At 35.0% G+C, this 116,027-nt stretch overlaps 3 protein-coding genes across 4 annotated transcripts; 2 read left to right on the top strand and 1 right to left on the bottom strand.

The window, feature by feature from the left end:
• Positions 1–3,140: 3,140 nt before the first annotated feature.
• LOC146747850 (tumor suppressor candidate 2-like) lies at positions 3,141–83,552 on the bottom strand. 2 transcript variants are annotated; one of them, XR_014928986.1, is made up of 4 exons: positions 83,281–83,552; positions 64,710–64,833; positions 7,545–7,684; positions 3,141–5,131 (listed from the first exon to the last, which is right to left on the bottom strand). XR_014928986.1 is itself a non-coding variant. In XM_085497126.1 (3 exons), the coding sequence occupies exons 1-3, from the start codon at positions 83,451–83,453 to the stop codon at positions 5,063–5,065; spliced, it is 366 nt and encodes a 121-aa protein (XP_085353252.1). In that variant the 5' UTR covers positions 83,454–83,552; the 3' UTR covers positions 3,141–5,062. The 2 variants fall into 2 exon arrangements, 1 of the variants encoding a protein (XP_085353252.1); XM_085497126.1 differs by lacking the exon at positions 7,545–7,684.
• A 2,236-nt stretch (positions 83,553–85,788) lies between these two features.
• On the top strand, positions 85,789–88,718 carry LOC144360701 (uncharacterized). The gene is made up of 2 exons (XM_078013268.2): positions 85,789–85,927; positions 86,263–88,718. The coding sequence occupies exons 1-2, from the start codon at positions 85,843–85,845 to the stop codon at positions 87,684–87,686; spliced, it is 1,509 nt and encodes a 502-aa protein (XP_077869394.2). The 5' UTR covers positions 85,789–85,842; the 3' UTR covers positions 87,687–88,718.
• Positions 88,719–108,150: 19,432 nt separating this feature from the next.
• On the top strand, positions 108,151–109,484 carry LOC100374844 (protein BTG2-like). Its single transcript, XM_002738262.4, has one exon. The coding sequence runs from the start codon at positions 108,540–108,542 to the stop codon at positions 109,008–109,010; it is 471 nt and encodes a 156-aa protein (XP_002738308.1). The 5' UTR covers positions 108,151–108,539; the 3' UTR covers positions 109,011–109,484.
• Positions 109,485–116,027: the final 6,543 nt, after the last annotated feature.

Below are 116,027 nucleotides of genomic sequence, written 5' to 3' on the forward strand. Positions count from 1 at the left end.
GCTAAAATACAGAGAGCTGGTTTAGCCAAAGTACAATTACTCAATTAGCTAAAATACAGAGAGCTGGTTTAGCCAAAGTACAATTACTCAATTAGCTAAAATACAAAGAGCTGGTTTAGCCAAAGTACAATTGCTCAATTAGCTAAAATAGAGAGAGCTGGTTTAGCCAGAGTACAATTACTCAATTAGCTAAAATACAGAGAGCTGGTTTAGCCAAAGTACAATTGCTCAATTAGCTAAAATAGAGAGAGCTGGTTTAGCCAGAGTACAATTACTCAATTAGCTAAAATACAGAGAGCTGGTTTAGCCAAAGTACAATTGCTCAATTAACTAAAATAGAGAGAGCTGGTTTAGCCAGAGTACAATTACTCAATTAGCTAAAATACAGAGAGCTGGTTTAGCCAAAGTACAATTGCTCAATTAGCTAAAATACAGAGAGCTGGTTTAGCCAAAGTACAATTACTCAATTAGCTAAAATACAGAGAGCTGGTTTAGCCAAAGTACAATTACTCAATTAGCTAAAATACAAAGAGCTGGTTTAGCCAAAGTACAATTGCTCAATTAGCTAAAATAGAGAGAGCTGGTTTAGCCAGAGTACAATTACTCAATTAGCTAAAATACAGAGAGCTGGTTTAGCCAAAGTACAATTGCTCAATTAGCTAAAATAGAGAGAGCTGGTTTAGCCAGAGTACAATTACTCAATTAGCTAAAATACAGAGAGCTGGTTTAGCCAAAGTACAATTGCTCAATTAGCTAAAATACAGAGAGCTGGTTTAGCCAAAGTACAATTACTCAATTAGCTAAAATACAGAGAGCTGGTTTAGCCAAAGTACAATTACTCAATTAGCTAAAATACAAAGAGCTGGTTTAGCCAAAGTACAATTGCTCAATTAGCTAAAATAGAGAGAGCTGGTTTAGCCAGAGTACAATTACTCAATTAGCTAAAATACAGAGAGCTGGTTTAGCCAAAGTACAATTGCTCAATTAGCTAAAATAGAGAGAGCTGGTTTAGCCAGAGTACAATTACTCAATTAGCTAAAATAGAGAGAGCTGGTTTAGCCAAAGTACAATTGCTCAATTAGCTAAAATAGAGAGAGCTGGTTTAGCCAAAGTACAACTGCTCAATTAGCTAAAATAGAGAGAGCTGGTTTAGCCAAAGTACAATTGCTCAATTAGCTAAAATAGAGAGAGCTGGTTTAGCCAGAGTACAATTACTCAATTAGCTAAAATACAGAGAGCTGGTTTAGCCAAAGTACAATTGCTCAATTAGCTAAAATTCTACCATCCACAGCTTGTCTTCAGCAGTAGACATGATATAAAACAAATAAAAAATCATTTCTAGTGTCTTTTTTTCAATGATAAGAGTAATTAGCTTTTCTAAAAGAAGATATGATTTAAGGAGTTTAATTTCCCTAATGCGACAATTTAATTTAGTCTGTAGTACATCTTGATAGAAAACTGTCATCATTGTAGCAAAGCTGAGATGAAGATATTGCTGTTATATCCAAGCCCATTATTGTAATTAATGACTCAGTTCAGTTTCATGTTTTCTACCTCTATTTATGCTGAATACAATATATTTCAGAAAGCTGTTAATGTTATTTAGATCAAATAATATCTGTTTGATAAATTTCAAATGACTATTGAAAATAATTTGACCAATCACAATGACGAATACATACGTTGCTTGACCCATCATGCTAATATTCCTGCTACTGTTGGCAATACGAACCCATTCCCTTGCTTTTTTTCATAATACTATTAATTTTAATGGGAGTCAAACTGGCCAATCAACAAGCACAGTGCACAATGTCATTTGAAAAATGTTCCAATGTTACACCATTGGCTAATAGTAACCTATGGTTTCAATTAGAATTGTGAAATTTTAAAATATTCGTAAAAATCAAGAGAATGGGTAAAGTAAACATTTTATAAATTTCCGTTAAAACCATTTACATGTACAACTTTCTGAAAAATATTCATTGAAAATGACACAATCCTCCTGTTCAACTTGATACTTTTTCAAAGAGATCATTTATAAAATAAACAGTAGAGATGGCAAAGAAAAGGGTGGATTATGTATGTGTGAAAGGAAACAATTTAATGCAATTGACTAAATTAAATATGTATGTTAAAGTTGGTGTGGTAAACATTTTTTCATACTACTGGTAAGTCCTTAAGATGCAGGTTCGTGAGTAGTTTGGAGTTGTTTTTGCTTTCTCTACCTAGACAGTAGAGACTATTAAAATTTCAGCGTTCCAATAATGGTGGAGAATACTCCAAAAAACACAATTATCACATAAACATGTTGACAACTTCTCGCCTAGCAGCTTTATTAAATAATGAAACAAAAAACAATCATGTAAACATATATGATTAGCCTTCATTTCTAATATCTCGGGTCTGTCCACACAGAGCTACATGTGTATTTCTTAGGCATATGAAACACAAAGACCATGTATAATATGATTTACATATACATGTCTATACTGATTATTGCCTTATTGATTTATAAGTTTGTACACAAGTAACATACTTGTACAATATGTTTAATATTTGTCTAACATCCTAATATCACAATCTGTAATTGTGTAAGGAATCATTTCTTTGGCATGAACACAGCTATTTTATTCAAAACTTTGTACGAGGATCATGCATATTAGAGGTGCATGTCAATTTTTTTTTTTGGTCAAAATTTTTAATTTAATCGCAAAAAAAAAATATTACATGCATCATTAACCCACTATGACTAAAGTCAATAATAAGTTTGAATGAAATTGGTCAAGGCATACAGGATGGTATCGTTGATGTTGAATATTAGTGTTTTTTGTCCTAAAATGGCCACTGGTTGGTCAACAAATCAACAGACATCATAAGTCTCCCATTATGTCTTGTTTTTTAACAAAATCTGTTCAGGCATATGCAAGACATGTGAGATGCACAGAAGTCAAAACATGTGTCCCACAGGGACTATAAAAAGCTTTAAATTTTGATAAACAAGTTCCACGTCAGTGAGAAATTTGTGCATGGATTTCTCACCAACCAGGTGTCCTGCAACATATATTTCAACGATTGTCTCCACGAGAGCATGTTACTCTCCACATGCTACAACTGAAATAATACAAATCAACAAAACACAATTTACTTTATAACGCAGCATGATTGTTTATTCACATTGGTCCCAGTCACAATTCACACTAGGTAAAACATTGCACACAGCATCATGGGTAAAGTGACATGGAAACACAATTAACAACAGAGGCTTTGCTCAAAGTGGAGAAAATAAATCACAAATCAATAAATAACTCATCACACAAATCTGAAATGAAGCATTGAATTGAATACAATATTACTTCATCTTATCAGTGTTGACTCATAGGAATTTGGATTCCTGTAGCACAGAAATAAACATGTATTACATAAATTGCTAAATCAGCCTCTAAATATGTTCTGCAGCAATCCAAGCACATATGCATAAATAAGCAATATTCAATTTATTAAACTGGGAAGCAATTTTCATCAGTTATGAGTCTAACACACTCATGCTTATAAACTGATTGAATAGAAACTGTCATGAAAGATGTGCGTATACCCTTACAAATAATGCCAGTTTGACGTCACAAGTACCCATAATGTCACTTCTTTGTTCCGATTACATTTACAGTAACTATAACTGCCAAATTACGGTTAATCACCATGGTTTCATGAATAGATTTTTTTTTTAACACAGACAACTATAAAAAACAGACAATAAAATATTTAATTTAGTAATATCGGTAGCTATTATGACGTTTATTCAATACTGCTACATGAAGAGCATATAGTTAGGTAATTCACAATGAATTAGAATTAAATGAGAACAGTAACGGATACTGTAGAATACGCTATAATTACTGAGAACGGCATTTGGGTATTTTCACTGATGAATCTCATCCAAATAAGGATTTATAAAATAAGGGTATGGAACTTTAATATGGACATGTATGTATGTATGTATATTATGAAGATCCAGTTTCTCACGTTTGTCAATCAAACACATTTCTAGCCAATGGTATCACAGAATACTTCTGAAAAGGTTTAAGGAAATGAGCATGAGTAGTGCCATATTTAAAACACATGCTTAATAATAAGCAAGAAAACCATCAAAAACTGCCCAAGATGAACAGGATAAATTAAACTAATGCTTTCAAAGTTATTTATTTACTCCAGTATTTCTAGCAATGTTGTAACTATCTGGCAATTACTGCGCGACTCTTTTTTGTGAGAGAACTTCATCGCATAACTTCATTTGCATATATCGCATAACACCTCAAATTATAATCCTTCATCCAACATTAGAAATAAGTTTTCACTGCATTTCATTTTCCTGCTTTTGATCTGCTCAAGAAAAAGGCCAAAACAAATAAATTCCCAGTCTATGCCACACAGTTTACAAAGCGTCCAGAGACTATTGCTATTTATGGTTGCTATGCAGAAAAATAGTTATTCAAGAAGGCGATGACAACTAAAAGTCTGCTACTGGATTTTACCACCAATTGATGTCTACAAATCTCAATTATATACTAAATCACCTCAGCAAATCTTTATTTGGGTCGTAATGAATAATATTTTCCTATATACATTGTACAAATCATTCATAAATTTAAAGACAGCCATCAACATCAATTCTACCAGTGTGCCCCCTCCCCCCTTAAAATAAATTGTCACAACCCTGAATCACTGGATTTAGCTGCAACCTCATAAATGAAGCCTAAATCTGGTGTAGTTTGTTAAATTCAGTATTGAGATCAAACTTTAAAACTTACAAAAAGTAATGAAAATATTCTACCAGTATCATTGGGAACCTAGTATATTACCAAGTGGAGGAAATAAAGTACAAACAAACAATGTATTCATACTCATAATGGACTATAAATTCTATTTAGGGAATGCCGCCAGCTACAATAAATATCCATATTTTTCAATTACAGCGAGAAGAAACTATTCAGACAGCTTCCTTGCTATTGTGACCATGATTGGTGTCCAACGTCAATGATAAGATTAGATTTTGATTTTACAAAGGTCATGTGACTTCATATAGTACAGCTGGTAGTGTGGGATGCAATCTTGGCACGTCATATTCTACAATACCCTGCAAGATATAAATGAAATTAATTAATGTAACACCATGTATTCTCATCAACTGCACATACATGTAACATAATATTACTATGTGGGCCTTAGATGGGGGGGGGGTACCGGGGTATATACCAGTATATTTTTGTTGTTGGCCTGACAACGTAATCACACAACTGTCATTTGCAATTTTGTTACATTTTTCAACAATAATAAGGTGGGGGGGGGGGTATTTAAAAGAAAATGTCATGCCAATCCAGAAGTATACTTATTATAATGTCTTAATTTAATTTGTGCTTGGTACACAGATGTTACTGCTGCTGCTGAAAATAAAGCTCACAATTAGTTGTAAATATGACTCTACATAGGTGCAGAATCCAAGATAAGTTTTAATAATGCAAATTGGGCAACAGATGAATGCTTTATAAAACTGAAAGGTGTAGTAGTGAATGAGGATAGGGTTTTAACAATAGAAACTAAACATACACCCGTATAACCACACACTATAAGCCAAACACCTTATTGTATGCTGCTAGCTAATAACTTTGTTAACACTTTATACATTTATCATGATTTGACCACAGCATTCCTTGTGGGATATGCCCATTACTTTCTGGTGGGATATGCCCATTACTTTCCAGGTGGGATCTTCCCATTACTTTCCAGGTGGGATCTTCCCATTACTTTCCTGGTGGGATATTCCCCATTACGTTCCTTGTGGGATATTCACATTACTTTCCCAGTGGAATATTCCCATTACTTTCCCGGTGGAATATGCTCATTACTTTTCCGGCGGGATATTTCCATTACTTTCCCGGTGGGATATTCCCATTACTTTCCCGGTGGGATATTCCCATTACTTTCCCGGTGGGATATTCCCATTACTTTCCCGGTGGAATATTCCCATTACTTTCCCGGTGGAATATTCCCATTACTTTCCCGGTGGGATATTCCCATTACTTTCCCGGTGGGATATTCCCATTACTTTCCCGGTGGGATATTCCCATTACTTTCCCGGTGGGATATTCCCATTACTTTCCTGGTGGGATATTCCCATTACTTTCCTGGTTGGATATTCCCATTACTATCTGGTTGGATATTCCCATTACTATCTGGTTGGATATTCCCATTTCTATCTGGTGGGTATTCCCATTACTTTCCTGGTTGGGATATTCCCATTACTATCTGGTTGGATATTCCCATTTCTATCTGATGGGATATTCCCATTACTTTCCCGGTGGGATATTTCCATTACTTTTCTGGTGGGATATTTCCATTACTTTTCTGGTGGGATATTTCCATTACTTTCCCGGTGGGATATTCCCATTACTTTCCCGGTGGGATATTCCCATTACTTTCCCGGTGGGATATTCCCATTACTTTCCCGGTGGGATATTCCCATTACTTTCCTGGTGGGATATTCCCATTACTTTCCTGGTGGGATATTCCCATTACTATCTGGTTGGATATTCCCATTTCTATCTGGTGGGTATTCCCATTACTTTCCTGGTTGGGATATTCCCATTACTATCTGGTTGGATATTCCCATTTCTATCTGATGGGTATTCCCATTACTTTCCCGGTGGGATATTCCCATTACTTTCCCGGTGGGATATTCCCATTACTTTCCCGGTGGGATATTCCCATTACTTTTCTGGTGGGATATTTCCATTACTTTTCTGGTGGGATATTTCCATTACTTTCCTGGTGGGATATTCCCATTACTTTCCCGGTGGGATATTCCCATTACTTTCCCGGTGGGATATTCCCATTACTTTCCCGGTGGGATATTCCCATTACTTTCCCGGTGGGATATTCCCATTACTTTCCCGGTGGGATATTCCCATTACTTTTCTGGTGGGATATTCCCATTACTTTCCTGGTGGGATATTCCCATTACTTTCCTGGTGGGATATTCCCATTACTTTTCTGGTGGGATATTCCCATTACTTTCCCGGTGGGATATTCCCATTACTTTCCTGGTGGGATATTCCCATTACTTTCCTGGTGGGATATTCCCATTATTCCATTCCATTAGGCATTTTAATAGTACCCAGGTCAAATTTGGTAACTTGTGGAGATTGCACATTCTCTGTGACTGCACCTCACTTGGAATCACACAAGACTGCTCAAAACACATTTGTTCGAAAATGTATATGATTCAAATTTATCATACAGTGACATAAAGATATTATGTTTTCCATATTACACCATGTTGAACTTTGACTTTAGCAGCTGTATTAAATTCCAAAAAAAAGCTTGAAACAAATTATTTTTGTAAAAACTGAACTGTGTTCAATTTGAAAATTTTTGATAATTTTATGCACCGATATGCATTTTTGTTTTATTAAAATCAAATTTCAAGATTTTGCTGTTTCTAATTCTCCCAACTTTATAGTGCATTACAATGAATTGCTGCTATTGCTTACCAGTTTGCTGTTAAGATGTGTGAAGACGGCTGATAGAACTAGTCCACAACTTAGTTAATGTGTCTTTATAATCATAAATACATAAATAGGTCCAAAAGTTAGTTATTTCTTTAATCGCCGCTGATAAACTGACCACAACCCTAGTTCAGAAAACGACATTTTCGTATGCAAAGGAAAAAAAACATGCTAAGATGATTAGGATGCACATCATACACAAATAATGATTCTAATGTTATTAGTCATTTTCATATGTTCCTCACTAAAGGCTCTGAATTACACACATTTAATAAATATAATATTACACAGTCAATCACTAGATATCCTCTATACATTACATTCAATTTAATGTTATTATTGTTATAAATGCAATTACTTAAACTGCAACAAGCTCAGTATAAATTAATAATTTCAAATTATCATTTTTAATATAAATATAAAAAGCTCGAGCAAATATGACACAATTGACTGATAGTTATATCCACATGGAATACTGAAAGAAAACTAAATATGTAAAGTTGGCTGGATTGAAAAAGAATCGCATACCAATTAAAAAGCCCTGATATTTTATACATTAAACATCACAAATTATTAGCTTTATCATCTACTTTGGTTATAAAGTTGAATACCACAGAGACAGCAAGGTTGTAAATACAATCATTACCCGATAGGTCAGCAAGTAGAATTACAAAATATACATGCATCCAATCCAATCTATTTCAAATTTGTTTTTTCTGATACTAATTTCCTTCTGCAGGCTATATTTTCATCCTACATGACTTTTATAAATTGAATTTAAGTGGTGAGTTTTAAGCCATAAATGCATCTCTGTAAACATACATGAACATTTTATCGCAATAATTTAAAGTTACACTGCAATCTGATCAGAAGTAATGAAATTATTACAAGACAACATGAGCAGGATATCTCTTTGTTATACCTGGAAATTTCATAATCGACAAAATTCTTACTGTGATGTCACTGGACATTTATTTTTACAGTTCGAAAAAGTGAAATGATGGATTGATGAATATGAAATGCTGTGTCCCTGTATAATTAGGGGAAATGTTATTCATGCAAAAAATAAGTAATATGCACCAAAAGCATAGTTAGTAATTGAGTGAATATTTGGCTGGTCTAGTATCAACAGAAATTAGATGTATTAAATGGCTCTTCCAAAATCGAAATATATAGTCAAAAATTAAACAGGATATGCTATTCATGCATTTTTTTGTATCCAAACTGAATTTCATTTGTCCAGGCTCATGTACACGGATATGAAACACAAAACGAATCATGGACATCTACATGTACTTTGAAAACAAACAAATCGTGTTCAAGATACCACATTTTCAAAAAAAAAGATGGATGCCAGTCTTCTATCTTTGATCTGATTATGGAACAACCTGACATAAATATGTATTTCAACATGTATGATGTATTTGCCAAATCAGTAAACCACTGCATATGCATATGTCCCAGATAAAGTACCAGGTACTTGCAAAGAATGAACAGATTTAGGTTCTGAAATATGACTCGGAACAGATGGACAGAAACCAAATTATAAGTCTAAAAAATTCGATCACTGTTCTTGAACTCTTTCCACCTGTATATTAATGTACATACATACATTTAGCTCTATAACCACACAGTGCCACAATTTCTGTTTTAAGAGAAATTTGGTGAGATATTACTAATGTTCACCCGAACAGAAGACGACATACAATTTTAGTAAATATCATTTGGTAAAAATTATTTAGTTTTTAATAAGTTAGTTTAAAAAAATTATGCAAATAAGCTCATTAATAATTGAATTTATTTTGAAACCCTGAATATCTTATAAAAAAAAGTGTTGAATTTAACATTTCACGGCTGACAGAAACCATGTAATAAATATTGCTACCTGGAAGTATGTGTATTTATTTGAACCAAAACTGTCCAATATATTATTTAAAAAAATATTATATACATTAATTTTCATAGTAAAAGCGGCAAATGATACAATCATTAATATATCAACTAAAAATTAAAGCTATACACAATTAGAAAATATGACATTTGAATCGTCATGACAGCTGTATTAAAAATAATAATTTATAATATCAATATCCAACACACACATATGGCTCTTATTCTTATACTATTAATAGAGCAGCTGGAATAAACAATTCGAAATATACAAAACACATGTCGGCAATACGTACACATTGAAATATTTCAAAAAATATTGTATTTAACTGTTATATCAAGTCTAGTGATTGTATGTCACTATTTTCAATACATGCATGGTACACTGTGATACCGTATACCACATTACTGTATATGGTTAAATTGTGATTGTATGTCACTATTTTCAATACATGAATGGCACACTGTGATACCGTATACCACATTACTGTATATGGTTAAATTGTGATTGTATGTCACTATTTTCAATACATGCATGGTACACTGTGATACCGTATACCACATTACTGTATATGGTTAAATTGTGATTGTATGTCACTATTTTCAATACATGCATGGTACACTGTGATGCCGTATACCACATTACTGTATATGGTTAAATTGTTTGCATTCATGAAGACGAAAAGTTAACCTTTGAATGCCAAAGTCAACTTTTGTTACTATTCAAAGAATAATATTTGCTACTGTAACAGTTTTTTTAAATATATTTTTTCTAAAATTTAGACCTGTATGTAGGTAATGGGAAATAATGTTTACTTGGTCCATAATGATCAAAAAAATTATAGATTCTAATCATAGAAAAAAAAAATACTGCCCCAAATTTTAATGGGAAAAACTATAGAACTCACATGGGCCACAATAAAATATGTATACTGCTACAAAATGAAGTATTTATTCCATACACCATCATCTCATGGAATAATATACTACAAACATTCCATACACCACCATCTCATGGAATAATATACTACAATGGTTCCATACACCACCATCTCATGGAATATTACACTACAAACATTCCATACACCACCATCTCATGGAATAATATACTACAATGGTTCCATACACCATCATCTCATGGAATATTACACTACAAAGATTCCATACACCACCATCTCATGGAATAATATACTACAATGGTTCCATACACCACCATCTCATGGAATATTACACTACAAACATTCCATACACCACCATCTCATGGAATAATATACTACAATGGTTCCATACACCAATATCTCATGGATTATTACACTACAAACATTCCATACACCACCATCTCATGGAATAATATACTACAATGGTTCCATACACTACCATCTCATGGAATATTACACTACAAACATTCCATACACCACCATCTCATGGAATAATATACTACAATGGTTCCATACACCATCATCTCATGGAATATTACACTACAAACATTCCATACACCACCATCTCATAGAATAATATACTACAATGGTTTCATACACTACCATCTCATGGAATATTACACTACAAACATTCCATACACCACCATCTCATGGAATATTATACTACAAACATTCCATACACCACCATCTCATGGAATAATATACGACAATGGTTCCATACACCACCATCTCATGGAATATTACACTACAAACATTCCATACACCACCATCTCATGGAATAATATACTACAATGGTTCCATACACCACCATATCATGGAATATTACACTACAAACATTCCATACACCACCATCTCATGGAATAATATACTACAATGGTTCCATACACCACCATCTCATGGAATATTACACTACAAACATTTCATACACCACCATCTCATGGAATATTACACTACAAACATTCCATACACCACCATCTCATGGAATATTACACTACAAACATTCCATACACCACCATCTCATGGAATAATATACTACAAACATTCCATACACCACCATCTCATGGAATATTACACTACAAACATTCCATACACCACCATCTCATGAAATAATATACTACAATGGTTCCATACACCACCATCTCATGGAATATTACACTACAAACATTTCATACACCACCATCTCATGGAATAATATACTACAAACATTCCATACACCACCATCTCATGGAATATTACACTACAAACATTCCATACACCACCATCTCATGGAATAATATACTACAATGGTTCCATACACCACCATCTCATGGAATATTACACTACAAACATTCCATACACCACCATCTCATAGAATAATATACTACAATGGTTTCATACACCACCATCTCATGGAATATTACACTACAAACATTCCATACACCACCATCTCATGGAATAATATACTACAATGGTTCCATACACCACCATCTCATGGAATATTACACTACAAACATTCCATACACCACCATCTCATGGAATAATATACTACAATGGTTCCATACACCACCATCTCATGGAATATTACACTACAAACATTCCATACACCACCATCTCATAGAATAATATACTACAATGGTTTCATACACTACTATCTCATGGAATATTACACTACAAACATTCCATACACCACCATCTCATGGAATAATATACTACAATGGTTCCATACACCACCATCTCATGGAATATTACACTACAAACATTCCATACACCACCATATCATGGAATAATATACTACAATGGTTCCATACACCACCATATCATGGAATATTACACTACAAACATTCCATACACCACCATCTCATGGAATAATATACTACAATGGTTCCATACACCACCATCTCATGGAATATTACACTACAAACATTTCATACACCACCATCTCATGGAATATTACACTACAAACATTCCATACACCACCATCTCATGGAATATTACACTACAAACATTCCATACACCACCATCTCATGGAATATTACACTACAAACATTCCATACACCACCATCTCATGGAATATTACACTACTAACATTCCATACACCACCATCTCATGGAATAATATACTACAAACATTCCATACACCACCATCTCATGGAATATTACACTACAAACATTCCATACACCACCATCTCATGGAATATTACACTACAAACATTCCATACACCACCATCTCATGGAATATTACACTACAAACATTCCATACACCACCATCTCATGGAATATTACACTACAAACATTCCATACACCACCATCTCATGGAATATTACACTACAAACATTCCATACACCACCATCTCATGGAATATTACACTACAAACATTCCATACACCACCATCTCATGGAATATTACACTACAAACATTCCATACACCACCATCTCATGGAATATTACACTACAAACATTCCATGCATCACCATCTCATGGAATATTACACTTCAAATGTTCCATACATAATTTTTGTTTGGCCTTGTTAAACTGTCTATATTCTGTATGTTCATTGATTGTTCAGAATGGACTGCCGACCCCTAGAGGAAATACAGTTAATGGAAAAGAGTTGGGAAGGAAGAAGGTGCAACCAAAAGAGCATATCGCCGATATCAAATGAAAATTATCTAAAACCATCTGAGCTTTGAAATAATGAATACCAAACTGACAGTACCATGAATAGTCAATTTACATATTTAATGAAGCACACAGTCTGAAGAGATTGAAAAATGAAACTTCATTTCCTTACGAGTTCAGACATTTTGTACATGTAGTATTAAAATCATTGCTTTTTGACAAATAATCCAACTTTTAAGATACATTGCCATGACTGATGGCATTGAAGGGCAGGTGTATCCTTTATATTTACCAAACCATGCAAATATAAATGGGTTCGAGGGGGTTTGCTAGATACGTGAAAGGTTAGTATCTGTGATGAGGGTGAAGATTAGGGGGACAACCAGAGGAGATACCAGGATCCTCAATCAATGGGAGAACAGTGTCCTCTATTTATTTGAGTTTCTGTGGTCAAAGATTTGTTTACAGGGATTTGATTTAAAGAAGACAAAATTAATATGAAAATTAATAACCGTATTTGAGTTACGAGTATCACATGTGCTTAAGTAAATGACAGAGGTGTGTTTATGGTGATATTTGGAGAATGTAATGTAAAATAAATGAGAGGTTATTTATTTACCTCACTTCTAGTGGAGATGAGTTTCTAATAAAGAAAATATGATAACTGGATAAATAATTTTTCAAATGTAACAGAATTATCTGAATATCATCATACTGCCAGCATGAAGCTATAGACATGATTACTTCAGCTGAATTCAAGATGTTCAGCAGAAAGTACATTCTCATAATGACCTTATTGGTACTTTAGCTAAATTAATAATAATCTGTAAATCGAGTACAGTTACATGTACTGGTAGGTATCTGAAAGTGTTTTACAGTAATACCACTCCTTGTAATGGAAAATCCACACACACATATATCACCATTATGTTGCCGTCATGATAATGAATCAATCCTGTGGGAAAGCAAATAATACTGCAAAGACCAAAAAACAATGTTGTATGTACAACTGCAGGATACACTAAAATCTATTCTAACGAATTACCAGTATACAAAAGTCATTAACTGAGACTAAAACCTCTACAACTATTACCATGCGACATCAAACCCAACTTCATTCCATATAAAGCGATACCTTGACAACCTACCCACAATGCAATGCAGGGCAGCCATATTATGAACATTTGTGTTGACAGTTAATACAATACATACATGTTATATATATGTCAAATGGAATTAGGAATGAAAGATTCCAAATATCACCTGGGGGGTAAATAAGAATATCACATTATACATCATACATATGCTTTGCATTGCAGGAGTTTAAATGTTGTATAAGAAAATCTGTGTCAACTAGACTTGATGGCACCATAACGACGCCACTCGCAGTAAAAGCTATACACAACTGGGCTCTGCATTGGTTTGTACAGACATGTATTTGAAAAGTAACCTCATGAAGGGAGGAAAAAATCCAAGCTGAACAGCCCATCTTCTGATATAAAATATACAGAGGAGTATGTATGAATAATGGAAGAGCTAAAGGTAATTGACACAACAAGAAAGGAGCGTAACAGTAGATATCGAAATATTCCAGTATGCTCGGTATGAGCATTTTAGTAACACAATACACGATGTCATAGCCAATTACCATAGCCTTCATTAATACGGTTAATAAATGTAAATATAATTATCATGTCAAAAGAATTCCACTGTGAGTTCCATAAAGTTTTTACTCAATGGAAACTAAAAGGGAAGCTCAAGAAGCAAGCCAGAATACAATACAAGCCATTCATCGAACATCTTTTTTTAAAAACTCGGATAATAATATAGATGTCAAGACTAATACCCCATAGAGACTGGAGTGACTTGCAGTCATTTAAGACATCATTCCCTCTTCAGTCTGTACATGTACATCTGTTGGCATTGATAGGAGTAAGAAGAGTCTAAAGGATGAGCTGCAAATCAATTCATGCGTTTGAATAATTCAAAGAAAGTCATGGCCATGAACTGATCAGAAAATTGAGTTATAAACAAATAATAAATGTGGAGGTTATATGGGAAACACAGTGAGGTATAAAATAAGGTGTGTTTTTTCCCTGGACACCAAAGTATTGTGCATTTTTATAGTAATACATCTCTCATAAACTATTTTAAGTACATTTTTAATAAGTAGGCTTTTGAACTAAAGAATTAGTTTAGGAAATTTAACATAGTCTTGGTTGGATGTTTGGTATTGCTGCCTCATGATTGGTTGGATATTTGGTATTACTGCCTCAAGAATAAATGAATATTTCGTATTGCTACTTCATGATTGGTAGAATACTTGGTATTACTGCCTCATGATTGGTCGGATATTTGGTATTGCTGCCTCATGATTGGTTGGATATTTGGTATTACTGCCTCATGATTGGTTGAATATTTGGTATTACTGCCTCATGATTGGTTGAATATTTGGTATTACTGCCTCATGATTGGGTGAATATTAGGTATTGCTGCCTCATGATTGGTTGGATATTTGGTATAACTGCCTCATGATCGGTTGGATATTTGGTATTGCTGCCTCATGATTGGTTGGATATTTGGTATTACTGCCTCATGATTGGTTGGATATTTGGTATTGCTGCCTCATGATTGGTTGGATATTTGGTATTACTGCCTCATGATTGGTTGGATATTTGGTATTGTTGCTTCATGATTGGATCAATATTTGGTGTTGCTGCCTCATGATTGGATGAATATTTGGTATTGCTGCCTCATGATTGGGTGAATATTTGGTAATGCTGCCTCATGATTGGATCAATATTTGGTAATGCTGCCACATGATTGGATCAATATTCGGTAATGCTGCCTTATGATTGGATCAATATTTGGTATTGCTGTCACATGATGTGATCAATATTTGGTATTGCTGCCACATGATGTGATCAATATTTGATATTGCTGCCACACGACTGGATGAATATTTGGTAATGCTGCCTCGTGATTGGCAGAATATTTGGTATTGCTGCCACATGATTGGATGAATATTTGGTATTGCTGCCACATGATTCGATCAATAGTTGGTATTGCTTCCACATGATTGGATGAATATTTGGTAATGTTGCCTCATGATTGGATGAATATTTGGTATTGCTGCCACATGATTGGATCAATATTTGGTATTGCTGCCACATGATTGGATCAATAGTTGGTATTGCTTCCACATGATTGGTTGGATATTTGGTAATGCTGCCTCATGATTGGTTGGATATTTGGTATTGCTGCCTCATGATTGGATGAATATTTGGTATTGCTGCAACATGATTGGATCAATAGTTGGTATTGCTGCCACATGATTGGATGAATATTTGGTATTGCTGCCACATGATTGGATCAATAGTTGGTATTGCTGCCACATGATTGGATGAATATTTGGTATTGCTGCCACATGATTGGTTGGATATTTGGTATTGCTGCCTCATGATTGTTTTGATATTTGGTATTGCTGTCTCATGAATGGTTGGATGTTTGGTAGTACTACCTCCTGATTAATTATTTTGTTATTTATACTATAACTATAATCAGATCCGAAATCATCAAAAGCAACAATGAGTATTCATAGTGCATTCAACATCCAATCACAGAGCAGGCAGCGAAAAATAAGTCACATGACCTACATGTTTGAAAAAAAAAACAAGGTGGGTTTGCCCTGTTTAAAAAAAAATGACAAGAAATTCAGTTTGACATTGATGAATTATCTTTTTATTGATCAGACAAAAAATGATGTGAATATAATGTAACACAATTGCACAGATGGTGGTCTCCTTTATCCATGGCTTATAACATTTTAGAAGTTCTAACAATAGGCATTTTCTATATGCTGTGCATGAAAAACCATTTATGGATGTACTGTTCTAAATGAATAAATTACAAATTAATAGCAAATAATGTCACCTACATTTTTCCAGAAAAATCACTCCATAATTTATGAAAATGACGCAATTCATAAAAAGCACAAAAATCACAGTCCGCGACAAAATGTTACAAAATGTTAACATTGCATTGATAGATTTGTTTAGTTTTACATGTAAGGACATTTGTAACAGAAAGAAAAATGTGACACCCTGTCTTAGGGTAGATCAACCTAAGTACCCATTATATAACTACATGTTATTTTTTCACCCTATGTACACACTTTTGATATAGTGGGAAGTTTTTGCAACAGGAACCAATAGTAAATGTCCCAAAACACTGTTTATGTTTTGTGTTACGAGACGGAGTAGTATTTTTTTATTGGTTTTATGAACAGAATATGATAAACTATAGTGTAAATGTCAAAGAAATAGAATCATTTGTTTTAATGATAGCAAACTACATTGTACCTTAAGGAGCTCAGTGAAAGTCACTGTGTCACTCTGTCACATAGAGCTCAGTGAAAGTCACTCTGTCACTCTGTCACATAGAGCTCAGTGAAAGTCACTCTGTCACTCTGTCACATAGAGCTCAGTGAAAGTTACTGTGTCACTCTGTCACATAGAACTCAGTGAAAGTTACTGTGTCACTCTATCACATGGAGCTCAGTGAAAGTCACTGTGTCACTCTGTCACATGGAGCTCAGTGAAAGTCACTGTGTCACTCTGTCACATGGAGCTCAGTGAAAGTCACTGTGTCACTCTGTCACATGGAGCTCAGTGAAAGTCACTGTGTCACTCTGTCACATGGAGCTCAGTGAAAGTCACTGTGTCACTCTGTCACATGGAGCTCAGTGAAAGTCACTGTGTCACTCTGTCACATAGAGCTCAGTGAAAGTCACTGTGTCACTCTGTCACATAGAGCTCAGTGAAAGTCACTGTGTCACTCTGTCACATGGAGCTCAGTGAAAGTCACTGTGTCACTCTGTCACATGGAGCTCAGTGAAAGTCACTGTGTCACTCTGTCACATAGAGCTCAGTGAAAGTCACTCTGTCACTCTGTCACATGGAGCTCAGTGAAAGTCACTCTGTCACTCTGTCACATGGAGCTCAGTGAAAGTCACTCTGTCACTCTGTCACATAGAGCTCAGTGAAAGTCACTGTGTCACTCTGTCACATGGAGCTCAGGGAAAGTTACTGTGTCACTCTGTCACATGAAGCTCAGTGAAAGTCAGTGTCACTCTGTCACATAGAGCTCAGTAAAAGTCACTGTGTCACTCTGTCACATAGAGCTCAGTGAAAGTCACTGTAACACCCAGTCTTGATGAGCTCAGTGAAAGTCACTGTGAGACCCAGTCTTAAAGATCTCAGTGAAAGTCACTGTGACACCCAGTCTTAAAGATCTCAGTGAAAGTCACTGTGACACCCAGTCTTGATGAGCTCAGTGAAAGTCACTGTGAGACCCAGTCTTTTTGTTCAGGCTTGCTCAAAAAAGAAAACTGTGAGATTGCATAACATAACATAACTGTTATTGCATAACATTAATGCCCAGGTTTGTATATTACGTTATTTACTATACATGTAATTTGTCTACCACCACAGTGATGCGTAAGACAAATCAAAAACCCATACAACCACAGTGTTACATCACATACTGCTGAACGCTTTTCATTGCACACACTGCCTGTAAAGGTCGTCCAGATCTCCCAGATTTATACAAGGTTTGATAACTATACAGTGTGGTAACAACGGTTCATTTTAATAAGCTTATACATTGTATTCCTACAATATCTGTTGAAATTTTTAAATACTCTAGAGAATTGTCGCAAATATCAAGAACAAGTAGAATCGTTTTACAATGTACGCAAGGCGTTCGCGTAAAATAGCATGGCATCAACAAAATTAACATACTTGTGATTACCGCCAGAGTAGCATTAATCCAATCAAAGCATTTCACATAAACCATGTATCAACTTTTAAACCATTCCTTTATGATGCAGTGTAGAGTGGGCGTTTCAGCCTAAGGCGATATTCACATACATGTTCTCATCTCATCCAATATGGCTGTTTTAATACATGCCTTCGTCAACTCCATTTGAGAATCATGCCCAATTAGTTAGGAAACATCAAAATCATATTTTACGCATGTACAAATGTTCCTGATTATCAAAAATATTTTGTGGTCGCTTTGTAAATCATGATTTTTTGAAAGATAGGTGCTTAGTCAAATAAAAGTCATAATGTAACTTTTTCACCATGTGACAGCTGTCATCGTCCTAGCAATTGCATATTAGCACAAACATGCCACATTTCTGCCACGTGTTATTGTCACTACAAACATATGCACCACTTCCTACTCAAAAATAAGCAGACTGAAAATAAAAAAAAAAATGACTCACAGAAAAACTGAAAATCCTAAACTGCAAACAAAGTTCAATCATTTTCTCACCAGCAAAGTTACTTGAACTTGTGATTTCATAGACTACTCTCAGAGGCCATCTTCTAACCATCGCTATTGCCGCGATAACATTTTAGCACTAGTGCATAGACACTGAAAATTAAACATGACCGCAGAAATATTTTTTCTACCATGTTTGAATACATACTTTAGTTTTCCTATGCAAGACGGTAAAAGTTAAAATAAGTTTCAAAACATTACATATTATATCTAAACTATAATTTTGCTGGGAAAATACTGGCTAAAATTTAGGACGGAAACGTCTGACCCCATGCAAATAATCAAGAACAATGAGGTCACCAAAACTAATTTTTTTTTGATTCTCCAAACCTTTGTCTGTCGATTATTTTTTTTTCTTGAACCTACATGTACATGTATGGTCAATGCTAATTTAGAATGAACACCAATGAGAGACATTGTTCAGGGAATGTGGAGGAAACGAAACATCCCTCGCAAACTGAAAAATAGACCATACATTCTGCACATGTACATGTACGTAATACAATTTTCTATTGTACCAACAGTGTCTATTTTTCAGTCATGATTATGGTTTGGTAAGAAATATATGCAAAATTAAACTTAGTTTTATCACAAGTGAATGTTTCAGTACATTTGTCTGATTTTAGGATGACAAAATACTGGCCAAGTTTTTGACAGGAAGAATGATTTACACTGCATAATTGCATTTAATGTTTAGAAATGTGTTGCCTTTATAAACTGAATGGAATAATAATAAACTTAACTATTAATATTAAACCAGATAAAATATTTTTAAAAAAATACACACGCAGAGCAATAATGAGGGTAATGTGAATACTGTGTCATTTATGACCCAAAATAAACAAGAACTATAAGGTCAATACTAATTACAGTACATACAAAATAATAATATTCATGTTCTTTAATACTACATGTTCTATATTAATCTCAGGGTCCCTTGCAGAAATATACAACATGAATTTTATGAAAGTTGGTAACAGTACATGTATATATGCATATAAAAAAAACCTAGCGCTATGACTAGAAAAGTACTTGTCAATTTTTTGGGGGCGAGAAAGCATGATTTATAACCACCATAACGAAATCATCATGCTACAGCACTATCTAGTAACAGATCTACTGGAGCATATTACTAGCATCCGGTTCCCATGAATAGCAGTACATGTACAAATACCATCATTTTGTCAAAGTTTACTCAGAGCTTGAAAATTATACATTTTGTACATGTTAATCAAACCAAAATAGAATTTGGTGGACTGATAAGATTTAAAGACGATCAGATAAAAAAATATTTCTCATTGAGAATTATTGAAACTGTAAAGTAAAGAGAAATTTGCCTGGACTCCAATAATGTTACCATACCAAGTATGACGTCAATAAACCCAGCCATCTCTGAGGACCAGTTGTGTTCAAATATTAAGATTTAACTGGTTTATGTACATGCACAGTGCAGCCTAATTTGTAAACACAATTAACCCACAGTAATTAACACACATCATTACATTAACCCACAGGAAAATTAAGAAGTACTAAGAAAAAATCTATGATTATACTGGCTTCTGTTTTTAAATGACCCCCCAATCAAATTTAATTGGCCTCATTAGCAAAGCAATAGAAGTTGACTGTCAGTTGCCTTTGAAATTAACCGTGATCTGAGTTGTTCTCCAAATGGCAGATTTAATGATGCCCATACGGCCGTTTATGATAATTAACAACAGCTTTCCATTCATATCTTCCAGATTAAATGTCATACTCATTTTGTTTCCTGTCATGATTAAGACTAAATTCAGAATTAAACCCAGGCAAATAAATTGTATATGCTTGACAGTGGCAATGGTGTCCCTTGGGGCATTATTTTACCTACACAAATGTCTGATTCTGAAAAGATTGGAATATTCTATTGGAATGTTACCACCCGGTATGGGGGTGGAAGGTATTCAAGCAGATGGGCAAGAATAATGTACCGCTAGACTGCTGAGCTGCTCTGTTGTTTTGCTCCCCATTGAACAATTGTCCTATTCCCTGCATAAGGATTTAATAGACGGTACACAAACAGTACTGTCGGGTGAAAACCTCTCATGTACTAGCAGCTATGTGATAACACACAGTAGCCAGCCTTGAATCACTCAGATTTCTACATGGATAACATCTTCCTATGGAAAGCAGGAAGAATCTGTTTTACACCAGTGGTTGACAGGCTTTATTACTGCACTATCAGTCTACGGCATCAATGGAGTAGTCCAACGCTGCCAGAGCGAGTGTGCCTGTGTGCGTGCATGCCAGAGATAACCCCATCTTCAGCTTCCACAATGCCAGCTCACAAATAACTTCAAATTTCATCTACTGACCTCTGACGCAACCAGGAAGACATTTGAAAGAACATTAATAAAACCTTGTTATGTCAATAAGAGAACGGTAGATACAAATCAAACCACCATGTATAATTGGCGACCTATGCCGGATAAATCCCTACATAGCCAGCAGACGCGCAGTTCGGCCATGTATAGCAGACAACCAGTACAAAAACCAGAGAAAAAACCTCGCAAAGGTAAGTTGGGGGTTTTACACCAAAATAATTTTCATTCCACCATTTATTTTCACATTGAAGTATTCTCATCAAGGTAAGGTTCCTTTCAATATTTATACAGTCAACTCTGTTCTCTCTGTCATTTACTATTGATTTAATATAATAATAAAACCAGTGAAAAAAATCAGTGTATGACTACACACTTCATGGTGTTAAATTTAGTAGATCTATTCATTTTGTTTTCTTTCCCTATTATTTGAGAAGATGCTGCCGCTCACACATACACACATGACCCATTTAGGGAATTTATAAATTAATACACTGTTGCCACGGTAACTATTCATCTATTACCATGACAATCCCTTTATATTATTTTAGTGTAAGAATAAAAATGAGAATGTATTCCCTGAAAATGGCCCCAAATATTTTGTTTATCAACAATCAGCTTGAAACCAAGAAAAAATTATGTTTATATGTTATATGTTATTATATCAGTATGAGGAAGAGTACTCATTATCCAACATTTGCCCTAAAGCTAACACATACATCGAAAAACCCAAACAATTAAAACAAAAAATTAACAAATTACACTAGCACAGGGAAGCAAATATTTCTTCAACACCAAATTGACCTTTTTGGAGGAGGGAGGCTATTTAATATTTAAAAAGATGATGTATGCATATTCAATAATTTTAATTTGTTATAAATTTGTTAACATTTGATTCCAATTGTAGGGATATATCTACATATGTGTGGGGATAAATAGACTGACAAATGCAGCATTTTGAGAATTGCCACACACAAATCATTGCGATTACCTGATAACTCGTCAACCAGCATTACTTGCTACAGTTCCTGGAACATCACTATAAAAAAACACACACAACCCTGCAGATGACAGTCATTTAAAACCGACCCTGGCTGGTGTTTCAAAAACACATATTTTCCTAAGATGACCTAAACTGGAGTGCCATATTTACAATTTATTCCAAGAAAACACAATAATTTACCACGGAGCTAGAACTTGTAAATTATAAATTTAATAGTGAGATGAAAATAAAGGGTATATTTGCCAAAACAGAATGCGACATAACTAGAGTTGCCTTCATTATAGCCAGGGATTATTTGCTCAACTGATTTCTGAGCCACCACATTAAGAATGGAAGTGTATACACAGTACTAAATCATGTAACAGTTTACCAGAGATTTCAACGATCAATGTGCTTTAATGGCTACTCAATCAAAATATAACAAATGATTGAAAAAAACAATTTGGGAATTAAGAAAAGCAACGATCATGACCAACAAAATTTCAATTTCTTTTTTTCAGTCTCATGTAAAATAATGTTTACTTTTCTCTGTTTCTCACATAAAATGCTTATTGATACGAATAAACTGATGAAATATGTCAATATTAGGATGCTGATCATTGTTTAAGAGAGACTAATTTGTGGTGTGAACAGTGAGATAAGATGAGATAGGCGTGATGGCAGTTAATATCCTGATGATCCTCTTAAGCCTGGTAACTCCACTGACGTGCCATCACACTTGCGCCTCTTATTATAACATGTAAATCCCTAGGAGGAGGAGGAGGAGGAGGAGGCGGAGGGAAAGGGGAGGGGTTTGGATCATTAAAATCAGTGTGAATACAAAGAGTACTATTCCTATTGCAGGACCGTTATTTATTTAAACTTAGCACGAGAAACATTCAAAACTAGTCCTGACTCCCCTAAACCAATACAAGCTCCTTGATGCAACATTTTCAAAAGTAAAAACCCCTATAATTGGTATTTTGTTTGTAGCTTTGTGTACATTGCTGCTTTCTACACGTGTATATTTCGTAGCACATATGTAACTTTTTACAGGCATTTACATTGGATTCTAGTCTGTACGTGTTTCGCGAAATTTGTTGTTTTTGCTGACTTTGCAAATTGTGGTCATTCTTCCCACAGTTGAGGCGTTGATAATATTGCACTGGCTGACCCAATATAGTTTTCAGACAGCATAATTTATCTACAGAGCTGTAGTGAATATTGTAACATCATGCGCACCGAAAACTGAACATTAAACAGGTACATGTATTCTCTGTATTTGTTTTGCTATTCTGCAAAGTGGAGACCCCCTGAAAGAATTGTCTGTTTAATGTACTTTAACAGGCGACAATATTTCCAATTTGAACATAGCGCATGTCTTAAGATTGTTGTCAAGACAAAAACAAAATTAATTGGACTGCATATTTCTCATTGCAATTGAGACACACACAATACAAAATCAAATTTTATCTCCTCCACCACAAATTGAAGACTCGCGTTTACTACGCAGCAGTTTTAATGCACAACGGCCCCCCTAAGACAACCATTAATAATTAATGATAGCCATTACCATAGCAACAGAAACTGAGCATAAAGTGAAGTTATTGACAAATTTAAAATGTAGAATACTAGTATGTCAGGATTCAATCACAAAGGAATTTTTTTGTTTTACAATATTTAACTATGCCAGTAGGGCATTCAGTGCAGTATTTCTGCGTATTTCTGAAAAATAGGTACACATTTCAACTTAGGTCACAAATGTTCCAATCCTATGTCACCCACATGAAACAGTAACCTTCCAGGGTTGAAGGTCAAGGTCACAGCATGTGTTCATGACTAAATAAGAAAATTTTGGGCTAATCTGCACTGGCTCGGAAGGTTGTAAATGATTAGCTAGTTTGAATTTGCATAACAATACTGACAATGAACGTGCATTCAACGCCACACAAGTTTTTTGTTTTTTTAGCCAATCAGAATTCATCTTCCGAGCCAGTGCAGATCAGCCGAAAATTTTCCAGTACAATCAAAATTGGCACACGTGTGTGATTTACAACAACTCATTTTTAAGTCAAAGGTCAATAGGGAAAATAGCCAGGGCCTTTAGACTTGGCATGGAGGTAATATTACCTCCATGGACTTGGCAAACATGTTCCCCATGTGATTGACACCTAGGTGCAATTACATGTCAAAGGTCAAAGACACATTATTGATTTGTGTATGTTAAGTTTTGAGCTACAAGGAGAAATAGCTAGGAACTTCAAACTTGAAACTCATGTAAGCCACAAGAAATTTCAGGTACAAAAGATCAAGGCCACAGTGTGTGGTTGACTGTGTATTCGTGCTTTGTAATATAACTACATAGAAAAAATAGTCATGCAGTGCCACTAAAATTGGCACACATATATTCCCTACGTGATTCACAAGACATTTTGAGGTAAAGGTCTCAGTTCAAGTTTATGTATCCCTATTGAGGGACGGTGTACAACTACAGGAGAAAAATACCAGAGTCTTAAGACATGGCTGAGATGTGACATTGACTCACAGCACCTGGGACAAAACATCACGGTTACAGTATGTGTTTATGTATGTTCAGTATTGGGCTAAAAGTAATAGCTGGGAACTTCAAATTTGGCACACAGGTTACCTATGTAACCCAAATTACATGGCATTTTTTTAGGGACAAAAGTTAAAAGGTTACAATAAATATGTTCACAACATCACCATTATCTTTAAGACTTGGAACACATTTACCAGTCCTTACAAGGTAACAGTGTATAAACAATGTATAAGGCCTAAACAGTAGCTCTGAGTGATGATATAAATATTGAAAAAAAATCAAGCGTAGTTTGGGTATCTAGTTATAAGTTAAAATTATCTACCAATAATTGATCAGGTAAGATGACACTGAAAGACACGAACAAAAACATTGTTTAATGCTCTTTTTATAAATAGCCAGTTATCTGATTTTCCAATCACAAACCATGGTTCTAAACATTCACGTTTGTGAGTTTGTTATTTGTGGGCTATGAATCGAATAGAAGCATGATGGCATGCACTGATGATGACAAGATAAGAATCAATTTCGCAAACTACCATACCAAGAAAAGTAAAAATAACATAACCTGGATCAATATATTGAAGTTCCTATGCTTGTTTAACCTGTATGTAGGTATGAATGATTTTACACCAATCTAGATATGGCATCAAGTTTTAATCACTCGTTTAACTAATGATAACTGCTGCATTATTTAAACATCAAACAACAAGCTTGTTCTGCTGAATACTAATATGATGTCTATCAATATTGTTAATGAAGTTTAGTAGTTTGAAACGATTTCTGTTACTATAGATGTACATACACACATAGTTCTAGTATGGTTACTCCTCGTTCGGGCGCACAGTGGACCTCAAGATTTTATTCTATGCATAGAAAGTATTTACACATATTCCAATACTTTCAACTTCTTTTTAACATTTTAATTTCATATTTTTCAAATCAGCAAAAATAACTAATACCCGGTAATCATTTTTTTTTTTTTTTATAAAATCACTGTCCAATTGCAGATACAATGTTCATTATAGAAAGTTGACAAATGGATGTGCACCCCTGATACAGAATGTTGAGTTTTTAATTTTAATTCGCATATTTAAGTCACAGATAGAACATTCCAAATAAGTGGGCATTGAGGTTGGCTGCACAGCCAATATATGGTGAACATAAAGAACTACTAAAATAAAACATACAACCATGTGTTTTCACTCAGATACACACTCTTTAGGTGAAAAAGGAGATGATAATGATGCACTTTGACAACCTGATAACATTGACCTAATTGCCTCTCACCAATCACTGCATCATAGCACTCACCAACACTGGGCGCACACAAGTGACACCGCCACAAAAGATATAAAAAGCACCGGAATTTTCTTTTTTAAACAATTCTTAATTTTTCTTCTCTGGTGCACTCTCCTCTTGAGCTTGGACAGTCGATGAATCAACTGAACTGGCAAACACTAATCAGTGTTTGAGTTAGCTTCTTTGCACAGTAGTAGAAGTGTTGACAATTATTGATGTCAAGTTTATTGGAGTGTTGAAACAATTTAACAGATATTGTTCACGACTACTGCATCAATTTTTCATCTGACTCGTCCCTAGTGATTCCACATTATAAACTTATTTATAGATTTATAATGAAGCAATCAATATTAATTGTGCTAATTATAAATGACAACATTCGTTGAAATCCTTAATAAAAGAGTTACCCTTGTGTACATCTCACCATGGCAACTGTTTTATAATCTCTATCCACAGTTTATTTTCACTAAGCTACATACAAATGTACAGTAAATCATGCCTAAGAATTTTGTTATGATGTTGCTATGGAAATGGTCATCATACATGCATGAAAGATGCAGAATTTGATGCATTTCGTTTTGTGATTGACCTCAATTAAAGCAAGATCCGGGTACAATGAATGGATCTATTAAAGTAGAGAGGACGCTAACAGCATCATTACAATTAGACAGACATCCATTCTCAACAAAATAGTTAAATGAATTTCTCAATGCCTTTAAAAATGACAGGCAATATAATAAATTCACGACTGATCATAGAAAATTACAGGACATAGTAATATAATTTCATCTGTACTTTATACCTGGAGGCTTGCAGGTATTATTTTCAAAATAATTGAAGTGAACTTTTTGAAATATTGCTTCCTATTTTATTACCGGTATACATAAAGTCACATGCTACTCGTGCATTTTTTGACATATTTGCATATATAAGTGTTTGCAGCAGTGACAATATTTAGTGTCAAAATCTGTCAATAATTAATTTTAGGATTAGTTATTTTGCACTGTCAATTTTGTGTTTTTAAGCAGAACTGTCATATAATATGCATACAATTTTAGCAACGTTTCGGTAGATGAAATTGAAAACATATTTCGTCATTAAAATAATGTCAACTATGTAATATATTATGATATTAAGCAACCTGATTGTATGATGTATATTTAATTTGATTTCATTGATTTGATTTCAAAAGGTATCAGTACTTGTTTTTTATTATTTTAAATTTTGTTATTTTACCAAAAAAAATTCAAGTGTATGAAAAATAAATAAATACATCTAAAAAAAACAATAAATAAAGCCCAAATTAGGAACTTATTTAATCAAATTACCGGTAGATAGAAAGTATCTTTTTAAGACATTATATATCATTTTTCATTAAGCAAAATGTTGAGATATATCCTTGCTATGGAAAACAATGATAACATTTTTTAAAACAGACAAAACATGTTATTGTCACTGTATTTTTGAAGTCGATTATGTATGATATGGTGTAAGATGACCCGATATTAGTAGTTCGTTTTCTTCATCCTTGTCACATGACATGTCACAAGTCTAATGTCCTTAGTTCTAAAGTGGGTTTACGTAAATGTCTAGCCCATTACCCAACATTATGTGTTTCCGACACAAGCGAGATTGATATGACGAGGTACTAACCTTACAGAAACTATGAATCTCATGGGAAGTTACCTTTTTTCTAACCTTATTACATTAGAGATATGACTATCATCACTTACAAAAACGACACAAAGTCGCAAAAATAATAACTGACTCAAAGAATAATTATATTGAAGTAAATCTAACTACCTACCTTTCATGATTAAAAAAACTATTATTGCAAGTATGAAATAATTATAGTAGAAAGACGATAACTGACAGCTATCTAACAAAAGGATTCTCCGGAGATCTCCCGTTTTGGACATATGTCTATCTGAGCAGTACACAGATTTTAAATAGTACCCAACTCAGATCATTCTTCAAATATATATTCAACCTTTTGACCTTTTCCTACCTTACATAATTAAAAAAAAAAATTCATTTCACTGCTGATAACCGGTAGTAAGTCTGCCTTCAAGAACCACAAGCTGAAATTTTTAGCCCATTTTGGGTCTTTTTGGTATCAAGTGAGTAAACACAGCATAAAATATCAGATAATATGGCCGATGCACTAGCTAAAAGGAAGAAATTAATTTTTGTTCAATATTAAGAGCCAGCTATTTTGATGCGTACAATGTATATTTTTCATAAACTACAACTTTTGCAAAATATTATTGAGGAGAAATTTGATATCAGTTATTCTAATGAGCTCATAACAAATATTGCATATCTCCTTTTTACTATTTCACAATACGAAACATGCTACAATATATAATGACAAAATTAAATGCACAGCATGGCTGTAAGTACATGTTGCTCATTGTATTTATTGACATTTGTTTTAAATATATACTTTATGTCCTATTTGTCAATTTCAGATAAATCTGAGAAATAGCTGGAAAAAATAATACTGTATCACATGCCTTCACATTAACTCAATTTATGTATGACATCAAAGAAGCATGTAATACAAATATTACACCCAAATATGGACAATTGTGCCCTAATTCAAGATTACCATTTGCCTTCCGGATGTCGGGCAAATGGATTACCTGTGCTTGACCAGTAATTAATAATGCATTATGTAGAAACATTGCTACAGATAGACATGACATATTTCACTGTATAATTGGTCAGAACACTGGAGCTGAGGATAGTGCCAGTGGCAGAGTTTGATTGGTCAGAAGACTGGAGTTGAGGATAGTGCCAGTGGCAGAGTTTGATTGGTCAGAACACTGGAGTTGAGGATAGTGCCAGTGGCAGAGTTTGACAGGTCAGAACACTGGAGTTGAGGATAGTGCCAGTGACAGAGTTTGATTGGTCAGAACACTGGAGTTGAGGATAGTGCCAGTGGCAGAGTTTGATTGGTCAGAACACTGGAGTTGAGGATAGTGCCAGTGGCAGAGTTTGATTTGTCAGAATACTGGAGTTGAGGATAGTGCCAGTGGCAGAGTTTGATTGGTCAGAACACTGGAGTTGAGGATAGTGCCAGTGGCAGAGTTTGATTTGTCAGAACACTGGAGTTGAGGATAGTGCCAATGGCAGAGTTTGATTGGTCAGAACACTGGAGTTGAGGATAGTGCCAGTGACAGAGTTTGATTGGTCAGAACACTGGAGTTGAGGATAGTGCCAGTGACAGAGTTTGATTGGTCAGAACACTGGAGTTGAGGATAGTGCCAATGGCAGAGTTTGATTGGTCAGAACACTGGAGTTGAGGATAGTGCCAATGGCAGAGTTTGATTGGTCAGAACACTGGAGTTGAGGATAGTGCCAGTAACAGAGTTTGATTGGTCAGAACACTGGAGTTGAGGATAGTGCCAGTGACAGAGTTTGATTGGTCAGAACACTGGAGTTGAGGATAGTGCCAGTGGCAGAGTTTGATTGGTCAGAACACTGGAGTTGAGGATAGTGCCAGTGGCAGAGTTTGATTGGTCAGAACACCGGATTTGAGGATAGTGCCAATGGCAGAGTTTGATTGGTCAGAACACTGGAGTTGAGGATAGTGCCAATGGCAGAGTTTGATTGGTCAGAACACTGGAGTTGAGGATAGTGCCAATGGCAGAGTTTGATTGGTCAGAACACTGGAGTTGAGGATAGTGCCAGTGACAGAGTTTGATTGGTCAGAACACTGGAGTTGAGGATAGTACCAGTGACAGAGTTTGATTGGTCAGAACACTGGAGTTGAGGATAGTGCCAATGGCAGAGTTTGATTGGTCAGAACACTGGAGTTGAGGATAGTGCCAATGGCAGAGTTTGATTGGTCAGAACACTGGAGTTGAGGATAACCAGGCGTTATATTAGTTGGAATGATAATCCAAAGAATCTTTGGAATGCATTCCTGTAGTATGTTAAACCAATTACATTAACGTACAGGAATAACACATGTTAGTACTAAAGGTGAATCCATTGACAGATTCCACGTTCTCTGAAGATGTTTATAAATACATTATATTTCATTCACTCTGGATGGATTCTTTCAATCAACAAATTAAGAACATATGATTACCTCAGTGGTTGGTCTGGATTCAGTTTTCTTGTCTGCTGGGATCATTTCTGATCAAGATAAGAATTCCTCATCTAAACTAAAAATAGCGCCTCACTTGAGTTGACAAATCATGGCTGTGTGGATTCCTTAACCTTAAGGTTGGATGTTTACGTGTGGAAAAGATCTCTATCGTCCTAGTATGTTGTCCACATTTGAACTATTTCAATGGTCAGTTCTATTTTTTAGAAAGATCTCTTATTAAATATTGCTCTCAGGAGTGGATTGAAAGATTTTGAAATTTTGGTAGGAAAATTAAAACGTTAGTAGAAACAGTCAAAAAAGCTAAATGGTCACATGTTGTCATAGAAACAGCCAAGAAGTCTAGCATCAAACAATGTTGATTATTAAAAATGTACATCATGTATTAGCTAATATGAAATTATCAACAACAACAGAATGCTTCTCACTATTCATTTAAAATATTATATTCCTATTATTGTTTTTTCTCTCTGTTAATTGCATTGTTTTCGTGGACATCTGCATTCCGCAGCTCTCTAGTAGAGCAACTTGGCCATGCCTGATGAGTTTGTTGAGTTAGGTGAGAGTGCATTGTTATATTCCCATCACGCTTGGTGAGACGGTCACACATCAAATTGTATTCACTATTCATGGATGCGCTGTGTTTTTCGTATCTACCATTAAAGTAAACTGACAGGTGATAACAAGGATGTGATTTAGGACTCAAGTTACATAGAGCATCAAAGTTATGTCACATGCAGTTATATGTAGCTGTACACCTGAGATAACAATCAAAAGACAGACTGGCAACATCTACTGTTTAAGAAGTTAAGAAGAAGAATTTATAAGTGGTGTCTGCCTCGGATAAAAAAAGAAATTACCAATTGCATCATTTTATGATTCTTCATTTTTTTGATCAAATCATAATTTGCTTTGATTTTTTTAAAAACAAGGGTGGCTACAAAGTATTGAATTAAATCTTTAGAATATTTGCCCAAATTTTGAATTACAGCTTTCGAACCGACGCAAGTTTAAATTTATAATGAGGCAAATTTAATCATTATTTGAAATGCGACTTTCCCCAAATTTTTTGTAAGTTTTTTCTATGATAGTTTGATGTAGTTTGAATCTAACTCAGCCTTTTTTTTCAACACTTTGTATTAAAGTTACTTTGTCTCATAAATGCATAATTACAAGGTAAAGAGGAAAGTATCATTGGATTGGTAACAATCCACATCTAAAATATACTTGACAATTGTAAGTGTCATCATCCTAATCAATAAATTAAAGAAATTAAATTAAATTAAAGAAATTTCAGAGTTTACACATTCTAATGTTGTTGAAAAACATGACAGATGTTAACTTGTGGCTTAAGCTTTCACTATGACATGCAAAAATTGGCAAAATAAATAAATAATTTGACTCATTTTAATCACAAAAAGGTGACAATTTTAAGTAACATTTTCATAAATATATTGAAATCAACAAGAGAATCATACCGTATTTGAACCTGAGCAAGATTTCATACTAAATAATATAATAACCAAGTTTGAAAAGAGTGGATAGATGTTATTTGCGTTATTGTAACCATTAGAAACAGTCATCGACAGGGGATAACAACAATGACAATGAGAAAGACATTTTTTTCCTTATATACCTTTTCCGTCATAACATTACGGCAAGGTAAAATGCACATTATTTGCCACGAAGTGATAACAACTTCTAATATGGTGATATAAGAGCAGTGTGCACTCAGGGGTCTTATCACTGGATTGATAAATAAATAGACCAGTACTGATAACGACAGCGGGGGTTCCAATTACAGATACATCAAGAGAATAGCAGTACATTGGTATTCTAAGAATACAGGACAAGGTCATCAAGTTCACAAAGTACAACTATGGACCAGATCTGCTCTGGGATCTATGTACAACAGAATGTACTATCAATGTCAAAACAAATAAATAATTTAACAAATATAAATAAAGCAAGGGGTGTGTATTGATTTAAATTATAGATTTATACCTGCAATAATGGATTAATTGATTAATTACAAATTTACAATTTCAATTTTTTAAGAAATATTTCATAGCATTTTATAATATATACATGTAACAAACACTGTATTTGCTCTATTAGTAGCACATGTGTTTATGTAAATTACAAAATAGTTTCTATGGTTAAAAAAGTTATATTTTAATGATTTCAGTGTAGAACAAATGTGATGGTTTATTTGCACTTCTTCTGGAGATGCGCTCCTGATAGACAAATTCAATATATTTTTATATACGTGTTATATATATATCTGTTCTAAGGCTGTAAACAATAAAAACGATACAGTGACCATAGCAACCAATATTGTCTAGAATGGAATTTGATGGTGATGTAAAACAGCCTTTGGGAATATCAATTTCCCATCATTTCCCATTGTATTGCAGGCTGATACTTGACACCTATTATCATCAATAAGTTTGTGAAGAAAACTGCGTACTGCTGTTGTAAAATGAAAGGAATACATCCTATATTATAGTAAAACTGTGTCCATGACAGACATCAATTCACTCTATAAATTATAGACTTATATATTGACTGGATTAAATACCCATCATTAAATAGTTAAAAACATCAATCTTATCTGTGTAACTAGATGTAATGGGCTGCTCACCTCTGTAACTCCACCGCGTAATAACGACAGTCAGCTGTCGTTTGCTTTCGTGCACAAAGCAATTGTATAATATTCACAAATCTGACAATAAATCAAATGCTAATTTTAAATAGCTACATGCCATTTTAGTGAATTTGACTCAATGCGATAATTATTAAACAGAATCTTAATTTAAGTAAAGTGCCAACAATCAAACCTGTCACTGGTAGCATAGTGGTTGTCGCATCAGACTCATGATCGGTAGACCCAAGTTCAAATCCTACCTTAGGCTGAACATCAAAATGGTCGACCCCTACCCTGGGTGAGTGTACCACAGACTCAATGGGAAGGCCAATTCCACTGGCCGAGATTCATTCACTAACGAATGCGACTTTGGGGGAACCTTGGTTAAGGTCCGCAGGTGCTTGTGTTCGACCGGGCCTGGTTGACACCAGGATAGCGCATTACAAATTGCCATTTGACAGAGAGATGGCCACATAGCCCTGTCATGTAGTCCCAAACATGAATATGACTTCTGTGGCAAAATGCACTATGTGTCTTCACTAGCACTTGCAATTTGCACATACAAAAAAAAAAGTCAGGAGAGACAACAGTGACACTGAATGTCCGAAACTGTCGCCTGGCACAAAAAATATTTTAAAAAAAAAAAGTGCCAACAATCTCATTGTGAGAATATACTTTATTTTAAATTAGCAATTAACAAAATTATGAATCAGCTAAAATAACATGCTAGCTAAAAAAAAAAAACATGTTTTACAGTATTGAATCAAGAAAAATGGATGATGTAATAGAACTCTTTGAACAAATTATTTTGTAATGTACTAGAAATTCAATCTTTTTTTGAAAATGAAATTACATTTTAAGCACTCAGAACTTATAAATTTTTTTTAAATGACAAATTCAAAATTGTCTCACTTTTCACAAAATCAATCCAGATAATATTTTCCATATTTTTTTCATGGATTTAAATCAACATTTCCAGGCGATTATGTATTTAGTCAAAATAATAGAAAAATAAACGAAAAATTACTGCAAGAGAAATGCATGGAGTGTCATTGCCAACTTTTGCCACCATCAACGAAATGTGGTCTGCTGCCTCCTATATGAAATATTGATAGAAAAAATGATAAACTTTTTGATCAAAAACTAAAAACAATATCTGAAACGGTCTGTATCGACCAAAATGATGACAAAATTTAGTGAAAATTTTACAAAATGTGAAAGTACAGTCACTGAATTTTAAGTGGGAATATCTGGCACTCAAAAGGTATTAAAATCAGAGATAAGTGTGTCGCTAACGGCAACTTATGTCAGCCATTACATCTAATCTTAAGGAGATGATACATGTAATCAGTGATACGCACTGAGACGTGCGAAATAGAAATGTCAACCCAAAAAAATGGTTTCCAAAGAGTGTGCAAAAGCGCATTAATGCAGGTCAGCTGAACCCACAAATCACTCTTCCTTTCAGAGTACATTAAAAAGTATTGGTACTAATGACAGATTTAATCCCAGAACTCTCCAGAATAGCTTGTACATGGTTGTTGAGTTTTTTTGTCTTCATGACTTGGCATCTCTTCATTAATTACACATCCATGTTACTGTTAGCAGGAATTAAATCCCACAGCCACATGAAATAAATTCTTAGTTTTACAGATAGGTAGGTACCTGTTTGTGGAGTTCAACAAATCATTATACAGCAGAAAGGTGCTGTACTACCATACCGTATTTTCTGTACAAGAAGCGCGTCTCCCAAAAAAGCACACATGAACCCGAAATTGCATTGTATTGTATACCTGACGATACAAGTTAAATATCACTCACTGTAAAGTACTTTATTTTAGCTGGAATTGCCGTTAATTTTCACTGACAAGACTTTTGGGCGTTTTGTATAAAATTTATTTTCACTGAATTTTGATGAGTTGAATGCAAAATATAGGGGGGAAAAGGTATATTCGCTGGATTTTATTTTCACTGAATCATTCCTTCAGCAAAAATTAGTTGCAAGCGAAAATAAAGTATTTTACAGTATATGTATTTTGATCACAGATACACCTCTGTCTCATTACAATTACATCAAATAAAGTAGTTTGGACCATAATGCAACTCTTTCATTCTAGTAAACGCAAACACTCTGACATTTAAAAAAAGTCTACGCTAACAGCATAACATGTGGTAATCAAAGCGCCAAAAAGTCAACTGGCATCGAATGTTAAAATTTTCCGACGTTACAGTATGTGATGCTTTAAATAGGATCTATAAACATGGATGGCTACTGAAAGTAAGGAATCAATCTCACTTTACAGAAATCTCATCTTAAATAAATAAAACACAACAATCCCTTAGGATAACTCGATAACATAAACGCATGACTGAATCGTGAATCAAAGTTTTAGGATTCTATATGTATCTTTCATTCAGTCATACCTTGGGAGAAGATACGCACACAATCATTTAATAATTCTCAACGTGTTCATCAAAAAACATGTTTTATAAATGTTTTAAAAGGATTATTAATTTACCTTTTTCTCAATCTTCAATTTGATCACTGTAACGGAATGTTATTTAATCCATGCTTTTAATCTATATCTAATATTGCATAAAATTTGCAATCTTTCAGACAGAAAACCTTAAGTTTGTATGTATTAGGCTTTGCATCGAGTGGAAAATGTCTCTTGAGCCAATCAGGGCACAGTATGCCTTGAGCACTGCATTGTGGGATACTATAATTAGAGCCAATCAGGACATGAGTACCTTGAGATTTGCATTGTGGGATACTATACTTAATGCTGATCAGGTCATGGAACGTCTTCAGAAACTATTTTGATGTTCAAAGTCAGTTATATTTAGACAAATGCAATCATTTTGTATGCCAAAGTAGAATGTAATTGTAGAAGGTCATCTGGTTAGGTCACATTTACATAGGAAGGGTAGATCTGTGTCTTCACCTGATAGTTGCCTATCGACCCCAAAACCCATTACCAAAACAGTGATACTCATGTAATTACAAGGATACATTAAGAACTGAGATTAAAGATACAACTTGAATGATAGGAACACAGCAATTAGCATATGTCACATTGAAATTGTTCAAAAATAGATAAACTACAAATTAATTTATCAAATAAATCAATTACATGAAAACGTTGTAGCTATGTTTGCACAGATCTTCCTCCTTATGATTACCGTAAAATCTGTATTAGAAGCCGCATCACTAATAGAAGTCGCACCCATTCTTTTTGAATAATTGAGAACCAAAAATTCAGTGCAAAACTGTTTTTTCCTGATTCATTTAAAAATAAGTGAATATAAAATTACATGCATTCCAGCTGAATCACAGCGAATATAAAATAAAACAGAACATAGCTAAACATCGTATGAAAGATGATAGATGATATCTCCTACAATCTAGACTATATCAGTATCTGGTAATGGTGTTATCTAACTTGGATGATATATAATACAACTAATTTGAATATATATATATTCAGTAATCCCACGATATTTTCTCCTAGCTTGATGTCAGCAGACATTTATTGCATACATAATTCCACAGCTTAAAGTTAAAAGTAGAACTATTGCTGAAATCATACCAAATACGAATATATCATTACGTTTGCCTAATACATGTATGCTTATTTTGTTAACACAACTGGTGGTAATTATGCTTTGTGATATTCTATAACGATTTTTTGGACTAACTAAAAAAATGAGCTTGTCAACATTTTTTGCTATAATCTATAGTTATTGGACCGTATATAATTTTTGTACAAAAATTGGTCAAACTATGTGATATGCATTTTCTGTCTGTTCTGTGTTATGTCACACAGCAGAGATATGCACACTAGGAATGTTCAGCTAGAATTGACTGCTGTAGTATGATTCAATCATGACATGGCAAGGAAAAGTAACATAGTAACGATGCACTAGAAGGGTCATTAAGTTAACAGCATCAATGGACATATGATATTGAATACTATTTCTTTTAAACCATTTTTTTAAATAAATGTGTGTGAGAAAAAAAAGGTAGATGAAAAATTTGAGTATTGGTTGACATGCTTTATAATTACATTGGATGGCGTTCCATAATTTTCACTAATTTGAAACATAGCACATTGGATTTTGTAGTGTTCATGTGAATATCACATATCTGAAAGTTTTACAATATGAATTGCATCTTGTTTTGCTGAACATGGCAGGCAGAAATGCTAGTATTAAAGATAGTAATTGGTAACGAAAGAAGCAAAGTTGCGTCTGCCATTTTGTGTATACAGTTGTACCCCACAAAATATGCCACAAAGTAAAGTTATGTTGTTTTTGTTTAAAGTAAACATCTTTCCTATTAAACTTTCCTAAATGATGAAATGTGCGAAACCAACTGAAAATATTCAAATTTGACACACAGAGAATTATTTTACTCACAAAATGTAGATTTCAGTAACAGTGAAAAAATCACGTACTCAAAACCCAGTAATTAATACTATCAGAGTGTATGATTGTTATGTAACCATCTAATTAACCAAAACTCAAAGAAACTGAGCAGTCCATGGAGATAGGATTGGATGAATGACAGAACGTATTGTGTAACCATTATTCAAATAGGCCATTGAGCTGTCAGTCATATGTGTAATACTAATATTAACACTACATGTCACTACATCAATAATTTGAATTTTATTCATTACAATATTTGCTCTATCAGAAGCACATGCGTTTACAAAGTGCACTTATGGTCAAGATATAAAGTCATATTTCAATAATCAACAATATATAACTGTTGGCGTTTTTTTGGACGATGGGCTTCGAATATAGTACTTTTAATAGGTAAGGTATGATTTCGACAATAAATAAAAAAGAAATTCTAATGTTATGATTTCATTTTAAATTATTGTTATCACATAAACTAAATTGAACACATGGCTATCATGAAAATGCGTGGGACATGAAGCGTTTTTATTTTCTTTAAATTTAATTAACCATCTACATATTGAATTTTCAAGTCTGCAACTACATTGTATTATAACACAATTGTAAGGAATACATCGTATGTTTGTGAATTGGGAAGATCCTTGTGATTTATTATACTAATACAACGCTAAGCAATGGATACCTACGATATATAACAACAAGAGCTATTTAAAGGTACATGTATTTTAATTGCAATAACACAACAGGTGTTGCATAAGCTCGCTAGCATGACGAATGGGGCTAAATTTACACAGAATGGGGTAGTTTACAAGGTAGTATGTATAAAATAAACAAAAATATGTATTTGTGTCATTACATTAAGTGGCTGCACTCAGCTGACAACAGTACAAACTCGATCAACTTTCACAATGGCCACCCTGGAAACCTTGTGTACCTAGTAGATTGTCATTGGTCAACATGCCGAAAAAGGCTGGCACTTTAAATCTTTTGGTAAAGTGAATAGTACAAGTTCAAACGTGAGAAAATACTGGCATGGTTGCATTACTCACAGTGTTTTGGCGTAGCTAGGTAATTTAACAATGCACACCAGAAAAATATCCATTCCAACAAGCAGAAGAAGACACAGAAGAAACACAAAATTGACAATTTACTCTCATAAGATCAGAATCGTCAATCATGTCGGAAACTGAGAGGTTACGAAAGTGGCGAATCAAAAGAATGACAAATCCGTATGGCGGACATGCTGGAAGCACCAATGCATACTGGCCTGGGTCGCAGAGCACAAACTTTGGTAGGTCAACCAACATTTAGTAAACTGTACTTCCTTTTGATAACCTCAATTCAATGTACTTTTACGACTGGCACACAGTTATTTTTAATGCTTTTCCTAGTAAGTAGACCCATAATAATCCAAACATTTCAATCGTGATACAAATAATTTCATTTGTGCTTTCGAATCCAATTACCAAAGCAACCAATCTGTGAGCAAGCTAGTAACGTTGCTATAATTTTATCTACTTAAAAGCAGCGCAATACAAATGTGAAATTCAAAAAATTCAGTAAAATTGCTAATTCAGTTCTCTTTCATATAATCAATAACGTAGTGATAATTATTTAATTATGATTTATCACAATAAAATCATTAATCTGAGAAACCTTTATGAAGCCTTCAATCATTAGTCAAATAGTTATTGGTCACACAAAAAAAACAATAATTGAAAACTAAATTACATGTGTCATGTATGATCATGTGATATTTATTTGACCAGATAAAACAACTTTAGCGTTCCATGCAACTGGCAAAAAGAAATTAGGTAGAATTGTTCATTATATATATTTTTTATTTTATCTTTTTCAATGATATCTACTCTTTGGATCTTCCTAGAACATAATTGTTGTTTAACTACAGATTCGAGAAATTACATCTAAGTTTACTGAGGTAAAGTAATGAAATCAACATTTGTATACTAGTAATCCATTGCCAATTGCATTAGTTAAAAATTGGGCCTATTTACCTATTTAAAACAAAGTTGGGGAGGAAGGATTACGAGAAACACAGGATTTTTGTGGCCTTGGCTGAAATATGTCACTCTTCAGTCAAATCCTAACTGGCACCATAGTACAACAGAACTACCTCAAAATAGGATATGCATGAATATTGTCTAATTGTTACATTTTGTCTAGTTCTTACATTGCACTGCATTATTGAATGTACATGTATATGTCTAACATTAGAAGTCCTATTTTAATGATACCACATACAATAACAACGGTTTATGTGTAATTCTAATTCATTTAGAGATGCGCTTCTAATAGAGCAATTATGGTACCCCGCCCTCTCAGACACTCCTAATATACCTACATGTTCACCTCACTTCATTACATTCAGTGTAATTTGGAAAGTTATTAATTTATAAGTCACTCAGTTTTGATAATTTGACAAGAGTAGAAATAAGAAAATCATTTGAACAATGTAGTTTCGATCACGACTTTCTAAAATAGAAAACAAACAAAAGCAGCCATGTTCTTTGAGGTGTTAAATGACACTACACTACATGGGACTCGCAGTCTTAAAATCAGATGAAGTGAACCCAGGTGCATTCAATTGACAGTGAAACAAGCTGTGCGTGTAATATTGCGGATATACACATAGTACGTATAGGAAATCCACTCAAAGCGTTCCCTGATCAAATCTAATTTGAGGTGAATAAGGTGTAATTACATTGCGACCGTGGCAACCGAATCAATTCTTTTTTTTTCTTTACAAAGTATTACAAAGTGACACAGGAGAAAATCACTACATGCTTTCATTTAAAATTTAATTCATTTTGTGGTTAAATACAAAATCTGTGAGTATTAATGCCAGCCCCATGAGGTCAATTTGATTTCACTGCATTCTAGAAAATTAAACTATCATAACCCAGGCATATCCTCAAACATTGAGACGAAACACAATGTGAATCCCTTTTACATGGCCAGAGAATGTCTACAAGCTCAGGCCATAGACCAAAAGATCCTTTCAAGTATTTAACTAACCCCTACACAAGTACGTAAGTCCCCATACATATGTCTTGAGTGGCAAGGCTGTCATCATACACGCTGCTTTTACTTCAAGTCAATTAAACAAGTCAATGAAATACACAAATTTCCTACTATAAAAGTACCTATAGCCACTCTGGGCTGCTCTCAAATCACCATGGTAACACATCCTTCTTTAAACGTATGCGTAGAAGATTAACTGAAGTTAAGCGTAACTATTAAAATGGAAAAGCAGTTACTTTGATATTATCACATTCATCTTAATATGACAGTCACTGTTTAATCCATATATGATCAGTATGAGAAAAGCTCATACACGAAAAATTACGACAATTCACAAAAAGATTCCAAGGCCCATACCGAGTACAATACATCATTCGTTCATACAGAGGGTAACTCCACAGATAGTCGAACGCATGGCGTTGTAACTGATTACTCTGTTACTAAAATGTATTACATCATCAATCGCCGGCATGTCCTTTGTGTTTAAATGGTTTACACGAAAACGGTTGCTGGGATAGTGCGGATGGGAACAATGCCTGTCACAAGCTGGTGCTCCATTAGAAGTGGAACTGAATTAATTGCAATTGTTGACAGAATGATTGTTAAATATTCAAGCAAATTTTGACCAATTTTGAACATGAAATTATCATTAAACCACAGTCTCATTTAAAGTAACCTTATCTAACATTTTATGCGGTTCCAAATCAGAATTAAAGCTTCTGAAACAAAAATGTTGAAAAGATAACATGATGATCACTAATTGGACAGTTGTTTTGATGACATGTCACATGATCACTAATTGGACAGTTGTTTTGATGACATGTCACATGATCACTAATTGGACAGTTGTTTTAATGACATGTCGCATGATCACTAATTGGACAGTTGTTTTGATGACATGTCACATGATCACTAATTGGACAGTTGTTTTGATGACATGTCGCATGATCACTAATTGGACAATTGTTTTGATGACATGTCGCATGATCACTAATTGGACAGTTGTTTTGATGACATGTCGCATGATCACTAATTGGACAGTTGTTTTGATGACATGTCGCATGATCACTAATTGGACAGTTGTTTTGATGACATGTCGCATGATCACTAATTGGACAGTTGTTTTGATGACATGTCGCATGATCACTAATTGGACAGTTGTTTTGATAACATGTCACATGATCACTAATTGGACAGTTGTTTTGATGACATGTCGCATGATCACTAATTGGACAGTTGTTTTGATGACATGTCGCATGATCACTAATTGGACAGTTGTTTTGATGACATGTCGCATGATCACTAATTGGACAGTTGTTTTGATGACATGTCGCATGATCACTAATTGGACAGTTGTTTTGATGACATGTCGCATGATCACTAATTGGACAGTTGTTTTGATGACATGCCGCATGATCACTAATTGGACAGTTGTTTTGATGACATGCCGCATGATCACTAATTGGACAGTTGTTTTGATGACATGTCGCATGATCACTAATTGGACAGTTGTTTTGATGACATGTCGCATGATCACTAATTGGACAGTTGTTTTGATGACATGTCGCATGATCACTAATTGGACAGTTGTTTTGATGACATGTCGCATGATCACTAATTGGACAGTTGTTTTGATGACATGTCGCATGATCACTAATTGGACAGTTGTTTTGATGACATGTCGCATGATCACCATGCCAGAGCGTTTCAAATTTTTGTTCTCATTCTGGGTCAAAGCCGAGTTAATAGTTAATTTCAATGAAAAAATTTGTCTACACCTCCACAAATCAGAGGATGCACATTATTACAAACTACCATTTTAATTCAAATCACGTACATTGTATAATTATAGCGACATCTGTGGCTGTCTCTAAATCTTACTTGGTAGATAAACATATTGATGAATCAACCCCAAAAGCAAAGCAATAGAAATAATCCATCACAACCCGGTTACCTATACACCATACGTTACACACGTTTAGTGTTCTAGTTTGACGTGCAATAAAAACGACTATTAGATACATGTAGGGTATTTGCTCTATTAGAAGTGCAGTGCAAATAGAAGCGCACAAAAACCAAAAATTACATTTATTATATGCTGGATCTTTCTCATATGACTTAATCTGATAGACACATATAATGCATGAACAACTACCGGGGTAATAGAGAAAATACGGTAGTTTATCCGGATACACAAAACCACATCAGCGTACTTGCACATAAGAGGTGTTCTTTTGTCTACTTTAATACATGCAGTTAATTTTGTTTCCCACAAATACCAGCATATTGCACACGATGGTTAAAAACACAATACTTGAGGTACCAAGACAAATATGTTTTCAAAGTGCTTGACAGATTCAAAAGTGAGTTTACCAATAAAAAAATACATAAATTTACTGATGACTTGTACATCAAAAAAGATATCAATAGAAATAAGGACATTAACAAATCCGACAGACAATCACCCAGGGCAAAATGAACAGGAAATATGAAAATAAAAATATGAATTTGAAAAGTTGACGGATTAGGTCAATGGTGATAAATCAGTAATATGAACCTCCTGTTGACCAATCACATAGTTTGTATGTGGTGAACGCTGTTTGAGAGATGCATCCTAATTGGTTAATTACTTAGCAAGTAATATAATACACTTGAACTCAATGTGAAGACACACAGACACAGCTGCCTTACATTTTACATTTCCACATATTTAAATTCTCATTTTCTTTTGTTTTGTGTCAGTGTGTTTGAAATTTTATCAGTAACAAAAAACATTAAACTTGACATTGCAAACATATAAGATTACCCACTTGTATGGCTATTGCATGTGAAACTGTATATGGAATTACAAATACTGTATATGGAATTACAAATACTGTATATGGAATTACATATACTGTATATGGAATTACATATACTGTATATGGAATTACAAATACTGTATATGGAATTACATATACTGTATATGGAATTACATATACTGTATATGGAATTACAAATGCTGTATATGGAATTACATATACTGTATATGGAATTACAAATACTGTATATGGAATTACAAATACTGTATATGGAATTACAAATACTGTATATGGAATTACAAATACTGTATATGGAATTACAAATACTGTATATGGAATTAAATAATACTGTATATGGAATTACAAATACTGTATATGGAATTACAAATACTGTATATGGAATTACAAATACTGTATATGGAATTAATAATACTGTATATGGAATTACAAATACTGTATATGGAATTAATAATACTGTATATGGAATTACAAATACTGTATATGGAATTAATAATACTGTATATGGAATTACAAATACTGCATATGGAATTACAAATACTGTATATGGAATTACAAATACTGTATATGGAATTAATAATACTGTATATGGAATTACAAATACTGTATATGGAATTACAAATACTGTATATGGAATTAATAATACTGTATATGGAATTACAAATACTGTATATGGAATTAATAATACTGTATATGGAGTTACAAATACTGTATATGGAATTACAAATACTGTATATGGAATTAATAATACTGTATATGGAATTACAAATACTGTATATGGAATTAATAATACTGTATATGGAATTACATATACTGTATATGGAATTACAAATACTGTATATGGAATTACATATACTGTATATGGAATTAATAATACTGTATATGGAATTACAAATACTGTATATGGAATTACAAATACTGTATATGGAATTACATATACTGTATATGGAATTACAAATACTGTATATGGAATTACAAATACTGTATATGGAATTACATATACTGTATATGGAATTAATAATACTGTATATGAAATTAATAATACTGTATATGAAATTAATAATACTGTATATGGAATTAATAATACTGTATTTGGCACTTCCAAATATAGTATTATTAATTCCATATACAGTATTATTAATTTCATTAATAATTAATTTCGTTTTGAGGTAAATGTCTTGTTCAAACAGTTTGTATAACAGATGACAGTTGTCAATAAACAAAAGTAAGCTTGTTGGATAATAAATGCACTTGTATAAGGGATTAAACACAAAAAAAGACGGGTATACTGGTACAATTAACTTTTATACATTGTACCATAAAATCAATGTTATGCACTTAGATGAACTCGATTTACAATTTTCAATAAATGCTATGATATTAAAACTAAAGTAGAAAAATACATTGCAAATTGATTGATGTATTCTAGCAAGTAAATGATACATATTACTGCAATGATGGTGTCGGCCATTTTGATTGATGCACATCTTTGAAAAAAACGATCATGCTGATGTGTCGACATATAAACTGAAAACGATACGATACAGATTGTTGTGACAATGTTGTTTGAAATTCTACTGAAGACATAAAACAACATTGAAAAAGTATATTCCTTAGAAACAAAAAGTAACAAAAACCAGATTCCTGGCATTGAAATCATTCAGCCAAGGGCCCCATTCAAGCATAAAATTTCATTGAAATCCACTCAAAAGACGCAATGAGCTAATTCAGCTGGCTTTGAAAACGTCTTTATTGCCAGCTCACGATTTCCCAAGTTTGATCGATTTCACATGATTAGTATTGTACTATAGTTACATCACATCTGTGAATCAATCCAAATGTAATTATTGTCTATTTAAACCCCCCAGAATGCATTGCGTCTCATCTCACCAGTATGCAATAATAAGAACAATTCTAATTTCCTATCCTCGCTGTGGGGGTAAACTCGTTTCATGATTTCTACCTGGAGACTGATTTGATGCTGGGCCATGTAGTAGATTATTTGACCTTTTCGTGTAACGCTGAGGTATCATATGGAGCGAGGTTTTCCGAAAATTGACAGAATTACACAAGGATAAAAAAAATCAAGTACATATGTTTTTGAGTGAGCTGAGCTTAGCAAAGACGATGAAAATAAATCAATACACACAGGTCTTTTCTTTGTCCAAATGGATTTTTAATGAAAAATGGTGCGAATGGAATGTGTACACTACTACATGTTTATGTTGCTTCAGTAGCTTCATTGATTTTTTATTACCTAGTATTTCCGGGTTTTTTCCCCAGACAACAACCATTTTTTTATTTTTTATTTTTTGATTGAAGTTGAATTGCAAGTTCAAATACTTTGAATATATTGATTTTTTTAAATGCTTTATTCCTCTATAGACACTGGAATTTCCGTTTCATATTACCATATTTTGTCTGGGTTTTACCATAATGGCAGCGAGTGGGTAAAAAATGTTTGAGAAATGTTAAATCATGGCTACATGAGTAAAAAAAAAAGAAAAAAATATGGTGACCAGATTTCAGTATTTACTCTATGGTGATGTATATGGTTGGAATGCTCTGCAAAATGGCTCTTTTTGATAATCAGTATGATTGAGCATTTCATTTTTCTTTTTTTTCAATCATGAATATTTTATAGAATACAATTTCACTTGATGAGAAGGCATTATTTTAACAATGATGCATGTCTTCTCTGTCAATCACAGATTATTCAAATATTGTTAGGAACATAACATCCTATCACGGCAGACAATAGTGTACAAAAGGTGTAGGTGTATGTAAAATGTTAGCACAAATAATCAATCATAGATCAACACAGCTGATAACATTTGCAAACATAGCTAACCCCCCCCCCCCCCCCCCCCCCCCGTACTAGTGAGATCCTGGGCCAGGGTGATATTGCATTCACATCTGTTTTTTTGTGTTCCTTTTCGCAAAGATTTCTTGTAAAATTACATTGAAGTAATAAAATGAATTTAAGTGTCACAGCCAACTGCATTTAAGTTTATTTTATTTCAAAGTAGGTTAGCTTGCAATTTGTGTCAAATTTTATGGCAGTTTAGGTTGTTAGAATGACCTGTTGAACTGGAACTGGTCCCAACATGAAACTAAAAATAGCAAAGCTTCAAGTTATATATCACAATTTTCATTTGTATGACATTTTACATGACACAAAATGGTTAACAATCCAGTGGCCACTTCTATAGAGTACTGTAAAATGACTAATTTTCACTGGGTTTAAATTTCACTGATTTACCATTTCAGGCATATTCAGTGGATTTTAAATTCACGGTTTCGTCATTTAGATAATGTGTTTTATGCTAAATTTTACATATTCACTGTGTTTTTATTTAGCGCATTTTTCCACTCAGCGAAATAAGCTAAATTAAAACACAGTGAATAATTACCCCCTTTACAGTATGTCGCTACCTCTATTAGAGATGCACTACTAAAAGAGTAAATATGGTACCTCTATTGGAGATGCACTACTAAAAGAGTAAACATGGTACCTTTATTAGAGATGCTCTACTAATACAGTAAATATGGTACCTCTATTAGAGGTGTGCTACTTATAGCGTAAATATGGTACCTCTATTAGAGATGTGCTAATAGAGTAAATATGGTACCTCTATTAGAGATGCGCTACTAATACATTAAATATGGTACCTCTATTGGAGGTGTGCTACTTATAGCGTAAATATGGTACCTCTATTGGAGGTGTGCTACTTATAGCGTAAACATGGTACCTCTATTAGAGATGCTCTACTAATACAGTAAATATGGTACCTCTATTAAAGATGCGCTACTAATAGAGTAAATATGTAACCTCTATTAGGGATGGGATGCGCTACTAATACAGTAAATATGGTACCTCTATTAGAGACGTGCTACAAATAGAGTAAATATAGTACCTCTATTAGAGATGCGCTACTATTAGAGTAAATATAGTACCTCTATTAGTGATGTGCTACTAATAGTGTAAATATGGTACCCCAATTAGAGATGCGCTACTAAAAGAGTAAATATGGTACCTCTATTGGAGGTGTGCTGCTAAGAGTAAATATGGTACCTCTATTAGAGATGCGCTACTAATACAGTAGATATGGTACCTCTATTACAGATGAGCTACTAATAAAGTAAATATGGCACCTCTATTAAAGATGCTCCAATAGACTAAATACTGTACTAGTAGTTGATTTTCTGATACCAGTAAAAAGCATTAGCTCTAAGGTTACTATGATAGAGAGTTGCCTGTTCACTTTGATGACAATCTTCCTGTAAAAAAAACAAAATATGATAGTCTGTATAGACGTATATCAAATACATCCAGACTAGATCACTTTCTAGCCCGGTGTGTGGTGAAATGATAATTATGTCAGCCCAGCATCAGGGCATTTGCTAGTTTGACTCCCTTGGTTGGCTGCCCAATCAGCAGGGGAGAAAAAAAACCATACTGCCCTCTTGTCAGGCTCGTGGCATTCAGGGTTGATGAAATGACATCCAGTCAATCTTATTTGCTGTCTTCAATGAATTATACAATCCTTGTTTTGAGAGGGCCTTGTGAAAAAAAAAAGGCCTGTGATGGAAAAAAATGACTATATCTGAGCGGAGAAATAATCTAGGGTATCCATATCCAAATAGAACCGCTCCAAGATACTATTTACATTTCAAGCATTGTAGAGTCTGTTCCATCATGTAATCAACATACATTGATTTTGAGAATTCTTCCTAGATGGTATTAGCACAGCTGTCAAGAAAAACATTCCAACTCAACTACATGGAATAAATTTGATTTGACATGCAAATAATAGACGCGGAGATAAACTGCTCGGCTCCAAATTACATGAATTATCCATGGAGTCAATGCCAAGTTTAGCTCTGTAATACGCAGGACATGAATATATTCTAAAAACATTTGAAGAGAACAAACCACAAGGAAGCAAATAATCCAAAATCATAGGTTATTTTCATACTGGAATGTCAATGTAAAATTTTAGAAATAATTTTTTGTTTTCATAAGATGTACATGATGTGAAATTACGTTGTCCGTACCTGCTTGTCTCCAACATTATGCTAATATGTCACAGTTACATACAAGGATCGTTTTTCAAAATAGTCAACTCGAAAAATAACTTTGATGAATATATGTTTTATTTTTAGAATACATTGAGATATGCATGTACATGACAAATAAAACAATTGACGTCACAAGTCACCAACCAGTCAGTTTATTTTTCCCATAAGACTGTCTACAAGCTTTTAACAACTCACTATACGTTTTTTTTTAAATTGTCAGATTTCGTATGTCATTCGATTCACATAGCATAATTATTCCTGTCAATGACCAGCAAATACATACTACTCACATATATACATTGTATGCAGGTTTACCCCTGTAAATACATGTCTAATGTCAGAGAAGTCAAAGTAAGAAACAGAGAGCAGTGAATGATGTTCAGTGAATATAAGCAAATGCATTGAGCAAATTGTTGATAATATCATAAATCAGGCCACTATAAATAGTTTATGGTGTCAATTACTGTATTTACTCTATTAGAAGTGCATAAACTCATGCAAAATTCCAGATTTTTGTAGACTGATATTTTGCTGACGTCATCCCAGAGGGTCTTGTGATGTCAATCTAGTGACTCTTTGACACCCAAAATGTGTGTAACTGGAAATATTGTTGTACGCTTTGATAATGGCAAGAAATAACCAGGGCCGAAATACAACTTTCTGGCATTACAAACTTTATACCAATAAATGTGTTTTCACATTGACACTTTCAAGGAATTTTTTACAGCAACACGTTTCGTGACATAAACTCATTAACTTTTTTTGAAACTGTCCACACAATTTGTATGAAAAGTTATCGTTTAGCTATTTTAAGCGTGACACTTGTGTAAACCATCAGTTTTTTGTTGTTAAAAATATCTAATTCTGAATTAAAGAGAACGGGACCAAGTGTATGATGGTAAAAACTGTACATGTATTGGCTTGCAAGAATGTAATGGGAAATCTACTGTATTTTGTCAACGTTTTATACATGTAACATTACAGTGTGTATAATAACCATATCCATCTCTATGTTTTTACATTGATTTCACAAGATAAGGGTTAAAACAAAAATTGAATTACTTAAAATATGGAATGGTGATTATAAACAGTTGTGAATATAAGTATGGTGAAAACCATCAAGTGCTGAGTAACATGGGTCAAGCTATGGGACAATTCAGGGTTTGGTATAAACTGGTATCAATTTATTTCACTCAAACATTTACTGAACACAGTGGATGAGGATAATTTAAATACGATACCTTAGTACGTTATTGATTCTTCATTCCCACATCAGGACGAGTAATACAGTACTAGGCTAATCAATTTCCAGAAGAATCTAAATCAATTAGTTCATTACTTTCCTTAGATTATTGGGCTACTGTTTAATTTCAATCAAGGAAATGCACGGTATATTGAATGACAGTTCAACTTGAACTTTAAGTAGATCAATAAATAATTATTGAAATTTGAAATTCATTAGGAAATCGATTCAATTTCATTATTTATTGATTAAGGTAGAATGATGGAGGCCGCTCAGCCTGGGCAGTGTGGGTGAGGTTATTCTCGAATCATGAACAATATTGGCTTTAGCGAGTTGGGTTGGGTGAGATCATTTGCTTGTACATGTGAAGAAAAAAAGGGAAATATTCTGGTGAATTTTAACAGTGCCAAGTTTCATTGTAACACCCAGTGAAGGTCAAGGAAATAAATAGTGGAGATAGTGAGAGGGAGAGAGGTGATCTGCTAACCTACCCACCCCTGCATATTTAATGGAATATCTCCTAATAAGAACAAAACTTTGAACAGCCTCCCTCAATACAGTGGGGAATAGAGAACTAACACTAAAAATAGAAAGTAATTTTGAATCTGAAAGCTCTCATTGAGTAATAATTCACTAATAACTTCAAATAATTCATTACTGCATACTTCCAGAACGAAATTACGCGAAAAGTCTATGATATGAAAGCAGGGTAAATGCAATAACCTGAGAACCAAGGGATTGCCCACACTAACTAAGCTGCTATTCACAAATGAAACGAGCAATGCGGTATTCAGCTTATAAAATTCACAGCACCAAAACACTGCTAATTGATTATGCAAATACTGTTGCATAATTTGCATAATTGATTCACAAAATACACACGCGTGTCTGGTCTGCCGTGGTACGTACTTGACTGGAGAAAGATCTGCAAATATCAACATGAATATTACATGCCACTGAAAGTAAGTATTTACACTGTAAAAGGATTCCTTTTTTTATTTATTTATCATTTCATCAGATCAATAACATTGAAAGATTTATGTAAGGTTATTTGCGCACAACAAACTAGCTTGCAGGCACGCGATGGGTCGACTTACATATGTACATTAGTGTCTATCCATCGACAAACTCATTTCTAAATGCAAATATAGTTTGAGGAAATTCAATGCCACTGCATTCTACCTAACATCGAGTTGATGCAATGCCACTGAATTCTATCTAATAATGAGCTGATGCAATGCCACTGAATTCTATCTAATAATGAACTGATGCAATGCCACTGCATTCTATCTAATAACGAGCAGATGCAATGCCACTGCATTCTACCTAACATCGAGTTGATGCAATGCCACTGAATTCTACCTAATAATGAGCTGATGCAATGCCACTGCATTCTACCTAACATCGAGTTGATGCAATGCCACTGAATTCTACCTAATAATGAGTTGATGCAATGCCACTGAATTCTATCTAATAACGAGCTGATGCAATGCCACTGAATTCTACCTAACATCGAGCTGATGCAATGCCACTGAATTCTATCTAATAACGAGCTGATGCAATGCCACAGCATTCTACCTAACATCGAGCTGATGCAATGCCACTGCATTCTATCTAATAACGAGCTGATGCAATGCTACTGAATTCTATCTAATAACGAGCTGATGCGATGCCACAGCATTCTACCTAACATCGAGCTGATGCAATGCCACTGCATTCTATCTAATAACGAGCTGATGCAATGCCACGGCATTCTATCTAATAACGAGCTGATGCAATGCTACTGAATTCTATCTAATAATGAACTGATGCAATGCCACTGTATTCTATCTAATAATGAGCTGATGCAATGCCACTGTATTCTATCTAATAATGAGCTGATGCAATGCCACTGAATTCTATCTAATAATGAGCTGATGCAATGCCACTGTATTCTATCTAATAACGAGCTGATGCAATGCCACAGCATTCTACCTAACATCGAGCTGATGCAATGCCACTGCATTCTATCTAATAACGAGCTGATGCAATGTCACTGAATTCTATCTAATAACGAGCTGTTGCAATGCCACAGCATTCTATCTAATAACGAGCTGATGCAATGCCACTGTATTCTGTCTAATAACGAGCTGATGCAATGCCACTGAATTCTATCTAATAACGAGCTGATGCAATGCCACTGTATTCTATCTAATAACGAGCTGATGCAATGCCACTGAATTCTATCTAATAACGAGCTGATGCAATGCCACTGAATTCTATCTAATAACGAGCTGATGCAATACCACTGCATTCTATCTAACAACGAGCTGATGCAATGCCACTGTATTCTATCTAATAACGAGCTGATGCAATGCCACTGTATTCTATCTAATAATGAGCTGATGCAATGCCACTGAATTCTATCTAATAACGAGCTGTTGCAATGCCACAGCGTTCTATCTAATAACGAGCTGATGCAATGCCACAGCATTCTACCTAACATCGAGCTGATGCAATGCCACTGTATTCTATCTAATAACGAGCTGATGCAATGCCACTGTATTCTATCTAATAACGAGCTGGTACAATGCCACTGAATTCTATCTAATAACGAGCTGATGCAATGCCACAGCATTCTATCTAATAACGAGCTGATGCAATGCCACTGTATTCTGTCTAATAACGAGCTGATGCAATGCCACTGAATTCTATCTAATAACGAGCTGATGCAATGCCACTGAATTCTATCTAATAATGAGCTGATGCAATGCCACTGAATTCTATCTAATAACGAGCTGATGCAATGCCACTGTATTCTATCTAATAACGAGCTGATGCAATGCCACTGTATTCTATCTAATAACGAGCTGATGCAATGCCACTGAATTCTATCTAATAACGAGCTGATGCAATGCCACTGCATTCTATCTAATAACGAGCTGATGCAATAACACTGCATTCTATCTAATAACGAGCTGATGCAATGCCACTGAATTCTATCTAATAATGAGCTGATGCAATGCCACTGAATTCTATCTAATAACGAGCTGATGCAATGCCACTGAATTCTATCTAATAATGAGCTGATGCAATGCCACTGAATTCTATCTAATAACGAGCTGATGCAATGCCACTGTATTCTATCTAATAACGAGCTGATGCAATGCCACTGTATTCTATCTAATAACGAGCTGATGCAATGCCACTGAATTCTATCTAATAACGAGCTGATGCAATAACACTGCATTCTATCTAATAACGAGCTGATGCAATAACACTGCATTCTATCTAATAACGAGCTAATGCAATGCCACTGAATTCTATCTAATAACGAGCTGTTGCAATGCCACTGAATTCTATCTAATAACGAGCTGATGCAATAACACTGCATTCTATCTAATAACGAGCTAATGCAATAACACTGCATTCTATCTAATAACGAGCTAATGCAATGCCACTGAATTCTATCTAATAACGAGCTGATGCAATGCCACTGAATTCTATCTAATAACGAGCTGTTGCAATGCCACTGCATTCTATCTGAGGTTGATATTAATATAATTAAAACTAATCATACAAAAAATAATTTATCTATGAGTGTAGTATTTGGTAGTATAAATATAAAAATTGGTGATTTTGTGCACCATGTAAGATGCAGAATTGCCAACCTTCTGTCACCTTCCATGAAACTCTTCTTTATTATCTGTTTGTTTGCATCGTACCACCGGTACCATTCAAAATCACAGAACATGCGACTTTGATCACATTATGAATGATCATGCCACTCATCTATCACTCACTCTTGAGTGATTAAAATAGTTTTGAATTAATGTGAAATAAAAGAGTAGATATGTTACAATGGTTAGACAGGGTGGTTAGAGTAGATAACATTTCAGTAGAGTCTTTTTCTGTTACAATTTCTGAACTAACTTTGATTTATGGACTGATATATTTTGCAACTTTGGTTGATTTGATATATTCATCACGATCACTTTCCTTTTTTTTTTTAAAAAGGTCAGACATTTCACTGTACATTTCAATTTTGACCTTTAACCCTTGCCAAAAAAAAAAATTATCATATTAACTTTAATGAGATAATACAGATCAATAAACTGGTGGTGCTGTATTTGAAGCTTTTCTAAGAAAGTCACAGACTACTCGTGCCAGTGGATGGTGCAAGTCAAATTCATCTGTCAAGTATATGTACTGTATTAGCATTTCTCCATTATTTGTTGATTTTTATCAATTTCTCTTAGGGCAAGTTACGAGTTAGGCCAAATTTCTCAAACCTCAGTGAAGATTTTTCTTTTTAGCAATTTTGCAATACCAATGATAATTTTCCCAATTTCGATAATTTTCTCACTGCTTCATTGACTGGTACACACTACTTGTACATTTTTTCTAAACAACCTTTTAGTTAGTTCAATTTTAAAGGAAGAAAAAAAATTAAAACATTGCCATTTTATTGATTTTTATTGCAAACTACAATCATTGATAACCATCAATGAGTTCAACACATCTGTTGAGCAGAATAAAACTATTTGGTTCAATTCAATACCATCCACTATCAAAATGGTTAAGTTTTGGGTTTTGTGAAGGAAATAACACATAAGTATGTTTAATTTTGCATACTGATCAGAGATTATACATTTGTATCAGGGCCATAAACACAATATAACTGATTGACATTATGATAAATAGACAGGTTGATGAAGGAGAAGTCACCTAACTGAAATAGAGTAAGCTAAACCAGTATCATCGACTGCTGACTGCCTGGATCAAGCATGCATCACTGACATTAACAAATTCGTAGTGCGATGTAGTGGCGTGTACGGTCTGGTTCGACAACTCTGATATTTTATGATATTATTATGATAGTATTAAGAAATACACAAAGAAATACAATTTGAAAATAATACAGGATGTTAAAATGATAAATACTGTATTAGCTCTATTAGTAAGACTAGTGCTTATGTAAATTAAAGAGGAGTTTCTATAGTCAAAGTAAGCAATATTTGAATGATTCAGTGTAGAACAAATCTGATTTTTGGTTTATATGTGCTTCTATTACAACAAATATGGTAACTAATTTCAAGACCCATTATTTTATACTCTGGATAATCCAAAAACAGGTGTTGGAGGTTAATTTTGTTTGCCATACTTGAGCATTATTATATTATTTTCATTACTAAAAACTACAGAAAAAAGCTGATAGCATCTGTTTGTTGTAATACTGCCCTCTACCACACAAAAAACAAAAAATTGCACTTTTGTTTTTTCGTATTAGAAGTTGCTAATAAATAACTAACATCGCACAGTTGAGTCAAAACCTGTTGACAAATAAACAAGCTGCTCTCTGATTGGTCTGATTGTTAGGTATTGGGGTAGATCGGCCAATCAGGCACATTCTTGTAAGTAGTTTTGCATTGACTCACATCACAGTTTATGGAGCATCAAATGAGTGCAAATTAGTTTCACTGTTTTAATTTAATCCTTGGAATGACTTTGACTTTCATTTTTAAAATTGAGAATTCCCAAATCTGTGAGGTACTATCCATAGACCAATATTACACATCATAATATGTTGTGGAAGAAAAATGCAGAAATCATGTTGGTAAAATATTTTTATATTTTATCTCCATGGAGAAATTAACTACAGAATATAAGTGGGCATCTTAAATTAGGCTATGCTTATATAAACAACTTTCACTCACTGAGTTAGGGGGCATTATTTGTCTCTGAAGGTCAGTTACATTGTAAGTGTTTTTCTGAGATATAAGACCTTCCAGTACACTCAAAATAAATTGAGTATGAAAGTGAGGCTAGAATATCTACTGGCTTTCGCTCTCAAAATGCCAACAATATATCATATTTTTCATAACTCGGCATCATTTGAACACATTTTATGTTTTTACTTGTACTGGGAGTGATGTGTCATATATTTGAAAAGTGGGAAAGCAATTTCTTGAACCATAGTAAAATTCTATGCCTAATATTACAAAATGTTTTGTTGAACACAATATGATTTTTTGGACCAGAATGCCAGAAAAAATGACATAACAATACACTGCGATATTTTAACATTTAACTTTGCCTGCATATAAAAGACGTCAATGGGATTTCAATTTCATCCACTGAAAACAAGGAAACCTGCATGTAAGAAAGGCGCCATCTAGAGTCAACAGAAAAAATACAGTGCCAATTAGCTAATGCACTAATGTTGAAAATATAATGTTTAAGAAAGTAATATTAGAAGCACATCTCCAACACAGGTACATGTAATGTATTTCCTCTATTTGAAGCACACCTCCAATAGAGCTACATGTACTGTATTTCCTCTATTAGAAGCACACCAACACAAGTACATGTATTTAATTTTCTCTATTAGAAGCACACCTCCAATAGAGCTGCATGTACTGTATTTCCTCTATTACTGTAAAATCATTAATAAAAGCCGCGACTTCTATTGAAATGGTACAATGCAACAGAGGGGATAGGGCTTCTATTAGAGCCATCTACACATATGAGAAATGAAGAATTTTTGGTTCTCAATTATTCAAAAAGAATGTGTGCGACTTCTATTAGGGATGCGGCTCCTAATACAGATTTTACTGTAGAAGCACACCTCCAATGTACATGTACTGTATTTCCTCTATTAGAAGCACACCTTCAATAGAGCTACATGAACTGTATTACTTCTATTAAAAGTACTACAGTGAGTGCATGTCATTCTGACAGAACATACATATGATAGCTATTAATCCCAATCTATCAGCACGACATGAATGCCCTTCCATGTGTTTCACAATACAGAGGAGACTGCGATATTTACACCATACACATATCAATCAAACCAAACATTTTTAACAGATGGATGAATGCTACACGGTATTTCAGCATGTTCTAATTTAATGATGGACGGGGTATCTACATCAGGCTTTATTAGGGAATGCAAATTCCAAATAAGGAATAATGACATATTGCACAAGATGATGAAATTGAATGCCCTGGGTTACATACACCAAGCATTCATACAGGAATGAGGTTTATGTAGCTATGATATTATCGTTACAGACTCAAATCCATATAAAACACATCATCAATGCATAACGACAATGTTATCGGTAGTTTTAATATGATGAGTCAACTCTGAAGGCGAGACGGGACGCCCACGGAATTCACAGATAACCGGGAAATATTGACCATATCAAATGAAGCAGAAGATACTGAAAAATACATCAAACAAAATAATTTATAAAGCACGACAAGAATCTAGCTGGCTTATTGCTCTTTCCAGATTTAATTTATTAATATGTAAAGATTATTTATTAATATTTAACTACAATGGAAATTATATCATCATGGCACATGCTGTATAGTGCAGCACTGATCTTTAATCTTAAACAGCTAGCAGAATCACTACTTTGAGCTCATTTCTTTCAAGCGGGTTTTACTTTCAGTTTAATTTTCAGTTCAGATACTGTGGAAGAAAATGTCAATACTTGTGGAAAATTCAACAGGACACCAGAACCTTTGAATCTCCCCACTATAACATAAACCCACAACATTCATTATTGGTCGATGCTAAAGGACCAAAAATTTACTTTCAACATGTGCTTAGACACATGACATTCACATTTGACCTACGCCCTGGGACCATGACATTTACTTTCAACATGTGCATAGACACATAACATTCACATTTGACCTACACCTAAACCATGTTGATCTTCGACCCACATGACCATACGATACACCTTGAAAACCAACAAAGTTGCCTCTATCTAACATTACCATCAATGTGAATGAAAGGTGCTTATGATTAGCACAAACATGCAAACTAAACTTTCTTTTTTTAAATAAGTGTCTCATCACTTAATTCCAGCTCAGATTTGATACCTTTTTAGTGCTGTCATAAAGTTATGGAATACAAATAAAGAGAAAATACAACATATCTACAGTAAAAAAAACACAAACCTTACATGAACAATGATCTACATGTAACTGACATTACCGTGTGTTTCTTCTGTTCTTTGCTAAATTTTCATCACAAACACAAGAAAGTAAAAAGGCTACCTGGGATTTAATATCTGTGCAGTTATATTCATGTTCTCATTGGCTTCTCAGCAGATCAAATGCAGCAACTCTAAGTTCTGTTACAGTGGCCAATTGATTGCATACCCCTGTGAGAAAAGGTCACACAGGTCACCACTGAGGGCGGTATTGCTGATACAAATGTCTGAAATCTCAATATATATTCATGACAATTTTGATTACAAGTCACGTTATGCAATATAAGGAAATTAATTTACATCAAGTACTTACTTATCGGGAAAAAAACACATCATAATTTTTTATTTGATAATCAATACATAATAATTAAGAAAGACGATCAAAGTCTATACCCAAGTGAATGGTGATACAATGTAAGCAGCATGTCGTGGGACTCGCACAAACTTTTTGAAAGGTCGTTATTATCAATCAGTCTGCTTAAAAACTGCTACAATCAGACTGAATGATGGTCTATGTTCAGCCAGGAAGGAATTCGAATGGCAGACGACAATTTAGTTGCCAGAATACTAAAGTCATTTTAAGAAAATTACAAGAATTTTCAAGGACTATTTCATAAAAATCTCAATGCAAATACTAAAGGCATGTTGTTTAAAATTACCTTCTAAATATGACTGTGAAAGTACATGAAAAACTATCAGTTCAGCGGTTTTAAATAAAGAATCATAAAATCTGAGGTTGTGTGAAAAAACGCTTTGTGTATTACAAAATATTCAGCTTTTTTTTTTCAAAAATTGCCAAAAGTTGAAATTTCACCAAAAAGTGTTCAAAATATTAAATTGAGCTGAATAAGACTACATAATATCAGGTTTTAAAACTGTTTGAATGCCATAGTTTTTCCCTCCAAATTTTGCTGCAAAATTATGTAGATTTTTATGCATTTTTCTATAATTTCTTTGTAAATTTTGAGTCAAATGGAAATACATTTTTGAAAAAACGATGGAAAAAATAATTGTTGTAAAAACTAAAGCATATGTTGTATTTTATATTTTTTTTTTTTTTTAATTATACTGAACTTTTTATTCTCAATTTGTGGGACAAGTAATTTTCTGTACAGGACAAGTGAAATTTAAAATTGACTTGCCATGTGGCAAGTGACATTTTGAAAAAATTCTCGAGCCCTGTGAATGACAACGTACATTGACTTTGGTGGGTTAAACTAACATCACAAAATGACTACATGTCCTTTAAGTACATCATACAATGTACATAAAACAAAAGCAATGATTTAGGTGAGATCTTTCTCCCCAGAGATTTACTGATGAGTCACGCTTCTATAGACGAAGACGACAAAATCTACAAAACAGAGCATGATGCATAAATACACTCATTTGTAGTTTGGCTGAAAAGCATACAGAAATAACAAATTGTTGTCAAAATCAAATTTGATGACTTCTACAATTGATCGACAACAGACATGAATACATGGCATGGTACCGAACTACTATCGCAGTTACAGCCAGGTGTGAAAATTGAACATAATACACATGTGCTCTGTAGATTCACCATGGCAACCAACACCTGGTACATTATATCCATTATTAATGATTATCTTATTTTGATGAAATTAATCATAAATATGCACCAATAATAACTGATGGGCAAGTACAGTTTAGCCCTTGAAGGTTGTAATTTTCTCTGGTCACAATTATAGCACAATATTTGGCAAATAATCTAGTTTTCTATGATTTCTTTGTTAGATTGGGACAAAACAGACTTATTTTACTGACTACAGGTCTTCCTTAAAATTTTTGAAAATAACAGGTTAATCCCAAGTACAAAATGTATTTGGAATTTGACGATCTAAGATATACTTCTAGTTTCAATTATTGTTTGACAGAGATTACCTGCATTTATTCAGAGAATATGTAGTGTTCACATATTTGTATGATTGATGCATTAATGTAATTCTATTTTATAATCTTTGATAAATGCTTTATAACATTGAAATTTGACAATATTGCGAAGCATGCTGGGAATCTGCCTGTGTAGAAACCAAAGAGGAGTTATACCAGCTCTATGCTTTCTGAAACTCGCTATATTTCAGTGATGATCGTTACCATTGAGATCTATCAGATCTGATGATTTTACGGAGATCAAGTATCACAAGCAAAGTTCAAGCCGCTTTTCGTTATTTTCTGAACTGGCCAAATCAAATGATTGACAAGGTAGTGCAATCAAGCAAATGCATATATGTGATACTACATATTCTAATTACTGTAAAACATGTTGAAAAAGCAGCATGCAATTTTAGCGAATTGTGGTAAAATGACGTAATAGCGAAATGTTGATTTAGCGAATCTCTCTTGTCATTGTTGGTGGCCATTTTGAATTGACAATAGAGTCATTAGCGACATCTTGAATTAGCGAATCAGTTTTCTCGCTAAATTCGCAAAAAAGATATGCTCGCAAAAAAAACATGTTTTACAGTATATCAGTTTGTTGAGTGTGGAACCACCACTATTATGATATTGATCTTGACATTGATGGAGAGAGCTCTCTCTAATAGTCGTTCAAGTCGACTTTTATTGTTTAATCTGGTCCCTCAGTTTCATTTTATGAGAGTATTTTGACAGTTTTTCTGGCATTTGATTTTCATTAATCATAGTGGAAATTTTTGAATGCTTGTCAGAATGGGTGCATTGTGTGGAATTACACTATTCACTACTATGAATCTGATTTTATTTTAAATGAAATTTAATGAATATCTTGAAAAATATACATAGAACATGTACCGAGAATCCAAACTGATTAATATAATATTCAAATTGGATACAAAGTGTTTAAGTAATTGTAACCACAAGATAGAGTTTTATGGTGGAGTCGACGGCGACAACAACGAAGACAGAGATTTTACCTTTATATACCTTGTCTTTCATCTACGATGATATGGACAAGGTAAAGACTGAGCTTGTCACAAGTTCAGATTCACATCATATATATTCGGAAAGCAAAAATAAGGCTGAGCAAAATAAACTTTCCACATACTGTACATCAATATATGGGTAACTGAATCCAGATAAATTAACGCACAAATCAGAAATGTTTCAAAGGCCGCAGACAACCCACAGCGTGTGTTCACACTTCTAGTTTAACATACATTTATATTTACACATTGTTAAAGACATAGTAGCAAGCAAGATTCATTGTGATGACTATTTCACTTTAAATGTCCACACTAACTTAAATGAAACAGACTTGAATCAGAAAGGAACCCTGCACTCTCAAGCATTGTATAATTTAATGTACCCCCCCATTCAAGAATTTTGCACAATATGTTCATTTCAACAGTGTGCTTTGATAGACGTGGATTATAACAAAATTAAATAAATGATAAAATCTTGGTGTCACTTTGCTTTTGTCATTCGCATTACCTGCCAGACGAGGCTATATTTAGAACACATTCCAAATTTCTATAAAGCAATAGAAGTATGAATTGTGAATAAAACATGATTGCTTATTATTTGAACAACATTTACTGCTCAGCACATAGTTAAATAATCAGCTTGATGTCACAGCTCTGAAGCTGAATTTACTTGTACTTAACAGTGATGGAATGTGAAAATATACAGGTTAGTCATTTTTTTTCACAAAAAAAGGTAATTTTTTTACGATTAATTCTTAAATTTTTTAAAAAATGCATTCTGATGGAAACAAGAGCTGTAAAGAACTTTAATTTTGGGGGGAAATTTTTCCATCAAGAAGTGAGAGATTTTATGAGATTTCATAACTCTAAGTATGGTAAATCAATATTATTAGCCTGGATTACCGAAGTAGGTTAATAGTCGAACACAATCTGTACTAATATATGCAAATGTCAGTAATACATACTGTAAACCGCTTTAATTTTGTGAAACAAAATTTCGTGAATTTCGAGAGTGAGTTAAAAAAATTTAGCAGTGAAAATTAAATGATGTGCGCACAGTCAAAATAAGTGCTTGCACTTTTTAGTAATAAATTTGAAAATTAATTACTTGACAATTACCATGAAGATAAAGTTCATTAAAGTAGTCATCAAGTAAATCTGTGTATTAATAACAAAATTTAATCACTATCATTAGGATTATTCAATATTACAGGTGCAAATTATACATATTCTGAAAGCTTGGATAAATAGCCAGGCATGTTTTATACATTATTGGTTCAGTAGTTAGATGATAGAAAATATTGTAATCAAAATTGATGCAGAAACAATACGGGCAATCCAATTTATTCTTCATCATACAATTCATTAAGAATTACATGAATAAGCGTAGTTGTTATTAGCTTTCAGACAATGTATAAATTTCCACTGATGCATGCTGAAAAAATTAATTATGAAAAGTTCTCTGGTCATGACTTTAATATTTAATGTTATTTCCTTAATGAGCTATCATACTTTCAATTTCAATTGAAAATATAGACAAATCATGTGTGCACACAACACAGACAAGGGTGTTTATTTGTGGCCATGTCACAAACTATTGGCCTTTAAATTATATAAAGCTTAAAGGCACATTTCACTTCACATGTAAGATATGGAGCAAACAGATAAGTAGGAATTTCAATGAAAAGCAAAAAACAAAAGTATAGACAAACAGGTTACCCTTGATCGCATGATGCCTCGAAAAGTTCTTTACAGAAAGGCCTGTATCCACGAATTGTATGATGCGAGTCATTTTTATGACGCAGCAAATAAAACACATCTGCCATGTCTGATGGATAGTTCTGATATTAGTATCCATCTGGAATTCACAGTGTCTGTCATGCCTAAAGTTATAATTAAATAACACCAAACATATTATCATACCCAATATGTCACGGTTAGATTTGAAGGCAACAGCTGTCAGTATATTCAGATGGCAAGGCAGCCGAGTTTACCACATGTTTACATGGATGTCAAACTAACATTTAAGTTCATAAAAAGCAGTAATATTCAACTTTTCCACAAAAATGGCATGTTTAAAGGTACATGCATGAGGTTCATATGTATTATAGATACAGGAAGTCACGTACTTAAAACAGCGACTACCTGTCGACCTTTGTAATATATCAGTCATTCGGGAAAATTATATCATATGAGACTTCTATAAAAACATTAAATATCAGAGCTTCTAAAAAACTGTGTCATATCAGACATTCTACAAATCTGAGTCACCTAGAGGATGACATATTATATGTTTATCAGAGTTTGAGTTTTAATTTGAAAGGCAAGCATTACCCTGGTAACACAGCGTTTATCACTGTTACAACAGGTTTCAGGTGATAACCATCAAAGTGTATGATGAAAATCATACTCCAAATGCTCTATGTAAGTAAATGTTTATTGAACCGGAACTGTATTAGTAGGGAAATTGCAAAATTGAAGTGTCACATTATCTGAAAAAATCTAAAATTTTTAAAAATGTGTTTTTCGGTTGAAAAATAGACATAAAAAAGGCTAGAAGTCTGTGGTATCTCTGGAAAACATGCACACAAATGTACCTCCCCTGTTGATCTATAACATTAAGATTGATTTATCTACCCATATATATATTCAATATATGCAATACAGTGTATTTAGAAAAAAAAATAAAGATACAACCTACCCGTAATAAGCATTTGAGGTCAGAACAGCAGATATTGTCAAGGAGAGCTATTCCAATAACAAAACTCCATTAAATTTACATAATTGCTCTATCTGCATCAAAATTGCCATACTAAAAATTCAAATTATAAAACACTCAAAAGGAGGTTGTGAACAACCTCAATTTTAAAACAGAATCTGCATATTAGAAGGCAGTGCTCTGTGATACCGGTAGTACAAAATAGGATACTATATTTATTCAATCTGATTTCAATTAAAACGTACAAAGCAGTTAATAAATGGTTTTCCAAATCAATGGTCATAAATTCACTAGAAAAACCATCCACCTGCACCCTTCCTCCCATCCCAACCTCCAAAACTACTTCATAATGCAAAATTAATACCATGCAGTAACATAGCAACAAGACGAAACACTTGTCTATTCTCAGAATATATAAGAAAACTGGAAATATAAAACAAAATGCTATCACCAGGAAGTGAGTGAAAATAGTTGACTGAAAATATCTTAAAATAGCAACACAATTAGAGACTTTGTATCAATAATACCTACATGACAATTTGGATGACACAAGTTTAAGAGACTATATACATCATTATTAATATATAGATAACATCTGTGACAATCTCTTGTATAATATGTACCTTTCGGCAAAAGTCATAAAGTGTCTCATAAAACTCATACGCATGGAACCCTACCTACTAGATAGTTATTAGACTGTTAGACATTCACATAGTTGTATCATTGAGTCCCACTGTTTTTCAGATATCTTGAAAAATATCATTCATCACTTCAGAATAAGCAATATTTTGCAAGGAAAAGTCATAGGCCACATGCTAAAATGAAAGGTTATTGTGAGATTATAATTTGCTGTTAAAATATTTCACCCCCCCCCCAACTGCATAAGTGTTTGTTAGTTTATAATAACCCCCATGTTTGTGTGAATTTATAAAGTCTCCCTTAAGTGTATGTACATTTTTGCATTGACCCCCTTAAGTGTTTGTGAATTTATGCAATGACTCCTAAATGTTTAATAAAACACATCATGATAATATCAAAACACAACAATCTGACTCAGATTTTGACTACTTTCAACAGGAAGATAGTTCCTTACCATCTTGACGCAGACACTGTTGTTAGGGACGACATGCACACATCATGTAATTACTAAAAACAGGGAACAAAAACCAACCTGAGGTGTAAGATTTCTGTAAATTCTTCTCATGTGACCTTTCATTTTTCCACTTGCAGAATTGGCTGGTACTTCCTCATAGAATTCATGAGCTAAATCGCCATCTTCATCAAAAAACATTGAACTGAAAAAAACAAAACAAGAATAGGAATCAATTGCTTAACGACCATAATTGACCACTATACACTGTTCCTGAGATGATCTTATTTGGTAGTGTTTGAGTTTCACTTTGAGATCATTTTTAAAGTTTTATTTATATGCAGCCAATGAACAAGGCAAGTGTGTGCAGCCTGCAAATGAGGGGAGACTGCGAATGAGGCGAGTGTGTGCAGCCCACGAATGAGAGCAGTGTGTGCAGCCCACGAATGAGGGCAGTGTATGCAGCCCATGAATGAAACAAGTGTGTGGAGCCCACGAATAAAACGAGTGTGTGCAGCCCTAGAATAAAACGAGTGTGTGCAGCCCACGAATAAAACGAGTGTGTGCAGCCCACGAATAAAACGAATGTGTGCAGCCCACGAATAAAACGAATGTGTGCAGTCCACGAATAAAAGGAGTGTATGCAGCCCACAAATGAGGCCAGTGTGTCCAACCCACGAATAAGACGAGTGTGTCTAGCCCACGAATAAGATGAGTGTGTCCAGCCCACGAATAAAATGTGCATGTTCAGTCCACGAATAAAACGAGTTTGTGCAGCCCACAAATAAAATGCGTGTGTGCAGTCCACAATTAAAACGAATGTGTGCAGTCGACGAATAAAAGGAGTGTATGCAGCCCACAAATGAGGCCAGTGTGTCCAACCCACGAATAAGACGAGTGTGTCTAGCCCACGAATAAGACGAGTGTGTCTAGCCCACAAATAAGACGAGTGTGTCTAGCCCACGAATAAGACGAGTGTGTCTAGCCCACGAATAAGACGAGTGTGTCTAGCCCACGAATAAGACGAGTGTGTCCAGCCCACGAATAAAACGAGTTTGTGCAGCCCACAAATAAAATGCGTGTGTGCAGCCCACAAATAAAACAAGTGTGTGTAGCCCACAAATGAGGAAAGTCTGCGCAGCTTGCATATGAGGCCAGTGTATATGAATTCACACGTCAGAGCACTTATTTATAATTTGTAAGCTTTACCTGAATGGGAAGCTGAAACAATCGCTCACATTTGGAAAAACATTGAAATTTGTTCAGTACACAGGTGTATTTCCCACTAATCATATATATTCAGACCATCAAATATTTGACACAATACTGATAGCACCAAGATCACCATCAAAGATATGGGAATAATCTCAAGAGTGCAACTTTAATAACCCACTCAAGATTGAGTGTATGTAAAAGATTAAATATAATAGTAGTTACTGAAACTGATCTCTTACAAAATTAGATACACAATGGATCATAAGCGAAATGATAGTGTCCTCATTTCAGAATTGTATTTGCAGATTTATAGTAATCACAAATATGTTACTATTTTAAGCGTACACTACTCGGAAAGATCGATTTCCACCTGGCCGGGCAACGCTGCGACTCACTACCCATACACAGCTTCCTAATTGTATCTATGCATTCATTTTTCATTAAAAAGGAAATCCAGGGAAAATAACACGCATCATTTATCAATTTGTACAACCAAAGAAAATCAGGACCCAGAATGATTGATCAAATTCTTGCAAATTGAACTTGAATTCACAGAAGTTCTTTTCAAGAATTTTTCATGAAAAAAAACAACATAATGGTATATTTCCTTTTCTAATCAACAATTATTGCTATAAATTCTAAGCATATGTTACAGCAAAGCACCAGACACAATGGAGAACAACATGTAATCAGTATTGAAGTGATTTAGAATGTATTATCTTGTGTGTATCCCTCTCACCACAGGTTGCTGAACCTCAATGATAAATATTTGTCAGATGCATGAACTATGTCTATCTAGAGGCCTGACAGAGTCAGCATTTTGCCATTAGAGAATATAGTTTTCAGGCCTCATAATTACTTGTTCCTGATTGATGGATGATTTTAATTTAAAAACATGTTGGGGATATAACTTGTATCCTTATTTGGTTAGGCTAATACTTTCACTGGCAGCCCCTGTCCTAGGGACAATGTTCTCTGGTAGAATCTAGTGAAAAGTTCATTGTCGATCCCTGTCTCAAGGAATCCAGTGAAAAGTTCATTGTCAGTCCCTGTCTCAAGGAATCCAGTGAAAAGTTCATTGTCAGTCCCTGTTTTAAGGACCTTATGAAATGTTCACCATAAGTCCCTGTCTCAAAGAACCCAGTGAACGGATCACAGCCAGTCTTTGTCTGAAAGAACCCAGTAAACAGATCACAGCCAGTCGATGTCTGAAAGTATCCAGTGAGCAGATCACAGCCAGTCTCTGTCTGAAAGAACCCAGTGAGCAGATCACAGCCAGTCCCTGTCTGAAAGAACCCAGGAAAATGTAAAGAAATATTCACACCATTATGTCTTTGCACCAAATTTAAGCAAATTCGGTTGAAAGTGTATCTACATGAGCAACGGTTAGATGGCACCATTGAACTTTGAATGCAACTGGACCAGACCATGGAGGTAGAAAAGAGAAGGAGTGAGGACGCTATTTAAGCCCATGTTAATCTTATAAACATCCTTTGTCTTCGCTCTGGTTAAGCCACTTATTGTTTTTGTTTAGAAGTCGTTTTATCTACATGATGATAGCCGCTTATTTACACAAGGAAACGAGAGTAGCACTGAAAAAAATAAATTCCGTTTAAACATCGTCTATAAAACTGAATGCGCAAACCATAAATAAAAGAATTGTGCATGCGCAATGACCTTTATCGGGTCACAAAGGTCATTTCACACTTGTAGGTACCGGAAATTCTGCATACGGACGCCACCAAGATGTGTGATTACTTCTTTTCTGATATTTTTCATTGCAATAGTCGTCCAACTTTGGACATTGATTAAAAAAATCCCGCAAATTTCCGCAGTGAAATTTAAAGATACGTGATAAGATTATAACAAGATGTTTTGACTCGTCATTTTTCATTGGTGTGCAGAACTGTGCAGATGTTTAAAATTGCGCATTTTGTTGTAATAGATTTCGGGCGTTGAGTACACTCAGCGTACGTCTTTCACTGCATTCTGTATTATTGTTATCTGTTTGGGCATGCGCAGTGCGTTGAGAATCTTCGTGAAGCTTCCGAATACAGCCGAAACACGGAAGCCGATTAACTGTGACATTGTACAGCGTGTTTGCAAACTAATTACATTGTGTATGTGAGTAAACAAATCCAAAGCATCATGAAACCAGCGGAAACAATAGCGTCATCACTCCTTCTCTTTTCTACCTCCATGACCAGACATAGCTGATGTGCAAAATGAGCATATAAATATTATTATACATCTGTCACCGTAATGACATAAGTTACAGCATGCCGTAATTTTATGGTATTTTACCATATTAGGAAATGTGAATTCCAAATATAGAATGATTATGCACCTAAGCATCCTCTAATAATAAAAACAAACATGGCTGCCACAAGACTTTGACTGGGCTCCACACAAAGAAATTCGCTGATTCTTTTCTAAACATTTTGGATTTCGGCATTCCCATGGTGTATCCTTGGAAGGCAAAGATGTATAATAATAAGGTTATTACGAAGATACCTCAAACTATGCACTCAGACAGAATGCTGCACATCGACCTCCGCTGTGTATCGGTCAATACTCCAGCTATACTGTCTTTGTGCATACTTTGAGGTATCCTCGTAATAACCTCATATTATGTCTTGTCTTTGTACCTACTTTCAACAAAATAGTTAAAGGACACATAATACCAACATGGCTACATAGGGACAACAATGACCATCAGATGGTGAAATCATATAGTAACAAAAAACAAATCAATGTTTACTCTCTGCATTACTTTATACCATTCAGTGAAATGATATTGGACAGACACATAGATGATTGAACGGACCCCAAAACACAAGTCCCCATTTTGGACTACATTCGATGGACCCAAACCCAACCCAAAAAAGTAATGAACCCTTATCGCTGTGACAGTCATCAAAAATAGTCACTGGCTTTGACTTGCATGGACAACACATCAATAGTAAAGCGTACATCTTACTTGTAAGTGTAGAAATAAAAATTTTTAGTTTAATCTGTCTTTAATCTGTAATCAGAATTGTTCATATGATCCAAATTTTATCTCCTAATATTTTAAGCTGGTTGATTGCAGCATGGGCTGTATTATCTCGTCACTTTGAGTACGTCATCCAGTCGCTAGGTATTCATGTACCGTAGTTGTGTACAAACATATGATTGATAATTCCAAATGTTATGGCACAGGTAAATTACTGTAAAACACTTTATTTTCGCTTGGAATTAATTTTCGCTATTTTCGCTGGAGGAATGATTCAGTGAAAATAAAATCTAGTGAATATACCTTTTTTCCCATATTTTACAAACAACTTGTCAAAAATCAGTGAAAATTAGAAAACACTCATAAAGTCTTTTTAGCGAAAATTAATTCCTGCTAAAATAAAGTATTTTACAGTAGTCTTCCATGAGATGTTCATTACAATACAGTGATGTCACCAACCTACAACGCACCCACCCTCCAACTACCCACCCACCCCCACCCCAGTAGTCTTCCATAATATGACAGGAATGAGATGTTCATTACAATACAGTGATGTCACCAACCTACAACGCACCCACCCTCCAACTACCCACCCACCCCCACCCCAGTAGTCTTCCATAAATAATATGACAGGAATGAGATGTTCATTACAACACAGTGATGTCACCAACCTACAACGCACCCACCCTCCAACTACCCACCCACCCACCCCCACCCCAGTAGTCTTCCATAAATAATATGACAGGAATGAGATGTTCATTACAACACAGTGATGTCACCAACCTACAACGCACCCACCCTCCAACTACCCACCCACCCCCACCCGAGTAGTCTTCCATAATATGACAGGAATGAGATGTTCATTACAATACAGTGATGTCACCAACCTACAACGCACCCACCCTCCAACTACCCACCCACCCCCACCCCAGTAGTCCTCCATAATATGACAGGAATGAGATGTTCATTACAATACAGTGATGTCACCAACCTACAACGCACCCACCCTTCAACTACCCACCCACCCCCACCCCAGGCCAATTACAGTTAATTACACATCAAATGTATTGAGTTTCACGTTTGCTCAATCCACTGTGTTTTGAAATAAGAGAAGGGTGGTAATAACTAATTGAGTTTGGGATATCCTGCATTTCCGCAATCTGATTATAATGCGATATACCGGTAGGTTGAGGTTACATTCGTTATTAAAAGGCGCAGCAGCGTCATGTTCAATACGTGTCTCACCATAGCGATATTTACAACATATGAAAAATACACTGTTTACCCGAGACTTGAACATGTGCTGTGCAACAATTGGCACCCATTTTTGCGATTTTATTCTCACATTTTTTTAATAATCAAGTAAAAATTGTTATTTTTGTACCAAATGAACACATTCAGAGAACAATTAGTACCTCGATAAGTCATCAGAATTCCCAGCATTGCATGTAACGATGAAAAAAGTTAATAACTCATAAACCATGAAAATTAAGAGATATTTTTATTTGTAATCTACCTCGTTACAAAAATGTATTATAGCTCATTAGTTTATGTTAATAAGGAGCATGAAGTAGCATAATCAATAATAATTAATAATACCAGCAACGGTACAAGAACTGCATAACAAATAACACCGCAAACAGAAAGATATTTTTTATTTTATTTATGTACAGGTACAGAGAATGACTGTCACAACTACATTGTTATACCATATTTTCATTTGCTGGATAGAGCAGGGGTGTTGATATAAGGAGCCAATTAAATTAATATAATTACCATAACCATACGAATTTCCAAATAGTAAATAGTTCTCCCACGAGAGCCATTCTATGTTACCTTGTACCACTTTATAATGAAGTGTTCACAACAGCAGGTTTAAAAGTATCGAGACTCCACACCAACACAGGTAAGCACATTTACAAAACAGTCTGACTGGAGATGCACGCTCAATACTAAATAATGGGATACTAGTATATTATACATGTACTACATTATTTCAGTGAAACTTGTTTTTGAGGGAAAAATTGCCTAATTTGTTTAACAGTCAATATTTCACTGGGATTTTTGAGAAAGAGAAATTTGTTATCATTCTCAGCTAAAATAGCAATTTTCAAATTGTGGACAAGTTTACAGTAGTACTGTCCATATTGCACAGAACCAGCAAGCTGAAATAACAGGTAGACTCAAAGGTGTTGTTTATATATATGATGATGTAATTTTTGAAAGATCAAAAAAATGGTTTTTCATCTAAACATGATTAGTGGTAACAACTCAGTATTTGTAACTGGATACTGATAAACCGTTGTTACAATGTGCTTTTTTTTTTGAAGGTCATGTCTTTTTTGAATGTCATAATTTTTTTAAAGGTTATAATTTTTTTGAAGGTCATAATTTTTTACCGCCAACATTTTGTTGTAACATTTAACATATTTTTAAGTATTTTTCAATATTGCTAATTTTATCCCAAATAGTCATATGGTAATAAAATAATGAAGTGGATTTAATTTGTGTATGGTGGGGAAAAGCCAACTTTAAAGAGTAAAGAAAATATGGCATTATGTCAAAATATACAATCAATATATTTTATTACTGATGACATATTGGTGGTATAGTATGTATTTTTAACAATTAGAATTACAAGAATAATTTAACAAATACTGACAAGTTCTAAAATTATTCATTTGTGTTAATTAACATAATGAGCAGGTCAATATGCCTGGTTGGTGTCACCATGGCTGGCCATGTGTTGAAAAAAAACATAACAATGTGAATAATTTAGATTACGACAATCTTTCACTCTTCACTAAAATATTCTATATTTTTTTCAAAATTTGTAGCCAAGATAAGTTAATTTGGTCCAATATTAAATATATAAAAAAAAATACATAAAAATGTCAAAAATGCAGCTCAAAATTGTTGACGATGCAAAATTGGCGAGCAAAATATTCAATTATTTTTTATATACCGGCATAAGAATATCTGTATTTATTTGACACATTGAATAATCCAAAATATCTTGCAATAAACCCTGAAGTATTACACAGTTCAGTTGGAAAACCTTGTTGTCATCCTAAGAAGTGACAAATGCCTCATTATACAGAGAGTACAAACAGTAAATCATTAGGTACTATTACCGTATCTATCAGTATTTTAATCATGATTCGTAATGCATAAAGGTGATCACTCGATTCAATTACACTACGTGTCTGTGTGCGGAGAAGTGCTAACAGCATTATTGGTTTACAAATGATGCGCTAAGATAAAAGCAGGGACAGACAACTGGGCTGAGGGGGGATGATGTCCTTATGCATTCAACACTACCTGGTACTCATTATTGTGCTGTTAACAACAATTTTTTTAATTTTTTGTATATTAAAATCGGCATTAGCAGATACAAAATGATTTCCAGTATTCAAGTTCAAAGGACTGTATGAATTATTACTCATACAACAAATGTTCAGGTTTTATAAATCCCAAATAAAGGCCCACTCCGCCATCCCTGGGTAACATGGATCAGCATAAACTGATTTTTATCACAAACAACATTTAATGACCTTGATGACATTTAGCGTACACTACATGTATTCACTGAAAATGCGTCAGGCACTCGAAGTGAAATAAAACACTCGTATATTACACAGCAACAAAACACTGTATGTAATCTTACATTAACTATTGACATTTATCAAAGTAGAAATAAGTATATATATATATTGTACATGGACATGTGTACTCATTTTTGGTTAAAAAAAAAAAATAAATAAAAAAAAATAGTTGGTACCTTCGATAACCTCAAATTTCAAGTTGGAACATGTTTGTTTTTTTACAATTGACAACATTGTCGGCATAGCTAATAATAACTAATTATAAAGTGAAATGTTTTTACGAATTAACATTTTAGTCAACTTCCTATAAAGATCGATGAATGTACATGCGACTACATGCATGACATAAAAATGATAACAAAGTCACATGCAATCATTATCTCAAGTGAATCTGCTACTTTTCACAAACTAAAATACCTGGGTTCTTCAGACAGTGCATCATTGCACATAGGACTGATAGTTTGTATCATTTCCATAAGAAAGGATGCCAGCTTCTTAAACTTAATACCATATGTTAGATGGGCTGAGCAAGCCTGTATTATGCACTGTTGAGTGAACAGTCAGCAAGAAGGAATGGGATCTACACCCTCTCCAGAGCAATACAAACATGTTAAAAATCACTGTAATATGCTCAGTTTTTTTTCACAAGAGAGTTTTTAAGATAGAAATGCTGATACAACTGTCTTCATCTTATTACCAATAACATGACCCTTGCAAGAGCTGCAATATATTTTCAATAATAATAATAATAATAATAATAATAATAATAATTTATTAGCCTTTGAAGCAATGTAAAAAGTAACATACAAGGCAACAATGTAATGTCAATCATGAACCATTTAAAAACTTAAGCATTACTAGATGTGAGACTTTTAAGGTAGCAAGACTATTATTTGTGTTGAAAATTACGATTTTCACATTTATTTATTAATTGATGAAATGCACCATAAACTTTCATATGATAAAGTCAACATAACATAGAATGTCATGCAAGTTGGTTAAAATGTATATTTTCTGAAGGGAAGCAAGGCAGCCTCAGTAGTGTTTTCCAAAATCAACAACACAGGTTTAATCTGTGTGCCTATAAGTTTCAAAGATAAACTCCAGACAAAGCAATGTTAGGATGTGTTATCAGTAGCTATCTGACACACAATGAGTATTTCCAAACATTCGAGTGGTTTGTCTCCGCCCCTGTTTGTTTCACAGATTAGTCATTTGCATATGAATGTGACAGACACAAGGTCACACAGCCACTGTTTTCATATGCCGAATTTATCCAATTATAGCTATCCCATTCCTTTATTTTTTTGGTTTCTAATAGCCTTACACATTTGGATACCCCTACACATGGTAAAACAGACCTTGATGGGAAAACAAATTGACTGTGCCGATAAACAAGCTTGAAAATCTTTGCTGTTACTTCATGGACGTTTTCTAGGAGTTTATGTTTTTCAAAATACAAGGTCTTTAACAAAAAATAACGTATACTTATTGTCGTCGGATTAACACCAAATTTTCACAGCTTTAAGGTGACAACAAGAGGAACTTGAATGTGTCCAGACAAACTATTTCATCGATTATTTACCAACGAGTTGTGGTTTGAGTTGGAGGCAATGTGACTAAAACAGTAATTGAAATTCAGCACACTATTTGTTAAAACGCGTTGCTTGAATAAAACTGACCAGACACATTCAATTTACCAGATTATTGAACAACTAGGAAAAGTGAAAAAAATACTTCTTATCGCCAGCATAAATGCGTAATTATTTTTTTTACAGAAAAAGTAATTTTTCACCTTTGATTGAGTAACGCGTCGTAGAATGCAGATACGGGCATGCAAAATACACTTGTGAAAAGCTTGAAGTCTGGCGATTCTAAAAATCTATACTTTCCCGGGTCTATTTGTAGTCATTTAGTCACAATTAGAAGATGAAAACAAGTATGCAAATAATAGTCCAGCTACCTTAAACAACACAGACAGGCAGATAATGGACAGACACACATACACCGCTGCATGTAAAATCATAGGGGGCAAACACAATAACACTTAAGTTCATAAGTATGCATCGATGTATGTTCAATTGCTCCCCATTTTAATATGATTGATGGGTTATTATTAAATGTCATGAATATTTTATATTGACAGTCCAAAACTATAGAGTTAATGCAACTAATTACAACAGCTATAAATTATAGATATTTTTTTATTTTATTATCTACATACTTGTGGTCTCAGATTAATTGATCACAAGTAACCTTGTTCAAATTTCTTATCACAAAGAATGTGTTATTCGAGTTTTCAGCACCAAAAAAAAAAAGAAATCCCAGGAGTTTGATGGAGAGAAGTATTATGTGCTGCCATATTTAATTAAAGAAATATTTTTTTTTGTTATATCCAAATATTAATGTTTTCTTAGATAATTAAAAAACTTGATTTAGTGTAAGAAATAAGAAGGGTTGGACAGGTTTATTTTTAAGGTTGCTTTTGAAGGAGAATTGCTACTAACGATATATATGGTATAAATTCTTACTATAAGACAAATATTTTATTTTATTAGACTTCAACTCCTCTCTCCCTCCAATTCCAATATGACATTTTATTTGAAAGACAGAATGGTGGACATAAGACCACCAATTTTGGAATGTCAGGAAATTTTCATTTTAGGATAAGCATGTTATAAAACATGCAAATGAGGACAGTTCCGTGAGTGTGAAGCTATCATGCATCGTTTGTTACAGTGAATATCATTGGCAATCAGGGAATCATCAAAGTTTAAACTTTTGAACTCAAAGTCAATTTATGTAAGTTTTTACAAATAAACATGTCGCATAATTTTTTACAAAACTTTTCAAAAAATGGGATCAAGATCTGTTGGTTATGGGACAATTATGTTCATTTGGTTCAAATTTTGGCGAGAAAATTGAAAATCCAATGCTTTAATGGTCATGGTTTACTTCTATCTCCAAAATAAACACTCCAAGTTATACTGAATAAACAAACTCCTGGCAAAGGCAATAATCTGATAACATGAATGAAATTTTTTGTCAATCCATATTGTATTATTGGTATCTGAGATACAACTAACATTTCATGTGAAAAAAAGGTCAAACCGCTTGAATGACTGATTACCTTCCCTTTGTACGCTAAAATGAACCTCATTATATTCTCAAGAGCCATGAAAATATGAATATGCGTATTTACTTCCTTAGGTCTGCCGTAAATGAACAGGACTGAATAAACTGTATGTTCCATGTCCCAAACAAAAACATAAAAAGGAAGACTAGTTCTTTTTTTAAGTGCTAGATTTTCACAATCAATAATGGTATGATGACAGAAGTTGTGCTTTGTTCTATTTCCATGGTAACTGAAATATACTCATATTTTTAAAACCCCTGAAAATTGTACAAAATCAAGCAAGTCTAAAAGTTTAGTTGATGTGTCCAATTCATCAATACAGCTCGTTTTCCGAGAGTTTTGAAATTTTACTTGTATACTCAACCACAGCGTTTAGTATAAAGGTTATCTGAATTCAACCAACATGTTACTTTCAAGACAAAAGTCACCGCCGTGCCCGCCCCCAAGGTATAATACACTTATCCGAGTTCATTCTTAGGCCGCAATTTTCTCGCAATTAAAATCATGAACTGCTGTGATCCAAAATCACATGCATTTGTCAATACATTGTATCACATTTTTCAAAAGATTGGTATTTGGAAGTTAAAAGAACAGCAAAATGTAAGAAATGAACAATTCATTGTTAATGACAAATTCCCCGTTGGAATTAGATGAAAAGTTATTCGTGACAAAAAAAAGTAATATGCACCAAAAGCATAATTTAGAGTGAATAATTGGTTGGTCTAGTATCAACAGAAATTTGATGTATTAATTGACTCTTCCAAAATTGTAATATATGGTCGGAAATTAAACAGAATATGCTATTCATGCAAATTTTTGTATCGTAACTGAATTTTATTTGTCAAGGCTCATGTACAGAGAGGTCATGTATCCCAACATGTATAATGTTTGTATCAAACTTGTAAATCGACAAATCCTGCCCAAGGTATCACATTTAAAAAAAAACAAGATGGATGCCAGTCGGCCACCTTTGATCTGATTATGGAACAAACTGAAATAAACAGGTATACCTAAATGTATGATGTATGTGCCAAATATGAATGAAAATCGTTCATAAGGCTTGGAGATATAGTAGTATGGTCAAAAAGCAAGATGGCCATCCAGTCAACTATCTTTGATCTGATTGTAAAACAAATTGTCATTGACATGTATTCTAACTAATATGTACAATATATGTACCAAATTTGAACAAAACCTGACAAAGCATACATAAGATACCACATTTCAAAAAAACAAATGGTTGCCAGTCAGCCATCTTTGATCCGATCCCGAAACAACTCGTCATAGACATGTATCCTAACATGTATAATATATGTGCCAAATTTGAACAAAAACTGACAAAGCATGCATGCATGCATTACTACCTTATGAATATTCATGAAACTGGATTTGAATTCAACAAACAAATCAAGAAAAATGACGAATGCATCTAATAATGATTGAGGGCATCAACACAAATTTGTGGTTGCGTTTGAAAATATACTTATTATCATTTGTGCAGGTTGTACATGTTAGATCCACTATGATGTCATTTCAATTTTTAGTAAACTGATTCATCTTATCAACATCACTAATCCCACAGGATATTGTAACATCTTTCTAAAATACAATGAATTTCATGCCCCCCAAACTACTCCCATGAACATGTATTGTCCCCTCAAACACTAACATGCACCTGACCCGATGCAACCCCTCCCCTCTCAATCCAACATGCACTAAAACCCTGCAACCCAACACCCTGTGTACAACAAACTGCAAGTGTTTTTTCAACACACAGAAAACAAACTCAATGCATGCAATCAAAATTCATAACTTCACTTTTCTTTTCTGTTTTTTCCTACTTGCCACAGACAGGACAAACAATTTTTTTTAAGCTCTCCCTAATACAAGGTAACATAATTCCAATTTGTATTAATAGACTGTAACAAGCTTGTTAGTGTCCGTAAGTATATGCCTAGCAGGTGTGAAACAATAGATCAATAGATCAATCACTAACAATTAGTCAGCTGTTATAGTGGTAGCAAAGCACTGAAATAGCATGATGATGCAGACTAATTAAGAGACAATTAATTAAATATAACATGCTTATGAGACAATTGCTCAAAGACCAAATGAGGAACCGCATTGGTCCTTGACTGACTGAATCATATTCAAAATTTCAACTTTCAATGAGATCCAATTAACTTCATTTGATTAATAGATTAATTAATTTAATTTGATAATTCATTTGATGAATAATTTTTCAATATGAATTTTGTCTAACGTTACAACCGGATAGATGGACATCAAGGTTGTTGACACCTTTAAATTGTTCAAAACAAAACAGGAATGAATTTGCTACCACTATAAATAAGCATTGTAGTCTTTCCTTTTTAAACTCTGTGTTTTTTTCATATATTAATAATATTAATGCATAGATGTAGTTGCATCTGAACAAGTACTGTAAACCGCTTAATTGTCAATGCTACAAATGTTTGCGACTTCAGCATTTTATGATGTTTGTAAAGACAAAATTGTGTGAAAGTCACTGACACTCTCCGTGTCATCGGACACGATGAAATTCTCACTGCTACAAAATTTTCGGATTTCAACTGACACACAAAATTTGCGAAGTTTTGTCTCATGTGAAATTAAAGCCGTTTACAGTATTAGTATCCATGCTAAAAATAGATTGACTGACAGATGTGATTGACTAAGTGCATACATCAATAAACACACATGCATCTACACTTGCATGAAAACATATTAAATAGATTAAGGAATAACTGGCTATCATTCGTTAAATTGAATACAGAGCAAAAACAAATAGCAATCCAGCATACCTGACAAGTGACAATATGTCAATACCACAGGCGACAGAGTTCCCAGACTAAGGATAACTTATAATAAATATTATTAAAATTCCCCATCAGTATGGATTATCGACCGCACTGCGGAAGTACATACATTAGCGCCAGCTGTGTTTGACCCCGATTTTGACCCATTCATTAGATATAGCCAGATCGGGTTTACACATTGTTCCACATATAGACAAAAAAACGAGACATGTGTTACTCGTCATCGTGGATTGGCCACAGCCAATAAGAACACCAATAACTAGCAAGCAATCGATAGTCATATTATTATATCGGAGCAGATTTCACTACATTTTTTCTACTGTATCACCATGGCATATTACGTGAATGGCGGAAACTGTCAACTCTGAGGATTTGCCTGATAAGTTTGTTTACAGTTCATGCCTAGGGAAACTTGCAGCTGCCTAACTATGTATTCCGCGCATACTCCACCAGTCACTGTTCATGACTACCTTGTGGCATTCCAGGGTAAGACTCTCAATAATCTCTATCACTTGTCGTCAACAACTGCAAGATATTCTATCAATACATTCCTCATGGAAACCTATAAATTATACAACTGACATTAATGATATCTCAAACCCGAAAAGCTTAAGCACAACTTCGTACCATGATAGTTATATATTTCTGTTATTCTTAGTTCAGCAAGAGAAAGCCAGGGAGCAAAAAAAGCAGACTTGTCAACAGCATGTGGTAACCAATAAGCGATTCCACACAGAGCAAAGAAGTATCACATCAACACTTTAACCCTTAACAATCCAAATTGAATGAATTTTGAATATAATAATTTGTGTTAAATATAACAAACACTCTTACCGGTAAACGCAACTTGGTAAATTGAAAATTTTCTATAGTTATGAGTAAACCGGTAGAAAAGCCACTAAAAAATAAGTAACTAGATTTTGCTTGTAATTAAACCCTTCATAGCCATTACACTGGTAAAATTAAATACACTGGTAAAATTTAATACATTAGGACTTTTGACCTTCAGCAACCGATTCCATTCATGACTCAATCAACAAAATTCTAAAATCAATTTTAGTTTTGAGTAGCTAATTAGGGGAAAGCTGAAATGATGGAACAAATATTTTATCATAAGGGGTATCAGTTACCCTAGATATTTCCCAATGACTGACCCAACTAGATGTACAACCAGCTGTCCTCATGCAGCTAAAACATTGCATGCATAATCTCCAGAGAACATATTTAACAACAACTTGCATTTAATACATCCATTCTTACTATACACCAGCATCCATTTCTACAGAAACTGAAAAAATTGCCATTAAACTAATTGAAACACAGACGTTTTCTGGATGAAATGTGTTACAGTGATCGTTTTAGAAGCAAAAAAAAAAAAAAAACAGTTTCACATTTTCATAGTACCCTTGGTTTATTTTATTTTTATGTGAACCACAAAATGAATGATATATTTTCTAGAAAGTAGCATTACATGTAATAGGTTTGTGACCTTCATGGAGTCACAGCTGTCAATCAAACAGAACTGTGATATATATTAATTACAAACTGCAACTGAATCTCCGCATACTGTACATTTTTCATCCAAACTTAAAGAGTGCCGCTTTGTACATCAAATCAGTGTATCAAGCATAGTTAGAAAATTAATGAAGCCAATCTTTTATCAAGTTTGGGGTAACTACTCATCCATGAGGATTACATTTAAAGTGCAAGTTTGGTAATACTGCACTTCAAAACAGTTTCATAAATATACAAAGGGTAATTAACAGGTCACTTTAGATTTAAAAATAATGTGCATTGTGGGATTACTGGTGTTATAAACATGTACAGTGAATAACAGGAGCAGCCGTCAGTGTTTATAATTCACTTCTGATTTGTACATGGAGGTCAAAAGATCTTTTTTTTACCTCCATGATTTGTATAATCACCAGAGATGCACTGTTTCTCTCCAAGGAAAATTAAACACTTTAAATAAGGAAAATTCAGAAACCTTTCCCTGAGTATGATATTTGATACTACAGACAACTCTTGCTAAACATGGGAGGGGTTTGTAAGAGTAGAACACCCATAAAAAATCTATAATTCTGTTTGAAACTGAGCAAAAGTAGTCACTGTTTGATTGAATGTTTGATTGATTGATTGATTGATTGATTGATTGATTGATTGATTGATTGATTGAAGAAGAAAATCAATTAAAATCAAATAAGCCTAAAATATAATATAATCGTACACAATATTTATTAATTAGGAATTTTTATGAGCCATTTAATAATGTTTTGTATGAGGCCCCATCATTTGTTTCTCATTTGTCAAGTAGCATTCTAGAGTAGATTCATAAAAGATTTCACTTAAGTAGATGCAGCAGTTATATGACACATATTTTATTAAAGGGGGACCGCTCAATCCCATGGATTGCACCAAAGAATCATGGGACACTATTGTTTATGTTGTTTACAAAGTTAATCCATCTTTTGTTAACCATTGTAATTTTAATCCAGAAAGCAAATTTGTTTTGAGATTAAGCTTAACTGGAAGTGCCCCTTTAAGCATGTTTCTAAAATTATGCTAATGCATTTGTAGGGCATAAACACAAGAAACAACCCTTAGAACTTGTGTCATAACCTTGGTACATGAACTCAATATGGGACTTTTAAATCAGTTACCATGTTCTCATTAGAAAAAGTTGAACCCAGTAATTAGAAAGATAAGGATCTCTTAACCTTGTGTTTTTTACAAGAGTAAATATGGTGGCTATGGATAATGAGCACAATGCACTGCCTCACATGTAGGCTATGTGTCAATTGATCATATATTTTTGTCTTTTGTGTAATAATAGTTGACAATCCAGATCCATATAAAAAATAATCTTTTTTTAGCACCATGTTGCATCTAATCAGCATATTTTGAGTTTAACAACGTAAATAGGTCAATATAACAACCTAAACTGCCATAGTATTAGACACATATTGCGGTTACCTACTTTGAAATAAGACGAACATAAATACAGTTGACTGTGGCACTCAATTTCAATTTAGGAACCCAATGCATTTAAAATACTATTTGTGAATGATTGCTCCTTTACATCAGCATAGCATGTTCACATCAAGTCGGCGTGAATAATAATTTGTCCAGTCTCTTGTCACAAGTGACTCACTGGGAACCGACAGTTGAGTCATAGTAACGCAGTAGCAAGAGACTGGAACCAAGTCGAGTATTGGTATGATACAGAAAAGAAAAAGTTGAAAACTGTTATATATGTAATCAGTGTTAGAATGAAACAAAATATGAAAGAAACGGTTAATTGGTAAACTACCATAATATATTCACCGACATCATAACATTTATATCAAAGCTTTCAGATGATACCGGTATATAGGTTGTGATAGTAGCATGGTTAGTAACTTGTTGAGAATGGCAGATTTTATTTTATTTTTATGACAGATTCAATTTTTAACTTGTTTTTCTGCTGCTACTTAAAAGTTGCATTGTTAGCAAAACCTTGTTGAAAGCCTTTTCATTTTTAATTAACTTGGCCACAAATTGAATCAGAAAGTTAAAGCTTTCACAAGTTATACTGATCAAAAACTGACATATTGCACCAAAGTTATTATTTTGTTTTCACTACAATAAATCTTATTATACATTGCTATTTGAATTCCCCTTCAGGAATGTACTGAACACCACTAACCTAGAAAGTACATAATATTAAAAAAAAAAAAATACTCCATGCATTCTGACTATCCGAATTGAGCCATTTCACAGAGCATCAACCAGTTGCATCACCACTGTGTGCAATTTGCATATTGAAATCTGGTCGCCATCTTTCCTGTTATTTACACTCGGAGCGAAGGTTTAAAATCAAAGTTCCATAAACATTCAATTGGAGATTTTCAAATCTGGGGTTATGTATATATTTTTTATTGAATATTAGAGGGAGCAATAATAGACACATACTTAAATTAGGTCAAGAATTGAAGACACCAAATTCCTATAGTAATTATAAAACTGCAAAACATTTGCATAATAATGCAAAGGATGACTGCTATGCAAGATGGGAATAGCTGAAGAGCATTAAGTTTCTGACAAAAACAAGTAGCAATTAGATAACAAAACCAGTATTTACAAAGTGCCCCCAACCAAAATCCAATACTTATAAAGTATGATTCAAAAAAACATAGTGCACTTGTCAACCTCTATACACCAACTCTGTGTTATCAACTGACTTTCTACTTAATGTAAAAATAGATAAATCTGAACTATTTTAAGATCATTGTAACTTGTCTTTTGACTGCGTCTGAGAGGCAGAACAGGTTATCCCCCATCGACAGCAGTGAATCTATTGGCTGTCATTAATAACAGCCAGGATAAGACGCAGTACATTTATATAGCTAGAAGTGATAAAACCTGCAGCATATGTTATAGCCTGTGGCAGTCAGGAGATTTAGCACAAGTGGCGACAAGCTGTGAATTCCACAACCTTCGGGGGCCCAGTTGACTGGACACAGACCATGCCATCCATTCATTGCATGTCACGACACCCAACAGTGACTGTCTGAAACGCTCAGACGACATATGTAGGCATCTAATCTCGGTATCTCAGTGATTCTGACTGCGAGAGGAGTATTGATATTCTGTTTTCTGAGAATAGTGCTGTGCTGTCCCAGTCTGAATGAACAGTCTAACGTGATTTCCCGTGTTCTGATTTACGCTGACCCGCTAAAGGGATTTAACTGCATACCACGCACGCTTTTCGTTGTTAGCTTTATGACAAAAACCCATTCGATATGACTGTACTACGTGGTTTTAGTAACCAGACAAAATCACAAAAATGGACCGCCACACAAAGGTAAGAAATAGTTATAGTTACCTAGTTCGTGTTAGCACAAACGGGGTAGCTGCAACTCTGTATCGCCGAGAGCAAACGGCGCTTCGTGCAGCACCGTCCACTGCGGACTCGTCATTGCCGCTTCCACTCCCATAGAATGCTCTGGTAACAGGTGATACCAATTTTCGAACACCTTTTGCGGTGCTGTTTCCCATCTCTTAAAGCCTACGGATCACAATAACGCCACTAAACACCATTTCTCGGTCTATCTCAGTGAGATCGCATGTTGACAGCGGCCATTTTGATTCCATGTGTTTGTTTTAATTCTTATCTCCAGTGCTACATTTTTTTTAATTACGCTCTATTTCGACAAACTTTCTTTTTTTAATTTAAATTCTATAAGTTCAATCAATGAACACACAAAAAACGAACCGCCAGTTAGTGGAGCTATTATTTAAACTATTGTTAAATTATTATTTAACTACTCTCTATTACAGTTATCAATGGGGAAGCCCGGGTGACTGGTTGTTGTTTATATGTCAATTTCACTATCGACCTCTCTATTTATAATAATTTCATGTGGAGACCGATAGTGAAATTGACATATGAACAAAAACAATAATTTCCCCGACGGAGAAAGGCGGGAATGGTGAAATAGTTCAAATATATATGAACAAAGTCACACATAAACACAGTCTGTTATCTGATATTTCCGCTATCTGTCAACATGGGATCATAATATTATTTTATCTCATCTATCTTTCCGAGGAACGTAAGGGACGTGTACAATAATCACATGTCAACATTCGTCCCATATTAAGATCATTTATTTTAATGATTTCCGCCGTATTAGTGGGTGGCAAATTTATATCCACATGGGTCGGGTTTGTTACATCATGCTCTCACCGACATTCAGAAATCACCAGTATGACAACCATGCTCTACCTGGGTGTCAAGAACGGTTTTATCTCGGATTTCAAGATCACTGCATTTTGGATAAGGGTTGACACCTGCGTTCACCCTTTAATTTATGCGTGTTGTTACAAGTCAATGTATTACACCTAAACTGCGTATTTTTGATACACATTGCCACGCGGATGATATCGAATTGATGTCGACGAAGCAAACAGCATGACTGGTATCAGTACCATGAAACATCACGTCAACGGCTCCATACTGATGAATTGTGTTGCATGCAAGGTGTATAGTTGAAGTTGAATACAGCATTGACATACGCGAAAGACTGGAACGAGAAACAGGTGATATACTCGTCGTTTCCTGGAAATGATCGTAATGATCATACCTTTTTAAATCGGAAAGTGACATTGCGGTACCGGTTGCATAAACTTGCTGATACACGATGCTTGTGTAAGTTTGGTGACGTCGAAGTTTCTTGAAATTCTTGTTAGGCAACAAGTTGGTCGATAGAAACTATGTTGATCGCAAAGTTTTCAAGATATATCCGCAAGAAGAGACAGTCTAGTGAGTGCATATAGTAGTGTATATATTGTTTATTATCTGTGATATTATTTTTTCCTTGACACCATTGCAAGTTTGGTGTCGCCTTCACATTAACTTCACAGTTTTAAATATATTTTTTTCTTTTAAAATGCAAGTGTAGTTTTTTTTTAAATAAAATCTGCATTCACGATACCGTTGGGTCATTCAACATTCATCTTCTAGTACACAAATGTAAAACTGAGTGGAATAATTGATTAGATCAACAAATATTATTGTCATTAGATCAAAGCGTCACATTAGGGAGCTGCAACAATGTGTTAAAATCCGTACATACCAAAGAAGAAGATACATTCAGAATGACGAACAAAAACAGACATGCGTATTGACACGGATAACAACTGATTGGCGAAAATGTCATGGTAATGACAGCGGCATCGCGTTGCGGCTTCGAACGGGGCCTTGATTTATAGTAGAGCCCCTCAACTTGAACAAAAATGTTCTGCTGTCTCGATACCAGTAAATTTTAATTTGACGAGAATTCAATTAGGGTTGTAAACAATAAGTTCCCGCTGTCAATGCTCGTTATATGTATGTGATACATTCGCCTTTATCTGCACATGTGCGAATTATAGTCAAATATAAGTGACGTGATACAACAACATATATTTCAGATCGACCACCCCCGCATTTCGCTATTGTCATTTCGATACGTCATATCTGCTACACGTTCTAGTCCTTTAATATAACATGCACATAATTAGCCCAAATCCTTGCCATATGCCAGTACACAGACAAACACAAACACAAACCGTGGGCGACATTACTGGTATGCGTGTTGACGATCGCCCACGATGACAGCAATTTTGCATGCCGTTCGTATCTGTTTGTATATTACCTTATAATCATGTATAAGTTTACCTAGCATATGGTTATTGTGGTAATTGTAGTCGTAGTAATAGGCTAAATGTGTTGATAATTCTTTTGGAATGCCCAATTCGATCATTTCAATCTGTTTTTCCGACACTGCAGACGTATTCTATACGATCTATAGTCTGAGGCACGTCCCAGCTCACGTATATCGCATATATGAATATTACTACTCCAATCCTAGCAGATAGACCTCCATAGTCACAGTCAGCAATCATGTTTCACGTACCGCATGTTGCCAGGGGAGGCGGCACCGTCCAAAACATTGGCCGAATCGGAGCATTGGCACTAGCTTCCACAGGTTCGGTACCATAGCTTTTTTTAACACCATACCTATGTCTCTGTCTTTGTATAATTACATTTTTATGGAGTTGTTGTTATGTGAAAATCATGTGATCATGATAGTGTGTAGCATTTAATTGAAAACGTTAGCAACCTATTGAATTTTGATATTTCGTGCGACTGTAAAGCTATTATATGTATTATATAACGATCTAGTGGTCCGTGTAATCTACATAGTCGATGGTTGCCACATGTATTATTTGTATGTGGCGGAGTTACGGTACAACCAACGACACATGCGGGTATGTAGGTCTATGATATAAACTGACTGGTTATTCTGTTTTCTCTATCCAGGTATGTTGTCGCTTTCATCGAGGGGCAGCAGCCCCACAAGGGGCAATTACCCTAAGCTGCCATTTTCCAGGGAAATAAGCCGAGTTGTTGAAGCAGACGATAACAATGAAAGTGCTAAGGAAGCACTGGTGAGAAAAGATGCGGAACCAATGGCGTCAACGAGTACATATGACCCCGAAACTGCTTGCCTCCACCCTGCGTTGTCGGGATACAATTTTTTAACCGCTGATCCAGCAGAGCATGTCCGATCGATTTTTGAACGATTGTTCGGTGGTTCGGAAAACCAAAAGACAGTTCCTCTAATACTAGACTACCTGGATAAGACGTCCACCGTTGATAATTATTGCCAAATCGTTCAACGGTTATCGGAAGGCGGCTTAGAGTATTGTTTATCTCGGCTCATGGACAAATGGGACCAGGTGTTCACGGATGAAACCTCTCAAAATGACGCCGAAATAGAAGTGTTTAGTGTGATACGATTGTTATGGACGATGAGCCCATACGCAACGGTACTGCGGAGAATAGCGGGATTAAAGGAGGATTTGTTTCCATTGTTTAACGAGCTGCTTCAACGAGGCCAGCAGATATTGAAACGGGTGAGCCAGGACAACGAGAGACTCCGCCAGGTGATTCTTTTTGAACAAGCCACCATGAGTTTGCTACAGAATTGTTTGTTGGTGGCTGGAAAGCAAGAAGACGTGAGTATGATATTAGAGTTAGGACTAGTCGAAACAATAATTCATGTGCTCCGCAGAAGCAGGAATAGAACTACAGGTGAAGCATGTATTAAGTGCATTTTATTCGTAACCGAATATGGCCCGTTATCGGCCATGGTTACACTGCGTGATTGTTACGTCATCAGAGCAATGATGAAGTTTTGGGATTCTATGCTTCACGATACTAGGACAACGTCGTCTTCCCGCCCTGTGGCGCCAACTGGATCAATGATTGCCAGAATCGCCCAGTTGATAGGGCAGCCAGAAATGGTTCACTGTAGTCTTGTTGCTACGTTACCAAGAGAAAAACGATTAACTCTGCGATGCAGGGAATTCAAAATGTCGTCGTGGTGCTCCAATACAGAGTGTGGACAGGGACAGAAGGATGTTACTGAGCGGTTTAAAGTGTGTTCCTTATGCAAAATATGTCGGTACTGTTGTGAGGATTGCCAGAAACTACACTGGGACGCTGGACACCGACAAGAATGTTTTCAGATAGGAACACTTCCAAGACATTTCACATGTGCCACGTTTATGGAGGAGGATGAGGTAGACGATGATGATGATGATGACGACGATGATGAGGATGATGATGATGACGGAGACGAGGAGGGAGGGGGGAAGGGCAAAGGAGAAGAAAAAGGGGGCGTAGATGACGTAGTTGATGCAGGTGAAGATGATGAAAAGGAAGATGATAATAAAGTGTGAATTGTCAATAATTTCACAATTTCAGTATTAGTTACTTCAGTCACAGAGGAATAAGCAGACAGGAAAATTTCCATAACTAATTTATTTGTGAAATTACCGAGGGAACAAGACTCTCTGTTAGTTTATTCGAAGCATCTATTCGCTTCTAATAAACTAAGTCATTATCACTATATCAAAATTACACAGAGAGCTGTGACCCTTTCTATGCAAAACTCTCCATTAAAAATAACCCAATTTTAATATTTTTAATTCTATTGTCTTTAATGGAATATTCCAGAATTATTCACCACGATGAGGCCATTTGTTATTATTATTGTTTTTTTCAAATTTACCCACGATAAAAATATATTTTTTATAACGCATTCAACGGTCATGTTGACATCTGTCGAAACGTGTTCGTGCATTCACAACATCATTGGGGTACTCCATGTGTTTGGCGCTTTGTGGATGTGTCTACACTAATTACACTGTAGCAACACATCTAAATAGTCAGATTAACCTAGATTAATATTAATGGGGAAAAATTCATTTCGTTTCGCACCTAAAAAGCCTTCACTGCCAATAATCCTAACAAATCGAATTTAATATATAGATAATGGTAACACAAGTCACTTATGTGTACACGCGGTTATTGGTGTATAATAGTTGGCCTACGCCTGTGCCAGATATTTTGCAGCTCGGGTCACTAAAAATGGTTTGCAGTAAACATTCTGAAATAACCCACTGCGTTCATCCCAGAAGTGGTCCTCCTAATTGCTTTCAAATAGTTATGTGTGGAGAGAAAAATCGAAGGCCGTATAACTTGTTGATGTGGTGCTGTAGACTAAATCGCTGATATGTTCTATGAGAAACGGTATCATTATTTGGATGATATATCAGCCAGTTTCATATTGTTTATGCTTTGTAAATATGAGGTGTATTTCGTGTAATTTTTATTATTTATTTGAACATAACAAAGTCGATGTTTTGTATAATATATCATATTTACAACAGCGCTATTAATTTAATATAAAGTATTGTTAAACTATTTAACTGCTTGTTTTATTTGTCGTTTGTGGTGCATCCGTTCCAAACAGTGTTGGTATTTGCACTGAACTGTGAACGGTTACAACTCAGTAATGGGTCTACGGAATCTGTAATTAAATGTGAGGGTGATTGGACTGTGACGGAAAAAAATAAGCAACAAATGACACATTACTAGTATATGTATTTCTAATACTTATACTAATATTACAAAAATTTGGAATCGCTTTCTGGAAAAAAAATGTGCCACGAACATATTTCCCATCTTACTATTTGAAGCCCTGCTTGTAAAGTGGACGCCATTGCACAAGATAAACTAATGATGACGTCAACAGCAGTACATATGACGACACACTTTAAGTTCCCAGTACAATTATGTGCATAATATTATTGACACATTTGTATTATCTTTTAATATTTTGTATTCGACATTCACAAAGTATAATATTAGACGAACCGTACATAGTTCATTCTATTAAAGTTGCGTCTCCTATTATTGTGATTATAATGAGAAATTATAAATTTAATAGTTTTTGCGCCAAATCCTGAAATATTGGAGCACTGAAGCTAACTTGCACTTGACAGAAACAAACATGCACTTGACAGAAACAAGATTGTGGTGTTTAGGCTTTAAAACATATATATTAAACATTGTTTCTGATCATTTAAGTTCATTTGCATGAATTTGATGTTTGCGTGGCTTCCTTTGTTTTGGGAGATTCTTCTAAATTTTGTTTAAGGAATCTATGCAGAATATCATTTCACACGAACTGTACAAAACCCGTAAACCCTCGTGATGATTAAACGGCCAGTGATTTTGTGCAGATCATACAAAGTGGCAATGCAACTTTAGATATACATTTTTTAAAAATATTTGACAAGATATCGGTAGATAAGGCTTTATGTTAAATATGATATATGGATCAGAACATGTAATCGTATTGTTGTTTGAAACTGTAATTTGATGTGGAATTAGATTATGCTTTATATGAAATGATTATGACAACCCAGACTTGCATACAGTCGTTTGTTTATTCTTTTGGTGTTTCTTAATGAAATAAAATATTATGGGAGTGTATTATGTGAATTATATACTCCCATAATATTTTATTTTATTGAGAAATCACCAAAAAATAAAAAAGTGATTGTATGCAAATCTACATACAACCAAGTATTCGTTCAATACCAATCTTTAATGCGCATGTGCGCTGGTAGAGAATGATACAATAATAATCACTGCACATGCGTATTAGTGTTTTTTCGATATTATAGTCTGCAGCGAAAACAGCATTTTTAATTTGTGTTAACGCGAATTGGTGAACAAACTACAACAATATTAACACATCTATGTTTTCTTTTATATTGCATCTTTAGCGTGATATTAATTTGTTATACCTTGCGAGAAAAGGTCATTTGAATTGATTGAATATCTTTAGAATTTTTGTATAAACACTCTTTATCCGCGCAAAATAATTTAACTCTATAACGGTTTCAGGTGAGAGAAATTAATTTCAATAGACTAATTATACGTGGCTACCCAACCGCGTCTTCATATTAATTATAGACCAATACTTTTGAAGTTGTCAAAGAATGGTTTGCGCGTTTCCCATCTTTAGTGCCTTATTAATATAACTGTCGATGAAGCCCCGTGAGTAAATTCATTTGTCTAAAACCATTGCCAATGATGCAGTAATAGACCCGTCCTAGTTTCCACGGCTATTAAAATTGACCACACAGGCAGAAAATGAGTATATAAAGGTCAGATCAGCATTAGAATGCAACGACAAAGACATGTGACCAGATACTAACTGCATTAATTTAGAAACATAAATATTTATTCCAAAAACATGTTTTAAATCCGCCAAAAATATGAGAACCATGGTGGTGATGTCACTTTATTTTCCGAGCGTATTGATACGGTATTAGTGTTCGACGTAAAATGTCCCATAATATACGCGCCACTTGTTACCCCCCATAGATATGACGAGTGTAAATTACTCCGATATCTATTTGTTCGCACACTATTTCCATAGACTGAAAACAAGTAATTATCTTTTGCAAAATTACCTATTTTTAGATTGGAATGCTTGCACTATACGTGCAGCCCGGTACGCACATTCGTAAAAAGTAGGGGATGGTGACCGTAAGCAGTTCTGGAAAGCAGGATAATATTATATGACGTCATTCGCTCATACCGGCATTTCCACAATGTCTGGTCGTGAGTGCGCCCTCAAGAGTTAAAACACACGTTATTCCTTTAATTTTGCCATAATAAATAGACGCACAGTGCGTTTACCCGATAATAGTATGTTTAAAAACGTCAAACAAAAACGAGAAATGTGATAGCGTGGCAAGAAATAATAACTATTTGCAATCCTCCATGGAATATATATTCAACTGATATTTGAAATAGTTTAGACGGCAAAGTGCACTAACCTCTGCCAACTGTCTTACACAATCCTTACACGCAAACTTTTATTTATTAAAAGACTTACACGTACTAGTGGGGTATAATGTTCCCACAATAATATAATCACTATCAATATTTAATGCTTGGTTTCTGCTTGGCATTTTAGTCCGAATTAGACATTCTCACTAAGTACCACAAGAGGGCGGCCTCAGTCTAAATATGTCACAAATTTTATTTTAATACACAGAACATTAAAAGTACATGCAAACAGTGTCGTATGTAATGGTCCATATTAAATAAAATACATTTACTCATCAAAATAATGATAAAGTCGATTTTCGTTCTAACTATGCTTTCTCTCTTACTGTCACTAGAGGGCGTGCCCGGTCTATATACAAGTACATCTTACAAAATTATAAAATATATATATCTGAAACGGAATGCTAGTAGCAGGAAAATTGTCCGCTTAAACTGGAGAAGAATGTTATGCAATCATTATACTCCGTCGAGATCATTACGCTACAGACACGTAAACATTTGTTTATGTGTGGCTGATTTATTGAGCACGGGGAAGCCATGTGGATTTCGAGATTCAAACAATTCTGATTGACCTGCTAGCTGTTTCTAAGTGAGGTGAACCTCTGAACCATCTACTATAAATTAAAGGCGTTCATTTCAATTAGGAACTTGAAAGTGATGCTTTTAATTCAGATTTGTCAGTACAAGTAATATAAAGATACCTCCAGGTAAGCCCAATCCCTGAGATTGTCAGGTTAACTTTTAAACAAAAATCTCCTGCAATGGTCAAACTATCAACCAATGTCTCCTGCAATGGTCCAACTATCAACCGATGTCTCCTGCAATGCAACTTTAGGTATACATTTTTTTTAAATATTTGACAAGATATCGGTAGATAAGGCTTTATGTTAAATATGATATATGGATCAGAACATGTAATCGTATTGTTGTTTGAAACTGTAATTTGATGTGGAATTAGATTATGCTTTCATATGAACTGATTATGACAACCCAGACTTGCATACAGTCGTTTGTTTATTCTTTTGGTGTTTCTTAATGAAATAAAATATTATGGGAGTGTATTATGTGAATTATATACTCCCATAATATTTTATTTTATTGAGAAATCACCAAAAAATAAAAAAGTGATTGTATGCAAATCTACATACAACCAAGTATTCGTTCAATACCAATCTTTAATGCGCATGTGCGCTGGTAGAGAATGATACAATAATAATCACTGCACATGCGTATTAGTGTTTTTTCGATATTATAGTCTGCAGCGAAAACAGCATTTTTAATTTGTGTTAACGCGAATTGGTGAACAAACTACAACAATATTAACACATCTATGTTTTCTTTTATATTGCATCTTTAGCGTGATATTAATTTGTTATACCTTGCGAGAAAAGGTCATTTGAATTGATTGAATATCTTTAGAATTTTTGTATAAACACTCTTTATCCGCGCAAAATAATTTAACTCTATAACGGTTTCAGGTGAGAGAAATTAATTTCAATAGACTAATTATACGTGGCTACCCAACCGCGTCTTCATATTAATTATAGACCAATACTTTTGAAGTTGTCAAAGAATGGTTTGCGCGTTTCCCATCTTTAGTGCCTTATTAATATAACTGTCGATGAAGCCCCGTGAGTAAATTCATTTGTCTAAAACCATTGCCAATGATGCAGTAATAGACCCGTCCTAGTTTCCACGGCTATTAAAATTGACCACACAGGCAGAAAATGAGTATATAAAGGTCAGATCAGCATTAGAATGCAACGACAAAGACATGTGACAAGATACTAACTGCATTAATTTAGAAACATAAATATTTATTCCAAAAACATGTTTTAAATCCGCCAAAAATATGAGAACCATGGTGGTGATGTCACTTTATTTTCCGAGCGTATTGATACGGTATTAGTGTTCGACGTAAAATGTCCCATAATATACGCGCCACTTGTTACCCCCCATAGATATGACGAGTGTAAATTACTCCGATATCTATTTGTTCGCACACTATTTCCATAGACTGAAAACAAGTAATTATCTTTTGCAAAATTACCTATTTTTAGATTGGAATGCTTGCACTATACGTGCAGCCCGGTACGCACATTCGTAAAAAGTAGGGGATGGTGACCGTAAGCAGTTCTGGAAAGCAGGATAATATTATATGACGTCATTCGCTCATACCGGCATTTCCACAATGTCTGGTCGTGAGTGCGCCCTCAAGAGTTAAAACACACGTTATTCCTTTAATTTTGCCATAATAAATAGACGCACAGTGCGTTTACCCGATAATAGTATGTTTAAAAACGTCAAACAAAAACGAGAAATGTGATAGCGTGGCAAGAAATAATAACTATTTGCAATCCTCCATGGAATATATATTCAACTGATATTTGAAATAGTTTAGACGGCAAAGTGCACTAACCTCTGCCAACTGTCTTACACAATCCTTACACGCAAACTTTTATTTATTAAAAGACTTACACGTACTAGTGGGGTATAATGTTCCCACAATAATATAATCACTATCAATATTTAATGCTTGGTTTCTGCTTGGCATTTTAGTCCGAATTAGACATTCTCACTAAGTACCACAAGAGGGCGGCCTCAGTCTAAATATGTCACAAATTTTATTTTAATACACAGAACATTAAAAGTACATGCAAACAGTGTCGTATGTAATGGTCCATATTAAATAAAATACATTTACTCATCAAAATAATGATAAAGTCGATTTTCGTTCTAACTATGCTTTCTCTCTTACTGTCACTAGAGGGCGTGCCCGGTCTATATACAAGTACATCTTACAAAATTATAAAATATATATATCTGAAACGGAATGCTAGTAGCAGGAACTGGGGAAGAATGTTATGCAATCATTATACTCCGTCGAGATCATTACGCTACAGACACGTAAACATTTGTTTATGTGTGGCTGATTTATTGAGCACGGGGAAGCCATGTGGATTTCGAGATTCAAACAATTGACCTGTTAGCTGTTTCTAAGTGAGGTGAACCTCTGAACCATCTAATATAAATTAAAGGCGTTCATTTCAATTAGGAACTTGAAAGTGATGCTTTTAATTCAGATTTGTCAGTACAAGTAATATAAAGATACCTCCAGGTAAGCCCAATCCCTGAGATTGTCAGGTTAACTTTTAAACAAAAATCTCCTGCAATGGTCAAACTATCAACCAATGTCTCCTGCAATGGTCCAACTATCAACCGATGTCTCCTGCAATGGTCCAACTATCAACCGATGTCTCCTGCAATGGTCAAACTATATTAGTCTGCGCCATCCTTGACTGTATTTAAATGATCATTGCATGAAATTGGGAATCTGTATTTACGTACGTCTGGAATTGACGTATGCTAAATGCAATGTCTGAGAACTCCAGCTGTACGTTACATGTTTGCATGTGCACGGGTTGTAGTGCGTTGTACATTGATATAATATGATGATCTCAGGCGGAAACGCTTGCACACCAAATATGGACGTGTTTTGAGATGTGACATACAACAATATTTCCTTGTTGCAAATAACTTGTTTTTCTTTTTTGTTGTTGATCATAATAGATGCATCTTATGGGGTATCGAGGAGCATTTTCACCGATTTGGATGTGGCTATTTATGATTGGTCGTGATATATTACTTGGGTTTAGTTTTCATTGCGAATGTGTTGATTAATTTCGTTAAATATGTTGAACACGCCCTCTCGTGATGGTAAGAGAAAATGGGGAGGGAGAGTCCAATATACCACAGTTACTCTTTTTTATTTATTTTTATTTTTCTTTAATATTTTTAACTTTAATTTTATAATTTTTAAAATTGATTAATTTCGTTAAATATGTTAACCACGCCCTCTCGTGATGGTGAGAGAGGAAGGGGAGAGAGCGTGCAATACACCACGGTTACTCTTTTTCAGTAACCGTGAACCACAGTCCCTCTATAGACTCTATAGCGGGACTGTGTGTGAACACACACAACTGTCCTTTATGGTGGACGGACATTTCGGCCAAGAGTTTTGACCAGGGCGGACGTTTCGGCCAAGAGTTTTGACCAGGGCGGACGTTTCAGCTTAAGTAGAGCTCGAATCGAAGATGATCTTAGAAACCTAGAATCTTCAATTCTCTACACACAAAACGCATCACACATGTAAAGGTAATGCAGTTATGAGGTATAACTTTTTGTTATAATTTTTTTTTTGCTGCCAACTATGGTGATCCTTTCGATAGACGAATCTTAATGCCTGGTGTGTATTTTATAATAACTTGTAATAATAACTTATAATAACCATCATGTAAATCATATAAGAAATTTAAATACAGTCATGTACTTGTATTTTTTACAACTAAATAAATATATATATTTAAAAAAACAATCGATATCTAAATGCCCATGAAAAATGGCACGTCAGTCAATGTGTTTCGTCTACTGGCCAAAAAATCACCATTTTCCGCTCCAGCATAAACCGAATATTTTTAATTAAACCTATTAAAACTACCAAAACTTATTGTTATGAAATAACTGATATCAACGTCAGTTGTTTACATAAATATTTATTATACAGTATATTACGTGATATCGGCATACCGATATTTACAGAAATAGTTGATACGTTTATTACGTGGTGTTGGCATACACTTGCCTATATTAATACATATTCTATTACGTGATGTCGACATACAGTTGTTTACAGAAATATGTTATGCATAGTCATTCTGTGGCAAAGTTCATTTTACCATTAATCTCTACTTAGACCGAAACGTTCGCCCTAATCGAAACCCTCGGCCAAAACGTCCGGTATAATGAACATTTGTAGATTACTAGTATCTTCTAGTGAGGATCGCGTATTTTCTTTCACGATTTCACTAATTCGGAAAGTGAAATATACTTAGTTTAGGAGGTTTAGGAGGTTAACGGGAACGATCATAACTTAATCCCCTGTCAAATATCAAGACGGAACATATATGATCGTATTTTGCTATATCTCAGCTTTCTGAAAACATATACATTGCCATAACTGCATGCTTAGTAAGTAGTGAGGAAAGTCCTAAACTCCATTAAACTATAAATTATGTTTCCCCTCTCGCTACCTTAACGCGTTTACTAAATCTTTTTATTAACCATGTATTCATAAACATGCAGTGTAAAAGAGCATATGACATTTCTTGGTGTGTCGAAAGTATGCCCAACTACCACCAAATGGTAAAATAGCTGCTTTCTAGCGTGAAAGAAATGTTTTTCGGAGATCTTAAGTCAGAAGTATGTTTGCATATCGGATAGACACGATTTCCTTTGCACGGAAAGGAACAGTGTTTAGCACGGGCTAAGGAACGCCCAAACTTAGTAAAATATACAAAATCTTCAGTCATTTTAACTATGATTGTTCAGTATAGTAGATAGGAAGGTATATATGTTATTAGTTCTACAGTTATGAAACAATACCAAGTTCAAAGGCAGATTGCAGAATAACAGGAAGTAGCACAGAGTCTCGCCGTTAGTCTATTTTTTCCGTAGATGTGTTTGCGTTGATTGTCATGTCCGGAATGGCATGCCGAAATTAATAGTTATGAATATGATAGTAAATCGTCCAATTGAATATTGAATGCAGTGGCGTTTTTTGGTCAGAAGTATGTTTGCATATCGGATAGACACGATTTCCTTCGCACGAAAAGAAACAGTGCTTAGCACGGGCTAAGGAACGCCCAAACTTAGTAAAATATACAAAATCTTCAGTCATTTTAACTATGATTGCTCAGTATAGTAGATAGGAAGGTATATATGTTATTAGTTCTACAGTTATAAAACAATACCAAGTTCAAAGGCAGATTGCAGAATAACAGGAAGTAGCACAGAGTCTCGCCGTTAGTTTATTTTTTCCGTAGATGTGTTTGCGTTGATTGTCATGTCCGGAATGGCATGCCGAAATTAATAGTTATGAATATGATAGTAAATCATAGACCCTCTACTGGAGGGTCTATGAGTAAATCGTCCAATTGAATATTGAATACAGTGGGGTTTTTGGTGTTCAGCACGAGCTAAGCGTTCACACACACTTTGTTAGCCCGTGGACTGGGTCTTAAAAAAAGGCCAGATTTAAATCGTTCTTAGGATTTCTTAGCCCACGTTAACAGTTCAAGCACGTTTTCTTAGCACGTGCTAAGGTATTTTAACTCTTAGCCCACGTTAACAGTTCGAGCACGTTTTCTTAGCACGGGCTAAGGTATTTTAACTCTTAGCCCACGTTAACAGTTCAAGCACGTTTTCTTAGCACGGGCTAAGGTATTTTAACTCTTAGCCCACGTTAACAGTTCAAGCACGTTTTCTTAGCACGGTCTAAGCATGGAACTATAAACCGGGTTTATAGTTCCATGGTCTAAGGTATTTTAACTCTTAGCCCATGCTAAGGAACTGTGTGTGAAGTGTGTTTAATGAAAACATCAACATCAGTGGGGTTTTTGGTGTTCAGCACGAGCTAAGCGTTCACACACACTTTGTTAGCCCGTGGACTGGGTCTTAAAAAAAGGCCAGATTTAAATCGTTCTTAGGATTTCTTAGCCCACGTTAACAGTTCAAGCACGTTTTCTTAGCACGTGCTAAGGTATTTTAACTCTTAGCCCACGTTAACAGTTCGAGCACGTTTTCTTAGCACGGGCTAAGGTATTTTAACTCTTAGCCCACGTTAACAGTTCAAGCACGTTTTCTTAGCACGGGCTAAGGTATTTTAACTCTTAGCCCACGTTAACAGTTCAAGCACGTTTTCTTAGCACGGTCTAAGCATGGAACTATAAACCGGGTTTATAGTTCCATGGTCTAAGGTATTTTAACTCTTAGCCACAGTCCCTCTAGGGACTGTGTCTTAGCCCATGCTAAGGAACTGTGTGTGAAGTGTGTTTAATGAAAACATCAACACAGAACGGAACTTGAGTGGAAATTGACACCGCTGTTCAAAATCAACGCAAAGTGTCGTGGGCGGAATAATTGAGGTGTGGATATTGCCATTCGGGTTGTTAACTGGGTGTCTAGACAGTCTGTAAGTAAATACAGAAAGTCGATTTATAAACCACGTACATAAACGTGAATACCCGTGCATAAACGGATAACAAAGGGTGGCTTATTTATCGCCACGTTCTCGTAACAATGATTGACAAAAGTTTATTCACAGGCACAGTCCCTATATAGACTATATACATGTATACCTATATATATATGCATGTACATGTAAATGTATATACCTTTTTGTGTCAAAATTTTTTCGTAACCCTTATTTTTGTGTTCCTCCCTCGAATCTAACTAGGTTAGTCTTGACCAATGCTCAAATAATCATTATAAATTTGGCATACAATCTGTACTACCGAATTTCCGATGAATAAATCTCCTGACAGTGAAATATGCAGGTATATTGGATATTTAAAAAATGGTAGTGGTACACTTGGAAACACAAAGATAACTAAGAAAACTGGGAGTTCATTTATAAGTTAACACTGACAAGAATGATTCATTCAAAGTTTACAATTTGTAAATATATGTTGCCAATAGCATCGAATCACTGCTTTTATGACGTAGACAGTTTATCATACATGCTGCTAATTTTAAGGTTTCCAGCATGTCCGCTTGTTGATATGAATGTGTCTCTATATACTGAAATGACACTTTCCTGGGCTTGAAATAAATATAGTTTACACTGTGTCCACAGGGAGCCCAGGAACTATGATCAACTGTACGCACTCCCTATGAGCGCGGGGGGGGGGTATCGGCTGGTATCTAGTGTAAGAAATAGACTAGATACCAGCCGATACCCCCCCCCCCCCCCACGCTCGTAGAGACTGCGTATTACAGTTGATTATAGTTCCTGGGTTCCCTGTGCTGTGTCTGGAATAAGATTCCATGTATAAGAAAGCACCATATTCTGATTATATTTGATATTGCCAAAGTGGCAGCTATAGCATTCGTTCAACTGTGACCACTTCAACCATGGAGGTATATTGTTACTTCTATGCCTTAACCAACAACCCCATAAAATTTGTTTTTACTCACTATAGGCCTTCGGCAAATACTTCTAGTCTAAATGCTTTGGGTTCATGTAAATACCCTTAAAAACAATTAATTGCGCCCTCTGTGGGCCATTTCATTTCAAACTTCGATAATTTACATAAAAACACAGTCCCTCTATCATAGATAGAGGGACTGTGATAAAAAGAATAATGTGAGATTGGCGATTAGATTTCACTGTTTTAGTGATTAATACTATAATCACGGCATACACAAGATTGGGATTATAACAATTATGAATTGTAAGTTGGATATGAACACATGTTCTTTGCAACACAAAGTTCCAAAATGTCAGTTTCAGTTCAATCATGGAGCTAGCTCCATGCACCGTCCCTCGTGCTCCATGGTTCAATCGACAGACGCACGGTTGAGTTATGTCGTCATTACGATACTGACAGCCACACAGTTAAATTCGCACACAAATCTGAATAGCCGTGTTTAGATAATTCGTCTAAATAAAATTTGATTAGTAATCCGGTTATAATTGCACTACTAATCTGGTTTCAATTTTATTCAAGTTCTTTGCCAAATGAATGTCAGTTTATAAACCGAAATTGTCTGCTGAGCTGGAATGAATTTTTTTTGGTTTTAAATACCCATGGAATTATAGTTCCATGAAATACCCTAGGAAAGTGTTCTACTAGTATGTTCTTCGTGTAATTAGGTGTTAGTATTTAAGGGATTTTTCCACACAAAAACGACGAATTCAGCCAATTTTGTTATCGGTTGGCTTAATATAGCCCCAATGGATCCTATTTCTGTGAAAGATTGGCATTTTTGTCCTGATTTGTAGGAATCTGAAAAACGCGTTTCACAACTTGCCTCTTATTTAGTTTTATGCCGCATTCAAGATGGCGGCCCCCATGTATCGCATTTATGTTATTATCACGCGTGCGCCAGCTGACTGTAGGTCAATGAACTTCATGCCAATGAACTTCATGCCAATAAACTTATTGTGCTCATTACAATATCGGCGAAAGCACCAAAGATGTCTTAGAAAAGAAAGCTTAGTAAAAAAATATTGTTATTGACAACAATGATGGCGAATTTGAATATTCAGTACACAAAACACCACCACCTCGTCCACCCCACTACCATCTTTACCACTCACACCACTTCCCCATGGCAGGAACACATATTAAATCACTGAATCTCAATAAGTTTCAGAGTAATACGAAGACAATACAATTTAGTTATTGGCAATTTTTTTATATTTTTTTTTTATTAATTAAGCATTGTCGAACGAGGTTGGTAAATTGTTCGTCTTGTCACAAGGGCATTGTTCATCGCCCGCCGTGTCAATGACTTTCCCTCAGCTGAAAGGAGTGAGCCTTGGGCGCGCTAACGCACATCAAAATGAATAACGGTTGCTTGTGCATTCACGTCATTTGCGTTCCTTTTCTGCTAAATTTGTGACTTTCGTACTTTTTTCACAATTAGTAGAGGACCCACGGCTACCAATCATTTCACTTAAATCTCTAGTACGTCCATGCTTAAATAAAGACGTGTCAAAAGCCATGGTCTCAAAAACACATATTCTGTCATTGATATATATCGACCATCAATGCATTTAATTCATGATAATGTAAACACCACGTATTGTATGACCACTGTGAAGAGTGGGTCCGAAATTGACAGCGTGTTCACCATATTTCAAAACAACGCCAGAACCCTGAAACAAATTTGAACAAGGAATTGTTTGAAATATTGTTAAAACATAGACCTCCCAAGTTGTCAACGCATGGTGATAGGCCGTATTATATCAAGTTTTAAATAAATTATAAGAAAATTCAGTTCCATTTTCGTGTTTCGTAGAATATAAAAATTTGTATTATTTACGATGGTAACTGACGTCCAAACGAGTTTAGAGCATCACAAGGTATTGTACTGTGTTGTTTGTATTTGGCTGTGTAATGTATTCATGTTTTTATATTCACCATGCAGTACCCGCAGATAGTACTTGTAATGTATAATTTTATATTCAAAAAGCTTTTTTCGAATTGTGCTCACTCTGCCTATATTCGAAATACGTTTAACTAATTGGACACCTTGACGCATTTGCTAGGAATACTTAGTTCCTGGCAAACATGACACTCTTCTCTCTACTTTATCTCATGGGGCAATTTTATTGAATGTTTAAATCTATTTAGGTATTATTACCCAATATAAATTGGGAATATTTGCGCCATTCGGCAGTGAAATTGACTTTGAATACGCCTACCAAACAGAAAATGCAACATATCACGATCAATGATTTTATTTCCGCCTCTGCAATTTCTATCTATCCATGACACATACAGTGTTCATAATAATATAAACTTGACTGACTACTATTAGTTCACATTTGGTGTGACCAGAATTTTAGAGATATATAAGCATAGATTCGGCTGACCTTTAGTAAAAAAAAAAGTGTGTTTATAGCATTTGTTACTTCTTAAGATCAAAGTGACGAGGACCAGTGCAACAGCAATTCATAACTTGTATAGCGCCATCTGTAGTTCAACATTTAGTGTCTTTATCGAATATTACGTTAGGTTATTTTGACGGGTAGGGAAGTGCCAAGCCTTCCCCCAAACGGCTTGATAATGTATGGAATTGATTAGACTTACAGACAACCCTTTCTTCTACTGTGAGTTGTAATTAATTCAATTTGATTGCAAAAAACTGGGTAAACGCCGACACTGGCGGATCCGGTAATTCGTGGCCGAACACGTCCGCACACCTCCGATGGGCTGGAGTTGTCAATTAATTTGTCAATTTGCCTCCCTCTAAATCCGCGCGTGACCGAATTCTGGATGAATGTATAGTATTTTTATATTTTTTGTTTATAATCGGAAAAATAAAATGCGTAAGCAAGTCTATGGCCACCCTTTTCCTTGCTCAAGTCTTTACTGTCGATTTACATATATCTATATTCGATAAAATCTCTAAGAGACCAAAATGTCGTATCATACTTTAACATATTTTGCCTTTGTTGGTAAATACAAACATTTTATATATTTTTCGATTCATCTCTAAAGTTTTGTTTGTTTGTCGGGTTAGTATGTATTACTCTCCACTGGCATTGTTCAAAAAGCCAAGTCACACACACAACGACGCTGTAACACTCGTGAACTAACACCCTGCTCCAGGCTCGGGACTGCAGCGCACCCAGTAGAATCTTTCGCCTCGGTTCAGTGGAAATTTCACACTAGCAGATAGAATTCAAGATCTTACAAGTTTTCTTTCTCATATTGTTGTTTTTCTTTTCGAAAAATTAAAAACAAAATCGATAAAACATACCAATAATGCGAAATAGTGGAATGATCGCAAGTAAACTGTAGCATTTTGATAATTTTCGAGAAAAAAATCTTGTAAGCAAGTTCAGTTTGCAAATTGCCTTGACCCTGGGTTCAATGAACTCAATACCCTGGAAAACATTTAATAAGTACAGACTGTTATTTGCGTCAAATGCCAAGCAGTTCAAGTATGAGTACTGTACAGTTTACGCATACGTATGTTTACTTATTCCGTTGTTATATTTTGGTAACAAATTCGACTACAACTCAGCTAAAATATACTAAAACAGTATACAACTGGGTTACATACTATCACGGAGTACGTAGAGAAAGGTCGTGCAGTGTAGCTCATATTGCGCTGAATAAATCCAATGTTATCTATCCATTACACGTCCTGACACCGCCTTCTCGGCCTCTGACTGGTGACGTAGTTGGCATCTCGCCAGCACCTGCCAGTGACGTAGAAAACCGTTTCTGTGTCCATAGGTCGGGCGCTTGTAAAGTTTATTTGCGTGAATGGTTTTTCTCAGTAGTCAGCCTTCGTGAAATCCCGTCAACAACTGACGTCAAAAATGGTGTTGAAAAGAGGTCGATATGACCTTTTTAGTTTTTTTTCTTGTAAACTTTGTATTCCAACATCAATGGTAAAAAATGTCCAATTTAAAGTGCACTTGAATTGTGGCCACAGTGTGATCGTGAAGTATAACTCTAGAACTCACTATATACATGGAACAAGTCTGACTATTAATTGTTTTCGGAACTGAGACATATTTTATATATAATATGTAAATTGCCACAAACAAAAATAGATTCGGGAAAGCGTTCGTACAGAAGTTATGGTTTTCTGAAAGTTTCATTTCCCTACAAGTTGGATTCCTTAGATAAAACTAATAGTTTTATTTATCAGTGGAAAGTGTTCTTAGTGTATTGTGGGTGCTTTTATCAACGGTTATTGGACGGAATATTTAATAGTAGGTATAATAATGATGTTAACTGTCCTTACTATGGGAATGATCTTTACAATATGTTATTAAGATGACTTGAAAACGAATCGTATGTTTGTTCTCTTTCAGGTATGCATGTCGTGTTAATCTGGTCATGGAACTATAAACCCCAGGAAGAACAACGAAACTAAGAGGATTAAAAAAACCTTTGTCTTAGTTTATCTTACAGTGCTTTCGCTTTTGTTTCCACGACATTAGTCATACTCCATGTTAGTTGCCGCCGATACGCCCATTTCAACCGCTTTGCTGGAAACGGAAAACTTGAAAAAAAAAATTCATATCTGCGCAGTAAAATATTTCGTTCACTACGCATGCGCAAACAAGTCGGTCTGCAGGGTGACCTTCAGTGTACCGGAAATCATGCAACGGGTCGGAGTTTTAGCGAGTTTTCATAATTTTTAATGTCGTTTTTAGATTACTTCTTGTTTTTTTTCAACCCTCGAAAAAATAAGGTTGCGAAAGTTTGCGAAACATGGGGTTTGGTGAGCTGTTTGTTGTTGAGATATCCCGACTAATTCCGTGTTTCCCTTCGATCGCCAGAAGTGGCAATGTGTTTTTTTTCCCGTTGAATGTCGATCATTTATCAGTGTTTTTGTCTTGGCGCCATTGTTTTTTTATGCTATAACCGGAACAACTCGGTCACGTGATCTCCCGGAGTCGTCCGATTGACTCCGAAAATGACCGATAGTCGGAGATAAACGTTCATTTGCGTAAATCGGCTTATTTTTTAATGCGACAAAATAAACAGTCAAAATAAACATTCGACATCGCGGCAACTATCATAGTTCAAAGGAAACGAAGTGGTTGTTCTTCCTGGGGTTTATAGTTCCTGATCTGGTGTTGCATTTCATGAGATCTTCGCTGGTTAATATCAAATATGCAGGCCTGAGAAACATTCCACCGCTGGTGGCGCTTTCAGACATGCGTCATTTTGTTATCCGATTGCTTTAATCATAATTCGAACTTTCTATTTTACTATGAATTTATGAAAAATTAGTTTTAGCAATTACATTATTACTCAGTTCTTGCTCATGATGGTACATGTTCGATGTAATAATATTACATGTCAATGTTCCCATTTCCGTACGGGTGTGTGTGAAAGTGAAGTTCAAACCATTGAGCCAAAAAGAGGGCTCCGTGTTCGGATACACGCCATTTTGTGACAACAAGGCCAGTGATCCAGGTGACATAGAATATGTTTGTATAATATCTAGCAGTCGTTGCACTTTGCCTCGATGATATTGATTACTAGTATGTTATTGACATGTACACCTGCATTGTTCACATTCAGGGACGTGTGTATAATTGTTGTAAAAACCGTTGTCTACCTAATAACACTTGCATTCAAGGTGCCGGATAGATGGTGAATTGACAGGCTTCCCCCGAGAATATATTGCGGTGCGACGGCACATTAGACAGTCGTTGAACTCAATGTCAGTGAACTTGTCATGGATAATGCAGTGTGGGGCGCACACATTAATTCTCTCGGTCATGGGAAAGCTTATTAACATGGAGTACAATGCCTAACAATTTTCGAGTTGAGGGGCAGTCATTGACATGGCGATCGACACGACATCATCTATGAAAACTGCAATTGTTTATCCAAATCAATAATATATCTAACCATGGGCTGTTTTTTGGCTCTGTGAACTGATACGCACAGATCACATCGATCGATCTCAACGCATTTATCAAAATAGCCGTTAAGTATCCATTAAACTGAAACCTTGAACTATTCATATGAACCCTGGATAATACTACTGATTCTAAACAATCTTCTGTTATATTGCGATGGAAAAACATTGTGCAAAAAAATATAATATAATTTTAATTATACCGAATCCACTGCTTTAAATTGCATGTTTTACACGTGTGTATAAAACACGTAGATCTGAAGTAAACACGTAAATCTAGGTCCTATATAATTTGAAATAAAACTAAAAATTAAAGAAATTGTTGTGTTTGGAGAAGTGTTATTTTTCAATTGTTGTACAGCTGGTAGATCATATACGTAAAGTACACTATACATTGGTACGGGCACAGTTACTTTTTAGTAACCGTGCATGGTACGGGTATGTAATTGGGCTTGTGTCGTTTTCTTTTATTTCATTATACATTTAATACTGTATTCGCCGGGTTTTATTTTCGCTTATTTCGTATGCAAAACACAAACTATATTTGCATATCCATGCAACACAAAAATCGCTAAAATTTAATCGAAAAAATAACGAATGAATGAATAAGTTGAATTTGTTTACATTCTTTGAGGAACTGGTCTTATCACTGCTGTTTATCCACCGTCTCTCGACAAACGTGTAAAGCGACGGTGGTTTATCGTGGTTCATTTCTTTATAAACTTTCGGCAACAGCATGTCAGTTATAAACACATGTTGTAGTAGTTACTCATACTCTGGCCTCTGGCAGAGAACGTGTTGCATGTATATTAAATTTATCGGGGTAGACAGTGTGTGCGGTTAATTGTGGGGGTAAAAAGGGAACTGAGCCGTGGCTTCGTCATTTCCATAATTATAAAGCACGGCTGACGCACAGCAATTAGTCAACCCACGGAGCGGATTTAGTGATTACGTAACACAAGCACCCAGCTTTTTATCAGTCGTTCAGAACACATGTTCAGAATAATGTCACAGTTGCTTCATTCGCGTCTAAGATTGGATACCGACTTTCTTTAAAAAAAACAATTGTAATACTTTTTTTATCTAATTCAGCACGCAATTAAAATGTATTGTTGTCCATACGTGCAAAACAGGCAATCGATAGGTGTCCATGTCTGGGCGACTTGTCAATTGCTATTTAGTATGCTGTCGTTCGTGTTAATTGATGGAGGTGTGAGATAACGTTGAGTGCGTGTAACTGAAAATGCCAAGGAGTGATTATCACCATAATGACACCGGCCATTCACGGGCGTCTAGTAAAGAAGTATAGGTTCTCGCTTTGGGAGAAAACTAGAGTCGTGTAACGCGACTCTTTATAACGCTATGATTAAAAGTTTACGCCTTTTCTATTATGCCACGGGGAGTGGTTTCAACATGTTTATTATGCTATTGTATTATGATGCGGGCACGAGACACATGCGCCCTTTGCTTCGATGCCACCAAAATGTTATACTCGACCGTAAACAGGGCTTTCACATGAAAAATATTCTTGACCGAGCCCGTGTTCATGCCCGTAACGCTTTGAATATCATGCTATTGTTTCATTTCAGTTATAGAATCGATGCAACTTTCCACTACGGTTAACCGTGGTTCCACAATATTCCGGGTTACGTTCACCCATGCATGTTTATACCACCATGATCTATGACACTAAATTGCATTGAGAAAGTGCCAAATGTCACATTTTTGGTATCCCATCCCAATCAGTATGTTCAAGTGCATACTTGCAATTGACACCTGTAACAGTATGTACCGGTATCGCCCGGCTTCAACGTGGAATGAACTGTCATTGTTGAAAATAGCCGCGTAGATCTAGACCACAACGAGAGACATGGTAAATTGCACGTAAACTGTGTCACACATACACATAGTGGATTATCAGATTTAATATGTTGGCGTTCACGTATTAAAAAAAAAACGTGAATATTTTATGGAGGATACAAAACACAATGGTTTTACAGGAAGGGTGTTGGTTCAGATGGGATATTAGACAACTGGGAGGTGGGTGAGATGTGACGGGAAGTGGTCAATATGTTGAATGTTAATACAGCTCCACAGATGAGTTACAATGGCCGCAAATTCTAAAAGTAGACATGTTGCATCACACTGAAACACTATACTAATCATGACATTTGGACTAATAGGTAGAAAATTAGGGTTAAAATGAACAAAATATTGCTGGAATAACTTGAACTAATTTTTATAAAATTATTATTGTTATTTTTGTTATTATTATGACTCCTACAGTGAGATGTAGTTCGCCGAAGTAGGAGGGCATTTACAGATCACAGACTTGCCTTGATGCGTAATTAACAACATACTTTTCGTCTGTTGTTTACGTGCAACATCGGCGACTACCCTATTTTTGGTGGGAGGGTTTTTTATGTCGAAAACACGTTTGTAGAATGGCGTTCAACACTCGCTAAATGTAAATAATGTAGAACTTGTTTGTGATTACATATTACGTACTCTCTTTTCTAATCTTGGCTATTTTTATTTGTATTTAGCTACAGTACAGCTGTCACATACAGAGTTGAAACCCTGTTCTGAGTGGTTTGGCCGGTGTCCAAAAATGGTAGTGTTTACGCGTGGTGTACGTCACTGTCTGACCATTGAGTGAAGGCTTCGCGAAACAATGAACGTCGAGGTTGTATTGTGTGGCCTTTATTTTGTGAAGCGTGGCTTTTATTTTGAATGCTCTTAAATAGAATTTGCACTAATGCATGATATGCAGCCATTTCCAACATATTCACATATTTTATAAAACTGTTAAAATTCGCTTATCACCTCCAAGCATAGCGTCGTTTGCCCTGGTTGTTTTGCACAATGAACTCTCTAACTCCATCATATGCTATTTTCGTGCGTTCATGTGGTGAATGAACAACAAGCCAGCACAGTGTTATTCATTGGTTAATAGCCTGACGTCACGGATTCTTAGAATTGTGATTGGCTAACACGGTGTCGCCTCTGACGTCACGTGTTTACCACGCATTACACGATAAATAGTCGCGAGCTCAGCAGTTTGGCAGCGAACAGAAGAGCGAAAGCTTGCGAATTACTGTGTGGTGAAAAATCGCAATTTTCAGCCTTACATGAACATTGGTGCTATTCCACAGTATTGTAAAAGAAGAGGATACCACTCATAGATGCCACTGAGTTGAATTTTTAACCATAGACGAGGCGAAACAGGATAATTTTTGAGCCCCAGTGGAAGGTAGAAAACCGTCAACAACAACCGCCATATCTCCGCGTCCAGCCCAACCCAAGCCATTGTTCAAGTCTGGGATTCCCCGTCAATTTGTAGATCACGGCAACATTAATCGTTTGCTACTACATTGCGCAATTTACTATTATTGAACTTAGAACACTCTACGAATATGAAAAAAGAGATTCGAAGCGCTGTCAACTTCTTGAAAAATCTGCTCAGGACTCGTAATATAACTGATCAGCGACTCGATGTATTTGCTAAACAACTACATGATGTCCTTAAGCTTCATTATCAACAGCACTGGTTTCCCGAAAACCCCCACAAAGGTAGTGCGTATCGCTGTCTACGTACATGTTGCAATAGAATGGACCCATTAATCGCCAGAGCAGGAGAACTTGCGGGACTCAGTCTCACGGAATTGCACGATCTGCTGCCAAAGGAACTGACGATATGGATCGACCCAGCCGACGTATCCTACCGTATAGGAGAAGAGGGTTCCATATGTGTCTTGTACGAGTGCACGAATAATTCAACGAAATTTTCAGCGGATTTACTTCGGAGCTGCAAAGACGAAGTTATGGGACTAAATTTTACTGCCGATCACCTACATCCACGATTTGCTGTGGCGGCTTGTTTATAAATTTAATACCAGTTAACAACCATGGACCGTCGACGAAGTACTATCACCGATTACTCAATAACTTTTTGCCAAACCAACTTAACTTACTACATTTGAAACAAATTGCAATATTTTTCTGTTAGAGATTTACAATATCCATCTTCTACGATTTAGGCGGAATCACATTTCCCACGTAACGTAATATTACCATAGAATACGTATATGCGATTGAACCACCAGTCTATCATGTAATACCAAATCGTTTTGCGCTTTTAACCCAGGCCGTGTGAAAGCTTTGTTCTTTTCGACCTTAGCTTGGCCTACCAGTTGTAAGAGTTTGACTTCAGGGTTGTAGTTTTATATACTTAAGACTATATATTACTTGTCATGGATTTACATTCCGAGATATTTTGTTGTAAGAAAGAAGAAAACGTACAGAAAAAAAGACAGAGTTTCTATGAATAAATTTTCTAAAGTTTTTCTCCGAGCATTAAACATGGCTTCTCTCCAGATTCTTTGTACGAGTGTGGTGTATGTGTTTGGTCACATGACTTTGTTTTTGTATATATACGGTATCAGATTTTGTGTAAGGCCTTGACAGCTCAGTTGACCCCTGGCGAGTCTAAGCGCATTGTGATTCGGTTACACTGGAAATTTCAGCTGATTCTAATCTGAATGAAAATTTCTATTTTGTCGCGCCCGACGTAAACAAGGAAAGGTGTTCGAATGTGACACATTTTCCAAATAAGGGAACATTCAAACGCTTCCTTACTGCGTTTTACGGACATGATGGATTCATTTTCGCTGCCAGATGTATATAATAAAGGCTCTCAAAATACCGTGGCCAAATAATCATTCTTTAGTGCCACACCTGCAAGCAGCACCTTTACGCAGAGGTGTACACTTTTGTCTTCTATCTTTGTTCCGTTTCGTGTACCACAGTCCCTCTATCATATAGAGGGACTGTGCGTGTACAAACAAAAAACCTGTCTTGAGCCCGCCATATTTTGTGTGTGATTTCAGTAACGAGTTGTACCATTGAACTACATAGTACTACAATGTACATGATCGACCAAGGTTTGTAGTGTTCGGATTACCGTAGCGTAGACCAAAACTACTCGGCTATGTCGGTCGTTCTTTTATGTGGGCGTACTGCGTAGGTGTATTGATCAGAAGTTTACGAGTGGTGCCTGTGTGTTCGACTGGTCGTATTTAGAGTAACATGGTTCAAACTTGTCTCCTTGGTGTGTATATGTGACTGGGAAAGTGGATTTGGGATTTTAAGGGCAGATACACAGGATCTGTCGAATCGTGGAAAGACATTAATGGAAATAACTTAATTGTATGAGAACAGTGATTTATAGATGGGAATAATTACTTGAGAAACTTGACTGATTAATGTCATTGGTGGCGTGCTTGAGGAATCTCGAATTAGTCTCTGTACTCGTCCTTGCCACAGGTGACATTTTACACCCAATCCCGTATTTTAGATGAAAAGATGCTTAGAAGTCAATTACCAGAAAGTAGGCCCGCTTTTGAGTACAAATACGCGAATGTGCTGTAATGGCTGAAATGAACCAAATATTATTTAAGTTTATTACACACGTATGAAAGAATTTGTTATTACTGTTTTGTAGAAACTGATATGAAACTTTGAATTAAGTGGTTGGTGGCGTGCTTGAGGAATCCCGAATTAGTCTCTGTACGCGTCCTTGCCACAGGTGACATTTTACACCCAATCCCGTATTTTAGATGAAAAGATGCTTTGAAGTCCATTACCAGAAAGTAGGCCCGCTTTTGAGTACAAATACACGAATGTGCTGTAATGGCTGAAATGAACCAAATATTATTTAAGTTTTGTATGAAAGAATTTGTTACTTTTTATATTATACTGAGTTCACACGTAAAAGATTTAATTGTAATGGTCTGGAATATATGGCGAGTGACGAACGCTCTGTAAGTTCCCATTCGTGAATATAAACTTGAGTATGAACGCTAAAAGTCGTTCTATTATACCGACTGTTCACCCTAGCTGTGTATTAATTGTGGCCAATTGGTGGGGGGGGGGGGGTCAGCTTAGAGATGTTCACTGGTGAATCTGTATACCATGACGTTCCCGTACGTAGGGGAATTAGACAGCAACCACTAATAAGTTAACAGCTTCGCCCCCCCCCCCTCGGGTATTCGAGACAAGTTCAAACCCCATGAGTGTAAGTTAATTCCCATATTCCCTATACCCAAGCATCTCCCCCCTGATTTTCCCGCTTCGCTCTATTGTCGGCAGTGAAGCGGAGAAACAGACGGCGGAAGCTGGGGGTATATTCTTCCCTCCCCAGCGGTAGCATTGATATCTGCATACACATTCAGTAACATGTTACGACAATTTCAGAGATTAGTTCATTTCAGGCGTCTGAATGCAATTACAGTATGGTTGGCCGGCAGTCATCATGTCACACACAACCATTCAGTACATTGCATATCGAATGTCCCGTAGTGCCCGAACCATGACTTGCCTCTAATGCGTATTCCAAGGTTTGTGTATATGGCTGTAGACGTTTACAGCACTACAATATATCAGTAATATGTATTCTGAAAATACAAATTTTAGAAAGGAGTAACATCATGCTTGTACTTCAAATTATTATAAATACCAGCATTACAAAGGCTCATTGCGATTTTTGAGAGGAATTTTAGCGAAAACGAAACATCAGCTGAGTCAACTTTTCTATATTGTCAATAGTGTAGCTAAATCGGTTTCATCATTTGTTTAAAACTTTTAGCTCCAGAAATCATCACTTTGTGACTGTAACTGATTACTCTTTTTTTGCTAAAATCATGGATACTTGACTCATTGGCTCCGTGTTTTTACATAAAATTTATAATCATAGGTTGTATGCTTGACGTTCGAGGGAACGGGTTCATCCATACACGCAGTTCATCATTATTCTCCCCTTGACTTCTTTCCCGAACGCCATCTTAAACAGGTATATGTAATTTGTAAATTAATGTATAATAATGACCGCTGTGTCCCATTTATCTTTCCCACGACGTGCTATCGGTAGCGTACTCCAGTGGCATAATACAGTGCCATAAATCAATCAGTATATATTTCATCAACGGTTAATAATTGACTGACTTTATTAACCAGGTATTCGTCGATGGCCTGTTACTTCATACTGGCTGCCGGCGTTGGAGATTTATAAACGCATGCGATATTCCAGTATGCCACTAGACATAGACTTACACTTCATAAATTGGCATCGGGAGTATCACATCAATTATATGACATCAACTCCCTAAAGCAGACAGCGTAGGTAGTTACATATCGCGACAAAATAGCCGCCCACGAGCTTATCATGATCACTCTCTGCTCTGGCGAGAAATACTAGTATACAATGTACACATAAAAGAGGAAGTCATTTGGTCTCCTTTATTAGAATGCAAATGCGTCACTGCGAAACCCCATCACCATGATGCGTGATACGTGTGTACCCATAGTAACGATTTCGATCAATGAACAGGCTGTTCCTGTTATGTTAAAACATTATTGACAGAAAGGAAGTTGGGATATGAATTATACCATATGGTACAACGAGCGACCGTATACCTGCACGATAAACTACATGGCGTGTGCGGGGGCGATTCATATTTAAATGTAATATCGAAACAGCTTCTCGCTAAAATGATATGGTATTAATATATACCATGGTAATTAGCATACCGACTGCTTTCAGGTTATTTTTATTATTATTTTAATTAATTATTCACTAAAAAATAATACTGGTAATAATTTGCCACAATTCCCTTATCCACATGTCGGGTGAAATGTATGTGAGAGTGTGTAACATCCAATATATAGAAAACATTGTTTGACCCCTATGTGGATAAACGCTTCATTCATTTCCTCCCGGCGTCCATTGCGAAAAATACTACTCGCTTTCATCAAGACGGTTGTCACGTGATATTAATCTGAACACCTACCCCCGGACTAAACCCCCACAAGTCAAATGCGGTGTTATCTCGTAGTTTGGTAAATATCTTCAATGTAAATCCGTCCGTCCGTCCATTTAAAACTAGTATTGGTAAATATCTCGGGTAAATATAATGTCGTCTTCGTCACCCACTCGCTGTTTAAAACGTCGACAAGAGTACAATGGTGTGGATTGTTAGCATTCCATTTTTATAAACCTAAATTAAAAAAAAATTTATAAAGCACACAGTTGCACGCCCATATTTTAGTTATCCGTCACGTGTGTGCTCACTTGTGCACAGTTCCCGTCGCCGTTTTGCTTCACATGTAGACATCTGTCATTAATTTTTCGTTAACGCGTGTAGTACACAGTGAGTTACAATTCGCATATTGTTATCCAAGGTTACGAGGGGGAACCGTGTGTTGATACTGGCGCATTTGAGAGGGTACGTGGAAACAATAACTTTTGTTTTCATCTCACACCACTGCATGCACTTTTCTACATTGCCGTGAAATGTTTTACCATACAACAATGAAAAAACAAAACAAAGAAACGTAAAACTGAATCTGATAACAAACACAATAAAATGCAATCATATCCCCAACATTTGAGTCACACTAGTTGAAAACATATATGACAAAACCACCAAACTAGATGTATTCTGATTAGATGAGGGGATAATAACAAAGTCACGACACACACAGCTCTAGGCGACGCAATCCCAGCGGACAAAATCACACAGACCAAATAATCCTATTCAGACTTCAGTAAATTAAAATGAAGAGACCCGAGACCGCCAAGACAATGTCTCACCCGATTGCTCATGGCCAGTTGAGAGACTATATAGACTACTGACACGATCTCTTGAATTAATTGAATTAATACTCAGACTTGAACACTCAGTAAACCTATGGTAACAACAAGGATCTGGTCGCTTTTAATATACGGTTGCTGGGTTTTAATTAATCAGATTGCAATTAGTAGAACTAATCAAAAAAATACATAGAACAATATGTGCATCTATTTTGGGTGTTGTGCATGTATTCATTGTGTGTATATCTATTCTTAGACCAATAAATATTGGCTGGAAAATGTTATTGATGGAAAAAATGCAGTTAACCATTCTTTGTTGTTATGTGCACAAAACCATACAAGTGTTATAGAAAAAAAGTGTACAAAAAATGTAAAATATCATAACATGGTAACATTCGCGCGCAATAATGCGTACAGTTAGTACATTTGTATATGTAACATACAAAGCTAATCGTCGTGATACTTAGCACACTTTATATATTTATATATATATTGAAAGGAAGCTTATGACGTCACTCGTGCCAACCAACTCTATGAACAAAGTGATTTGGTGACCCACTAACATATTAAAATAACATGTAACAGGGGTCTCAGCAAAACGCGTAGTTTGATTGTCAGACAGACTGGAAATGAAACTTTTTCGGCTCCATGGTGCCAGTGCGAATAACCAGAAACGTGTATTCGAAAACCCGGTTATCCCGACTATTTGTTGCCAGCCATCCACATGTACAGCTTTCAAAATTAAATGACCAATTAAAACATAAATTGCACACTGTGACAAAAGCCCATACAATATATATATATAATATAGATTAACACAATTTTAATGATGAAAAACGTTGGAATTACCCATTCTTTGCTGTTATGGCTTTCTAAATTCAATTTTTAAAGACAATATTAAAAAAAAATTAAAATGCTCAAAGCCCAAAATAGTGTTATTAATATTATAATCATGTAAAACAAAGGTACTGTAACATTACTGGCGTATGTAATACTATGATAGTTTATAATGGGTTTATCTCACTGTACCAATGGCATCATTGACATGAACCCCATAACTTGCCCCCCACAGTAGACAGATTAAGACAAATATATGATATTCAGTCCATTTTTGTAAACATCCAACTGTTCTGGGGTGTGTCAATAATATAAGAATTCAAGTTACTATGTGATATTTGAATATCATAATAATTGAAATCGGTCTGCTTATTTTAATAAAACAATTATGTACTATTCTCAGAAACTTGTCCTTGATTGAAAATATTATTATTTGTGATTGGAAAAACGTGGGAAATTGTGCTCTTGTAACGATATTATATTGTTATGCACTGCAATGACACGGTACCAAGACAACCGACACGAAAATGGAGAAAGTGAGTTATTGCCGGGAATGAAAAAAAATATATATATATCAAATAGTGACGTCAAAAAACATGTTCACATGCTCCATTTCTTGAGATAAGTTGCAAATTGTCGATGGGAGAGAGGAACTTCTGTTGTCAACTAAGGCTTCAGCTTGTCGACCCTACCTTCAGCTATCAGCATAGGACAACTCCATTTCTCGGGACAGAACTTTAATTTTGTACAATTTATTTTCTACTTAGTATTGGTTGTTATTGAATAATACATGTTTCACTCTATTCCCCCTTGTCCCACAAAGTTATTTTTTGTCCCGTTGTATACATCCCTATGAGTCCCATATCCAACATGGATTGAATGTCCAACGAAATTGATGTCTGACTAATTTAATGCCTTGTCCTAAGAATTTAAAGGTTTGTTCTATGGAATTAATATTTTGTTCCGAGAAGTTGTGCTGACACCGTACTTTTGGGAGGAAAGGTATACACAGTGTGATCGGGTTAAACACAAAAGATAGAGAAAGGATCTCTTCACAATGTGACACTATCGTCACAACAAACCTATTCTCTCCATGTAAAAAAAATATTTACTCATATCAATGGGCGTTGAAATTAACCATCCAAGCAATTTCTGCACATAACTTATAATTGTAATGCTGGGTGCTATCGTCTAAAAGGAAACATAATACTGCTTTACCCTTCGTAATATCTTGGGGAAACAAATCTTTACGAAGATATTACGAAGGGTAAAGCATTATTATGTTTCCTTTTAGACGATAGCACCCAGCATTACAATCATGAGATATGTGCAGAAATCGACAGAGTTGTGAAAAGATTTCTTATTGATGCCGTGGATTATAGAAAAGATTATGTAGATTAGATTTATTTCTTGTATT

This window comes from Saccoglossus kowalevskii, chromosome 3 (genome assembly GCF_978046115.1).
Source record: "Saccoglossus kowalevskii chromosome 3, keSacKowa6.1, whole genome shotgun sequence".
Taxonomy (NCBI): domain Eukaryota; kingdom Metazoa; phylum Hemichordata; class Enteropneusta; family Harrimaniidae; genus Saccoglossus; species Saccoglossus kowalevskii.

What these genes read in the sequence shown, in the direction of transcription:
- LOC100374844 (XM_002738262.4), top strand. Translation starts at nt 108,540, where the DNA reads ATGAAAAAAGAGATTCGAAGCGCTGTCAACTTCTTGAAAAATCTGCTC.
- LOC146747850 (XM_085497126.1), bottom strand. Translation starts at nt 83,453, where the DNA reads ATGGGAAACAGCACCGCAAAAGGTGTTCGAAAATTGGTATCACCTGTT. An exon ending in TTTGTGCTAACACGAACTAG is followed by an intron (nt 64,834 to 83,280) that starts GTAACTATAACT and finishes TGTTTTTTTCAG; the next exon opens with TTCAATGTTTTTTGATGAAG. An exon ending in ACAGAAATCTTACACCTCAG is followed by an intron (nt 5,132 to 64,709) that starts GTTGGTTTTTGT and finishes TATATCTTGCAG; the next exon opens with GGTATTGTAGAATATGACGT.
- LOC144360701 (XM_078013268.2), top strand. Translation starts at nt 85,843, where the DNA reads ATGTTTCACGTACCGCATGTTGCCAGGGGAGGCGGCACCGTCCAAAAC. An exon ending in ATTGGCACTAGCTTCCACAG is followed by an intron (nt 85,928 to 86,262) that starts GTTCGGTACCAT and finishes TTCTCTATCCAG; the next exon opens with GTATGTTGTCGCTTTCATCG.